Source organism: Salmo trutta, chromosome 4 (assembly GCF_901001165.1).
Source record: "Salmo trutta chromosome 4, fSalTru1.1, whole genome shotgun sequence".
Lineage (NCBI taxonomy): Eukaryota > Metazoa > Chordata > Actinopteri > Salmoniformes > Salmonidae > Salmo > Salmo trutta.
The window spans coordinates 58,088,640-58,232,818 of NC_042960.1; the positions used below are offsets into that span (position 1 = coordinate 58,088,640).

The 144,179-nt window shown below is 42.8% G+C and overlaps 6 protein-coding genes and 1 pseudogene across 8 annotated transcripts; 2 read left to right on the top strand and 5 right to left on the bottom strand.

The window, feature by feature from the left end:
• The first annotated feature begins 3,610 nt into the window (after window positions 1-3,610).
• LOC115192704 (ferritin, middle subunit) lies at window positions 3,611-13,572 on the top strand. The gene is made up of 3 exons (XM_029751487.1): window positions 3,611-4,060; window positions 4,577-4,723; window positions 12,391-13,572. The coding sequence occupies exons 1-3, from the start codon at window positions 3,893-3,895 to the stop codon at window positions 12,691-12,693; spliced, it is 618 nt and encodes a 205-aa protein (XP_029607347.1). The 5' UTR covers window positions 3,611-3,892; the 3' UTR covers window positions 12,694-13,572.
• Window positions 13,573-14,572: 1,000 nt separating this feature from the next.
• LOC115192705 (myoblast determination protein 1 homolog 2) lies at window positions 14,573-16,900 on the top strand. Its single transcript, XM_029751488.1, has 3 exons — window positions 14,573-15,420; window positions 15,775-15,853; window positions 16,059-16,900. Exons 1-3 carry the CDS (start codon window positions 14,908-14,910, stop codon window positions 16,295-16,297), a joined length of 831 nt encoding a protein of 276 aa, XP_029607348.1. The 5' UTR covers window positions 14,573-14,907; the 3' UTR covers window positions 16,298-16,900.
• Window positions 16,901-22,682: 5,782 nt separating this feature from the next.
• On the bottom strand, window positions 22,683-34,788 carry LOC115192708 (troponin T, fast skeletal muscle isoforms). Of its 2 annotated transcripts, XM_029751492.1 has the most exons (13): window positions 34,641-34,788; window positions 32,404-32,443; window positions 32,282-32,286; window positions 31,444-31,455; window positions 28,119-28,137; window positions 27,500-27,539; window positions 25,889-26,005; window positions 25,479-25,556; window positions 25,242-25,355; window positions 24,984-25,096; window positions 24,607-24,697; window positions 24,021-24,061; window positions 22,683-23,005 (listed from the first exon to the last, which is right to left on the bottom strand). In XM_029751492.1, the coding sequence occupies exons 2-13, from the start codon at window positions 32,421-32,423 to the stop codon at window positions 22,972-22,974; spliced, it is 684 nt and encodes a 227-aa protein (XP_029607352.1). In that variant the 5' UTR covers window positions 32,424-32,443; window positions 34,641-34,788; the 3' UTR covers window positions 22,683-22,971. The 2 variants fall into 2 exon arrangements, with proteins under 2 accessions (XP_029607352.1, XP_029607353.1); XM_029751493.1 differs by lacking the exon at window positions 31,444-31,455.
• Window positions 34,789-38,161: 3,373 nt separating this feature from the next.
• LOC115192706 (non-muscle caldesmon) lies at window positions 38,162-76,547 on the bottom strand. The gene is made up of 13 exons (XM_029751489.1): window positions 76,182-76,547; window positions 66,111-66,263; window positions 54,829-55,261; window positions 54,530-54,675; window positions 54,052-54,304; window positions 52,718-52,855; window positions 50,115-50,158; window positions 48,278-48,359; window positions 46,607-46,744; window positions 45,061-45,159; window positions 44,226-44,315; window positions 43,920-44,031; window positions 38,162-38,912 (listed from the first exon to the last, which is right to left on the bottom strand). Exons 1-13 carry the CDS (start codon window positions 76,238-76,240, stop codon window positions 38,890-38,892), a joined length of 1,770 nt encoding a protein of 589 aa, XP_029607349.1. The 5' UTR covers window positions 76,241-76,547; the 3' UTR covers window positions 38,162-38,889.
• On the bottom strand, window positions 41,192-43,882 carry LOC115192707 (uncharacterized). Its single transcript, XM_029751490.1, has one exon. It carries the CDS (start codon window positions 42,166-42,168, stop codon window positions 41,338-41,340), a length of 831 nt encoding a protein of 276 aa, XP_029607350.1. The 5' UTR covers window positions 42,169-43,882; the 3' UTR covers window positions 41,192-41,337.
• A 55,653-nt stretch (window positions 76,548-132,200) lies between the features above and the next one.
• On the bottom strand, window positions 132,201-135,443 carry LOC115192709 (troponin I, fast skeletal muscle). 2 transcript variants are annotated; one of them, XM_029751494.1, is made up of 7 exons: window positions 135,306-135,443; window positions 133,996-134,028; window positions 133,826-133,862; window positions 133,499-133,624; window positions 133,187-133,276; window positions 132,627-132,800; window positions 132,201-132,482 (listed from the first exon to the last, which is right to left on the bottom strand). In XM_029751494.1, the coding sequence occupies exons 2-7, from the start codon at window positions 134,001-134,003 to the stop codon at window positions 132,399-132,401; spliced, it is 519 nt and encodes a 172-aa protein (XP_029607354.1). In that variant the 5' UTR covers window positions 134,004-134,028; window positions 135,306-135,443; the 3' UTR covers window positions 132,201-132,398. The 2 variants fall into 2 exon arrangements, with proteins under 2 accessions (XP_029607354.1, XP_029607355.1); XM_029751495.1 differs by lacking the exon at window positions 135,306-135,443 and adding an exon at window positions 135,070-135,259.
• A 343-nt stretch (window positions 135,444-135,786) lies between these two features.
• LOC115192710 (troponin I, fast skeletal muscle-like) lies at window positions 135,787-137,548 on the bottom strand (annotated as a pseudogene).
• Between the last annotated feature and the right edge of the window lie 6,631 nt (window positions 137,549-144,179).

The following is a 144,179-nucleotide window of genomic DNA, read 5'->3' on the forward strand; positions in this document are numbered from 1 at the left end:
TGGTGGTGGTGGTGTTTTTTCCTGTGTACGTGTTTTCGGTTTACCTTCTTATCCATAATAAAAAGAAGATGAGTACACATAACCCCGCTGCGTATTGGTCCACTTTCTCCGACGATGATTTCTCTATATCTTCAGACGAAGAAGAGTGTGACACCTAAGCAAGCTGGTCCTGGGGCTCTGTTCACAAATGCAAACAAGACCCCACAGAGCCCCAGGACAGCAACATAATTAGACCCAACCAAATCATGAGAAAACAAAAAGATACACTTTAATTTAACTAGGCAAGTCAGTTAAGAACAAATTCTTATTTATCAATGACGGCCTACCCCGGCGACACTGGACCAATTGTGCGCCACCCTATTGGACTCCCAATCACAGCCAGATGTAATACAGCCTGGATTCAAACCATGGACTGTAGTGACGCCTCTTGCACTGAGATGCAGTGCCTTAGACAGCTGCGCAATTATGAGCCCTAATTACTTGACACATTGAAAGAATTAACAAACAAAACAGCAAATTATAACGCTATTTGGCCCTAAACAGAGAGTACACAGTGGCAGAATACCTGACCACTGTGACTGACCCAAAATTAAGGAAAGCTTTGAGTATGTACAGCCTCAGTGAGCACAGCCTTGCTATTGAGAAAGGCCGCAGTAGGCAGACCTGCCTCTCAAGAGAAAACAGGCTATGTGCACACTGCCCACAAAATGAGGTGGAAAGTTAGCTGCACTTCCTAACCTCCTGCCAAATGTATAACAATATTAGAGACAAATATTTCAGTAAGATTACACAGAACCACAAATAATTAGAAAAGAAACCCAATTTTGATAAACTCCCATAACTATTGGGTGAAATACCAGTGTGCTATCACAGCAGCAGGATTTGTGACCTGTTGCCACAAGGGCAACCAGTGAAGAACAAACACCATTGTAAATACAACCCATATTTATGTTTATTTATTTTCCCTTTTGTACTTAAACTATTTGAACATAATCTGACATTTGACATGACTTTAATCTTTGGAACTTTTGTGGGTGTTATGTTTACTGTAAAAAATATATTGTTTATTTCACTTTTGCTTATTATCTATTTCACTTGGTTTGGCAATGTAAACATATGTTTCCCATGCTAATAAAGACCCTTAAATTGAAATTGAGAAAGGGAGAGAAGAGGGAAGGAGAGGAGAGTGAGGGGTGTTAGAGAGGAGTGGCGCGGGGCAGGGGAGGTCCAAGACAGAAAATAGTCTCTAACACCGGAAGATATGAATGCAGTCACTGACACTACTTGTGGACGAACATAAACTCAGCAAAAAAAGAAATGTCCTTTCACTGTCAACTACGTTTATTTTCAGCAAACTTAACATGTGTAAATATTTGTATGAACATAACAAGATTCAACAACTGAGACATAAACTGAACAAGTTCCACAGACATGTGACTAACAGAAATTGAATAATGTATCCCTTAACAAAGGGGGGGTCAAAATCTGGTGTGGCCACCAGCTGCATAAAGTACTGCAGTGCATCTCCTCCTCATGGACTGCACCAGATTTGCCAGTTCTTGCTGTGAGAGGTTACCCCACTCTTCCACCAAGGCACCTGCAAGTTCCCGGACATTTCTGGGGGGATCCAACAGGTCCCAGACGTGCTCAATGGGATTGAGATACGGGCTCTTCGCTGGCCATGGCAGAAAACTGACATTCCTGTCTTGCAGGAAATCATGCACAGAACGAGCAGTATGGCTGGTGGTATTGTCATGCTGGAGGGTCATGTCAGGATGAGCCTGCAGGAAGGGTACCACATGAGTGAGGAGGATGTCTTCCCTGTAACGCACAGCGTTGAGATTGCCTGCAATGAAAAGAAGCTCAGTCCGATGATGCTGTGACACACCGCCCCAGACCATGACGTACCCTCCACGCTCGTCAGTGAAGAGCACTTTTGCCAGACCTGTATGGTCCAGCAACAGTGGGTTTGTGCCCATAGGTGACATTGTTGCCAATGATGTCTGGTGAGGACCTGCCTACAAGCCCTCAGTCCAGCCTCTCTCAGCCTATTGCAGACAGTCAGCACTGATGGAAGGATTGTGCGTTCCTGGTGTAACTCGGGCAGTACCTGTCCTGCTGGTGTGATGTTCGGATGTACCGATCCTGTGCAGGTGTTGTTACATGTGGTCTGCCACTGCGAGGACGATCAGCTGTCCGTCCTGTCTCCCTGTAGCTTTGTCTTAGGCGTCTCACAGTACCGACATTGCAATTTATTGCCCTGGCCACATCTGCCTTCCTCATAACTCCTTGCAGCATGCCTAAGGCACGTTCACGCAGATGAGCTAGGACCCTGGGCATCTTTCTTTTGGTGTTTTTCAGAGTCAGTAAAGGCCTCTTTAGTGTCCTAAGTTTTCATGTGTGACCTTAATTGCCTACTGTCTGTAAGCTGTTGGTGTCTTAACGATCGTTCCACAGGTGCATGTTCATTAATTGTTTATGGGTCATTGAACAAGCATGGAAACAGTGTTTAAACCCTTTACAATGAAGATCTGTGAAGTTATTAGGATTTTTACAGATTATCTTTGAAAGACAGTGTCCTGAAAAAGGGATTTTTTTTTCTCCTGAGTTCACATGATAGCATCCTGTTTAGTATGGTGATAGAATTCCAATTTGGCCAGTGTCCAGGGGGTAGGGACCACTGAGCTATGGGGAAGTCCAATTCTGCACTGTTGGTCTAAAAGTGTTCCTGACATGTCTGGCTGATTATGGGATGCGTATGCCATTGTTCTAAAAGCCAGGAACAATACGTTGTAATGAACACGATGGGAGACAGAGAGCTGGTTTCAAGCACAGGGCACAGCAGGTGTTTATTGTAAAGGGCCACAGGAGGAGGCAGGTAGCTGGGTCCAGGGGCATGCAGAAGGTCATACACAGGGGTCCAAAAAGCCAACAGTACAGGCAGGGAAAAGGCTAGTAACGTTATCCGAGAGATCAGGTAATAAATTGATAACAGGAAATGCGATAGGCTAAAGTACAGGCAGGGAATAGACAAAAGGCGTAGTTAGTGAGGCAGGCAAAAACAATCACACAAGGGAGGTGCAAATTATGGGGAAATCCAGAGCTCCTAATCGCAGTGTGTCACAAAACAAACAATACATCACAATGATGGGGTGCAAAACCTGAACTAAATAGTGTGTGATAATGACATACAGGTGTGTGAACAGGTGATCAGAATTCAGGTGATTGGGATCTGGAGAGTAGGCTGCGTTCAGGGGATCTATGTGTTTGAGAGTTTGAACTGGAAAGTGGGCTGCGTTCAGAGGATCTACGTGTTTGAGAGTGGGAGTTGGAAGCAGACGTTACATTCAGCACTTCAAATAAAATATACAAGAACTGTGCTTATTCAAGCACATACCCCGCTTTCAAAAATAAAGTGATTCTATTCTATTTTATTTTGACTAACCGAACTTATTTTCTGACGCGCAACATCCCATCCCAGCATACTTCGCATGCATTAGCCACTGTTCATGCTCACTTTTTAATTACACAATTTTCACTAATCGTTGTTTAATTTTACTATTTGTAATTGACGTCGCGCTTCACTCTCATTTAGCGCAGTGTCGATCACACGCACCGGATGAACTTGAGAATCTGAACTGGAAACGATTTCTCCATTTCTAAATGATCCTACACTCTCGCAACCAAAGACTGCAAACAAAACTTATAGTGTATGTAGTTGTTTATATTAGGCTATTCATTTAGTATTAAAGGATAAATATTATCACAAGTTTATGGGAAGGAGATAGTGTGGTTCAATCGAGATCAGTTGTGAGCTGGCCCACTTTAGACTTCATCAGTTGTGTAATAACGGTTGTTGTTACAATCTAACCACCGTCGGGAATTTTTAAACATGGCTGAACCAAGTGTCAAGAGATTAAAGACCAACCTGCCTATCTGTAAAATTCACCGACCATTTGTCGGGAGCAGGGTGAAACAGAACCTCCCGGCGGTCGTTGAGGAGAGTTTGTGCGGAGTATCTACAATGCTTATGGAGTTTGCTTACAGACTTGATTCACTGGTAAGGGCGACCTAACCATCCAGCAATAGGCTATAAGTGCAAGTTACTTGTTTACAAAATGTTCTATGGGAAAATTGGATGTTTATAAATAAAGGCTATTTGAAATTGCATGCATTTTTTAATAAAATAATTTATGGCCTGAATCACTGGTATATTTGCCATATACCACATCTCCTCGGGCCTTATTGCTTAATTATAAACTGAGTGGTTCGAGCCCTGAATGCGTGCCTTTTTGCTTAATTTAGAGCTAATCGTGACTGTCATTCCACAACATTGCATAACTAATGTGTACAAGCAATGAATCTTACAAGTCTTCATCTTATCATTTATTTCCATTTCCATACTTAGTCATATTTGCACAGGCCTTTGATGAGTGGATGAAATGTACCAAGTAGCTTAAAGTTAGTCACAATATGAATTAAGCTGTATGCTATCCAATACAGCAATATATGTCAATAACCCACTTGTAAATGGATCATTCTCACTGGAGTTACTCTATACGATTCACTCTTCCAGGCCAAGATATTTGAGCAGGATGACATTTCCTTGACAAGAGTGGCAGCGTTCTTCCATGAACACTCTGAGCAGGAACGGGCGCAGGCTGAGGCCATGCTGGACTACCTGTCAGACAGAGGGGGACAGTACTGTAATAAAGACATACAGGTACACTGTAAGACTTTTCTGTCATTTCAACAGGAAAACACTGTAGAATGCACAGTAAAATACCTTAAATGTGTTTTACAGCATTAATGCTGTAGATTGTACTACATTATGGGTAAAATGCTGAAAAATACTGTTATTAACTGTAAGTGTAAGCCTCCTGTAAAAATTACTCTAACTTACTGTAATTCTTTACAGTAGTACCTGAACACTGCTGTAGTTGGCGGTGCCAAACTGTCTGTGGTGTGTGAGAGAGAGAGAAAGAGAGCTGTAATCTCATATTTGAAACCAACACTGTTCTCAGGGCAGGTCTGCCGGTTTTGACTGGCATAAGTTACTTTTCTTAGCAGGTTACGAGAATTAATGCAGCATGTTATGATAATTAGGTAAAGGTTAGGAAAGCTAAAATGCTAACAATGTCCTGGACGCGACTCAAACCTTTCTACAATCAGGCCTGCCCTGAGAACAGACTTGATTTCCACTAATGCGATGCTCTGCGCCAAACGGTCTGTGAGGGAAGACTCATGAGAAAATTAGCTTTCTGTTCTACTCAAGCTATTTTATTTTGTATTTTCGTGGAAAAGTCGGCTAAATATTTTTGAGCAGCTGCTACGTATGTACTAATTCCATATACAGTTGTGGCCAAAAGTTTTGAGAATGACAAATATTAATTTTCACAAAGTCTGCTGCCTCAGTTTGTATGATGGCAATTTGCATATACTCCAGAATGTTATGAAGAGTGATCAGATGAATTGGAATTAATTGCAAAGTCCCTCTTTGCAATGCAAATGAACTGAATCCCCCAAAAACATTTCCACTGCATTTCAGCCCTGCCACAAAAGGACCAGCTGACATCATGTCAGTGATTCTCTCGTTAACACAGGTGTGAGTGTGGACGAGGACAAGGCTGGAGATCACTCTGTCATGCTGACTGAGTTCGAATAACAGACTGGAAGCTTCAAAAGGAGGGTGGTGTTTGGAATCATTGTTCTTCCTCTGTCAACCATGGTTACCTGCAAGGAAACACGTGCCGTCATCATTGCTTTGCCCAAAAAGGGCTTCACAGGCAAGGATATTGCTGCCAGTATGATTGCACCTAAATCAACCATTTATCGGATCATCAAGAACTTCAAGAAGAGCGGTTCAATTGTTGTGAAGAAGGCTTCAGGGCGCCCAAGAAAGTCCGCAAGCGCCAGGGCCGCTGGCGCTCCTAAAGTTGATTCAGCTGTGGGATCGGGGCACCACCAGTACAGAGCTTGCTCAGGCGGGTGTGAGTGCATCTGCACGCACAGTGAGGCGAACACATTTGGAGGATGGCCTGGTGTCAAGAAGGGCAGCGAAGAAGCCACTTCTCTCCAGGAGAAACATCAGGGACAGACTGATATTCTGCAAAAGGTACAGGGATTGGACTGCTGCGGATTGGGGTAAAGTCATTTTCTCTGGTGAATCCCCTTTCCAATTGTTTGGTGAATCCGGAAAAAAGCTTGTCAGGAGAAGACAAGGTGAGCACTACCATCAGTCCTGTGTCATGCCAACAGTAAAGCATCCTGAGACCATTCATGTGTGGGGTTGCTTTTCAGCCAAGGGAGTGGGCTCACTCACAATTTTGCCTAAGAACACAGCCATGAATAAAGAATGGTACCAACACATCCTCTGAGAGCAACTTCTCCCAACCATTCAGGAACAGTTTGGTGATGAACAATGCCTTTTCCAGCATGATGGAGCACCTTGCCATAAGGCAAAAGTGATAACTAAGTGGCTCGGGGGAACAAAACATCAATATTTTGGGTCCATGGCCAGGAAACTCCCCAGACCTTAATCGCATTGAGAACTTGTGGTCAATCCTCAAGAGGCGGGTGGACAAACAAAAACCCACAAATTCTGACAAACTCCAAGCATTGATTATGCAAGAATGGGCTGCCATCAGTCAGGATGTGGCCCAGAAGTTAATTGACAGCATGCCAGGGCGGATTGCAGAGGTCTTGAAAAAGAAGGGTCAACACTGCAAATATTGACTCTTTGTATCAACTTCATGTAATTGTCAATAAAAGCCTTTGACACTTATTAAATGCTTGTAATTATACTTCAGTATTCCATAGTAACATCTGACAATAATATCTAAAGACACTGAAGCAGCAAACTTTGTGGAAATTAATATTTCTGTCATTCTCAAAACTTTTGGCCACGACTGTACTATATATTTCTATATACCTGAAGGTTTTCTTAACTAAGCTACTAACTATCTAGCTAACGTTAGCTTGTTTGGATTGTGTTAGCTAACAGTATAGCCAAGTTGACATGTCGGTCGGTTGCGTTGATCTTTCTTGCTGGTAAAATAATCAGTGATATTGTAGCTATAGAGCAAATCATTTTAGTATTAACAACGTGCAGAAATCCATATGTGTGTTTGTTTGGATAGGCTACTTAACCCGTGGGTGCATGACATGGTGCTAACGCTATGCTATTATTAGTGGGAAAGTGTTCATAGGCTTCACCAGGCAAAAATACAGTTCGTCTAGGGAGGGAGCGAGAGTTTAGCTATGTCGAATACACCTTTAGTTTGTCAACAGGCACGGACTGACATTTTGCCTTGGGATGTATACTTTTTGGGTGATTCTGCAGTTGGAATGAGAAGAATGGAAGCTCTCAGATGAAAGGGGAATGGTGCTTGCCTAATGTTAGCTATAGCTCAGCGATGGCGAACTCCATTGGACACCTTTCTCTAAATATCTCTGCTTAATGTTAGCTCTTTTCAGTCTCAGGGTGCATGTGATTTAGCAAAAGTGTAGTCGAATATTCCCCCTATGCTTTTGTTATCCTTATTAGTCCATTAAATTAATAAATTCAGCAACAACATGCAGACTGAAATTTTACCCTGCAGGATATTAAAGTTATCTTTTATTTTCATTTTCTTCAGATTGTGTGGTTAGCTTGCTAGCATTATTCAGGGCGATGGTAGTGTCATTTTCTGCTTGAGTTGAATTTTCCTTGTGCTTTTGCTAATCTTTCAGAAGTGATCCTTATCCAAACATTAATTAGGCAACATTAAATTAATGATATCTGAAACATCAGGCACAGACTGATATTTTATTTAGCCTTGTAGTGTATAATTATTTTGTTTAGATTGTGTGGCTGGCATGAGTTACATAGTAACGTATAGCTTGATAGCTCTTGGTGTGTGAATGGCATTTGGTGGCTGGGGGTAGTGTAATTTTCATATTGCAGGATGGCTCGTAGCTGGAAGTAGCTTTATTGGGAATGTACAGGTGTAAATCCTGTCATTTCTGTTTCCTAAATTTTAAAGCATTCGTAACGCATGCAAAAAAAAACATAGAAATGTTGTGAACTACAGTTTTGCTTGTGGGGTGCCCTTGCACCGAAGCATCACTACTTGTTACACTACCCTGACCTCATCCTGCAATTTGGGCGACTCATTCGTTTGTGGACACTGAGGTTTGAGAGAAAGCACTCCTACTTCAAGGAGTGTGCCAGAAACTTGTCTGAGAGCCACAAGTTTCTCCAATATTACTTATGCAGCGGCCAATTGTTTCCACATAGCATTAAGCATTAACATTGTTGGTGTCATGAATTAATTTGAGGAGCGATTATATAACAACACCATTCAGGGACCTGGACAGTCAAAAGGGTTCACAAAGCAAAGCATTGCAGAGGTCTAAAATTGTATACAAAGTAAAAACATACACTAAAGGCCTTGTTGTAATGGGAAAATATGATGACGGATACACATTTGGAAAGATCTCACTGATTCTGGTCACAGAATCACAGGTCCATTTAATTGTTGGGGTGTATCAGTCTGTGTCACTGGTCGACCTCAGGGTTAATTTTATACCAGATTCTCTGATTAATTACAGTTGAAGTCGGAAGTTTACATACACTTAGTTTGGAGTCATTAAAACTGGTTTTTCAACCACTCCACAAATTTCTTGTTAACAAACTATAGTTTTGGCAAGTCGGTTAGGGCATCTACTTTCTGCATGACACAAGTAATTTTTCCAACAATTGTTTACAGACAGATTATTTCACTTATAATTCACTGTATTACAATTCCAGTGGGTCAGAAGTTTACATACACTAAGTTGACAGTGCCTTTAAACAGCTTGGAAAATTCCAGAAAATGATGTTATGGCTTTAGAAGCTTCTGATAGGCTACTTGACATCATTTGAGTCAATTGGAGGTGTACCTGTGGATGTATTTCAAGGCCTACCATCAAACTCAGTGCCTCTTTGCTTGACATCATGGGAAAATCAAAAGAAATCAGCCAAGACCTCAGAAAAAATTGTAGACCTCCACAAGTCTGGTTCATCCTTGGGAGCAATTTCCAAACGCCTGAAGGTACCATGTTCATCTGTACAAACAATAGTACGCAAGTATAAACACCAAGGGACGACGTAGCCGTCATACTGCTCAGGAAGGAGACGCATTCTGTCTCCTAGAGATGAACATATTTTGGTGCGAAAAGTGCAAATCAATCCCAGAACAACAGCAAAGGACCTTGTGAAGATGCTGGAGGAAACGGGTACAAAAGTATCTATATCCACAGTAAAACGAGTCCTATATCGACATAACCTGAAAGGCTGCTCAGCAAGGAAGAAGTCACTGCTCCAAAACCGCCATAAAAAAGGCCGACTATGGTTTGCAACTGCACATGGGGACAAAGATTGTACTTTTTGTAGAAATGTCCTCTGGTCTGATGAAACAAAAATAGAACTGTTTGGCCATAATGACCATCGTTATGTTTGGAGGAAAAAGGGGGAGGCTTGCAAGCCAAAGAACACCATCCCAACCATGAAGCACGGGGGTGGCAGCATCATGTTGTGGGGGTATTTTGCTGCAGGAAGGACTGGTGCACTTCACAAAATAGTTAACATCATGAGGAAGGAAAATGATGTGGATATATTAAAGCAACATCTCAAGACATCAGTCAGGAAGTTAAAGCTTGGTCGCAAATGGGTCTTCCAAATGGACAGTGACCCCAAGCGTACTTCCAAAGTTGTGGCAAAATGGCTTAAGGACAACAAAGTCAAGGTATTGGAGTGGCCATCACAAGGCCCTGACCTCAATCCTATAGAAAATTTGTGGGCAGAACTGAAAAAGTGTGCGCAAGCAAGAAGGCCTACAAACCTGACTCAGTTACACCATGTTCAACTGTTTTCCTATTTTTTAAAAGTTTTTTTATAAAACATTTTTTTCTTACATAATCCTGTATTTTCAAGAATGACCTATTCTGATGTCTTGGTTTGTGTATGGTGAAGTACATTATTGGCCAGTATTTGTCAATGTTCTTATCACTGTATCTCTCTGTCTTTCTCTCCCCTACTATCTGGAGTTGTAATGTTGCTCTTTTCAAATGTTGTTCTTTGTGGTTAAAGTGCAAATAATGTGAAATTCATGTTTTGAATTTGAATAAATATATATATTTGTACACATTGTTTTTCTTACAATATTACATTTCAGGGAGCTGTCTTCTAAAGACAACCTGCAATGCTGCTTAGTACTGTAAAATAATTGTATATTACTGTAGGTATTTCCCTGTAAATTTACAGCATTATACTGGCACCACAGTTGCCAGTTTAATACTGTAATTTTGCTTTACAGCAGTGATGCTGTAATATAGTTTACAGTATGATTTTCCTTACTGTAAAACATATTACATCATCCCTGCTGTAAATTTACTGCATGGATGTTGTAATATGTGACATACTGTATTACAGCATCCTTGCTGTAAATTTACAGCAAGAATTCTGTAATAATTTTTACAGTAAGGAAAATGGTACTGTAAACGATGCCTGTTCTACTCATTCTAATTCTGTGTGCCCACTACCGGGGGAGAGGGGATGGGTTCCTCCTAACTTTAGGCAGTGAAGTAGGGCATGGGTCATGCATGCATGCTGTCTTCCTTCTGGCTAAATAAATTGGCACACTAGCTCGGTTTCCATTCAATTGGCCACAGATTTTCATGCGGATATTCTAAAATCTGCATAAAAACAATAAGCGCATTTTCCCACCAGATGTGAGTTTCCATCAAACTGACTTGTTGCAGATAAAAGGCTGTGCGTGATGAAGTAGTGCACATAAATTACTTATAATAAAAAACATAAGTTCGATGGTCATCTCAATTTCAACTTTACCGATGGTTTTCACAACAAACTGTTGTGATAAATAGCAAACTTGCACAATCTGGTTTTGACACATGCTGTCAAGACAAGATATCCCTCACTGATAGTGGACAGGGGGTTAGTTATATGATGAGATATGAATAAGGGAAAGATCATTTTATTTGATCATTGGCAGCCAAGCACCGGTCACCAGCATTCCACTAATAGCTTACCCTCAATATTTGGACTATTGGAAATTTGCATGATCACAGTGCATTTACCCACCATGTGAAGTTCATCATAATTTATTTAACCTCCTATAAACGTCTCATGCTTTTCCACGTTGTGGTGGTAGGCCCATATCATGTGACTCCAAGTTTACTTTATTATATCGATATTTGCGCATAAAGGCATTTCCACCGCCATTTCTTGCATAATTAATTTTACAGACACAAAAAGGTCCCACCATGTCGAACGAACAAATTGTCTGTGGACATTTATGAAATTGTACCAACATTTGCTGTTTCCATAAGCCCTGTCATGACTGTTTTTTATGCGTAAGGCAATTATTTTGCATTAAATGGTTGTGTGGAAATCTGGTTACTGTCTATGCTTGGTGCTAGGGATAAGGGGTTGTGACTGGACAGAATAGGGACGTCTGAGGCCAAGGGGGATCGGGGGTTAAACCCTAACCCTGGAGCTTTTCCTGGGGCTCAGGCCTATTGCCTGTCAGGGTGTACATTTCCCCTGAGTTCCGGAAAATTGGGGAGATTAATGTGCAGGCGGAAGGACGAGGCATTAATTGTGTTTCCAGATGTACGGGGTGGCGTTGACACTTTAGTGCCGTGTCCTCTTTCTGCCTCCTCCAGTTTTACGAGTCATGTCAAATCGATCCCAAGTGGGACCGCTAAGGGGTCCATCATCAGCAATTTGGGACACCTTGTTATCCATTGATCTGTGAGGGCAAATGATGTGTCCTGAATAAGTCTATTCATCAGTTCTGATATTATTACGATTTGTATTCAATTCTGCAACCAATTCTTCAACTTTGGTTGAAGTTTGGAAAGAAGTTGTCTGAAAGGCTTTTTGTTGTTTTCTTTATAAAACAGTTTGGATGGATTCATTTTCATAAAGATCATAGTTAAAGTAGGAGATATATATATATATATATACAAGTGTTTTCAGATTTTAAGAAACTAAAGTAGTGTAATAATGAATTAAAGTAAAAATATACAGTTATCCTTCAGTAAGGGGGACAATTAAGTGAGCTGTTCTGTTCTAACATCTACATTTTGGTTATTAGCACAAGGTTTCCCAAAGCCGGTCCTGGGGCCCCCCCTGGGTGCACGTTTTGGTTTTTGCACTAGCACTACACAGCTGATTCAAATAACCAACTCATCATCAAGCTTTAATTATTTGAATCAGCTGTGTAGTGCTATGACAAAAAACAGAATGTGCTCCCGGTGGGGCCCCAGGACCGGCTTTGGGAAACCCTGATTTAGCCCATTGTAATGGCCGTCTCTGTATGTGTGTGTGCTGTCATTCTCCCCCAGAGGCCAGGCTGTGAGGAGGTGTGTGCGGTGATCCCAGCCCTCGAGCTGATGCTGGGCCAGTGGAAGGAGGAGATGTCTGTGATGGTGGAGCTCAGCCAGCTGTCCAAGGAGCACAGCGACCCGCACTCCGCCAGCGTGGTCAAGAGCCGCTTCCTGGGGCCACTGGTGCCCCGCGTCAAACTGCTGGGAGACCTCCTGACCAACGCCCGTAGAGTGGGCTGCACCATTGACCGCTCGGGGGGCTTTGGGGAGTACCTCATCAACCAGCTGCAGGAGGAGTTGACCAACGTCTCCAGTGGATGAATCACTCACGCACTAGTGTGTTTCCATTAAAGAAGCCTACTTGGTGAGTTAGACTCACAAAACAAGCCTTTCCTGTCATGTCTGGGTTTTTTTTTTGTCTGGGCACCTATATTGTGTTATTGCTAGTCAGTAAGACCAATGTATTGTAGAAGACACTCCAAAGTCCTCTATGGAAATTATTTCTGAACTGAGCAAACAAGGGGGGGATGGCTTAGTTACAACTTGCTACATTCTTGAATGTAAACTGAACCAAGCTATAGCACTTCTTCCAAATTCCTAAGCTTGAATATCTGCCCTATTTTGTAAATGTTTGGTTCAACATATTGATGGGGATGTTGCGTTATGTTACAGAGGGTGGAAGGTCTTGAATCCAGTATTTTAAGTTCTAGAGACTACCAAAAATGAAGAATACATGTATTATGTACTTGATCTGGGCTTTTAAAAGGGCACAGCCTCAGTGTATCATGTATGTATTCCATAAGCAAAGTTGAGCCTTGATGTCTTAAAGGCACTGTTGGATGAATTGAGAGGTACCAATGCGACAATCAAAGTTGAAGGCAAGCACTTCAAATACTGTAATATCTGGTATTTTTTTCTGGATGACACCTGCATTGACAATCCTCACAATATACTATGTTAAGTGGCTTATAATGTGAAGTATTTCTGTATTCACTATGTTACAAAGAGATCATTGATTCGTTAGAAATTCTGGGTTGGTGATTAAGGGATATTGTTTGGGAATGGTCTCATCCATACACTTTGTGTCCACAAAACGTTGCTTTTAAATATACTGTTGAAATATTCACTATCCCTCTTCATCACATACAGTACAATGTTACAACAATGTCTTCCTTTTGAAATAAAGTTTTGAAAAAAAATTATAAGCTCTCTTTGTTCTATATGGCTCATATAGTGTTTAATGTAATATAAGTGTTCGTAGTGACTTCAATTTCCTGACTGTCAAAGGATTCTGGATTTTTGCAGGAGTTTTGTATGGGATGTCAACACTGGCTTAATCAACTCACTATCGCCATCTAGCGATCCTAACCCAGACCTAGATATTGTGTGTATGTACTGATATGTACTGTCGGCTTTGTGTGACGTTTTAAATGTATGTATTTCACTCCTTCACTGATCATGTTATGTCCTATGTATTATGTCATGTTTTATGTGGAACCCAGGAAGAGTAGATGAGGCTTTTGCAGATGCTAATGGAGATCCTAATAAATACCAATACATTGAGGTTTTCAAGTAGCAGGCTTATCGTGGCCTATTATTCTCCAGTAGGCCTGTCTATAAAAATTTTAAAAAACCTTCAGATCATAACAGAAGTTACAGCCATGAGACCATTTCGTATTTAGAAAAGTATATTTTATTTAAAACAAACAGGTCTGTCTGATTAATTATAAAGCAGCCTGCACATTGGATAATGAATATATTCGAGGGCTATAAATTATAATAACACTGTGTGCGAGACGACAATTAGTGATATCATTAGGCCAACTTCCATCTTCGAAACAAATTGTATAGGGACACTAGATAAACTTGTGAATAACATAATTAAAGATTAAGACAGGTTATGGGCTATATGACTTTAAAAGAGAGTTCGAGACGTATTATTCCTTGGAATACAGTCATACTGATATTTTAAGAAGCTCTAATATTAATGAACAAGGAATTACAATCAATTCACTTTCATAAATGTAATTTACAGATTCAATTTTAATATGTTGGTGCATAGCTGTATTATTATTATACTTTGATGTAGTCCTATTACTAGAATATTATGCTGTTACTGAAGTTCCTTCTGGAAAAATAAAGTAATCCTATTCCATGTAATTATAGAGACAGTTACGAGAAATTGTACACTAAGTAGCATGAAGTTGTAAACCCCTCCCTGCGCGACCATTGGCCAATCCAGGGAGCTGTCAGGAATGCAGAGCACGCCCCTAACTCTCACACCAGGGATAAAAGCTTGTTTGAGCCACAGCATCAGCAACAGGTACCCAAGGGGTGCACTAGGATACAGGTTTGGAAAGACAACCAAATTCCTACACTAAAAACTAATACTAATTGCAAGGTTTTTGGTTGCTCTAAGGATACCTTTACAGTTCAACTTTTTGCCCAAAGTTTCTGGTAACCTCTAACGTTTGTGACAAATACAGAGCCAGGATTACACTCGTTACAGGGCTGGTCTTGGAATTTGACAGTGAGATGGAGTTGTCGGATATTTCGTTCCCTGTCACCTCTGCTGATGACTTTTATGACGACCCGTGCTTCAACACCAGCGACATGCATTTCTTCGAGGACCTGGACCCCCCGTTAGTCCACGTGGGACTCCTCAAGCCAGACGACCACCATTACAACGAAGACGAACACATCAGGGCACCGAGCGGGCACCATCAAGCCGGCAGGTGCCTCCTCTGGGCATGTAAAGCTTGCAAGAGGAAAACCACAAACTCTGACCGGAGGAAGGCTGCTACCATGCGGGAGAGGAGGAGGCTGGGCAAGGTCAACGACGCCTTCGAGAACCTGAAGAGATGCACGTCGAACAACCCCAATCAGAGGCTTCCCAAGGTGGAGATCTTGAGAAATGCCATCAGCTACATTGAGTCTCTGCAATCTCTGCTCAGGGGCCAGGGCGGCGAGAACTACTACCCTGTGTTGGAACACTATAGCGGGGACTCTGACGCATCCAGTCCGCAGTCCAACTGCTCTGATGGAATGGTGAGTTGGTGCATCTTGACATCAGTGTATGGGCATGACCCCACTGGAATTCGGTCGTTTTTATTCAATTAAACCTATTTGCAAGTTTATATAAATACATTTAGTAGGCCTATTCGATTTTATTTTCTTATATTATTTTGGAACTACCAATCGGACATCACGAAATTGTGGAGAAAAAGGGGTAAATAGTACAACAACAAAAACATGTTACACACTAAGTACAAAAAGGTGGGATATAGGTATATAGTTGGAGATATTAATGTCATTCAATATCATTCCAAAAGCTGTCAAAACACACAATGTGTTATTTTATTGATCGAATTCTTAGATTGCATTTATTAATGTTTTATCCAGATGGACTATAATACCCCAACGTGCACGTCCGCAACACGAAGCAGCTATGACAGCTCTTATTTCGCCGAGACTCCAAATGGTAAGTTATTATTTTCAAGTGTTATATTATTGTGACTTGTTAGGCCTAGACCTTTATTATACGGTTTTTAAAGTACGTTTTATTCAGCAGCTCTCCTTCAGTAGCCTAATGCACAAGACCCAAGACAGACATTTTTGACACACATGTAGATACTGTTATTAGTTTATATTGTCTCTGACTGATGTTTCCTTCACCTCTGTTACAGCTGATGCCAGAAGCAACAAGAACGCAGCAGTCATCTCCAGTCTGGATTGTCTTTCCAACATCGTGGAGAGAATCTCTACAGACACGTCCGCGTCCACTGTGTTATCAGGCCAGGAGGGCTCCGAGGGTAGCCCCTGCTCTCCACAAGAGGGATCTATCCTGAGCGAAACGGGGGCACCCGTGCCGTCACCGACCAACTGCCCACAGCCGTCCCATGACCCCATCTACCAAGTGCTATGAACACAGTGATAGTATGGCTACATTCATGAAAACGAATCGATTCCTGTAAATGAAGAAAACAACAAACGGACAGAGTTGCAGAATGTTGCTGTAGTAGAAGAATAGGATGGCAAAGCTGTCATTCCTTCTAATAGAAAGGTTTCAATTCCTTGAAGATCAGTAATTTGCTTCCCATTGATCACGTTTTATGAGATATCATTTACGACTTATTTATGTAGGCCTGAGTGTAATCGTATATGAAATATTTGACTACTTTCTTAGACTTTGTGTGTGTTGTCATCGTCATCTTTTGTTCTTTCCTTGCCATTTTGATTGTTTATGACAATAGAGGACCATTTTTGTATATGTGTAAATAAGAGGTGATTTGTAAAAAAAAAAAGAAAAAAAGACAAAAAGTGTTTTATGTATTTAATGTAGCCTGAGGGCTTGGTTTGTTTGTTCTGAGAAATGTTTAACTTTATATTTATACATCTTAAAATGAGTGAAAGGCTTTCGATGTTATTATAAATAAATGACTATGACTATTTATACAAAACATGTTTCATCATTTAATCTATTATTTTGCCAAGATAACTGTGAATGTGTGTCGTTAATACCTGGCATGTTTAACCTGAGGAGCATGGGTAATGAAAATATTGAAATTCAAAAACACTGTAGCATATTATACTGTATTAATTAAGCAAATTCTTTTATAATATTATGCCTATTGTAAATAGGGTAATGTTTAGTTTTGATTTAAATCAATCAATGGACTAGAGTTGATAGTTTAATGTTCACATACATTTAATAACAAAATTAAACGTAACACAGGACACAATAGCATATTATCGGATGTAAATGATTGTGATTATTACTCCATGTCATAGGCCTATCACACCGAACGTCTCAAAGCATGAACTATGATGAGAAGGTTATAGGCTATGGCCTATATTAAATACATCTTATTGTATGCCTAACTGATGGGTTTGATACGGCCACAAATTACCCACAAACAAGACAGAAACTGTTGCCATAAAAATTTTAATACAAAACCTATTTTGTTTAGCCGTAGCACACCATTTTAAATGATCACGAAGGTTTCCTCTTTTTCAATTCACACAAATAAATTGACAGTATATGCCTAGTCTACAATGTTTTTCTCTCCATTCTATTATGGCATTTACATAGGTCTATCTGTATTCGTGAAATAATTTCCAAAAGAAAATGTTACTCATATGTGAAATATGCACGGAAGGAGTAAAAGTTATTTAAAATAGATTTAAAATAAACAAAGAATAATATTTTAGGCCTATAAACCTTTCTTATTTTTGATGCTATACTTAAAAAAACGATTTTAACATATGCATGTTACTCCGTGTCTGACTGACATTTAGCAGGCTAGATGTACAAAGCATTGCTATTTATCATTTCAATCAGTTAAAATGTAGCCTATTCAATAAAACCGTTTGGCTATCTATGGTCAAATGCAAAAACAACATTAGGTCCGATTTGACCTATAGCAATGGTCTATATTTTAAACATTATTAAAAAAAAGTACTATGAGCTGTGTTAACATTATTGTTTTTGCCTTTATTTCTTGTCTTGTTCAAAAGTGAATGACAGCAAAAAAAATCTTGAACTGAGAAGTGAGCAAAGTGAGTCGCTGGCCGCTATGGGTCTAACATTTGAGCAGAGACAGCAGTAGCGTCATCACGAGTTCAGATTGTGTACTGCAGTTCAAAAGACCGGAGCAATAATTAAACTAGGCCAATAAGGCTACAGCAAAGATTAGGGCTGTTACAACATTTTCCATGTAGACAGTCTCTACTCGGCGGAAATATAGGCCTATAGTACGGTCGCTTATTTAACAATGGACCTATAGGCAACTTACTATGGCGGGTTTGCTGCAAAATCTCATGGTTTTGTGCTCTTTTGAGAGATGAACACCGGCTGTAATCTCGTCACAAAAATAGTTGCGAATGGGCAAAACTGTCTGGGCTGTATGTGCCGTGCGCCGTCGATTTGCTGTTGTATGCAGGGGAACCACTTTGGTTTTAGAAGTGGGGGGTCCCCCCATTTATTGGGCATCTAAAGCTAATTTTCTGCATTTTTACACAATCCGATATGCTGTCTTAATTTAGAACAAAAAATATGCAAAAATGCCTACAGTCATCAAGCTAAGTATGAAATCATTATTAAATATGTTTAACTGATTAAGACTGAATTAGATCAAAGGAAATTAAATAAAAAATATTCTGTTGCACCTTTAACCAATAGCCTAACAAATAAACAACTCTTGATAAAATACAAAGACTTCTGATTGTCTTTATTAAGACATCCTCTATATCCAGGCCGAGCCGCCAGCATGCCCGACCCCCAACAGTCTAGTCAATAACTCAACTCTCTGCCCACACAATTTCCGTCCCAGTTCCCAACTTAAATATACATTAAAACTGCAAATCACAGCAAATCCTCCATATAATTAATTATAATTAATAGGCCTAATAGTACTGTAGAGCTCTTTTTAGTTGCACACAATTTAGCTGGGTCGCCCCATCCTGTCCTTAGGAGTCCACCACCCTGCAGCACCCCAACCCAACACACCACACTCAGCTATAGGATCTTAGTGAAACATTCATTATTGGTTTCGGGTGTTAGGCCAAGGCCAGAGTGACAACCCACAGGACAGCATACCCCAAGGCCAGGACTCAGCAGCTAGGGATTGCCTAAATAGGTACGTTGGCTTGCGAAAGTATTCACCCCCTTGGCATTTTTCCTCTTTTGTTGCCTTACAACCTGGAATTAAAATATATTTTTTGGGGGAGGGTTGTATCATTTGATTTACACAACATGCCTACCCCTTTGAAGATGCATTTTTTTTATTGTGAAACAAACAAGAAATAAGATTTAAAAAAAACTGAAAACTTGAGCGTGCATAACTATTCACACCCCCCCAAAGTCAATACTTCATAGAGCCACCTTTTACAGCAATTACAGCTGCAAGTCTCTTTGGGTATGTTTCTATAAGCTTGGCACATCCAGCCACTGAGATTTTTGCTCGTTCTTCAAGGCAAAACTGCTCCAGCTCCTTCAAGTTGGATGGGTTCCGCTGGTGTACAGCAATCTTTAAGTCATACCACAAATTCTCAATTGGATTGAGACCTGGGCTTTGACTAGGCCATTCCAAGACACATAAACGTTTCCTCTTAAACCACTCGAGTGTTGCTTTAGCAATATGCTTAGGGTCATTGTCCTGCTGGAAGTGAACCTCTGTCCCAGTCTCAAATCTCTTGAAGACTGAAACAGGTTTCCCTGCTTATTGTTTTCTCTAAGCAATGGCTTTTTTTCGGGCCAAACTTCCATAAAGCCCAGCTCTGTGGAGTGTACGGCTTAAAGTTGTCCTATGCACAGATACTCCAATCTCCGCTGTGGAGCTTTGCAGCTCCTTCAGGGTTATCTTTGGTCTCTTTGTTGCCTCTCTGATTAATGCCCTCCTTGCCTGGTCTGTGAGATTTGGTGGGGGGCCCCCTCTTGGCATGTTTGTTGTGGTGCCATATTCTTTCCATTTTTTTATAATGGATTTAATGGTGCTCCGTGGGATGTTCAAAGTTTTGAATATTCTTTCATAACCCAAACCTGGTCTGTACTTCTCCACAACTTTGTCCCTGACCTGTTTGGAGAGCTCCTTGGTCTTCATGGTGCCACTTGCTTGGTGGTGCCCCTTGCTTAGTGATGTTGCAGACTCTGGAGCCTTTCAGAACAGGTACATATATACTGAGATCATGTGACAGATCATGTGACACTTAGATTGCACACAGGTGGACTTTATTTACCTAATTATGTGACTTCTGACGGTAATTGGTTGCACCAGATTTTATTCAGTGGCTTCCTAGCAAAGGGGGTGAATACATATGCACGCACCACTTTTCCGTGTTGATTTTTTAGAATGTTTTGAAACAAGTTATTTTTTTAATTTCACTTCACCAATTTGGACTATTTTGTGTATGTCCATTACATGAAATCCAAATAAAAATCATTTTTAATTACAGGTTGTAATGCAACAAAATAGGAAAAATGCCAATGGGGGTGAATACTTTTGCAAGGCACTGTATCTCCTCTGACGTGGGCATGCTTTCAATACAAACTCCTTTAGTTGTACTGCATTCCATGTAAGGCATCCAGATCTTATGAAAGTTTCCCAGTATACCTTTAATCTGGTAATAAATCAAATCTAGTGATACATAACTTCACATAGTGGGAGGGTAACCAACCTTCCAATTAATGCCAATGCATTTCTTAGCCACTATAAATGCTTGGTTGCACAGTTTCTTTAGATAGCAGTCTCCAGTATCAACAATTCCAAGCAAACAAAAACAGGGAGAAGGGAGAACCTTTAGACATGCTGAGATAAAAGTACATACTCTTTGCTAGAATTCAACAAGCCTTCACAAGACCATAACATATGCAAATATGTCCCCTTTTGTGTTTTACAACTCCAGCAGAGGAATGACATTTCTGAGTGCATGTATTTCAGTGTCACTATGTTCTATGGATGGCCTTAAACTGCAGTAATTTATGTCTGAGAAGATATGAACATGACTGGGCATTCAAACATATCTGTATCCATTCATCATCATCAATAGCTTCTACCAGATCTTTCTCACATTTTTGTTTTACATGTTTTGTGTCATTGGGAAAAGCCTCTATCATCCCTTGGATTATCTATACTGTGCTAATGAAGACACACAAAAAGGAGAGCAATGTACAATACAGCGAATTTAGCAAACAAGGCATTTGTGGTAAGTGCATTGGGGCTGCCATATTTATGCACCTCTGCTATTGAAATGCGAATATTGAAAATGATTCATTAAAATTGTTGAAACGGTCATCAGAAATGTAAAATAAAATAGTAAATGGTCAACAGAAAATGGCAAATGGTTAACAGAAAATGAACACTAGGCAAAGTTACTCATGGGCAATTCCACGGTAACAAAATGATGCTGACACTCAGATTTTTCATTTTAAGTTAAACTTACAAAAACATATTTACTTGAAGAACAGTACAGATACAAAGTTTGGTAACAGTGTGACGGCACAAACACCACAGACCATCATTCTGTTACCAAACTTTATTTCTACTCTGTTCTTCAAGTAAATCTGTTTTTGTACAATTTTAATTTCTTTATGGTTTGTAAAAAATTAAAAATGTCTCAAAATCATTCTGCTACCTTGTAATTGCCCTCATTACATGTGCATGGTCACAGAACCACTTCTTCCTGGTTAGTTGTTCGCATGATGAGTAACCTTGCCTCATACCTGAAAAGTTGCAATGGCTATAGGCTTTTAGCGGACTAACCTGCTCTTCTGATGTGCAGAACACCCTTATTCTAACCCTACCAGTCATATTTGTGCCATGGCTCAGATGGGTCTCTGTGAGGAGAAGGTCAAAGAATGGTGAATTGTAACTGAGGTGATTCAGTTACCACACATGCATGATGAGTAGACCTAACCTTGCCTGAGACCTGAAGAGTTGCATTGGCTCCCCGAGGCTTCAGCATAGCAGGTCTATGCTTTTCTGGTGCCCAGGAGACCTGGGTTGGTTCGCACCCTGTGTGTTGGTTTCACTAGTCTAAAATCAATGCAAAGAGAGCCGACATGACTAGGATGTACTACTACATGGCTAGGATGTACTACTACATGGCTAGGATGTACTACTACATGGCTAGGATGTACTACTACATGGCTAGGATGTACTACTACATGAGGGTGCGGAGTTGCGCTCCTGCTTCACACCTTCAAGAAGCAATTTGCATACAATTAAAACGAAAATTGAAAAGCGAAAATGCTCAATTAGGTAGTTGGGAAATTAAAACAGACACTTGAAATTCCACTCTGCACATTGCATTTACGATTCTTTGTTTACCATTTGGCTTTTTCTGTTTACCATTTACCATTTTTATTTAGAATTTATTTTTACAATTTCCAACCATTTTCTATTTTCATTTAAACTTTTCAATGTAACTGTGGCCTATTTAATGCGCACTGATACTATAATAAAAATGCATTTAACATTTTCACATTCCTATTTAGGGCATTGCTTTTTCAAACTGGCACTCTCCACCCTCCATAGTTACATACCAGAACATTGTTTGCTACTTTCAATCTAGGTTACAATCTAATTCAATCTAATTGTGATGTCAATTCAAATGTTTGCATTTTCCCTCAGAATGGAGGGATGGGATATTGAAGAAACCTTCATTATAATGCAATATTTCTTCTAACATAGGGCTAACACTTTCCACAAGTTAATCTAGGTCTACTCTTACAAACACAACAATATTCTGCCTTTAATTAGAGTGGAAATATTTTTTAATATGAACAAATTACTTTAAAGTTACACGGCAAAAAATATTGTTTTTTTATTGAGGGTTTGGTTAATAACACATCTACAGACAAAGTTGAAGAGTCACACTTTATTTACAAAAATACTGAGAACCAAACAGTCCAGGGCGAGAAAGCAAGAGGGATGGTACCTTCAACAGCAGCTAATGGCTACGTGCTGTAGACTGAGGCACGTCTTGTAAAACTTAGTTGCCTGAGCAATGACTTTAGCATAAGTGTGTGTTGTTGCTGCATTAGGCCTGTGTCCGGTAGTACGGTGGCAGTCTGGGCTCCAAGCAGCAGAACGGGACCGTTTACTTTCTGCGGACGGTTTTACCCTTCTTAGAGCTGTAATACATCAGAAAGAAAGAGAAACAGTGTAAGACATCCAATGAAGAGACTATCGATGCCCATTTTTATCTACAAATAAAGACTTATGTTGACTTTAGTTTACTAAATTCACTTGAATCTAAATGACTTTACATAAAAGTGGAAACAAATGTACAAGTTATGCTGTTCCATTGTTAATATGACATTGGTCTAACTGACACTCATCAACCAGATCACATACAATTCCATCAGACCACTCAAAACAAATCATGGACTTTTCATGCTTGTCCTTTATGGCACACCATGCAGCTGCTGTGTGAGAACATTGATCTTTTGTGTAGGGTTTCTTATCTACATGTTTTATTCTTTTTCTAGTATTATTTTTTTTACCAAAGAGGGGGAAAATATTTTGTATTAATAAAAGAGGACTATGAGAGATTGGGAATAGTTCGACTAACTGTCTGTGAGCTGTGTATGTGTCAGTATTGACTCCCCAACTGCCAAGGATAGGGAGTTTAGGAGACGAAGACATGTTGGAGACAATTGGCTATAGTTAGCGAGTTTCTGTCACTTCTTTCAGTGAGAATGAACTCTAGACAGAATAACTTACCTGTGGAAACCCAACATTTCTAAAGACTTGATTAGTGAACTGGCTTTTAGGACATACGTTTTCTGTAACTCAATGACTGAGCGTCAGTCGGGTGTCCTATTCTATAGACAGCACCTTTATATCGCTCTGCAACTCTTTTAAAAATGACATGTTGGTGTCAGTATACCAGGTGTATTATCTTGTCTATAGCAGAGAATGTTCTCTTCAACCTGAATGAGTGAGATACAATCAATACTCAATAAGATTTCATTTTGTGTCTTCCATGGTGTGTTTTGTCGTCTCCTCGATCCATCATTGAACCTTTTGCTCTGTTTCCATCACCTCCTGTGTGAATGTGCAACTTTCTCACAAAAGTTTCAGACCATGCACCACAGCGGGCCAGGAGAGCCCCCTGAGCTGTGACAACTGTCCAGCTCTACTTACAATTTACTCAGCTCTTCCACTCTCTTACGCAGGGTTGTGACCTGGAGGAGATATCAAAGCAGAGCTGTGTTCATATCTGAGAGGCCGTGACTGAGGCCACCAGGCGGATGGACAGACTCAGAGGACCAATGTCATCCCTGATTTTATTCAGGTAAGACTTGGAATTTTCCAGAGTATCTTACAATTATAATATATAACAGGGTGTCTTACATTAGCAATGTCTGTAAAAACCTACACTCTTAGAAAAAAGGCTTGCAATGGAGATAGCCAAATAATGTTTTTAGGTTCTACATAGCATATTTGTTTCTAAGAGTGTAAGGAAAAACTGGTCATATTTTGACTGAGCTAGACCTTTTATGAGGTCATGGCTGATACCAGTACCACCCATAGTGCCACAGTGTAATGTGTCATGTCCAGACGTATCTGCTCTAAGAACAGAGCCCGTCATATTACCAACTCAGCTCTTGAGTAGACTTAACATAAACAGCCCATAATTCTTTCAGATGTGCATTGTCCTGTATGTGGTATCACTGGGATAATGTACAGTATATTTCTATTTTCTTTAACCAGGACATCGGATACATACCTCATACTTCTGCCTCTTCAGCCTCTCCATGTTATCAAACTTCTCAGACTCCAGCGTCTTCATCCATTCGTGCAGCTCCTTTGCCTTCTCCCTAGAGCAGAGCAAGCAGGATGACTTGGTGAGTTAATGTACAAATTCTCTGAGGAGAGTCCATATTCATACCTGTGGTTGAATACTTAATTCTGATTGGCTGAAGGGTGTTCCTAGAGTGTGCATTCATTTCAGATAACGGGACAGTTGCAAAAGTTTTGTACAGCTTGGCTATACCCACTGTAGGCCCATTTCGCCTCGCCAAAACAACACACTAAACACAAGGTATTGTACATAAAGTAAAGCCCAAATCTGTTACTTGTACTGGGAATTTCCCAGTCTCTTACTTCAGTTTTTCTTCATTCAGATGGTCGATGTTCAGGACCTTGCGTCTGCCTGCCAGGATCTTCTTCTTCTTCTCTCTCTCAGTTTCCTTCTTCCCACCTCTCTTTGAGTCAGCCTGTTACAAATGAATGGCAGCGGTTACAAGATCGATCCGACATGTACACAAATTATTTTTGTGAATTATATGTTATATACTAGTAAATTATCTTTTATAAATTCATCATGTATGGTCCTGTGAAGACCGGTTGGTCACTGGTCACCTTCTGCAGATGGCTGCTGTAGTTGGAGCCCATGCTGGACAGGGCAGACTTCTTCTTCGCATCCTCATCAGCCTTCTTCTTGGCATCTGCCTCCTCCCTCTTCAGCCTCTCCTCCTGTTTTAGAGATTACAGCACAACGTCAGTATGTGTGTTGTAAGGATGTCCCATATTGACAGAACGCTGATAGTTGAGGACAACCCAGAGGGGTAAGTAGTGGTACTGGTGGAGGACACAAACCTCACGTCTCGCCGCGCGCTCCTTCTCCTTCTCGCTACGGATCCTGTTCTGCTCGGCCCTCTCAGCCCTACGCTTCTCCTGCAGACACACACACACACACACACACACGCACACACGCACACACGCACACACACACACACACACACACACACACACACACACACACACACACACACACACACACACACACACACACGGTTGGTTGTTATACCTTTGGCCACCAGTGGGCACTGCAACATCTTATCGTTTTGTCATGGTTGTATTGACTAGGAACTAAATGTAAAGAAACAGGGTCGGACTACCGGAACTTGTCCAAAAAGAAAACCTTGTTATAATTTACGACCTTGTTTATATTTTCAAATACGTCCTATGTGTATGCAGAGTGATGTAATTTACTAATTCTCACTCACAATTCTTTCTTTGAGGGCGATGAGCTCCTCCTCCTCCTTCTTTCTATGCTCAAAGTGCGCATCGATCAGGCCCTGCAGCTCAACAAGATCCTTGTTCTGACGTTTCTTCTGAATGTCCTGTAAGGTTGGAAAATAGATCCACTTGTTAAGTACATGAAGAGTTCAAAGCTGCAATATGTAACTTTTTTGGGCGACCTGACCAAATTCACATAGGAATATGTGTTTTAGATCTGTCATTCTCATTGAAAGCAAGTCTAAGAAGCGATGGATCTGTTCTGTGTGTGCTATTTCTATGCTTCCCGATGTTAAGTTTCGTTTTTTACTTTCGGTTTTATACACCAGCTTCAAACAGCTGAAAATACAATGTTTTTGATTTGGAAAATATATTGCACAGCAGTTTAGATGGTACAATGATTCTCTACACTATACTTGCTTGTTTTGTCACATACACTGAAATTGGGTGAACTATTAGAATTTTAGCAACAAGGAAATGGCGGAGCGATTTCTGCATAGTGCATCTTTAATTCCAAAACGCTATATATCCATTTTCAGAAATGTTGATAAATCAGCTTTTATTGTTTAAAGAAATTATGAAAGAGATTGGTGTGTTTTTTCACTGTCTAATCATGGCATGTTCCCGCTCAGCCCAGTCCAAACTGTTCGCTGCTCTGGCACCCCAATGGTGGAACAAGCTCCCTCACGACGCCAGGACAGCGGAGTCAATCACCACCTTCCGGAGACACCTGAAACCCCACCTCTTTAAGGAATACCTGGGATAGGATAAAGTAATCCTTCTAACCCCCCCCCCCCCCCCCCTAAAAGATTTAGATGCACTATTGTAAAGTGGTTGTTCCACTGGATATCATAAGGTGAATGCACCAATTTGTAAGTCGCTCTGGATAAGAGCATCAGCTAAATGACTTAAATGTAAATGTAAATGTAATGACTTAAATGCATAGGGTTGTTCAATGACAGATATGTATTTGTTTAAAATCTATCACTTGATGGATTCATTTCAGAGACAAATAATCATGTTTTTTTGTCAAATGCTATATATGCGCCTCAATGTCAGAGAAATAAGTAGTACTGCTAGGTTTTACTCAGTCAAATGTAACAAATAACTACATTTTGTATGAAATTTACAAATTATACTATTGTCACATCAATATTACATTTTCTTTTAAAGATAATAATTCAATACAGAACTGTATGTAAAACATTTTCATTTGACATTTTAGTCATTTAGCAGATGCTCTTATCCAGAGTGACTTACAGTAAGTGCGTTCATCTAAAGATAGCAATGTGAGACAACCACATATTACAGTTAAATATATAGGATACCAACATTCCATTCCAGCTAAACAATGGATATATAGCGATTTGCATAAAAACACATTTTCATCCACATCTAAATCTAAGAACAGTAATAGTTTACATACACATGAAGGTATCCATAAGGAAACATTTTTATGAGAAAAAACCCCACAAATGTGAAAAATTGGTGGATATAGCGTTTTGTAAATAAAATGTCATCCTCTCTGACATTAGCCCTGGTATTTATCCAGCTAGTCTCCAGATGGTCATGATGTATGAAGGACTATAGCTACTTACATCAAAGTCAACTTTCTCGCCATCAGGAATCTTTGGTGCCCTGAGAAGTGTCAATATAAAAATACAGTGAATCTATGGAAAATTTAAAGCATAAAAATAAATAAAGTTTATTTTTACGCATGTAATAAAAGTGTAATAATGTGATTTATTAAAAATGTTATATAATGTAATAATGTTAGGGGTAATGCAACATTGTAAGAGAGCAGAGAACTGAAAGGGAATTTCTAAATATATATATATACATATTTGTTTTTGTTTACTTCCACTAGTTTGTTTTCTGTTGCTTATGTTAGGTTTTATGTAATGTTGTTTCTTGTTTGTATTCAAATATATGCACATATTTATAATTTGATATGATGTTGACCTAAAACAAGGACAATTAAATAATAATAATAATAAGAAGAAGATATATCTCAATAAATACATTTCTGGTGTGCTAGGCCTATGTAAAATAAGACAGCTGAATGTTTTGACTATCACAGTTAAGAATATAGTATTTTTCAACGAGAGATTGAAATGGAATTGGGAATAGGAATGCAGTCTTTCTATGCAGTAATCATATATTTCTAGATATAAATGTGTACAATGAAATGAGGGGTTACATGAAAAGATGACTTACTTGAACTGTGGCCTGTGGGCTGTGTATTAAGAAATGAAGAGGAGGACAAGTACATGTTATTGGGTTAGAAATGCACACAGCAGCATATAAAGCAGATGAGTAATTCTCAGGCAAAAAAGATTCAGGCATTACTTGGATGTTTTTACATGAAATGGAAAATAATGGGTCTGCAGGTAGATATTCCTAATGGTAGCCTGGCTTTTAATTTGAGGTAGTCAATGTTTGTTAGTGATTTGAAAATCAAAAGAAAAATAACCACAAACTGACAGAAATCTAAATCTCATGTATATACTTAACATAAAACACTTTGCACACACAGTTAGAGAATGTAAACTTGTTTTATATGTGCAGGATTTAATTCTAAAGTGTGGTCTTGTTTTAGAATAAGGAAAGTCCACTTGTATATTTAATGACAATATTAAACTGAAAATATTACTCGTTAAAGACAGGCAAAGTGTTTTACTTTAAAAGAGAAATGGTTTAACTGTGTGATGTTGATGGCTTGACCCCCACACAATTTCCACAAGCAAGACAACACATATGTCATTGTTAGAAGATGGACTTTGAAGTTATCGACTTGTTATTTCTCTTGTTATGTGTTTGGTACATACCATGCTAATATCGAGTGATTATAGCAAGGAGGGTTGAACAGTGGGGTCACTGCAGGGTTAAGCAAATGTTAGCATTTCATATTCTTTCATCCTTTTTCTTAATCCCTCCCCCCCAAACTATACCATTTATAATGGATTTTTTTTATCCTATCAGTTGTTAATTTAAATTTTGTTTAGAGTCGGCCAATTTCGCAGTGCTCCTTGATCTGACAGACAGGCATGAGATAACAGACATTCCCCCAATACAGCGAGACCTCAGACCTGGGACATGGACAATATAAAGGCAGTCCTGTATACTGACCAGAGTGACACAGATAAGTCATCTTTAATCAACGGACCTTCCTCTTCAATGACCTTTGCATGCAGCAAGCAATGAAAATAGAAGCTAACTAAACGGCAGTAACGGCTGACTAATGAGACTAGAGGCTGCGTACTGTAATATAGTCTGCCTAAGCTCAAGCATTTATGTCGTCTCTTTCATATTTGAAATATAAATTATACTTTGTCGGGCTAAGCGCTATGAATTACTTTAGCTTAACACTTCAACAGTTTGTGGAACAACAGTTATGGATTTGTAAATGTATCTCACACAATAGCACCTCAAAGTATCATTCAGTTAACAAGTAACTGTCACAACAAACACATGTGCATATATAATAGAGATGATGCCTTTTCAGGGTCATAATAGAAGCACAGGGGTAAGTTTTCTCATCTTAGAGAAATGGGCATAAATACTGATAATGACTTACATCAGGTATCAAAAGTTTCAAAAGTTAGCCCAAGTGATATTTTTCACATCCAACCAATTGCCATATATTTAATTAATCAGCAATGGTGTGACTGCCTCTTTGAATGTATAACATGTATTATTACTATTTTTAAATATTTGTAACATTAAGGATCATATTATATGGTTAGAAGTCTAAAGCATCTATTTATAAAAATAAAAAAACATTATTGCTATAGCCATGAGGAAGCAGTTTGCACTAGAAACACAGCCCTGTCTGTCTGTCTGTCTGTCTGTCTGTCTGTCTGTCTGTCTGTCTGTCTGTCTGTCTGTCTGTCTGTCTGTCTGTCTGTAACAGGTGGAGCGCACTGCTGCATCTAAAAGGATGATAGAATAACCCATGCCAATATACCTTCCTCTGGCTTTGGCTCTGAGGCTTCCTCTGCCTCTGGCTCTGAGGCTTCCTCTGGCTCTGGCGCCACTTCTACCTCTTCCTCTATCTGGCGCCACTTCTACCTCTTCCTCTTCAACTACCTCTTCAACTACCTCTTCAACTACATCTTCAACTACCTCTTCAACTACATCTTCAACTACCTTTTCAACAACCTCTTCAACTACGTCCTCTGCTACGGCTACACAACATGCCTTGAGTAACCAGGGAGAGGAAGGGGGGTGGATAGGTTAATAAATGGAAGCATGAGAAAGAGGGTGTGTTCTTTAGAGAAAGAGGAAAGTAGTTCATGGTCGTGACCACCAGGTGGCGCTGCATGAGGCAGAGACAAAAGCAAGCAGGAGAAAGAGTTAAGTTGTCAATGACTAGATCTGCAGAGGCAATACTAGACATATCATAGCCTCGTATCCCTCTTCTTAGGGTGGCAGGTAGCATAGCATTGGGCCAGTAACCGAAAGGTCACTGGTTCGAATACCCGCTCCGACAAGGTGAAAAATCTCCCGATGTGCCCTTGAGCAAGGCACTTAACACTAATTTGCTCCAGTGGCGCCGCACTACTATGGCTGACCCTGTAAAACAACACATTTCACTGCACCCATCTGGTGTATGTGACAATAAAAACATAATCTTATGAACAGGGACCTGATGAGGTGAGGCGTTTGAATGAGGTAACATTAGTCTGAGCAAGTGAGGTAGCATTAGTCTGATGAAGTGAGGCGTTTGAATGAGGAGGTAGCATTATTCTGATGAAGTGAGGTAGCATTAGTCTGATGAAGTGAGACGTTTGAATGAGGAGGTAGCATTATTCTGATGATTTGAGGTAGCATTAGTCTGATGAAGTGAGACGTTTGAATGAGGAGGTAGCATTATTCTGATGATTTGAGGTAGCATTAGTCTGATGAAGTGAGATGCATGAATGAGGAGGTAGCATTATTCTGATGAAGTGAGACGTTTGAATGAGGAGGTAGCATTATTCTGATGAAGTGAGGCGTTTGAATGAGGAGGTAGCATTATCCTGATGAAGTGAGGTAGCATTAGTCTGATGAAGTGAGATGCATGAATGAGGAGGTAGCATTAGTCTGATGAAGTGAGACGTTTGAATGAGGAGGTTGCATTATTCTGATGAAGTGAGGTAGCATTAGTCTGATGAAGTGAGACGTTTGAATGAGGAGGTAGCATTAGTCTGATTAAGTGAGGCGTTTGAATGAGGAGGTAGCATTAGTCTGATTAAGTGAGGCGTTTGAATGAGGAGGTAGCATTATTCTGATGACGTGAGGTAGCATTAGTCTGATGAAGTGAGACGTTTGAATGAGGAGGTAGCATTAGTCTGATTAAGTGAGGCGTTTGAATGAGGAGGTAGCATTATTCTGATGAAGTGAGGTAGCATTAGCGTTATCCAACATGCTACGAGCTACATGAAGATCCAATGAGTTGAACGCACATTCTCAAACACACTGAAGATCAAGAGCGAAACAATGACAAATTAGTATAGATGACATGACCGTCTTCGTAGTCTGAGCATCATTGTTTTTTTACCTTCTCCCTCGCCTCCATGGAGAGTTTTGGTTTTTTCGGAGAAAGAAAGCAGTAAAACAATAGTGTTACCAAAAGAACCCGGCTGTACCCAATATATCAGTTAATAATATTTAGTATATATAATATACTGTAAATATGGGTACAGTAGGGATCCGTTGTATGCGTACACAATACTGTCCTCCATAGCTAATCAAATGGTACCAAGTTCACAGACTTTTGAGCAGACAAAACATTTCATGGCCTGGTAGTATAATAGGCTTGATTCATCCACCTCCATAATGAGGAGACACATTATGTATTTGTATTCAGGCAGAATTTGGACAGACTAGGAGGACAGTATTACTGGGAAAGGTCTACAGAGTTGCAGGGACCCGTTGCTAACAGACTAATAGATGTATGTGGTCTGACATTTCGAAAATAATTTAAAGGTATGCTTTAATTCATTCTAATTTTTGATGTATAGGATTAATTTACCGCATGGCCTGTTATCAACACTGGCTTCTGAAACCATCCTGAAACTGGAAGTTCAGCTTTACAGATTGAAAAGATCCCTAAGTCATGGCTTTCTCCACATTCACAGTATCATAAACAAAGCCAATATATGCTGTTGTGCTGTAGGGGGCAGTATTGGACACAACTTGAACTCCAAGGAGGGAAGCCAAGTTTGTCCATTGCGTTGAACTATTCTGCATAGAGGACTGAAATCAGTAAGGCATTGTTTCAAAAACATACAGAATGATTCAGCATACGGTTGAACAATTACTGATTTAAAATGACTATGATAATGACAAGAGACAATAATGATACCTAGCAATAATAAAGTAATAATGTTACTTACCTTCGCTGTGAAAGGATAGAAAAAGATATTGCACTTTTATTCAGGCAGTCAAAACAACATGATGCATGGGAAATCTGGATGAGGTAATCGTGAGGATGAAAACAAATGTTACCAATACTTACACTTCCTCTGTGTCAGACATGTTGACAGTGGACTTTGCACCTGAGGTACAAGGGAAGAAAGAGAGACACTTTCACTAAGACGCCAAGAAGGCCACTCTCAAGTCACTAGCAGTATTTACAGCATGGGGTTATGGTCCCAGGCTCTAAAATGTATTCTCCCCTTACCAGAACCCAACCCTGATGGAATAACATTTCACCAACATTTAAAAAAAAATTGTGTTACAGGAAAAATGTGCAGGATTTATAAAGGGAATGCTTTTGAATCACAACCTTTTTATAACTGTTTTATAATTAGTGTTAGGAAATGGGAAAAGACTGAAATTCAACACACACAATTCTGCTTCTCAGAATGGGACCCCCATACACATATTTATGCCTCCTTCCTCCCCTCCCTCTCCCCTGGCCCTCAAGTTAACTTAATCTCTTGGTCAAATTCCATGCCTCAACATAGGTGCTAGGAAACGCCTATCTTTAGAAACATGATGCCCTAGCTCTTTATCAACATTTTAAAGGCATGCTGTCACTTCTAGGCCAATTTTAGTAGGCCATTGGCTACTACTGGGCACACAATTTCAATTCAATTACGTTGAACCAATGTGGAATCGACGTTGAATTGACGTCTGTATACAGTGGCCTTTTGCTTCTGATTTAGTTTTTGTTTTGCAACTTATTGTTATCTTGTCAGACAATGTATCATAATCTGATGAAAAATCCCCAAAGTATGCATTTTGAATTGATTAGCATACATTACCAGGATGTTTACATTGCATTAGCCTTTGCATTTGTAAACCATCCTCCTATAACTGTTAAGGCCACCCTGGAGGCCTCCTTGCACATCATGGCTATTCCCAAACAGACAGCTGCAAATGTCTCTGAGAAACATGTCCAGGATCCGATTTCCAAAGCACAGATCAGGTTCTTTCTCTTGGAATAGTATCAGTAATTCTAATTAAATTTCCTTATGCGGGCTCCTCCCTCACATAGGCATTTCAGCCACTTTTCTCAGATTCCATGGTGACATATTAACTTGTTATAGATGAAAAACAAAAATGGGGTAAAGTGGAATAATGAAAGTACATCAAACTGTTTGATAATGTAAAAGATGGAAAGTCAAAGGTTGTTTCTTGAAATCCCAATCCTATTCTAATACCTATACATTTCTGGTTTGATTTCACAAATCAGGCTATAGTTTAATGGGCACTGTAATGGTAGTAGTGTCTATGTGTTTATCCTAAGTATGGAAGGCTTAATGTACCACCATGTTATCCTAGTTCACGGAGATCCTGGATAACATAAACTATCAAATGTCACACCTTTCTCTCTATGAGACTGTCTCCAACTTTGCTGCGACATACACTCAAGCAAACACATCTATTCACCAGATATCTGTCCAGCTATCTGTTTACCATCTCACAAAAGACAAGTATAGTGCTAGCAATTCTGTTCCCAACCCTAACATTGAGGTAGCTTTGAGCATATCTTTAGATTCCCTCATCTTAGCCTTACCTGTACTGAAACCGTTGGATCAGCTCCACAACATAGCTACAAGTCTTAGAGGGCCATTTGTAAATCCCAGGCTTATGATAGCCAGTTAGAGCCAGGCCTCACCCCAGGGACTTTGTAGCACCCAAGATCCTTTCACCGCTTAAGTCACTTTTACCGCTTAATTCATCAACAGCTACCAGCACATAGCAGATACTACAACCAGAACAACAACAACATACTTTCACACCTACACTAGCATTTCATCACACAAAACATTGACACTTGTCTCAAGTCATTCGACATGTCCAGTGGCTTTCAAGAATGATGTTCTAAGAAAATCCCACCTATTCAATGTAGTCAACCGTAACTCCAAATGTCAAAGCAAAAGAGACACCCATCCTCTACTGATCAAGTCAAGATAGAAGCTTTTATAGAAACCTGTATGTTCCCTTCACCTGTCCCTATCCCCCTGAGTGGGTCCTTCTCACCCTTGACCTTAACAACACGGAGCAGCCGACTGTTTTAAAGCCTGAGTGTTTTAACACAGTGGCAGTGGTTTTGCACGTGTCAATTTAGCTGTTCTTGAAAGGAGACAGCTAGGGGGGCCCTGAGCTCTTAACATTGCACTTGATCTTAATCTTTCTATCTCTCTCTCACTCTCTCCTTCTCTTGTTCTATTCACTCACTCACTCACTCTCTCTCTCTCTTCCTTCCAACCCCTCTCACTCTCACTCTCTCTCTCTCTCTCTTACCTCAGAAAAGCGTAAAGAAGAAATGAGCTCCCTGGTGGCCGAGACTGGCTGTAAGGTTCTGCAGAATTACCACCCTGATTATGTCCTTCTGTTATAGTGACACTTGATCCACGGGGGGTCCCTATTGGCCAAGGAGCCGTAAGAGGCGAGGCCGTGGGGGGATGTCTCGACGTCTTAGACCCGGCACTCAATAAGGAGTTGGATGGATTGTGGGGTAGGGAGGGAGGCCTTAAGTTGGGAGAGGGACAGCTAAGATACCCCTGTTGCTATATTTGCCGTCATGTTAGGCAAGCAAAAATAACTTAAAAGTTAAACAAGACAGGAACGTCAGTGAGGCAGTCAGATGGTGGACTTGTTCCTTTTCCATGGGACAGGGAGCTTAGATAGATGCATAAACATAATGTATGTCAATGGCCCGATCAAAGGAGGACAGGATCTGTTGACAGTCTGTGTAACTGTTACTGTACTCAACCCTTGACATTATTTGCTGAATCAACAATCAAGGTCTTCAGCAGTTTTAAAATAGTCTTTTGACTGACCTGTCGGTCAATTAGATTCACACCAGGGCAAGAACTACCTGTCATGCTGAGAATGTTTCTAATTTTCTAGCTTCACCAGCACCTTACAGAATTGCAGAAATATGAATTTTCCTCATCTCCTGTGTAATGGGTGCTTGATTGAACTGGTTTAGTACTTGCCTAGTTAAATAAAGGTTAAATAAAATAAAAAAGTAGGTGGACCTTTTTTTTATACCCAGCAGCTTAAATTGGCAAACAATTTGATCAGAATTGGTAGAGCTAAACTTCCTATACTTGTTGAGATGGCTCGGGCTCTCCCGCAGGGGGCGCCATTCTGAAATAGTATTTTTCAGAGAGAAGCATCTGGTCGCGGTAGCGAGGGGTGGCGATATCTAAAGTGCTGTGGCCACCCCCTGCCTGGCTGACGGTCGCAGCTAGCGCACTGTCACGACGGAGCACATTCTGAGCAAAAGGCTCAGGTTATATTTTTGGACTGCCATGGAGACTGGCCCTTCCATATGTAGGAAGGGAGTATAGTTGTGCTCAACATGAGCCTCCCGCTCTGACAATTTGGGCCGGGACAAGCAGGCAGCTGCCGGCCGACCCCCAAGTAGCAGTCACACAGGTAAACATACTGCAATTACGATTGTATTTTTTTCGAGACAGCTCGTAGTAACGTGTTTATGCTATTGACAAGGGGGGGGGGGGGGGGGGGGGGGGGGGGGGGTCTTGAGACGTGTGTTAGAGCTTTTACAGCCAGCCCCCAGAAGGTTGTACTCTATACTGTAGCCATTGTGGCTAAAGCTATCTGACCAAAGGGATTTTCAATGTAATGTCAAAGCGTCACCAAATTGGGAAGTGGGGTTTAGAGACAGCATGCACACTGTTGCATGTGTTTTTAATATATTTAGGGTGTTGCGTTCCAGGTATCAAAACTGGATCGAGATATCATAATGCTTAAAACAATAATGGTTTATGTTCTGATACTCCTGCAAGTATATGTTAACCTATGAACTAATGAAAACACAGTGTGTTAGCATGTTAACTGTTGAAATACAAGCTTGTACAAAGTGTTTTAAGTTTAATGTTTTTTGTTTTTCTCATTGTAAGGGGACTCCCCTGTCGGGAGTGCGTTGGTCAACGGTAAGAAGCATAACCTGGTAAGCTCAATTATGTAATAGTTTTAGATTTTTACTGATTATGTGATTAACTCATATGTGCATGTTTTTTAGGGGTTGGGAGATGGTGGACACCAAGAAGCCATTGTGTGATGCATGGTTTTATTGCTAGGCTATTATTACCCTTTCCTCTTTTGAACTTGCATCTTGGAGGTGCTCCAAATGCCTAACCTACAAGAGCCTTAAAAGGATGACCTCCTCTCATGTTGCAGGTCCAGTCTGTCTTACTGTTGCAGTGGGCCCTTTAAAACATGATCAGTGGTGGACTGCATTTGAGTTTGACTAGTAGAGGCCAAAAACATACAAACCTACATGGAAAAACCATTTAAGTGGAAAGGGATTAAGTGAAAAACCATTTAAGTGAAAGACGGAATGCTGTGAGAGAACTATAATATCCTGATTTGTAGGCCTATCACATTGCATTAAAATCTAAATACAACTATCAAGGTTTAAACTTTTAAAGGTTTACAGCCATCAAGGTTTAAATAGATATGAGTCAAAATCTTCCAATTATAGAATGTGTTTACTGTGCATAAAAAAACCTCACATCACAATGACCACTAGTGACATCACTGGGGTCAAATGCTCAATGTTCACTTTCACTCTTAGTTAATGCTTGAACCTATAGGTTGCAGGCCAAGTGTGTCTGCCAGTCAGACCTCACAGTGTCAAAGCAAAAGTATCTAACTGCACTGTAGTTTAAAAGTTTGAAAAGGTGGATTTGTATAGGTCACTTAATTCCTGCTCATGTTCAGTATACCCACAGGCACACGTGTCAGATTGTTATGTGCAGTACAGTGATTGGACCCATATATGCTCTCAGATTCTAGATGATATGCATATGCTGCACCTTAGGTACCTTCTCATCAGTGATTTACTGTCACCGTGATGCACCCTGCCTGTACAGGACAGAACCAAGCCTTATAGAAGGGAGCAGGTGATTGGCTGCCCCCTCTCTGCTCTCAGCCTAAAATTAGGCCAAGGAACCTTCCAGTATCAGCTGGGAGGCCTTAATTGCAGGGAGTGTTAAATTTGACTGCCCTCCTTCGCTTTCCACTTCACTTCGTCTCCAAGTTTTCTCCTTTGTCCACTGCAGATAGCGTTTGTCGGGCTGCTTAAAATTGACAGATAAAAACGCTAATAAAAAACAAACGTCATTGTATACAATACTTTATTTAATGTAAGAGAAAAAAATGAAGGTTTAATAACAAGGAAAGCAGAAATGACAATGATGGGTCTTTTAAGAATAAAATGTTACATTGGTAACATAAATAGGGTGGTGGAAAACTCCAGTGTGCAGAACTGAAAACAGAATCATGGTTAGATAGCAGGATGAAATGTTACTATGTGTGAGATAAAGTGTTATTAATACAACAGACACAATCAATGTTCTGTAACCAGGTGATTCAGTTACCGCAAAATCCTTTGGCATTTCAATGCAGTATTTTATGAATGCACAAAAAAAGAGATGACTCGCTTAAAAGCTTAGAGAATATGCAGCACCCAGTGCAGCCTAGCGTTTAAAGACATTTTACATTTTCCTGTGTATTATACTGTATATATTTCCACACTATGAGGTTTGAGTAATACTGTGAAAATTATGATAATGCCCTTTTAGTGTAAGAGCGGTTTGAAAAGGCAGTCTGAAATTTCAGCCTGTTTTGGTGGGATGGAGTTTTGGTCTGTCTAGGTGGTAAATGAGTTAATATACCAATAAGAAAGAGTTCCAAACCTCTCTGAAATTAACAGCTCATTTTCAGTTTTCCCCTCCCACTCAGTCCCCTCCCAGACAGTCCTAGCTAAATTCTTGCTTGAGACATTGCTCTTTGCTAAGAAGCTATTTATTTATTTTGACCATTTTAATTGACAACAATCACAGTAAGGTACTTAATTGTTACCCAGAAATGATTTTATATTGATAGAAAAATAGCCACATTGTGCCTTTAACACCATATTCAGAAGATGTTTGGATAATCTCTGGGCTCAAACAACAGCCTGAAGAAAAATAAAATATAAACATGATATTACAATTAACGGGCTCAGTGATCAAACTTCCCAAACCAGAACATTTTACAAGAGTTACCATTTCAAATTCAAAGCTTAGGTTTTGGTTTTATGTCACTTTCTGCATAATTTCCAACATACATGTGCGGTATAGGTAAATGCAATCACCTAATGTTTGTCAATGGCATAAAATGAAGGAAAAAATATAAAGTAAAAGTGAGTAAAAAAACATATTCATATATACATAAACATATGTGAAAGATACTTTTGACAAGTAAGCCAATACAAGTCTGAAGATTAAATTGAACTGGCGAGTTCTCATTGCTTTGTTCAAAGTGAGTACACAGAACAAAGCAACAACTAACCATTTAAGAAGTTCTCAAAAGTTACCTACTGAATGCGGAAGGAAAGGTATAAACTGTGAATTATATTGTTTTCATAACAAGTGCTACTGCAGGATATCCTCACAGGGTTTGCTGACAAGGTGGCTGGAGTTGTTGAAGTCCATACCATCTTGAATAGAAAGTCTTTGCCACCAACATTTGTATTTCAATATTCACCATGGTATAGGTCTGAAAAAGAAAGAAAAAAGTAGTCAGATGTGTTTGTTTACCAATTATGTGTTGATGATCTTCTTGATGGTCAATGAATAGTTCAGCCACTGATCTATACCATGGGCCGAGGTGGGGGTGGAGAGCAGCTGTAAGGAGAAGTTGAATTGATTGAACACTGCCCCTCTTCCTTTAAAACAATAGGCTACTGTATCATTGATAACCAAATAAATATGCCTCACTCTGTCCTGTATTTTTTTCAGGGGGTTAAACTGCTCATGGCTGCCAGTTATAGCAATGTCAATGAACCAGGCCTGCTTTTCCAGCAGTACCCTCCAGCTCTACTGCCCAAGCCTGGCAAGGAAAATGCTAGACTCCAGAAACTACTCAAGAAAACAGAGAAAAAAATAAAGAAAAAAGCCACCCCTGAGACCGCAAAAACACCTGTCCCTTTCCGCTCAAGCCTCTCTCCTGTGAATGAAGCAAGCCCTGACTTGGAGCACAGTGACCACTCAACCCCTCCCAAAACTCCAGAGGCATCCTTCTACACACAGCACCCCAGATTCGCTGTCAGGCCAGTCTATCGGCATGTGGCATCCCCTTACCCGCAGCAACGAGGAGCCACTTTAGGTGGAACAGCAAGGTTCGCCCCACAGCTGTATGCTGCTCCAGCCCCCACCTTCCCCCAGTATGTGGCCCCACTCTACACATTTACTCCAACACCCCCGTCAGCCGTTCCAGGGCCAGCCTTGCATGCATTGGCACCCAAAACGCCTGTGCAAACGTCCTCTGTGCCTGACGTGACAACGACAGCTGCTGCTCAAATTGCTCCTCCAGTCACTGCTTCAGTACCTCATCCACTCAGTGCTCCAGTTGCTCCTGTCACAGTCACTCCTGCTGCCACACAACCTACTCTGCGAATAGCCCCAGTAGTAATACACCGCAAAAGTCCAAGCCCACGTTTTAAAGCTACCGAAGCTACACTAAAAGCACCCAAACCGATGTTTGATGTCCGTCAAATTAGGGTCTATACTGCATCTATGTCCCCCCTCCATGATTATACTGGATCAAAGACATCTACTGCAGACGCATTATCTCGGAGTATAACACCCACATCAGAAATCAGAAGAGCTACAACACCAACAGCTGAAATCAAAAGAAGTGCAACACCTACATCCGGGGTAAAAAGAGGTTTAACACCGTCACCTGGACTCCAAAGGAGTGCAACGCCTACATCTGAAGTGAAAAGAGCTAAAACACCAACTCATGATTTTTTAACACCAAGAACTCCTTTAGGTCGCCCTAAGACACCCTCATTTCATGTGTCCCGTGCCAAAACACCTGTTTTTGAAATATCAAGAACCAACCCACTTTTATTCGCTGTCTCACCCATTACTACAGAGGCACAGATATCTGACACATCAACACCTGGTACTAATGCTGCCAGTCAGTTTTTGTCTGACCCTTCAAAATCACCTTCAACTATTCAAGGTGCAAGAACTCTGAATGGGGAAGTGACGTCGAAAGAGACTCCCACAGCTAAATCACCTCCTCAGAACACTTCAAAACCAGAGGCTCCTCGACATGAAAATCCTGTAGTTGAGTCTGCCAGACCAAAGACCCCTACAGATCTATTAGGCAATCAAAGACCCAAGACTCCAACAAGTGTTGCACCCACATTTGGGTACCAAATGCCTAAGACTCCAACAGATGTCACACTGAAATCTGCTGCACCCTCATATGGGTACCAAAGACCCAAGACGCCAACAAAAGAAACATCAAAACCTACAGCACCCTCAGATGGGTATCCAAGGCCCAAGACTCCCACAAATGAAGGGCATAAACCTATGACTCCAACAATTGAGTATCAAAGACCACAACCACCAGCAGGGTATCAAAGACCAAAGACTCCCACAGCTGGGGTATCATCTATAGGATTTCAAAGGCCCAAGACACCAACATATGTGGATCCTAAACCAACCCATACATATTATGGGTTGACTCCTGCTGCATATGTTGCCCATGGTGGAATCCAAAGTTTTTCACCTTTATTTGGAATATCCAGGTCTAAGACTCCGACTCAAGAGGAATCTAATACCCCAACACAAGAGCTAGAAGCATCTATAACACCTACCCAAGAGTTACTTGTAAAATCACATCTTTTGCCCGAGGTGTCAAACCAGGAAGCATCCTCCAAAGAACTGGAAAAAACTATTTCAAGTGAGGCCATAGTATCCACAACAGTAGTTAAGCTTACGCTTCCAACCATTGTTGTTACACAAGCTGAAGAGGTCTCAGAAACAAGAGTATCCACAGCTGTGACCAGCAAAATATCAACTCCTGTTGCTGAAATGCCAAAGGTTAAAACTGTGGCAAACACAAGACCATGGGCTAAATCTCCAACACCAGAGGTTAAAACACAAGTGAAGACACCAACTTATGGAGTTTACCCAAAACCCAAGACACCCACCCCAGAAACCCAACGCAAGACAATACCTCCTTTCTCAAAAACAGAATCTCCTGTGGCTAAAGCCAGTGTGGTGCAACAGAAAGAGTTGAAGGAATCAACAGAGCCTAAAACGCCAACCAAAGCAACCTCTGAGGCTAAACCAGTAGGGACAAAGCCGACCAATTCTTCTCCACTTGCAAAGACTGCATCTCCTGAGAAGCTTTTGTTGCCGGCTAAACCAAAGAATAACCAGGAAGCCAAACCTGAAAAGGCGGTATCAGCTCCAACCACACCATTGACAGAGAAGAAGGAAGAGAGTAAAGACTCTTTCCCAGCAGCTGAACCTCTTCTTAAAGTGATCCAAAAGCCAAAGGGCATGATGAAGTCTAAACTCAGTGGTTGGTCACGGCTCAAGAAGCATATGGTAGTGGAAGAAGAACCACCTATATTCGCAGAATCAGATCCTAAGAAAGAAACCACCAAGGTGACTGAGCAGGAAGGAGGTGAAGCGAAAAAGGATGAAAAGGTGTCATTTAAAGACATGGTGGCAGCCGTAACGGCTGACGATCCACCCAAGGCAGCAAAGAAGTGGGATTCTCTTCTCTTTGATATGTTCTCCACTAAAGAGAAGATTATGCAGGTGATTGAAGCCAGCAAAAGTGAGGAGGAGAGAAAAGAGCAGCCAAAGGATGCAGGGAAAGAAATCCCATCCTTCGCCCATCGTCTGCCTGTTCTCCTTTTCAGCCCAAAGTTTGATGCCAAAAGGCTAAGAGAGGCTGCGTCAAGGCCACTAACGAAAATTTCGACAGTGTTTGAGATGGGTCTCATAGGGCGTAAAAATAAAGACGAGGAACCAAAAGACTTTAACAGAACAGCTAGAGGGTTCACTTGTCCTTAAACCATGTCTCTTTGGACTGGTAAAGATGAAACTGAGAAGAACGTTTTGAAAAATGTTATTGTTAAATGTTTTATGTGCACTGGTGTAGAAATGGTAGTCATAATGTACAGGTCCCATGTAATAGTCTCTCGGCTTAACACAGGATACTATATTTAAGACAGTCTCATAGAGAATGTGGTCTTAACTTTATACATGCACTATGTTGCATTTTGAGCACTGATTGTTTTGTCGTCTGACTACGTTACGCATTTGTCTGAATGTCTCTTTCTCTGATAATATGAAAATATTACCTTGACAATCAGAGGATAAGGGAAAATGTATTGTTGTTTTAAAAGAATTTGGACATCTCGTGAGATTAAAATGTACAAAGATTAAGTAAATCTCTGAGTTAATTTTTTTGTCCACTGTTGAACCCTGATAGGATAATGAGTTTCTTTTTCAGAAGGGTTCCTGAGACTGTAGTGTAATGTACTTACTTAGGTACACCACTTACTAAAAACGATAAACTCTCAGTTATAGTACATGTGTCTTGAAATCGCAGATGCGTGTAGAGCCTATAGACTGTACTGATGCAGGTTTTGGGTATCTGAAGAAACTTGACTCCAGGGCATTTAGAGAAATGTTTCCAAAGACGGATGAAAAAAAGAGGAGAGGATGAAAGTAGTAGTGAAGTAGGAGTGTATATTTCCCAAAATGGTGCTATTTACATAAGTCTTTCAAATAGACTTTAGATATTCAGGTGATACTTTTTCTTAGAATGTTTGAGTAGCCTGCAGATGCTTATACCAGCTTTGTCTCCTTCCCTTTTTTGGACTACAGGTCAGTGAGAGTGTTATTTGAGAAATAGGGTTGCTAACTCCTGTGGGGGACAAGTCAGCTCTATGAAGGATGTGTTTGACTGTTGGTGTGGGTGGATAAGAGGTCAGGGGAAGGGGTTGTGGGATGTGGAAGGCAGTGACGACAGACGCTAAGACAAATGTATACAGGAAGTCCCTAAGGCCGACTCCTAACTGGAGATCCACGAATCTCCCATCGACATCAATGCAGGATTAACGTGAAAGTAAAATAGACTGAAATATCATGTTTCACACACACAGTTTTCAAATACACAGCTTTCAAATGAGGGCCCTGGAAGGGTCAAGAGCTGAGAGTGACATTTGACCTTGAGTTTCTGTAGGTTCCTCAGCTTGTTGTTGGTGCTTTACGTTTTTCTTTCATGCATGTCTATATTAAAAAGATGAAGAACATTGTCTGTTATTGACAGAGTGATGTTCAACTGCTTTGGAATCTGAGATTTTGCTGCATAAGTTTACAGTAAATGTTCTTTTCTATATATTTTTGATAAAACAGAAAATAAAAAGTTTGAATAGAACATTTTTTATGTTGGTTAATGTTTGACATAGAAAGTTCATCTTGAGCTACAGAATTAAATAGAGAATTCATTCTGTAGTGAAGATAATGGGCAGATCAAGGGCTATTGCCCTTTGGTGTTTGATACAAGTCATGCTATTTAATTGTAGCTGGTATTTTGTAGATTTAAATGTTTTATTTTTATCCGCAGGACTAGCAGAATAAAAAGGTGTTTTTTTGCCTAAGAAAATACGAGTTATTATTGGACTATTATGGTATTTACACTAATGTTTTAAAATGTATAATTGTTGTCTAAACCCAGTCATCTCACCTGCTTTTCCATTGGTGTATTCATCCATATTTTCATCATCATCAAACGGAATCTTCTCATATTTGCCATGAGCAGTCATCACAAATTTGTACTTTTTTCCAGATGCATTGCCCTGAAAAGCATAGACTGATTAAGAACAGTGAGAATTTGCCACGGTATATTATACACAAAGTTTGAAACAGAATATTCAAATACTGTACGTTTGTAATGATGTGTGCGTGTGTGTGTTTGCATGCATGTGTGTGTGTGTGTGAGCATGTGTGTGTGTGTGAGCGTGTGTGTGTGTGTGTGTGTCAGCACGCTCACCTTTGCCACTGCTCCTGAAATCCCAGGGGATGTTTCTCCAATGATCTCCCACATGTTCTTTTTCTGCATCACGTCACCAGCTTTTACATCCTGGGGAATGAACAGCACCAAACAGCAACTATTCCAATGCTTTCTGGAGTTTTATATAAAATGCTTTTTGGAGCCATGCAAGATAAGCAACCTTCGTGGCTTTGGTTCTGAACCACAGGAGGTTGGTGGTTCCTTAATTGGGGAGAACTGGCTCATGGTAATGGCTGGAGCATACGTCAAACACATGGTTAATTGCCACTCCATTCGCTCCGTTCCAGCCATTGTTATGAGCCGTCAGCAGCCTCCACTGTTCTGAACCTCCACAATAGAACTCTACGTCCCACTAGATGGCAGCCTTGGATAAGGCTGACTGCACGCACACATCACTGAGTCTCTGCATGCCTGGTGCACAGCTGTACTACAAACACTTACATGTAGAACAGTTCAGAAGGAAAATGGGAGGAAAGGGAAAGAGCGAAAAGAGCAGTTACTTTGAGAAGGGAAGACGTGAAGACAGTTGAAATAACACGAATGAGGAATGAAAGTAAAGGAAGTAGATACACAGATGCTGTATGTTGATGAAGATGGTTCAGTCTCTCTAAAGGGGATGAGACACCCCGTGTGACTTCTTACTACATTGTTGAACCAGAAGCTACTTCTGTGAAGGCGATGCCAGTGCTAGAGAATAGTGACGGAGAAGAGGTTGGCGGTAATGTATGAAACTGGTGAAATGCAGAGCCACATACAGTAAATGTATACCCATATACACTATATACTGTACACGACTGTTCTGAGCGAGACTTACAGCTGGTCTTGAGGGGGAGCTCCTGCTGGTGCCATCTGGGTTCCCCTTCACCCACTGGGTGATCATGTCCGCCACGCCCACCTTCAGACTCTCAGCATCCTGCTGGCAAACACACGCACACATATTTCCACTCAGGCGCTCAACAAGACCGTTCCATTCCTTAGGCATTCCTTATTTTCTTGTGGCAGACTGTTACAGATAAATGTAGCTGTCCAGCACACACACACAAGATTCTGTACAGAGATCAGGCAGCTCTATTTTCATCCATAAGCGTGACTCCAGGTTATACACCATTAGGCTACAGATGTAGGATCTTAATTTGTTTAACTTGCAGTGTATTTGAGGTTTAAAAAGGCCTTTGAAGTTTGTAATTTCGAAAAACGAATCAGCCCCTACAATAATGCCCATTAATTATAATCCACATAATATTTCACATTTCCTGTCGCTGCAGGATTATTTTCCTGCTGTAGCAAACTGGCTTAAATTAAGATCCTACATCTGTAGTTCAAGACTGCTACTCTGTTGCTGCATCCTCCAGACTGCCATGAAACTTCTCCCCTGTAATTTACTCTCCATTGTCCTCTCACTCAACTTCTTTCAAACTAACTTCTGTCCATCGGCCTTTAGGTTTGTTTTCTTTAGGGCTACTCCTGCGGTGAAAGCCGTTAGCATGGTGCTAGAAAGGGGAAGACATACTGTATCTCTGGGGGCAGGTTAGCAGCTACTGCTACAGATGTCGGATCTTAATTTGATCGCCCTGTTGCAGGATAACTTTCCAGCAATGCAGGAAATGTAAAACTTGTAGTATATTTGAGGTTTAAAAAGGCTTCTGAAGTCTGTATTTTCTACTTTGAAATTTCAGACTTGATTTTCCCTTATGAAAAAATGTATAAGCCCCTACAATAATGTACATTAGTTTTAATCCACATAATAATTCACATTTTCTGTTGCTGCAATTTTTTTTCCTGCTGTAGCAACCTGGCTCAAATTAGGATCCTACATCTGTACATGCTATGGAATACCCGGGATGGGGGGAAACCACACATTTGTGGTAGAGAGTTAAAATAAACAACAGCCTAAGGGTCTCAGATCTATACCGCCGTGGCTTGCATGCTGTTTGTTATTCCTCTCGCCCCGGGGTCAAGCTGCCATGCCTTTCTGGTTATTTCAAAGAACCCTGGCCTGCACACGATGAATGGGATACAGTAATTAAAAACATAGAGGAGAGAGGGGGCTGTGACAAAGGTGTGAGATCATGGAAAGAAGCATGGAGAGCATAGAGAGTAGCATTGGGACAGGTATAATTAGACATCTGCATAATGTGTAAATGTCTTTTGAAAGAGCGCTAGGTAGATTTCTGTGTCTCTAGTCTACAGTATAACTCCAGGCAGCTACTGAATGTAAAGAGCATTCACGTTTTGTATCCATAAGGTTCTATTTATGTTGTTGGGTGTAATGTTCAGTCGTTGGCGATGGTGCGAAATGACTTAGACTTCTTTGACTTTTTCATTCATGTGTATGTAACGTTATGGGGGTGTTTCCTTGCCTTGGGTGGTGTGCCTTTGGCCGGGCTCTGGTTCCAGGCCTCTCCAGCCTCAAACAAGTTCTTCTTGGAGGACACTGGCTCAGGCGACATGGGGATGTCCGTCAGGCCCTGTTTGGTTGCCTTGACCTCCTGGGAGTACTACACAGCAGAACGATACAATATACTTTATTGTCCATTTGCATGGAATTTGCATATAACAGAATTCCAGATCAAAAAGCATATTTATTAAGCTTGCTCACTTAAAAAGTCTAAAAGAAATGTGAGATAATGTCTAGATGCTTTTTATAGTGGAGATCAAGTTTATAAATGGCTTGGCTGGGCTGATGAGACAGTGGATTGCACAGTCAGATGAAACAGAGTAAATAGGCATTTTAACATCATGGAGTTAGCCGGTGGTAACTTGTGGAATAGACACCGGCTGGAACGCGGTTTTAACCAATCAGTATTCAGGATTAGACCCAGCCTATTGCATAAAGAACAGCATAACATAGTTATACACAATGAGTAACAAAGTCTAGAAACAAAGTAAACATGGCATGCTAGTGATCTGATGATGCAATAGGGACTTCATGGGAGAGCAGTAGGAGGGCCTCACACACACAACTACTCCCATGTACTTATAGTATGACTCAGGCACCACTCAGGAGATGAGAAAGCAAGCTCAGCCTAGCCTCAAGTGCCCATCAATCCTCTCCCAAATTATAGAGTAGACAGATGGTTTGACGGACTGGGCCTGACTAAGGCCATGTGACTGACTTTGATGTGTGAACACTGACACTGACAGGTTTCCATACAGTTGTTGACCAATTTTCACGCAAATATTCTAAAATCCCACCAGAGGGGTGTATCTATCAAACTGACGTTGCAGATAAAAGGCTGAGCGTGATGACATAGTGCACATACAAATATTTTTTGCAGTTTAATTCCCGTGTACCGAATAAAACATACAAGTTAAATGGGTTTCCATCGCATGTTCAACTCTACTAATTGTTTTGTCGGTAGAAAATATTGAATTATGTAGCAAATGTGCCTGCTCTGGTCTACAGTGTCAATCATTGATCATCATGTCCCCAGAATAAGACCCTCGATATTTATTGGAAAGGAGCATCAAGCTCATCAATGTGCACTTTCATGACTCTGTGAAGTTCATCTGACTCTACAGCAGCCCCAAAAAACTGCATGCTTTCCCAACGAATCAGAGTGGGACAACCACAAAACATATCATCGCGTGACTCCAAGTTTACTTTGATATGATGGTTATTATATCAATATTTGCGCATAAAGGCGTTTCCACTGCCATTTCTCATATAATTAATTTTACAGACACAAAAAGATCCCACCTTATCTAGTGTATTTTGTTTGGTTGACATTTGGAAAGTTTGCAGACAAATTTGCTGTGTCCGTCAGGCCTGTCATGATATGTTTTATCCGACATGTACTTTACTCGCATAAAAAGGTTGGATGGAAACATGGTTACTAAGGTTGATATGAGTCTGAGGCTGAGGTATAATATAACTGTGTATGTGTGAGACTGACACAGTGTGTCACCTATGGAGAGGCAGAGAAGTCTGGCTGAATAGTCACCATATGAAATCCTTTATCACAGCCCCCACCAATGGGGCCTCTGTCTGTCGGGACGGAGGGAGGGGCAGAAACAAGGTGGGAGCTAACCTCAATGGCGGTGGTGTATTGCTCCAGCCTGTCATCGATCTTGGCGAGGAGAACAGGGGGCTGTGTCTTCTTGAAGCTGTTGCTGTATCCAAAATAAAGACACTCAGTCAGAGGAGAGTGAAATACAACACAGGAGGACAAATGGTTGGGGGAAGAAAAACAATAACATTTTACTATCTCATCTGACTGGCAACAGGCCTGCAAGTGAGCACGGATCATCCTTTCGCTCCCCTATTGAAATACCCTACTGGGGACAGACGTCAGTTCAATGTCTAGTTTTGATTTACATTTGTTTAAGTTGTCAACTTCTGTGAATTCAATGTGAAATCAACAAAACATTTCACCATGTTTTTACATTTAGGTTAAAAGTTGGGTGAAAAACAGACAAAATTCTCTTACGTCGATGACTTTTTTCAAATTGTCAGTTTTCAACGTTGATTCAACGTCATCCCATATAATCTTTGGGCTGAAATGATGTGGAAACAAAGTTGATTCAAGTAGTTTTTGCCCTGTGTGGGGATACACCCCCTTGGTAAAATGAGCCATTTGAATCTGCACTGCAATTAGACAGGGGATGGGATTGCATGGCCTCTTGCAGGGACTTCTGTCAACACAGTCTATCAGGCCCAATATGAGGCTTGTTCGCTGACCACAGTGGGACCCTGTGTGAAGGACCCCTACACACACACACACACACACACACACACACACACACACACACACACACACACACACACACACACACACACACCACCAGCTTCCTAAAACCCACTACACAAAGCTAAAGTCAGACATATACGATAATAACAAAAACAAACCAGGTGGGTACATCTGAAAATGATGAGCTTATTCCCTGCATTTCAAAATGGACCCCAAAGCTACTTATATGAGTAAGAGAACTCCCATGAAAGGCATGAGCCATTAGCCTGATAGGGCTGGCTAGTTTGAAAATAGCTTCTTTAGGCATGGCAGGATTGTTTTAACATGATAAACGGCCCACAAATCTTTATTTGGAGGGTCTTTCGCTCTGCAAAGACGTTCAAATTGGCTTGGCTAAATGATGTCATGCTTTCTAACTGCATGAGAGAAGGATGTTATAAGTAAAGGGGCGAAGGAAGCGTCTGTCTGTCACCCATAACTTCTTCTCCAGAATGCTTTGATTTGGTCTAATAGTGTTTTTACACACATCAACACGGGTGCGTAACACCCACATCAAAGGACTGTCGCTAGTGATGTCACTAAACTCTTCCCCGTCCTAGATTAAAACATGATGTCACACTCAATTCTTCAGATCTCAAACCTGCACCTGGATGATAAAGTCGTTATTACGCCCTGTTTTCATTCACACTCTCCATATTCATTTAACCCGGACCTGGCCTCTACTACTCCAACTGTTCAGAGCTTTTTACCACTGATAACTGACTACTGTGGTCAGACTGCATGGAGCCACACCGCAGTCCCACAGTCCAGAGCTATAGCTCACCAGCCACCAGAGAGAACCCAGCCAGCCCAGGCACCAGCCCCCACATCTGGTCAGAGTTAACCAAGCCATAAATCACCCAGGTTGACAAAGGTGATGCACTGAGAGAGGTTTAGAGGTCACCACTGGCCCTCTTTTTCTATGTTTACTTTTACACACCAGCCATTTAGCCGGCATAACTGCTGTTCTGCCATAGATAGCACCTCTCCATCCAGGCTTCCTCAGGGGGGCCCAGTGGGACTTTGGTCAACTTCAAGTTGCAACCAAGATTTAGAAAGAAACTGTGAGAGTACAATTTAAACAACTTAGGGTGTGGAATTTGTTTGTTTGCTTTGTGTCATTGTGAAAATGCCTCACCTTTTCTTTAGGGATCGGTTCAAGGATTCCGTTCTCTCTGTGATCTGAAAAAGATGAGGAGGATGTTGAACGGGATTGTTTTGGAATTAGAATAGAACAGTGAAGTGTTCCATGACTTCTAGAATTGTCAGACTGGATTCTCATGATCAATGTGATGCTAATCACAGCCCTGGATTTAGCCTGACGCAGTAGAGATCTCTTCCAAGTCAAACAGAGCAATGTTCTACTGGTCTTTATCAACCGTCTCCATCTGCCTGTATCTGTCCGTTTATATTACCAGAGAGAGATTCAAGCTAACTCTGCCTTAATCCAAGGTTTACTGCAGGCATAGTTATAATGAAATCAGGGTGTGGAAAGGCTTCCAAAACCCATTCCTTACATTGAATCTGTGTATTTACTGCATTACAGACTGAATCATAGTAAAGAAAATGTGTTTGGGATTACAAGTCTTAGGTTAATCATTAATCAAAACACTAATATTTGTATGAGAGGGGTTCTAGTTTGAGGCAGGGTCATAATGTCCTGTCCTTTACCCTTACTTGCCAAAGAGGTCATAGTTCAAAGGATCCAGCACCAAGCTCTGGTTCCTCCCACACAGAAGGATCCCTTATGTTACTGTTCACTGTTCAGCCCTGAACCTGAATCAAATAGCACAGCATGTTGACCCCAACTCACAGAGCATGTATTTTCTCCTGTCAAAATCTATTCATTCTCTCTCTAAAATTACACACATAATCAGAGGAATCTCATGACAGCACTAATTACGAAGGCCCAAGGACACCACCACAGCAACCCCATCACCACATAGCCCTGTACAGTCGGGTTAGAAAGTGAAAATAAGAGATAGTGGATGGAAACGTAATATTAAAGAGATAGTGGATGGTAACGTAATATTAAAGAGATAGTGGATGGAAACGTAATATTAAAGAGATAGTGGATGGAAACGTAATATTAAAGAGATAGTGGATGGAAACTTAATATTAAAGAGATTGTGGATGGAAATGTAATATTAAAGAGATAGTGGATGGAAACGTAATATTAAAGAGATAGTGGATGGAAACGTAATATTAAAGAGATAGTGGATGGAAACGTAATATTAAAGAGATAGTGGATGGAAATGTAATATTAAAGAGATAGTGGATGGAAACGTAATATTAAAGAGATAGTGCATGGAAACATAATATTATTAGTAGCTGAACTTGTTGTCTGTCAAGGAGACGAAAAGGCGACTGAATGCTTCATGCAGCGAGTGCATTTATGACAGATGAGAGCTACATGATATATGCATCTGGTTGTAAAAATGTAATTAGCCATCTCAATGATCTGACTGATATATTAAAGTCAGAGTTGAGCCAGGCTCATAAAGCAAGCTCATAGGGTTGGGGTGTTAGAAATGACATCCAGCTCTAAAAGGTTATCTAGGGTCCTTACTGGAGTCTCCTGGCAGAACACAAAGCCAGTAACTGTGATTAGGCTACATATCCTAATGGGATCTGAGTGGATTATAAATCCTGTTGAATGTATCTGACAGGCAACAAGTCTAATGAAATGATACAAGAAGCAGGAGTACAGTACACTACTCAACCCTTCACAACATACCATGCAGTGTAAATGCTAAAATCCAAACAAATGAACCCATGGAAACACATTTTGAATTATTATAATTTTTTAAAATTGAGCTTTTATTTAACTAGGCAAGTCAGTTAAGAACAAATTCTTATTTACAATGACAGACTACCGGGGAACAGTGGGTTAACTGCCTTGTTCAGGGGCAGAACAACAGATTTTTACCATGTCAGCTCAGGGATTCAATCTAACCACTAGGCTACCTGCCGCCAGTATCTCTGTATCTGTATACAGAATATCTGTATATTAAGTGAATGACTTGCTACCCTACTTTTTACAGAGCGAGGTGGAAGGAGTTAAGGACAGTAACACAGAACAGTGTAAACACAGGCTGTCAGAGTGACCGTTTGGCCATGGTCTGAAAAACTATGACATATTATGGTCTCTGCCTTTTTCATTCACTGGAATGGAGGTACAGTATGTATGTAGAGACATGCTGTCAGAGCAAATTAACATCACACAGACATAGACCTGGTGGTAATTGACACAAAACAGTGAATACTGATCGACTTCAAAGCTGCACATGTCTCACAAACACACACACACACACACACACACACACACACACACACACACACACACACACACACACACACACACACACACACACACACACACACACACACACACACACACACACACACACACACACACACACACAAACGCCAACACAGATCGCAAACCCATTTGTAAATGTGTGTGACCTGATCACACTACAAGCATTGTGGTGGAGACTGTGGCAAATTCTGACATTTAAAACACACACATGCAACTTACAGGCTTAAAACTGAACACAATGGCTGTAAAGATGGTATAAAATCACATTTTAGTCTTTCTGAGCAATTTATTTTTGGGGAAAAATACTGAAAACAAAGGTATCATTATCATATCATAAGAACAGTACTTGTCGTATATGACCATGGTCAATGACGACAAACCGTGGCTACATAGACAGAGGAAACAGACAAGTTAGCTACCTTGTAGATGGAGCCTTTGGGACTGAGCGGGCTAAACATCTCCTCTCCGTCCACGCTGGAGGTACTGAGGCTCTTCATCCGCTCTGCTGCCTCCATCCTCCTCCTCTCTATGTCCTCCTTCATCCTCCTCTTCTCCTCCTGTACATGAAGACACAATGGTTCAGTATTGCCCAAGATGAGAAGACAATTGTCTGCACTTAGTTAAAAGGGTCCCAAAAGGGTTTCTTTGGCTGTCCACATAGGAGAAGATATTTGGTTCCAGGTAGAACCCTTTATGGTTTCAGGTACCCCTTTTGTGTTCAGTGTAGAACCTTCTGTGGAAAGGTTTCCCAATAGAACCTGAAAGGATTTTACCTGGAACTAAAAGGGTTCTACAAGGAACCAATCAGGGTTATTCAAAGGGTTCTCCTACGGTAACAGCCTGAAAACCCTTTTAGGTTCTAGATAGCACATTTATTTTCTAAGAGTGTACCACATGTGATAATAGCTACATTATAATGTATAATAGGCTCTCCTGTTGGAGAGCTTATAAGGCAAAGGGGTGGCTCATTTAGTGAGTGCTACATTCAGCTGCTGTATATCTTATGGCCTTAGTCTTTACAATTTATTTTAATTTTAAATCCCAGCCCCCATCCCCGCAGGAGGCCTTTTGCCTTTTGGTAGGCCACTGTAAATAAGAATTTGTTCTTAACTGACTTGCCTAGTTAAATAAAGGTTCAATAAAAAATAACACATAAGATAATAATAGCTGCTTAGCTGATTTAAAGCTCCTTTTGCATGTGTGATGTATGTGTTTAACATAGTGATGGGTCATTTGTGAATGAACAACTCTTTTTAAACAGATCTTTTTGGTGGAAATGAAATCGGTGAAAGAGCGAGACAACGATTATCTGCAGATAACTAGTAAAAAAGATTCCCTGAAAGACATTCTCACTACAGGAACAATAGATAGTGGGAGAGCACCTGATTCAGGACCATGTACAATTTTTCCAATGCTTTAAAAAATGATTGTCATTTTATTGGCAGGCGATCTAATAATTTGGTCAGGTAAAAATGTATTTGAACTCACATTTCACGATCGGACATAATGGAAGGCAGATTTTACGGTTTACATTCACAATTTCCTACTTTTTCATGCTTCTAAGTACATTTTTAAGCACTACTGAACAAAGAGCCATTTGGGAGCTAAATGAAGGGCTCTTTTAGGTGAACTGAGCCAAATGATCCGGCTCAATGTAAAGACTCGGAATGCCCATCACCATTTAATCTATTTCTGTGTGTGTATCTTAAGGTCGTGGGCATCATAATATGTCTACAAAGTATTTGACCATCACCTCCTCCTTGGCTAGACGCTGTTGCTCCTCCTCTCTGCTCCTGCGCTCCTCCTCCTTCCTGACCTGGCGTCTCTCCTCCCTCCTCCTCTTCAGCTCCTCTAGCTCCTGCTCGGCCTCAGCCTGCTTGTGTTTGAGCTGCTCAAGCTCCTGGTTTTCCTTCTCCGCATGGCTCCGTCGGATCTTCTCCAGCTTGGCCTCTGTCTCCAAGATGGCCTCCTCCTCAACCTCTGCCGCTGCCATTTGTACCACAGCCCTGGGAGAGATGGAGGGAGAGATGGAGGATGACTGCATGGAGGAACAAAGGTGGATATATAGAGGAGGAGGATGTGAAGAGAGTTTTCACCATCCTGATGGTTTAGAATGTGAAACATCTAGGGAGTTACAATGTGAATTGCGATGTGATTTGCTTGCCATGTAACTGAATTTGGAAGCAGGTCTGGTGAGACATATCCATATACCATAATACGCCATTATTTACCTGGGAGCCCTTAATTTGGTTTTGACCATGTATGATGTCACTTTCTCCCCAGCTGTGTCTCCGTTGATGTTGCCATGCTTTGCCTCTGTATGCAGGATGACTTTGGATGTGTACGAGACCTTCACCTCTTTGCTCTTCTCTTTCACCTGGAGTTGCAAAGAACATTTAACATCTCCAAAGTTGACTACTTCAACGACATACATTTTTGAATAATCATATTCATAATTTACATTTTCTTACTTAAACACATATTTGCCTATAATATATATATTTTTTAAATCAGTAATGCTAAAGAGTACCTTCTCCCCAGCATCAAGTCTTTGGTCCTCCTCTCTCTTCTTCAGCACTCTCATCTGCTCCTGCCTCTGTTTCTCTGCCTCCTCTTCTCTCTCCCTCTCTTCTCTAACCACCTCCTCCTCTCGCTCCCTCCCTTTCCTCTCCCTTTCCTTTCTTCCCCACTTCTTCTCCTCTTCATCCTCCACTTCTGCCTTGTGACTCTGCTGGCGAGAGGTGGATGTGGTGGGGGTGGCTGAGCCAGAGAGGGTATGTGGTGTGGAGGGCTTTGCGGCACCGTTCAGGGGCCTCTGGTCCTGCTCCTCTGTGGCCTGACTGAGCTCCTCCATGCGCTGGGCCTGCTGCCTGCGTCTCTCCAGCCGCTGGGTCCAGTCACTGAAGCCCTCATCCTCCTCCATAGAGGGAGAGCTGCTGCTGGGCTTCAAATCCCTATCATACCTGGGACACAAAGAGGAGCATGGAGAGATAGAACAGGTTAGGTCACCATTCAGATGAGCATCATGAGCTAATCTTGGTTGAGTTTCCAAAACCTTTGTAGCACTAAGACCGTCTTAAGTCCATTGTTTGGCAATGGACGAAATGGGATCTTAGTACTACCAATGTTTTGGAAACTCACCGCTAGTCTGAGAGGGAAGTAGACTTTGCTAGCTTCAGTTTATAACATGAAAGAACTATAGGGGTATGTGAATGCAAGGATTGCTTAACCAAGGGGTTCCCAAACTTTTTCACTCGGGGACCCTCTTCCAGCATTGGGAAACATCCCGCGCCACCCCTCTGCGTGTGCACGCGCCACGTCTATTTCTATGGGCGCAAGCACTGTTAATGAAACAAACTTTTCACACCCCTCTTGTTGGTGGAGAGAATATGTTGCAGGTTTAAAGTTTATTTTCTGCAATTCTATACATTTTGTCATGGGGTGCAAAGAACATTTTGCCATTTTAAGCAAATTTTCTTGCAATTCTATCCATTTTGCCATGTCTAATGTGTATTCATGTGATATTTAAGTGACAAAAAAATTACGACAATATGGGCTAAAAACCTTAATAAAAAACGTTAGCTGACATAAGCTAGTAGATCTGGACATTTCTGACAAGTTATAAATAGCTCTCTAATATGCAGTTGAAGTCGGAAGTTTACATACACCTTAGCCAAATACATTTAAAGTCAGTTTTTCACAATTCCTGACATTTAATCCTACTAAAAAGTCCCTGTCTTAGGTCAGATAGGATCACCACTTTATTTTAAGAATGTGAAATGTCAGAATAATAGCAGAGAGAATGATTTATTTCAGCTTTTATTTCTTTCATCACATTCCCAGTGGGTCAGAAGTTTACATACACTCAATTAGTATTTGGTAGCATTGCCTTGAAATTGTTTAACTTGGGTCAAACGTTTCGGGTAGCCTTCCACAAGCTTCCCACAATAAGTTGGGTGAATTTTGGCCCATTCCTACTGACAGAGCTGGTGTAACTGAATCAGGTTTGTAGCCCTCCTTGCTCGCACATGCTTTTTCAGTTCTGCCCACAAATGTTCTATGGGATTGAGGTCAGGGCTTTGTGATGGCCACTCCAATACCTTGACCTTTCCTGCCTCATGATGCCATCAATTTTTTGAAGTGCACCAGTCCCTCCTGCAGCAAAGCACCCCCACAACATGATGCTGCCACCCCCGTGCTTCACAGTTGGGAGGGTGTTCTTTAGCTTGCAAGCATCCCCCTTTTTCCTCCAAACACAACGATGGTCATTATGGCCAAACAGTTACATTTTTGTTTCATCAGACCAGAGGACATTTCTACAAAAAGTACGATCTTTGTCCCCATGTGCAGTTGCAAACAGTAGTCTGGCTTTTTTATGGCGGTTTTGGAGCAGTGGCTTCTTCCTTGCTGAGTGGCCTTTCAGGTTATGTCGATGTAGGACTTGTTTTGCTGTGGATATGGATACCTTTCTACCTGTTTCCTCCAGCATCTTCACAAGGTCCTTTGATGTTGTTCTGGGAATGATTTTCGCACCAAAGTACGTTCATCTCTAGGAGACAGAACGCATCTCCTTCCTGAGCGGTATGACGGCTGCCTGGTCCCATGGTGTTTATACTTGCGCACTATTGTTTGTACAGATGAATGTGGTACCTTCAGGCATTTGGAAATTGCTCCCCAGGATGAACCAGACTTGTGGAGGTCTACAATCTTTTAAAGCTAAACTGAGTCAGATGGTAGAGAGAGGACTACAGTTTCCTAATATGACCACCAAAGAGGTGTTTTGGTTGGTGTGAAACATCCCAAAGTGCCAAACAATGGTTCTACAGCATGGGTCAACATGGGTTCTATAGTATGGGTCATTATGGGTTCTATAGTATGGGTCAACATGGGTTCTATAGTATGGGTCAACATGGGTTCTATAGTATGGGTCAATGTTGGTTCTATAGTATTGGTCAATGTTGGTTCTATAGTATGGGTCAACATGGGTTCTATAGTACAGGTCAACATGGGTTCCATAGTATGGCTCAACATGGGTTCTATGGTATGGGTCAATGTTGGTTCTATAGTATGGGTCAACATGGGCTCCATAGTATGGGTCAACATGGGTTCCATAGTATGGGTCAACATGGGTTCTATGGTATGGGTCAATGTTGGTTCTATAGTATGGGTCAACATGGGCTCTATAGTATGGGTCAACATGGTTTCTTTAGTATGGATCAACATGGGTTCTATAGTATGGGTCAATGTTGGTTCTACAGTATGGGTCAATGTTGGTTCTATAGTAGGGGTCAACATGGGTTCTATAATATGGGTCATTATGGGTTCTATAGTATGGGTCAACATGGGTTCTATAGTATGGGTCAATGTTGGTTCTATAGTATGGGTCAATGTTGGTTCTATAGTATGGGTCAACATGGGGTCTATAGTACAGGTCAACATGGGCTCCATAGTATGGGTCAACATGGGTTCTATGGTATGGGTCAATGTTGGTTCTATAGTATGGGTCAACATGGTTTCTTTAGTATGGGTCAACATGGGTTCTATAGTATGGGTCAATGTTGGTTCTACAGTATGGGTCAATGTTGGTTCTATAGTATGGGTCATTATGGGTTCTATAGTATGGGTCAATGTTGGTTCTATAGTATGTGTCAAACATTAGTTTTATTAGTTGTATTATTATGTACAGGATACACATGGTATATGTAACAGTGTAGGTTCCGTCCCTCTCTTCGCCCCAACCTGGGCTCGAACCAGGGACCCTTGCACACATCAACAACTGACACCCACGAAGCATCGTTACCCATCGCACCACAAAAGGCGCGGCCCTTGCAACGCAAGGGGAAACCCTACTTCAAGTCTCAGAGCGAGTGACGTCACTGATTGAAACGCTATTAGAGCGCACCACCGCTAACTAACTAGCCATTTCACATCGGTTACACTCACCCCCCTTTTGACCTCCTCCTTTTCCGCAGCAACCAATGATCCGGGTCACGGCACCAATGTAACAGTGTAGGTTCCGTCCCTCTCTTCGCCCCAACCTGGGCTCGAACCAGGGACCCTTGCACACATCAACAACTGACACCCCACGAAGCATCGTTACCCATCGCGCCACAAAAGGCGCGGCCCTTGCAACGCAAGGGGAAACCCTACTTCAAGTCTCAGAGCAAGTGACGTCACTGATTGAAACGCTATTAGCGCGCACCACCGCTAACTAACTAGCCATTTCACATCGGTTACATTTACACTGTCCAACTAAATGCTAACATGGGTTTTATAACATGTGTAAAACATGGGTTCTATAGTAAAGGCTACAGTATATGTCAACTACAGTGTCGGTGAGAACGGACGTGGCCCACACACAGCTAACAAAGCCCTCTCCCAGCAGCCCAGCAAGTGGAGGGGAGGTGGGTAACAGAAGGAGAGGTGTAGATGAGGACAGGAGCTGCTGCTGAGGCTGTCTATGAACATCATCAGGCACAGATCGAAGCACACAACACAAGGAAACAGCTGGAACAGCTTGTAGACTGGCTCTGGTGTTGTTGTTTCTCCTCTACAGCCACTGCTGCAAGCTAACGTGTGTGTGTGTGTGTGTGTGTGTGTGTGTGTGTGTGTGTGTGTGTGTGTGTGTGTGTGTGTGTGTGTGTGTGTGTGTGTGTGTGTGTGTGTGTGTGGTGAGATGGTAGGCGGTTGACACCTGATTTCAACAAATAAACACTTGGGTTGGGAGAGGAGTGGTGAGGAACTGTGGGCTGAAGTAAGAACAACATTAACTGAGATTAGAGCTGGCAGGAACACAGAATCAGCCCTGGGTTCTTTTAGCATAAAAGATACACGGTGATACCAGGGGAGAGAGAGACAGACAGACAGGGGGCTTACGAGGACAACAGGGCTTACAGAGACCCAGATAACCAGAGACAACACAGACAAATTAACTGGCACCTGGGAGTCGAGAGCAGCTAGCTTCCGTCAACCGGCATTAAGTGATTTCTGTAACGAATGCTTAAGAGCCGGTGACTAACTGCAGGGAAGGAGGTGGAGCCTAATGTGGGGACCATGATAGACAGTATTGTGAGGAACATGGTAGACAGTAATGTGGGGACCATGGTAGAAAGTAATCTGGGGACCATGGTAGAAAGTAATCTAGGGACCATGGTAGACAGTATTGTGAGGAACATGGTAGACAGTAATGTGGGGACCATGGTAGACAGTAATGTGGGGACCATGGTAGACAGTATTGTGGGGACCATGGTAGACAGTATTGTGAGGAACATGGTAGACAGTAATGTGGGGACCATGGTAGACAGTAATGTGGGGACCATGGTAGACAGTAATGTGGGGACCATGGTAGACAGTATTGTGAGGAACATGGTAGACAGTAATGTGGGGACCATGGTAGACAGTAATGTGGGGACCATGGTAGACAGTAATGTGGGGACCATGGTAGACAGTAATGTGGGGACCATGGTAGACAGTAATGTGAGGAACATGTTACACAGTAATGTGGGGACCATGGTAGACAGTATTGTGGGGACCATGGTAGAAAGTAATCTGGGGACCATGGTAGAAAGTAATCTAGGGACCATGGTAGACAGTATTGTGAGGAACATGGTAGACAGTAATCTGGGGACCATGGTAGACAGTAATGTAAGGACCATTGTAGGAATCCTATTTGGTTAAAATAAGTGGATAACTGTGAGTTTTACAGTCATCTCCTCTCCCCTATTCTATAACTCAACATCTGAGGCATGTAGAGAAACGCTGTGAGACCAAGGCTGCGTCTGAAATTGAACCTTTTCCCTACAATGTGCACTCGTAGCGCTGTGGTCAAACTAGTACACTTTATAGGGGATTGGGTGCCATTTTTGGACAGTGCACCAAAGTCAAATCAAATCAAATGTTATTGTGAAGGTAAAGATCTTACTGTGAAATGTTTACTGACAAGCCCTTAACCAACAATGCAGTTTTTTTGTAAGTAAGAAAATATATACAAAACAAATGTAAATAAAACAAATACAATATAATATATAAAATACAAAGTACCACAATAAAATAACAATAACGAGGCAATATACAGGGGGTACCGGTACCGAGTCAACGTGTGGGGGTACAGGTTAATCGAGGTAATTGAGGTAATATGTATGTAACCCTCTCACCAGGCTCGAATTTGACTCTCACGATATTAACTTACGTAGAGTATCTCAACAGCATGGGATGTTAGGTGAGAAGGACATCTCCAATAAGAATCCCTATTGTAAACTATGTAAGGTGATGACAAATAGGGTGTTAACTTCAGATGGAATTATTATAGATTTTTGTTATTGTATAAGGATATGCTTTCCCATGCATTAAATTAAATTGAAACAGTAAATCACTCCACCAAGGCAACATGCATAAGGTTCAAGATGTGTATTATTACATTTTCAAAGCACCACATCAAAATAAATAAAAATAATAAACCCCAATGAGTCGTGCACAACCCATGTCCAAATTATTTCAAGCTTGCTTAATCTTACGCATTGGAGCGCAAAACAAACAAACACACATATAGTCCAGAAGCACCCCACCGTTGTGGTTACTCACTACTCGTGGATATTCCCTCAGTGAAGCATAGCAGTTCTCTGCAGGTTTCCTCACAAGATCCACAGCAAGCACAGCTATCAATGCAGACAGTACTCTTTAGCAGTAACCGATATCCCATGGGAACATGAACTCGTTAATCTTCCCCAAGCAATTCTCTCGGTTTCACACGATGCTAGGCTACCCTCAAGGCTGTCCAATACCTCCACGACGAGACGGTAGCTTCAGTCTTTGCTAAGTCATTCTTAACAAAATTATAACAACTCTCTTATAAAATACAATCTGTATTTCCCTTCAAAACTCGGTAGGTATGAGTTTTGTTCTATTTTTATCATCTTCTTTTATAATTCTTCTTCACCAACGGTCATAATGTAATATCCATCCTTTTCTCAACGTCTCTCTCCCTCTCTTTTTTTCCCAGGCCTCCAGTTAACCAGGTCAACTCTCCAATTGGCCACAGCTTTACAAGCGACCTTATTGGTCAAAACTTAAACTTAAAAGTAAACCAACCTATTCACTTATACATTAAATAAATATTTCTTCAGAAGAAATGCATTAACAACATTACAGTACGGTAGCAATTCAATCACCTTTTAAATCTAATACCAATTAATTATAACAAATAAACTCAATACTTGGTTCTAACAAGGGTATTACATATACATGTAGGTAAGTGTAAAGTGACTATGCAAGGAGATCAATGCAAATAGTCCAGGTAGCCATTTGATAAACTGTTCAGCAGTCTTATGGCTTGGAGGTAGAACCTGTTAAGGAGCCTTTTAGTCCCAGATTTGGTACTCCAGTACTGCTTGCCGTGCAGTAGCAAAGGGAACAGTCTATGACTTAGATGGAGTCTTTTTAGGGCCTTCCTCTGACACCGCCTGGTATAGAGGTCCTGGATGGCAGGAAGCTTGGCGCCAGTGATGTACTGGGCTGTACGCATTACCCTCTGTAGCGCGTTGTGGTCGGATGCCGAGCAGTTGCCATACAAAGCAGTGATGCAACAGGTTAGGATGCTCTTGATGGTGCAGCTATTGATCAGTTGGAAGATTTGAGGACCCATGCCAGATGTTTTCAGTCTCCTGAGGGGGAATAGGTGTTGTCATGCCCTTTTCACAACTTTCTTGGGGTGTTTGGACCATCACAGTTTGTTTGGCGATATGGACACAAAGGAACTTGAAGCTCTCGACCCGCTCCACTACAGCCCCCCCTCACATTGAGGTAGAGGTTGTTGTCCTGGCACCACACTGCCAGGTCTCTGACCTCCTTCCTGTAGGCTGTCTCATCATTGTCAGTGATCAGGCCTACCACCATTGTGTCGTCAGGAAACTTAATGATGGTGTTGGAGTCATGTGTAGCCACGCAGTCATGGGTGAAAAGGGAGTACAGGAGAGGGTTAAGCAGGCTCCCCTGAGGGGCCCCATGTTGAGGATCAGCGTGGCAGATCTGGTGTTGCCTACCCTTACCACCTGGGGGCAGCCCGTCAGGAAGTCCAGGATCCATTTGCAGAGGGAGGTGTATAGTCCTTTGCTTAGTGATGAGCTTTGAGGGCACTATGGTGTTGAATGCTGAGCTGTAGTCAACTAACAGCATTCTCACGTAGGTGTTCCTTTTGGGAAAGGGCAGTGTGGAGTGCAATAGAGATTGCGTCATCTGTTGATGCGGTATGCAAAGTCTAGTGGGTCTAGGGTTTCTGGGATGATGGTGTTGATGTGAGCCATGACCAGCCTTTCAAAGCACTTCATGGCTACAGATGTGAGTGCTACGGGGCGGTAGTCATTTAGGCAGGTTACTTTGGCGTTCTTGGGCACAGGGATTATGGCGGTCTGCTTGAAACATGTAGGTACTGTATTACAGACTCAGTCACATTACTGAGTGGTAAAGCCCTATGCTGAGTAAACAATGTGTCCACTAACAGCTCTCCTCTCCTGTGTTTATATTTTCTAGTTGGAATGTTTTTAGCGGACAAGTTGACAAAAGGGTGACATATATTTTTTCTTTATTTATTTATTTATTTCACCTTTATTTAACCAGGTAGGCAAGTTGAGAACAAGTTCTCATTTACAATTGCGACCTGGCCAAGATAAAGCAAAGCAGTTCGACAACATATAACAACACAGAGTTACACATGGAGTAAACAACATACAGTCAATAATACAGTGGAAAAAAATAAGACTATGTACAATGTGAGATACAATGTAAGTATACAGTATGTATGTGACAAGTAACAATGCAAACATTCCCTCCAAATCTACGTCTACTCCACTGGGAAAACAAGCCATTTCAAACAACCTAATTCTGGGATTGTGTTCAGTACTTACTGTCTTCATTTTTTCATTTTTTTGAGATTTGTTGGCCATTTCAAACCAGTCTAGTTTATGTGTGCAGTGAGTAACACACATTTTATCACCTGGCATCAAGTCAACATTCACAGAAATTATTTTCTTACCCTACCATAGGACACTTTGGTTTTCTACCCTTACAGGGCAAGGATTACTATGCCATTACCACGTTTTGAAGTCATTTGCTAGTGGAAATAGCTGAAAAAGTCTCTTGTTCTACCTACATTTTGATGACCACATTATTGAAAGTGCAGCAGCGACCACTGTCCTCCCGTTCCCTCAAATTGGTCAATATTGACATGGCTGTGGTCTATACAGAACAGAAGACATGTCGAGTGCCCATTCATCACCACACAGCCTTTCTGTCCTCACCACAACACCTGCCTCTAGACTAACACAGTGTTGTGCTTTCAAACACATGACCGTAGTCATTGCACAACACCTGCCTCTAGACTAACACAGTGTCGTGCTTTCATACAACATAACCGTAGTCACCGCACAACACCTGCCTCTAGACTTACACAGTGTTGCATACAACACCGCATAAAACATGCTTTCATACAACACGATCACAGGACATTTACTTGCTTACCACAGAGTATTTCACTGTTTAAACTTCACAGGTTAGTCCGAACATCTGCACCTGGCTGAACAAATCCATGAACCTTCTATCAATTACCAGGTAGAGTAAAGAATTCTATCTTTAACGATGAACAGATTAGCAGCGCACCTCTCTCTCTCTCTCTCCCTTTCTCTCTCTTTCTCTCTCTCTCTCCCTTTCTCTCTCTCTCTTTCTCTCTCTCTCCCTTTATCTCTCTTTCTCTCTCTCTCTCTCCCTTTCTCTCTCTCTCTTTCTCTCTCTCTCTCTCTCCCTTTCTCTCTCTCTCTCTCCCTTTCTGTCTCTCCCTTTCTCTCTCTCTCTCCCTTTCTCTCTCTCCCTTTCTCTCTCTCTTTCTCTCTCTCTCTCTCTCTCCCTTTCTCTCTCCCTTTCTCTCTCTCCCTTTCTCTCTCTCTCGCTCTCTCTCTCTCTCTACACCTCTATTTTCTCTACCCCCCCATTCATTAAAACAGTCCTGAAATGAAAGTCTGTTTCATCTTCGCAGGAGCTGGCTGAACGGAATGCTCCCTCCAGACATTCCGATTCTGATTAAGTAGGTTAGCTACTAAAGTCAATTGGTGTTTCCAGATGGTAGTTTATATATATACTTCATAACAACCACCACAATTACTGCTCATTATTCCTAATTGTCCAATAAATATATATATATATATATATATATATATATATATATATATATATATATATATATATATATATATATATATATATATATTGGACAATTAGGAATACTGAGCAGTAATTGTGGTGGTTGGATTCTTCAGGTGTTTAGTCATACAGATGTTGTTATGAAGTGGTTAGTTCTGACACCAAAAGCGCTCTGGTAACAAACCACAGGCACCTGTTGGAAAGGAATATTTGTGTAATGGCTCTGATATGTCATGTTACTGTAATGACTTTGAAAACGAAGAGGAAGGAACCTGGTCTGAATCTCGGCTGGCAATTACATTGTTGAGAGAGCAGTACGCAGTCAACGACACAGAGATCTAATAACAGCAAACCCCAAACCAGTGTTCACAGTTGTTTTGACGTTTGGTCTTCTGAACTATTATTCGACTGTATCATCTATAATTTATCCCCCTTAGGGATAAAGAGGAAACAGTGAGTCCTTGAAACAGTTTGGAAATGTTACTATGCCTGTTTTATGATCAATCCAAAATGACAGACTACACTGAGTGTTGTGACTATATCTCATGTCAAGGCACTCATTACGGTTCAAAAACGTGGAGGCATTGTCATGATCTAGGGCTGTTTTTGTTCTTTCTGCTCCCCCTTGGAGAAAGTGTGGCAGTTATGCTAAGGGCCATGATAGTAGTAGTTTCCCAAGATGCTCTGTTGTAAACATTCTTCTGAGGTGCTGTAATGAGAAATGCAGCTGTGTGTTCTTCTTCGCATGGAGAGAGTGAATCAACCAGTAAGGTAGAGAGAGAGAAAACAGAGTGAGAGAATGAACGTGTGAGGGAGAGAAAGAGAGAGAAAGGGAGGCATGTGGAGATTAGTGGCTTTTCCTTAAGGAAATATTTAGTTTTTGTAACCACACATCCTCAGGATAGTGGAGCCAACCCATAAACAACTGAATGTATAGCAAACAAGGGGAAGCAACTATCCCAGTAGAACACCCATGGTATTATTGCATTTTAGTAATTTAGCAGATACTCCTATCCAGAGCAACTTACATAAGCATTTAGGGTTAAGAGCCTTGCTCAAGGGGAACATTGACAGATTCTTCACCTAGTCAGCTCAGGATTTGAACCACTGACCTTTCAATTACTGGCCCAACACTCTTAACCACTACGCTACCTGGCTCCACAGCCAGGAAATCTGACAAACAGCCCTTCATATAAATCATTATATCAGCTGCTTCAGCGCAAGACAAAACATAATAGAGAAACTGTAGTTTGGATGTGGGAGATGTGACCTGAATGAGTGGGTCACAAGGTTGGGCTCCATTCAAATTGAAGGCAGTCAATTTAGGAAGTGATTTGAATTTAAGATTCAGAAATGTAAATACTTTTGAAATAAATAGTTTCTACTTTTCAGTTTATTGAGAAGACATTGAAATTGAATGCCATTTTTTTGATAATTGAATTGTAATTTTAGTTTGTTTCCTGAATTGACTGTCTTCAATTCGAATTGAGCCCAACCCTGGTGGCTCAGTGAGTAATGTTTGGTTGTGGGACAGGGATGATAGGAAATGAGTCATGCCTGATCTACAAGGTTGAATAACCCCATTATCATGCTTGATGAGTCATAGTATAGTACTTGGGTACTTACAGGCCGTCCTCCACCAAGGCCCCATTGTCCAGTGAGGGGCCTCCAGGGCCCAAGGTACTGCTGCTGCCCATACTGCGGAAGGACTCCCGGGCCCTCCGCCGACGCTCTCGCTCCACCTCCTCTGCATCCTCCACGCTCCTCTGGGCGGTTATTCTGTGGGGAGAGAGACGGAGTGAAGATATATTGTTTAAAGCTACAGTCTGATTTGTAAAATAACAAAATGGGTCGCCTCCACTTGAGAGATGAGGCTAAGGAATAAATATACTAAGAATTGTAATGACCATTGAACAGCTTTCAAAATCCCAGGCGATAGCTTTAGAACCTTAATGAGAAATGGTTTTCACCCCCATGTGTCTTTGACTTTTTTGTGCCCGACATGGTTGGATCCCATGAGTCATCGTCCTGGGCTCTCCCAAGAAGATGTTTCAAAAACAATGGCCTGTTAATTCCTGGAGAAGGGAGAGTTCTGGGAGAGAATGCCAGGAGAACATCTGCCTCAGACCTCCTAACATTCAGCTCGTCACGGATGAGCGATGACATCCCAACAGAACATCGGAAAGTCTACGGCATCCCCCTGTGTTTATCTCACTAGTAAACATACACACGCATGTGGTTCTACTCATGTTTGCATTTTACTGCAACAACACATTTATCACAACAGTGTAAACCACTTCCTCCGCGGCAGACCAAACCAAACTCCCCTTGGGATTCAAAAAGGGTTCAAAGTGCATCCTCACTAATATAGACATTTAAATGTTTCCTGGAAGTGCATGACATCTATTTTTCTGTATTTATGAAGAGCAGATTCCCCAGCACTTATGGCCTTGTCAGCTGTACTGTTTCTCTGTTTTGTAGAGAAGGGGCCATGGTACTAGCCTCAGAGTAAATGTAGGAAGTTCAAGACATCTATTTTTCAATGTAATGAGCAGATAGTTTACAGCACTTACTGACTTGTCTGCTGTACGTCTCTGCTGTGTAGCTAGCGAGGGCCATGGTATGAGCCTATAAGGGTGAATGCAGGAGAACTGCCTGGTCAATAGGTTCCATCTGTGTGTCAGGGTGTCAAATGACAACACTCACATCCATTTGGCTTCTGGGTCAATTAAGGCAGTCTCAGGTCACTAATTAGGGCTAATGTGTCCCAGGCCCCGGGGCGTGTGTGTTACCACCATCTGAGGCCATCTGCTTCAGTGACTCTCCCTTTCACAACACCCCATATAAAGGTCCATGTAGGTGGGATGGTCTGTAAAATCACCCCCCACACCCCCACCGCTAATCACAGGGTTTTACAGACCATCCCACTTACATGGACCTTTATATGGGGTGGTGTGAAAGGGAGGGGGGGGGGGTGAAAGGGTCAGAGCACAGCTGGATCTAGGTTACCCAGATATGTTCCACTATTTTCAATGTTGGTTTCCTTCACAATCAGAACTGGTGGCCAGGGGAAAATGAGCTGATAACCAAGTGCCCAACACCACTGAGTGATGGATGAACCAGGAAGTATTGTCATGGTTTCACAAAGGCGACTTCACGGACGGGTTGAAAAACTGATGTATAACACATTTGATATGTCAATTGTGACACAAAGGACAATTTTTGACTTTGTCTCCTCAGAAATGTTGACACAACACAACCATTGTGGAGACAAAAACGCAGGCACACCATCCCAGTTGGTGTGGTATTAGAGGACGTGGCAGTTGGACTTAATATCTTCTTACCCTATCATTCTTTTTCCTTTAATTTGCATTATGGGATTATCTCATTCTTGGCACCAGTCAAACGTCTGACTCAGATGATGTCATTAATTTGTTGGTGACTGGATTATAGATGGCCTTTCTTTCTTTGTCATCCTCTTTCACTCACTGTCTAAATCTGTCCTTGTTTAAACCTAATCTAAGAGACCCATTTTCTCACCCCGTTTATCTTCTGGATCTGCAACCGTGGGAGGTGGGGGGGGGGGGGGGAGGTGGGGGGGGGGGGAGGTGGGGGGGGGGAATAGCAGTGAGGAAAGACACGCCAAAGAATCTGGTTTACATTGGGGCTTATGTTGCCTTTCCTGACAATTGTAACGACATCTAACCTCAACTTCCTCTAAATAATGTTCAAAAGCCGCAGGGCCAAAGAGCCAGATTCCGACAGTTAGACTGTTAAGGGGATTTATTTGGGGCTGTTTTGCCCCTTTGTAAATTCACACTAGAGCAAGCCTGAGCATGCCACTGTTGTCTCCACACAAAACTGAAAACAAACAGACAACTGCCTCTCCAGACCAGATGGTTCGGTGTTGTGTGTCACAGGGGAGTGTGATTAGCAGAGTTCTTGGAGTGGGAACTGCCAGAGGCTTCACCTTTCTGACCGACTTATTTACTTATCAAATCACATTTTATATATCACATGCACCGAATACAGTGAAACGTTTACTTACAAGCTCTTTCCCAATAATGCAGAGTTAAATAAGAAAATGAAAAACACATGAGGAAATATACCACACAAGAATGAAGCTATATACAAGGAGTACCAATACCATATTAATGTGCAGGGGTATGAGGTATTTGAGGTAGACATGTACAGTGCCTTCAAGAAGTATTCATACCCCCCAAATCCCCCCAAATTGTTTTAACAAAGTGGGATTAAAATTGATTGCAATTTTTTGTCAACGATCTACACAAAATACTATGTAATGTCAAAGTGGAAGAAAAATTCTAACATTTGTGTAAAATTCATGAAAAATAAACATTAATATTTATTCATTAGATAAGTAAGCAATAGATTACAGTCACATTTGGCAGTGATTACAGCTGTGAGTTTTTCTGGGAAAGTTTCTGAGAGCTTTGCACACCTGAATTGTACAATATTTGCAAAAATTCTTGAAGCTCTGTCAAATTGGTTGTTGATCATTGCTAGACAGCCATTTTCAAGTCTTGCCATAGATTTTCAAGCTGATTTAAGTCAAAACTGTAACTAGGTCAGCCAGGAACATTCAGGTCATCTTGGTAAGCAACTCCACTCCAGTGTAGATTTGGCCTTGTGTTTTAGGTTATTGTCCTGCTGAAAGATTCATTTGTCTCCCGGTGTCTGGTGGAAAGCAGACTGAACCAGAATTTCCTCTAGGATTTTACCTGTGCTTTATTTTTATCTGCCTAAATAAACTTATGACAAGCTTAACCACAGCATGATGCAGCCACCACCATGCTTGAAAATATGAAGAGGAGTACTCAGTTGTGTGTTGTTTTGGATTTGCCATAAACATAATGCTTTGTATCAGGACATAAAGTTAATTTCTTTGCCACATTTTTGGCAGTTTTACTTTAGGGCTTTATTATTTTGGAATATATATACTGTACAAGCTTCCTTCTTTTCAATTAGGTTAGTATTGTGGAGTAACTACAATATTGTTGATCCATCTTCAATTTTCTCCTATCACAGCCATTAAACTCTTTAAGTGTTTTAAAGTCACCATGATGAAATCCTTGAGTTCCTTCGTCTCCGGCAACTGAGTTAGGTAGGGCGCCTGTATCTTTGTAGTGACTTGGTGTATTGATACACCATCCAAAGTGTAATTAATCACTTTGCCATGCTCAAAGGGATATTCAATATCTGTTTATTTTTCACTTTTACCCATCTACCAATAGGTGCCCTTCTTTGCGAGGCATTGGAAAACCTCCCTGGTCTTTGTGATTGAATCTGAGTTTGAAATGCACTGCTCGACTGAGGGACCTTACAGATAATTGTATTCATTTATTTAGGCTTGCCATTACAAAAGGGTTGTATACTTATTGACTCAAGACATTTCAGCTTTTCATTCATTTTCATTCTTTTTAAAATTAATTTGTAAACATTTCTAAAAACATAATTCCACTTTGACATTATGGAGGTATTGTGTGTAGGCCAGTGACACAAAATCTCAATTGAATCCATTTGAAATTCAGGCTGTAACACAAGAAAACGTGGAAAAAGTCAAAGGGTGTGAATACTTTCTGAAGGCTCTGTACTGGGCCATCCCCACCACCCTCTGTAGTCAAAGGCGGTGCAGTTGCCATACCAGGCAGTGATGCAGCCAGTCAAGATGCTCTCGATGGTGCAGCTGTAGAACCTCTTGAGGATATGAGGGACCATAACAAATCTTACTTACTTAGGGATTGTATTCCTCCTAGAGCATAGGCCATCAACAAACTTCCCAGAAAAAGGACACTCCTGGGTTTCAGACTGGAGGTTCAGATATTTGGAGAAGTTTGACGGTCTAAACAGCAGTCAGGGGATCACAAGCAATAACCATGTTTCATGATAATGTACTGTATTTGGTTAGCATAGTGCGGGTTGCAGGCAGCCTGAGTGAATTTTGCTCTGGAAGTTAATGACATGAGCTACCCCAGAAATAAAGCCTTCAAGTGCACTGAGGGTTGGAATGATTATGGAACAAAATTTGAACCCCTCTGGTAGTTCATTCCCCATCTCTGGCTCCCGTGTTAGGTTTGACACCTGGCTGTTAAAGATGATTGACAGGCCACGCGGAGATCACAAAGATCAATGGAGTACAGGACCTCTAACATCTCACTGTGACACAGCAGGTTTCCTGCCACACTGTGAAAATCTGAGCCAAAATGATGACCGAGCCATATATTCCTTCTGTTGTGCAGCACTTACATGTACACACACACACACACACACACACACACACACACACACACACACACACACACACACACACACACACACACACACACACACACACCCTTTGCTTGACCGTTGTACATAATACTTGACTAGAGATGCATTAGGTAAGAAAGTAATTATTTCACAGGAAACCACAGTCATTATTATCTTAAAGTTAAAAAGGTTCAGAACACTTGTTTAGCTCTTCGCTACTCGCTGAATGATTATATAATAACATGGTTTCCTTCCTCTATTAAAAGCCAAACAGACAGACACTGAAGAGAGGGTGCTGTGAAAAATGTCCAGGATGATGTCATGGTTGTCATGAAACAAGTTTGAACAGTTGCTATGTGGACGCCATTACATCAGCCAGACGCAATACTATGTTGTTGACGATACTGAGGAGATTACTTTTCCAAGAATCGGGTGAACAAGTCACTAACTGAGAGGAGCTTTTGCCAATTCACACTGCCATGACCTAACTTGAACTACAGATTAAAACCAAGTCGGGTGAACAAGTCACTAACTGAGAGGAGCTTTTGCCAATTCACACTGCCATGACCTAACTTGAACTACAGATTAAAACCAAGTCAGCTGTAGCCTTATGTGTCTCTACTCAAACGAATGAAAGTCTACTATGAATGCACATCATCCAAAATGGCTGGTCATTTTCAATGAAATGCAACATGTTTATGGTAGACGTTTACACACCTGGGGAGGATGAACTATGACCATGGAGGTGACTGCCAGGCAATCTGACTGCATTGCCATCAGAGGAGGCTGGTGAGGGGAGATATAGGAGGACGGGCTCATTGTATTGGCTGGAATGGAATAAATGGAACGGTATCAAACACATCAAACAGGGAAACCACATGTTTGACTGTTCCATCTATTCCATTCCAACCATTACAATGAGCCTGTCCTCCTATCGCTCATCCCACTAGCCTCCTCTAGTTGTCATGGACACAGGCCTGCCTGGGCTCCTCCTGTAAGCCAGTAGAGTAGACAGTAATCACTAATCGCCATGTTATGGCTCTCGACTGCCCCCCGTGCAGAGCCCAAATGGAGCACAGCTCATTTACTACAGTCTGGGAACCCCAGGGCCCTTTTGGTTTGTTTACCTACGGGCTTTAGTCAAAGCTCATTACACACAGGTAACTGGAAATAATGAAGCAAACACCAACATAAAGCGTGTTAATGCGGCGTTGGTCTCAGCTGCATGGAATACCCTGATAAAGCTGTTCAATGAGCAGGTCTGGTGAATCCATTTGCACTTCATCTTATCTCACTGTGTGGGATTTGATGGTTTTAAGTCCATGGTGAGACCGATAGAGATAAAATCCATCCACCACTAAGTCTATCTTATCCTATAGGATCTTAACTGACCCAGGCAGGAGAGATAACTGTCAGAAAGCCAGTCTGTCGATCACCTCTTTCCCTTCCTGCTCTAAAGAGAGTGATCTCTGGAGAGGGAAACACCTGGGTGTTTGCTTTCCCCTGCTGCCCTCCAAAAGCCGACAACCTTTGATAAGGCACACCAGGGAAAGGGCAACGGAGAACCCTGGTCAAACATAGTTCACTATATAGGGAACAAGGTGCCATTTGGGACATAGTCAGAGTTCATTGCCCCTTCAGTCAACTGTCAAAGCCCACCACATTCCTCTGTTTCTTATCTCTCCCCCCTATTGTAAACAGAGAGAACACCTAGTCCACCGAGGTCACAGGCTGAGTTGGGTGGGCCTGTAGTATTAATGTGCCTGTATTGATCAGAATCAGAATTGCCTTTATTCGTCAAGGACATTTTAATATACCCAGAATTTATTTATCTTTGCGAAATGGTGCTGCCTGCAATAGACAAAATATACATTTACACATAGTCTACATATAGACAATATAGACGCAGGCTAGCATAGGGGTGAACAGGCCAAGGTGGGGTGAGTCTGTAGTATGAGTGTGTGTGCATTAATGCAGGCTAGCAGAAGGGTGAACAGGCCAAGGTGGGGTGGGTCTGTAGTATGAGTGTGTGTGCATTAATGCAGGCTAGCAGAATGGTGCACAAAACAGACAGGCTTGCTCTGCTTGACGCTTCCCAGGATGCCTTGTGAATGACATCATCACAAACCTCTGCGTGATGGAGGATCAGAGATGAAGAAGACAGAAAAGAGAAAAGCTCTCTCTCTTTCTCTTTCTCTCTCTCACTCTCTCGCCCTCTCTTTCTCTCTCCATCATTCTCTCACTCTCTTTCTCTCTCCATGTTTCTCTCTGTCTCTCTCTGTCTCTATATATGTCTCTCTCTGACTTCATTCAAAACAGATCCACCTCACATTCTTTCCTTGACCCATTCAAATGAATGGCACAACATCAGATAAAACATGTTTAGAGGCCCCGGATTTTTCTGAGATTGTTTCCATTTTTGTTCTGTTTGTTTTTATTGGTATCGACACAGCGCTCTTGGAGGTTTTAATGTGGTTTTACTGTAAATACCTCCTCTTGGTAGAAGCTGAAGTTTGGGACAGTTTCACTGTTTAGTGTAAGGGTGCTTTTCACCAATAATAAGACTAAAATGTGAGTTTGTCTGGCTTCTAGCATCAGTATTTCTGACTCACTTAATAGTAAATCTGAGGCAAGATAACATTTAATCAAGAGGATGAAGGATCATGAACAAACTGTAAACCATATTTTTGTTACAGTAAACAAATAATAAACACTTCCAAGGGTTTGGCATTGTCATATACTTTCTAATGATGGGATGGGACTCACTTGATAAGAACTCTTAGGCAACAGAACATGTAGACAAGCGTGTGAGAGGTTTGGCATTATCAGACACTAAGGTTGGGATGGAGGAGTGTCTGTCTGAAGCTGATGTCATCTATCTCTCTCCACTTTCCCAGTGGGACCATCTGCACTGAGGATTTGCCCAAGTGTCTCGTGGGCACACAGTTCCTGGCTGTATAGTATTTATGACTGTTCCCTAAAACATTGGATAAAGGGCCTTCTACCCACCTCCTAACTTTCCACACCCTCTGAGCAGCCTAAGTGCCTAAGCCTCAACTCTCAGCTGTTTCATAAACCACACCTGCTCTGCTCCACCAGAAATCCTCAAGCCTGTCTTTCTTCTCCCATTGACAAAACTGGAACACTTTGAATACACAATCAAAACAAAAGTTTGAATTCTCAGTGAAGACTGAATGCTGCATTCATTTAGTCTCTTTCACTTATTATTTTGTTAATCATGACAGTTGAGGTGTCTTAAGGTCCCTTTCCCAAACAGTGTTCTGTGTTTGATCAATCAGGGAAGGCTCTGAATCGACTGATCAGCTGTTTGGAAATTAGTCTGAAATGGGTCTCGATAGATGTTGACTCTATGTTATTTCATGTCTCTCGTATTTTAATTGTGTAATTGCCCCCCCCATTCATGTTATAGTGATATTTGTATTTATATTGTTTTATTACCATTTTCATTATTTTATTTCACTAGTCCTGCGAGTTGAAGCTGGAAGCCTAAGATTTTCACTGTGCCCTGCAATCACACCTGCAACCCTGAACATGTGACTATTAAACACTCTGAATCTGAATGTTGAGTGATTCCTGGACCTGCACTAAATGGAGGCTATCGGTTTACAGACCACCTACACTTTACTTTCACTACTGGCTCTCTCCCTCAGAGCAACACTGGGGGAAAGGAAATGTAAAATAAAGGGAAATACCTAACATGTCGCCACCCGTAAGTGGCCCCTTTCCACAAGGGAGTGGCCCATGTCACCCCTGTCACCTTTGACACAGTTCACAGCCCCAATTTGCCTCAGTTTCTGTCAGAAGCGAAAGCCTGGGGCACCAATCTCATAATCCCGCTATTTCTTTCTCTCTCTCTCTCTGTCTTTCTCTCTCCTTCTCTCTCTCTCTCTCTTTCTTTCTCTCTCTCTCTTATTCCCTATCTCTGTCCCTCTCTCTCTCTCTCTCTCTCTCTCTCTCTCTCTCTCTCTCTCTCTCTCTCTCTCTCTCACTCTCTCTCTCTCACTCTCTCTCCTTCTCCCTCTCCCGAGAGTCTTCGAGAGGAAAAACAAACAACCAAGGAGATCTGATGTAAAGGTCTGTCTGTGGTGACAGAGGCACCGCTTCAGTCCTAGCTGACTAAACTCCACTCCATGGTGAAGGAAGTTTCTGATGAACTTCACCAACGGTGTGGAGATGAGACTAGGCTTTGTGAAATCTAGCTCTGACTACATCGATTCGCCCAAGGTCAATACTTCAAAAATGTTTTATTAGGAAAAGCCCGCCTTGTACCTATGTTTGTCCTCTGAAGTTGCTTGACTTTCTTTGTTTGCTGATATCCATACTTTTTCTATAAACGTTAATCAAATACAACCACAAACTGCCCATGTGGCCATTGAATCTCAACAAGGAAACAGTCAGTAGTGGTATTTGATTAACTTCAGTCCCAGTCCCTGTCCAAGTTGTGTTGTCAACAGTGATAAGACCCAGGGCAGTGGACATTGAATTACCCCTCCTGTAATCATAGCAACAGGAGAAAGCCCAGGGTCTGTATACATGAAGCGTCTCAAGAGTAGGAGTGCTGATTTAGGATCAGGTCCCCCCTCTTAGTCATTAAGATTTAGAAGGCAAAACTGTGCTGATCCTAGATCAGCACTCCTACTCTGAGAAGATTTGTGGAAGCTACTGTGGGATCTACCTCTGACCGACATCTACAGTACACTGATCCATCTCTCTGGTGCTCGATCTGACAAACATGTTCACTAAAGAGAGGCTGGCTAGCCAGAACTGGAGATATATGGATACATGGTTTAGCATGGTTTAACATACAGTGGTTCCTCAATTAAAAGTTGCGTCATACCACGGTATAGTGTACGGTATGCCGTGCTATGGTACGGCACTATACCGCAATGGACCTCAATGGGCCACGGCATAACTTAATAACGTTCAGTTGAGGAACCACTGTAGGGATAATATTATGCATTAGATATAACAGATCAGTGCAAAACATACTCTGAGCGGTTGTATTTCTTGATGAAACATGGGTTTTAGAAAAATTGAAGCAGCAGATTTCCTGAGCCAAGAAAGGTTGTTCTGACAGGCTCTGACTCACGTCCACACGTGAACCACCAACTGAGCTGTGATTGATGACCATTCATAGACTAGATACAGTATTTTGGGCCAAATTGCCCCCTTTTTCATGTGTGTTGTGTTGTCACAGTACTTGTGTCTCACAGTCACAATAAACATTAACTTGAGTGCTGCCTTGTGCATTGTACTCTAGCAGGCTACCAACATAGTGCTGTGACTTAATTTACTAGAGTTGAGCACCTTTTTTTCTCGAGCATACCTGAAAAACAGCATACTTAACTATCTTTCTCTATTCAAACTAGATGTACTCCTTAAAACTGTTTTCATGTTTTTACTCACTTCAAGAGGTTCTGCAAACCTTGCTTGCTGGAGTTTCTTCTCAGGATAGCATGTGACATGTCTCCTTTCTCCTCTTCTGACCCTCTTTATCAGAATCAAAATATCACAAGTGTAGCTCCTCTTCCTCCAACAGAATGACAGAACCTCTCTGTCTCTTCCAGTCCTGAGCCCAACGGCCAGTGATGAGGTTTCTATAGGACAGATCTCTGATCCTCTTTTGTCCCTCAGACGAGAAGGCACAAACACTCTCTGACCTAGCCACACAGACACACACTTCCAGGGCTCCCTCGTTTCTTAGATGCTGGCCCCCACGTAGCCTGTTGAAAATGTGAGGAAAGCTCAGAGCAGCACTCTCTTTCCTCTCACAGAGACAGACTTTAGTCACTGCCCCCCTCACCCTCCTCCTCTCTCCCTCTCTCCTCCTCCTCTTCCTCTCTGCTACATGTGGTTCTTATTGAGTGCTCAGACCGTAGCCCAATATCTTTTTTCCTCCCTTTCCCGTTCTGCAGGGTCATGTGGCTTTCCCTGGGGGAGATGTAAGATGATACCCCCACCCAACGTCCTCCAATCCAGACCCCTAATACCCCGCTGTCCCTCTGTCTGTCCCCCGGGCCCATCCACTCCCTACATCTCAATCTTCACTCAGATTAGAAAAGATGAAGAAATCAATTGAGATATTTGTGTTTGGGAACAAACAACACTTAATGGTCCTATACATATATTGAATGCTTGTCCTGTTCACACTACCTCAAATTACTAATAATCAGTAAAAAAAAATATTTAGTAGGTTCAGTTTTATTTACCAATCATAAAGTAGTAAAAACATTTTGATTGAACACATTTTGTTTATCAAATATGATTTATTTAGAGGCATGTGGCATTTGGAGAAGTACTGTGTGTCACTTTGGTGGTCCTACTGTTTATGTCCCTTTCCTATGGGTCTGCTGTCTGGAAAGTAACACTCTCAGTGGGACTTGGTGTCAGTAAGGCCAGGTAGAAGATACATGACAAAGTTCAGTTTTCATGGAAAACTATCAGGGAATATTCTGAACATGCAACAACAGGTCATTGGGGAGTCTCCTGTGTATTCAGTGTGTGTGACAAATGACAAGCATAGCGTCAGCAGACAAGTGGTAGCATAGCGTCAGTCATACACTATTCAAACTTTATGACATGATTTATAGTTCCTATATGGACTTTCCGTTTTATGAGAACATGCACTTTTTTCAGGCCCCAAAGGAAGAACCATCACAACCCACTCAACACACACAGACAAACACACTTTCCTTTTCTGTTCAGCCTCTCATGTATTCCCCCTTACCACCCCCCGCCCCCCGCCAAAGTACACTGTCACCAGGGCGACGACATAGTTCCTGCCGTTACCATGGCGAAGCTGCCCACCACTCACGCCTCCTGTGCTGCTGAGACTCTCTCTGTGACACGTCGGACAAAGGGAGTACTCAGCCTGTCAGAGCCTGATGTAGATCGGCCCTCCCACCGTCCCACCCCCCTCATCAGGAGAAGCTGCTCACAGCATCAGGGGAACAGCGGTGGACATGTAGAACAACCCAAACCAAATAAAATACTTTATGGCACCCTCACTGACCTGAACACTGGTTGTATCTAAACCTGGGTTTAAATACTATTTGAAATAATAATAATTTTAAGTACTTTATCTTTTCCTGATTAAGTTTCCCCGGCTTAATCAACCAATAGAATAGTCCCAAAATGTGAAACACAGCCCATCTGGCATTGTGGGCACGCTATAGCAAACGTTCAAAGTATTTGAAAGATTTCTGATAATGTTTGAACACAGCTCTGGGCGTATCCCACTGGTCTTATCCCACTGGTCTTATCCTGCTTGTCTTATCCCGCTGGTCTTATCCCACTGGTCGTATCCCACTGGTCGTATCCCACTGGCCGTATCCCACTGGTCTTATCAAGCTGGTCTTATCCCACTGGCCGCATCCCACTGGTCTTATCCCGCTGGTCGTATCCCACTGGCCGCATCCCACTGGTCTTATCAAGCTGGTCGTATCCCACTGGTCTTATCCCACTGGTCTTATCCCACTGGTCTTATCCCGCTGGTCGTATCCCACTGGCCGCATCCCACTGGTCTTATCAAGCTGGTCGTATCCCACTGGTCTTATCCCGCTGGTCGTATCCCACTGGCCGCATCCCACTGGTCTTATCCCGCTGGTCGTATCCCACTGGTCTTATCCCGCTTGTCTTATCCCGCTGGTCTTATCCCGCTGGTCGTATCCCGCTGGTCGTATCCCAATGGTCGTATCCCACTGGTCATATCCCACTGGTCATATCCCACTGGTCTTATCCCGCTGGTCATATCCCACTGGTCGCATCCCACTGGTCGTATCCCACTGGTCGTATACTACTGGTCTTATCCCGCTGGTCATATCCCACTGGTCGCATCCCACTGGTCGTATCCCACTGGTCGTATCTCACTGGTCGTTTCCCACTGGTCGTTTTCCACTGTTCGTTTCCCACTGGTCGTTTTCCACTGGTCGTTTCCCACTGGTCGTTTCCCACTGGTCGTTTCCCACTGGTCTATCCCACTGGTCATATCCCACTGGTCATTTCCCACTGGTCATATCCCACTGGTCATATTCCACTGGTCTATCCCGCTGGTCGTATCCCACTGGTCTTATCCCGCTGGTCGTATACTACTGGTCTTTTTCCACTGGTCTTATCCCACTGGTTGTAGCCCACTGGTCATATCCCAGACACACAGAATAAACAGTCCCATAAGTGTAAGGCACTACCTGGCCATGACACTGGGACATCTAGATCTGCTAGTCTGACCAGCTTTTCCCCCTCATATTTAAAAAGGCTTTTGTGTTATTAGATTCCGTTACTACACCATAATTGTTGAATAATTATACAGTAGTGTAACTAAGTCACTACTCCGTCTCTAATCTTAACTTTCTACACGGTCAAGTACTGGCGCCCGAAGTGAGTAGTGACCGAGAAAAGATTACATGACATTCTACTGTAGCTTTCCTTTATAATGGATAATATTATCCATTATTCTTTTCAAAAGGTTATATTTAACACATTCTCAAGTCTCAGCAAGTTGTGTACCGTATTTGACCCACAGTACAGTGGATCATTTATCAGAGAGAAGGCCAAATGCCAGCCAACTCTACAGTATGATACCACCGGTGTGGTTGATCTACAGCTGCAGGGCCAGGGATTGACACACACACACACACACACACACACACACACACACACACACACACACACACACACACACACACACACACACACACACACACACACACACACACACACACACACAGGATCTGATCCACACACAGAACAGAACCCTGTCATTGTGCATTCCTCCCCTGACATTTAATCCAGGCCATGGCAGCCATCCCATCTGAGGCCATTATGAAGACACGAAGGAGGAGGTGGATCATCATCAGACACTGCTTTGTGCCTGTGTGTCTATGTGTCTGCATGTCTATGTGTCTTCCTGTCTACGTGTCTACGTGTCTTCCTGTCTACGTGTTTACACGTCTACGTGTCTGCGTGTCTTCCTGTCTACGTGTCTACGTGTCTTTGTTTCTACGTGTCTTTGTGTCTGCGTGTCGACGTGTCTGCGTGTCGACGTGTCTGCGTGTCGACGTGTCTACGTGTCTTTGTGTCTGCGTGTCTACATGTCTTTGTGTCCACGTGTCTACGTGTCTTTGTTTCTACGTGTCTTTGTGTCTACATGTCTACGTGTCTACGTGTCTACGCGTCTACGTGTCTACGTGTCTACGTGTCTACATGTCTACATGTCTACGTGTCAACGTGTCTACGTGTCTGCGTGTCTACGTGTCTGCGTGTCCACGTGTCTACGTGTCTACGTGTCTTTGTTTCTATGTGTCAACGTGTCTTTGTGTGTATGTGTCTGCATGTCCACATATCTTTGTGTCTATATGTCTACGTGTCTATGTGTCTGCGTGTCTATGTGTCTGCGTGTCTACGTGTCTGCGTGTCTTTGTGTTTGCGTGTCTACGTGTCTTTGTGTCTATGTGTCTGCGTGTCTATGTGTCTGCGTGTCTATGTGTCTGCGTGTCAATGTGTCTGCGTGTCTATGTGTCTACGTGTCTTTGTGTCTACGTGTCTTTGTGTCTACGTGTCTGCTTGTCTATGTGTCTACGTGTCTGCTTGTCTACGTGTCTACGTGTCTACGTGTCTACGTGTCTTTGTGTCTACGTGTCTACGTGTCTACGTGTCTTTGTGTCTACGTGTCTACGTGTCTTTGTGTCTACGTGTCTACGTGTCTGCTTGTCTACGTGTCTACGTGTCTACGTGTCTACGTGTCTTTGTGTCTAAGTGTCTACGTGTCTACGTGTCTTTGTGTCTACGTGTCTGCTTGTCTATGTGTCTACGTGTCTGCTTGTCTTTGTGTCTACTTGTCTGCGTGTCTACGTGTCTTTATGTCTACGTGTCTACGTGTCTTCGTGTCTGCGTGTCTGCGTGTCTTTGTGTCTTCGTGTCTACGTGTCTTTGTGTCTACGTGTTTTTGTGTCTTCGTGTCTACTTGTCTGCGTGTCTGCATGTCTACGTGTCTTTGTGTCTACGTGTCTACGTGTCTACTTGTCTACGTGTCAACGTGTCTACTTGTCTGCGTGTCTGCGTGTCTTCGTGTCTTCGTGTCTACGTGTCTTTGTGTCTTCGTGTCTGCGTGTCTTTGTGTCTACGTGTCTTTGTGTCTTCGTGTCTACGTGTCTACGTGTCTACGTGTCTGCGTGTCTACGTGTCTTCGTGTTTGCGTGTCTATGTGTCTACGTGTCTACGTGTCTGCGTGTCTATGTGTCTGCGTGTCTATGTGTCTGCGTGTCTATGTGTCTGCGTGTCTATGTGTCTGCGTGTCTTTGTGTCTACGTGTCTTTGTGTCTACGTGTCTGCTTGTCTATGTGTCTGCGTGTCTTTGTGTCTGCGTGTCTTTGTGTCTACGTGTCTGCTTGTCTACGTGTCTACGTGTCTTCGTGTCTGCGTGTCTAAGTGTCTTTGTGTCTACGTGTCTACGTGTCTATGTGACTTTGTGTCTACGTGTCTGCGTGTCCACGTGACTTTGTGTCTACGTGTCTGCGCGTCCACGTGTCTTTGTGTCTACGTGTCTACGTGTCTACGTGTCTGCGTGTCTACGTGTCTATGTGTCTACGTGTCTACGTGTCTGCTTGTCTGCGTGTCTTTGTGTCTACGTGTCAACGTGTCTTTGTGTCAACGTGTCTTTGTGTCTACGTGTCTGCTTGTCTTTGTGTCTAGGTGTCTGCTTGTCTGCGTGTCTGCTTGTCTGCTTGTCTGCGTGTCTTCGTGTCTGCGTGTCTACGTGTCTGCGTGTCTGCGTGTCTGCGTGTCTGCGTGTCTTCGTGTCTGCTTGTCTGCGTGTCTGCTTGTCTGCGTGTCTGCTTGTCTGCGTGTCTACGTGTCTACGTGTCTGCGTGTTTCTGTGTCCTCGTGTCTACGTGTCTACGTGTCTTTGTGTCTACGTGTCTTTGTTTCTACGTGTCTGCTTGTCTACGTGTCTTTGTGTCTACGTGTCTGCGTGTCTGCTTGTCTACGTGTCTGCGTGTCTACGTGTCTACGTGTCTACGTGTCTACGTGTCTGCGTGTCTTCGTGTCTACATGTCTGCTTGTCTACGTGTCTTCGTGTCTAATTGTCTACGTGTCTACGTGTCTTCGTGTCTACGTGTCTACGTGTCTACGTGTCTGCGTGTCTGCGTGTCTTCGTGTCTACATGTCTGCTTGTCTACGTGTCTACGTGTCTACGTGTCAACGTGTCTGCTTGTCTACGTGTCAACGTGTCTACGTGTCTTCGTGTCTAATTGTCTACGTGTCTACGTGTCTACGTGTCTACGTGTCTACGTGTCTGCTTGTCTACGTGTCTACGTGTCTACGTGTCTACGTGTCTGCTTGTCTACCTGTCTTCGTGTCTAATTGTCTACGTGTCTAATTGTCTACTTGTCTGCGTGTCTACGTGTCTACGTGTCTTCTTGTCTACGTGTCTACGTGTCTACGTGTCTTCTTGTCTACGTGTCTACGTGTCTGCTTGTCTACGTGTCTAATTGTCTACTTGTCTGCGTGTCTACGTGTCTACGTGTCTACGTGTCTACATGTCAGCGTGTCTGCGTGTCTACGTGTCTTCGTGTCTATGTGTCTACGTGTCTACGTGTCTACGTGTCTTTCTGTCTATGTGTCTTTGTGTCTACGTGACTTTGTGTCTACGTGTCTTTGTGTCTACGTGTCTACATGTCTACGTGTCTTTCTGTCTATGTGTCTTTGTGTCTACGTGTCTTTGTGTCTACGTGACTTTGTGTCTACGTGTCTTTGTGTCTACGTGTCTTTGTGTCTACGTGTCTACGTGTCTACGTGTCTACGTGTCTATGTGTCTACGTGTCTACGTGTCTACGTGTCTTTGTGTCTACGTGTCTACGTGTCTTTCTGTCTACGTGTCTATCTGTATATGTGTCTTTGTGTCTACGTGTCTGCGTGTCCACGTGTCTTTGTGTCTACGTGCTACGTGTCTTTGTGTCTACGTGTCTACATGTCTACGTGTCTACATGTCTACGTGTCTACGTGTCTTTCTGTCTACGTGTCTACGTGTCTTTCTGTCTACGTGTCTTTCTGTCTATGTGTCTTTGTGTCTACGTGTCTGCGTGTCCACGTGTCTTTGTGTCTACGTGTCTACGTGTCTTTGTGTCTAAGTGTCTAAGTGTCTACGTGTCTACGTGTCTATGTGTCTGCGTCTTTGTGTCCACGTGTCTGCTTGTCTATGTGTCCACGTGTCTGCTTGTCTTTGTGTCCACGTGTCTATGTGTCTTTGTGTTTGCGTGTCTACGTGTCTTTGTGTCTATGTGTCTGCGTGTCTATGTGTCTGCGTGTCTATGTGTCTGCGTGTCTATGTGTCTACGTGTCTTTGTGTCTATGCGTATTTGTGTCTACGTGTCTTTGTGTCTACGTGTCTTTGTGTCTACGTGTCTGCTTGTCTATGTGTCTACGTGTCTGCTTGTCTATGTGTCTACGTGTCTACGTGTCTACGTGTCCACGTGTCTACGTGTCTTTGTGTCTACGTGTCTACGTGTCCACGTGTCTTTGTGTCTACGTGTCTGCTTGTCTACGTGTCTACGTGTCTACGTGTCTACGTGTCTACGTGTCTTTGTGTCTAAGTGTCTACGTGTCTACGTGTCTTTGTGTCTACGTGTCTGCTTGTCTGCGTGTCTACGTGTCTGCTTGTCTATGTGTCTACGTGTCTGCTTGTCTATGTGTCTACGTGTCTACGTGTCTACGTGTCCACGTGTCTACGTGTCTTTGTGTCTACGTGTCTACGTGTCCACGTGTCCTTGTGTCTACGTGTCTGCTTGTCTACGTGTCTACGTGTCTATGTGTCTACGTGTCTACGTGTCTTTGTGTCTAAGTGTCTACGTGTCCACGTGTCTTTGTGTCTACGTGTCTGCTTGTCTGCGTGTCTGCGTGTCTGCGTGTCTTCGTGTCTACGTGTCTTTGTGTCTACGTGTCTTTGTGTCTACGTGTCTACGTGTCTACGTGTCTGCGTGTCTTCGTGTCTACGTGTCTACCTGTCTACGTGTCTACGTGTCTGCGTGTCTGCGTGTCTTTGTGTCTACGTGTCTACGTGTCTGCGTGTCTACGTGTCTTTGTGTCTACGTGTCTTTGTGTCCACGTGTCTTCGTGTCTACGTGTCTACCTGTCTACGTGTCTACGTGTCTGCGTGTCTGCGTGTCTTTGTGTCTACGTGTCTACGTGTCTGCGTGTCTACGTGTCTTTGTGTCTACGTGTCTTTGTGTCCACGTGTCTTTGTGTCTACGTGTCTTTGTGTCTACGTGTCTTTGTGTCTACGTGTCTACGTGTCTGCGTGTCTACGTGTCTACGTGTCTACGTGTCTGCTTGTCAACGTGTCTACGTGTCTTTGTGTCTATGTGTCTGCGTCTTTGTGTCCACGTGTCTGCTTGTCTATGTGTCCACGTGTCTGCTTGTCTTTGTGTCCACGTGTCTATGTGTCTTTGTGTTTGCGTGTCTACGTGTCTTTGTGTCTATGTGTCTGCATGTCTATGTGTCTGCGTGTCTATGTGTCTGCGTGTCTATGTGTCTGCGTGTCTATGTGTCTACGTGTCTTTGTGTCTATGCGTATTTGTGTCTACGTGTCTTTGTGTCTACGTGTCTGCTTGTCTATGTGTCTACGTGTCTGCTTGTCTATGTGTCTACGTGTCTACGTGTCTACGTGTCCACGTGTCTACGTGTCTTTGTGTCTACGTGTCTACGTGTCCACGTGTCTTTGTGTCTACGTGTCTGCTTGTCTACGTGTCTACGTGTCTTTGTGTCTAAGTGTCTACGTGTCTACGTGTCTTTGTGTCTACGTGTCTGCTTGTCTGCGTGTCTACGTCTCTGCTTGTCTATGTGTCTACGTGTCTGCTTGTCTATGTGTCTACGTGTCTACGTGTCTTTGTGTCTACGTGTCTACGTGTCCACGTGTCTACGAGTCTGCGTGTCTACGTGTCTACGTGTCTGCTTGTCTTCGTGTCTGCGTGTCTGTGTCTACGAGTCTGCGTGTCTGCATGTCTATGTGTCTACGAGTCTGCGTGTCTACGTGTCTACGTGTCTACGTGTCTACGTGTCTACGTGTCTTCGTGTCTGCGTGTCTACGTGTCTACGTGTCTACGTGTCTGCGTGTCTATGTGTCTGCGTGTCTATGTGTCTGCGTGTCTATGTGTCTGCTTGTCTATGTGTCTGCTTGTCTATGTGTCTACGTGTCTACGTGTCTGCTTGTCTACGTGTCTACGTGTCTACGTGTCTACGTGTCTTTGTGTCTACGTGTCTACGTGTCTACGTGTCTTTGTGTCTACGTGTCTTTGTGTCTACGTGACTTTGTGTCTACGTGTCTGCGTGTCCAGGTGTCTTTGTGTCTACGTGTCTGCGTGTCTACGTGTCTACGTGTCTACGTGTCTACGTGTCTTTCTGTCTATGTGACTTTGTGTCTACGTGTCTGCGTGTCCACGTGTCTTTGTGTCTACGTGTCTGCGTGTCTACGTGTCTACGTGTCTACGTGTCTGCGTGTCTGCGTGTCTGCGTGTCTGCGTGTCTACGTGTCTACGTGTCTGCTTGTCTGCGTGTCTACGTGTCTACGTGTCTACGTGTCTACGTGTCTACGTGTCTTTGTGTCTACGTGTCTTTGTGTCTACGTGACTTTGTGTCTACGTGTCTGCGTGTCCAGGTGTCTTTGTGTCTACGTGTCTGCGTGTCCAGGTGTCTTTGTGTCTACGTGTCTGTGTGTCTGCGTGTCTACGTGTCTACGTGTCTACGTGTCTACGTGTCTTTCTGTCTATGTGACTTTGTGTCTACGTGTCTGCGTGTCCACGTGTCTTTGTGTCTACGTGTCTACGTGTCTGCGTGTCTACGTGTCTGCGTGTCTGCGTGTCTGCGTGTCTGCGTGTCTTCGTGTCTGCTTGTCTGCGTGTCTGCGTGTCTACGTGTCTACGTGTCTGCTTGTCTACGTGTCTACGTGTCTGCGTGTCTGCGTGTCTGCGTGTCTACGTGTCTACGTGTCTACGTGTCTTCGTGTCTACGTGTCTTCGTGTCTACGTGTCTACGTGTCTACGTGTCTTCGTGTCTACGTGTCTACGTGTCTACGTGTCTACGTGTCTTCGTGTCTACGTGTCTACGTGTCTTCGTGTCTGCGTGTCTGCGTGTCTGCGTGTCTGCGTGTCTGCGTGTCTGCGTGTCTACGTGTCCAAGTGTCCTTGTGTCTATATGTCTTTGTGTCTGCGTGTCTGCGTGTCTGCGTGTCTGCGTGTCTGCGTGTCTGCGTGTCTACGTGTGTTCGTGTCTACGTGTCTACGTGTCTACCTGTCTTCGTGTCTACGTGTCTACGTGTCTACGTGTTTACGTGTTTTCGTGTCTACGTGTCTGCTTGTCTACGTGTCTACGTGTTTTCGTGTCTACGTGTTTTCGTGTCTACGTGTCTTCGTGTCTACGTGTCTGCTTGTCTACGTGTCTACGTGTCTACGTGTCTACGTGTCTACGTGTCTTCGTGTCTACGTGTCTACGTGTCTACGTGTCTACGTGTTTTCGTGTCTACGTGTCTACGTGTCTACGTGTCTTCGTGTCTGCGTGTCTGCGTGTCTGCGTGTCTTCGTGTCTACGTGTCTACGTGTCTTCGTGTCTAATTGTCTACGTGTCTACGTGTCTACGTGTCTACGTGTCTGCTTGTCTACGTGTCAACGTGTCTACGTGTCTACGTGTCTAATTGTCTACGTGTCTACGTGTCTACGTGTCTACGTGTCTACGTGTCTGCTTGTCTACGTGTCTTCGTGTCTAATTGTCTACGTGTCTACTGTTACGTTCCCCAGTTTCTGTGTTGTAGTTTGTGTTTCAGGTAATGGCTTCCTGAAGTTCTCTAAGCAGCTGATTGGTCGGCCCCATTGCTGATTCGAGAGCTGACCCCGCCCCCTCGTCAGGACGCAACTGTCTCCAATTAACAACCCCACCTAAAGCTATATAAGCCAGTGTTCTGTTGAGACACAGAGATGATTGCAGAGAGATATTTGCTGAGAGAGGAGGTTGATGGCAGAGGGTGATATATGTTGGTTGTTTCTCAGAAAGAGAATTTGGTATGTACTTACTTAGTTGTTGCTGAGAAACCTTATTATGTTCTGTTTTAGTTTGTTGCTCAGAGAGAGAGCTTCTTTAATGTCCTGAATTTTTCTCAGTTTAGTTGTGAAATTGTTGGTTATTCTGTTTCCTTTGCTCCCAGGGGGGAAGGGGAAGGCACCTAGGGAGTGCTTAGGCAAGAGGCCCGCGGGCATACATATACCCGTAGTAATTTACTGTCTATGCCCACTAGGAAAGACCTGGGCGGACCATCCCCTGTATTTTGGTTAGTGCACCAGGTGGTGCTAGTTAGGTAAGTAGTGGGTAGGCAGGTAAGGTAGGAGAGGGGGCTTTTATATTTACTTTCTTTGCTTTGGTTCCGTCCAGCCCCTTTTCCCCAAACTTACCGTGTGAAGGAATAAATTCCCAGTAAACGGTATTCTCTGCCTTTTTGTCATCCTTGCTCACACCTACACTTCCATACCTTTTTCACACCACGGAGAGTTAAGTTGTAGCAGGGTGTTGCGTTCCCTCTTTCTAGAGGCGTGCGTAACATAATGGGGGCTCATCCGGGATTCCATTAAACCCACCTGACCCTGCTGCACTGAGCTCTCTGTGATTTGTGATTGAGGTGTGATGGTAGGTTGTGAGTTTGGGTGACTAGTTTAGTTTGTGTGTTCAGTGGACTTCTCTGTACAAGATGGCTGCCTCAGCCATCTCCAAGTTTTTTGAAGCGCCCTCTATTGATTCTTTGGTGAGGTTTCGGAAAGCAGACCTTTTAGCTGTAGCTGACCATTATGGATTTGTTATCCCTGAGAAAGCCCTAAAGGCTGAGCTTTTGGTGCTAGTCAGGGAGGGTTTAGTGAGAGAACACATTCTCTCGTTGAAAGATGATGAGAGGGAGGCTTCAGGAGAGGAGACGAGTAGACCTTCCGTTGCCAAGTCGGAAGACAGGGCGGAGGAAGGGGTTGCTCGTACCCCCTTTACATTGCCCCGATTCTATCCTTTATCTTCTGCTTCAGGTCGATCAGGCGGGACCGCTAGGCTGAAGGTGAGGGCTGGCCCAGTTAGAAATGGAGCAAAAAGATAAAGAGAGACAGATGAATTTTGATCTTGAAATTAGGAGACTGGAAATTGACAAGGAGGTGAGGATCCGACAACTGGAGCTAGACGCTGGCTCCAGTGCGACTCCAAAAGCTGCTTATCATCAAGCCCACTTTGATGTAAGTAAAAATATAGCTTTAGTCCCTCCATTCCGAGAGTCGGAAGTTGATTCCTATTTCTCTGCTTTTGAGCGTGTGGCCGCTGCGCTACATTGGCCACCCGAGGTTTGGCCGCTCCTGTTACAATGTAAATTGTCTGGGAAAGCCCAGGAAGTAGTAGCTGCTCTCTCCCTGGAAGACAGTTTACAGTATGATATAGTTAAAACTACCGTGTTGCGGGCTTATGAGTTAGTGCCTGAAGCTTATAGACAGCGCTTCAGGAACCACAAAAAAACATCTCAACGTACTTTTGTTGAGTTTGCTAGGGACAAAGAGTCTCTGTTTAATCGCTGGTGTTCAGCCAGCAAAGCTAACACCTTTGCTGATATTCGGGAGTTGATGCTGTTGGAGGATTTTAAAAGCAACCTCCCTGATAGAATTGTAGTTCATTTAAATGAACAGAAAGTGGTGACATTGGCCCAGGCAGCAGTGTTGGCAGATGAATACGCTTTGACACACAAGACTGTCTTTGGTGCATCTCGTTTTGAAGGCCGAACGATTATGTCATCAGTGCCTCGTTCAGGTCGCTTTTCCTCTGATAACCCTAAGCCTTTTCATGAGATCCGTGAATGTTTTTACTGTCACCAAAAGGGTCATGTGATTGCGGACTGCCCGGTTTTGAAAAATAAACCGAAAAAGTCCCTGTCACCGTCCCCAAAAATGAAAAGTGTGGGTTTAGTCAAGTCTATGGCTCGTCCGTTGGACCGAGATATTGATTCAGCATTTGAGAAACCAGATCCTGTCTATGCTCCGTTTATATCTGCCGGTTGTGTTTCCTTAACTGGAGAACAAGCTGATGGAAAGCCTATACGAATCTTACGAGACACCGGGGCGGCGCAGTCAGTAATCGTTACTGATGCTTTACCCTGGTCCTCTGAAACGTATTGTGGCTCTCATGTCATATTACAGGGGATCGAGACAAAAACAGTACCTGTACCATTACACTGGGTCGACTTAGTGTCAGACTTGGTATCAGGACGTTTCCGTGTTGGTGTAGTGTCTACACTGCCAGTAAAAGGAGTCACATTGTTACTAGTATTCCTTTTGAAATGCCAACATTTTTACCCCCTTAAAAACTAAGGCAGGGGAAAGCGAAATCGCGCCCCAATTACATGACATTCTTTTGTCTGTCACCCCCGAGAAGGTGATTGAATGTCAAAAGGGAGACATCAGTCTTCGCAAGTGTTTTGCTTTGGTAATTTCCATTGAGGAAGCTAAAACTAAGGAGACTGCCTACTTTATGGAAGAAGGAGTTTTGATGCGTAAATGGGCAGCTCATGACACCGTTAGTGACTGGAGTGAAGTGTGTCAAGTGGTTGTTCCTACACCGTTCCGACAGCAGGTGTTGTCACTCGCCCATGACCAGGCGTGGTCCGGACACTTAGGGATCACGAAGACTTATAACCGAGTCCTTCGACATTTCTTTTGGCCAGGTTTGAAGTCTGACGTTGTCCAATTTTGTAAAACATGCCACGTATGTCAACTCACTGGGAAAGCGAATCAAACAGTTCCTCGTGCGCCGCTCTGCCCGATTCCTGTGGTGGGGGAACCGTTTGAAAAAGTGCTAATTGATTGTGTAGGTCCATTGCCGAAAACCAGGTTAGGTAACCAGTTCTTACTAACAATAACGTGCAGTGCTACTCGATACCCAGAGGCTATTCCTCTACGTACAATAACGGCTAAGACTGTGGTGAAGGCACTAGTGAAGTTCTTCTCTATGTTTGGACTCCCTAAAGTAATCCAAACTGATCAGGGATCCAACTTTATGTCAAAGCTGTTCTCTAATGTGTTAAAGACGCTGTGTATTTCCCATCAGGTCTCCAGTTCGTATCATCCGGAGAGTCAAGGGGCTCTCGAACGCTGGCATCAGACGCTGAAGGCAATGCTACGCAAGTATTGCATGGATACCAGTACCGATTGGGATGAGGGGGTGCTCTTTGTCCTATTTGCTATTAGGGAAACCATACAAGAGTCCTTAGGGTTCAGCCCTGCTGACCTTGTTTGGACACACCCCAAGGGGTCCGCTGAAAGTTTTGAAGGAGCATATCTTATCTTCTACACCCAGTAGCGCCCCTAAAAATGTGTTGGATTATGTCAGTAAAATGCGGGAGAGACTGCACGCCGCATGTGCGTTAGCCCAAAACTCTCTCTCCTCTACTCAAAAACGCATGAAGTTGCATTATGACAAAAAGGCTGTTGGCCGTTCTTTTGCACCAGGGGATCAAGTTTTAGTTTTGTTGCCAATCCCTGGCTCATCTCTGTCAGCACGTTTTTCTGGACCATATCTTGTGGAAAAGAAACTCAGTGACACCAATTATGTGATAAAGACCCCAGATCGGAGGCGTTCTTCCCGAATATGTCATGTTAACATGCTGAAAGCATATTATGTGCGTGATTCTCCCAACAGCTCCTCAAGTAAGCCGGTCCAGCCCGCCATTTCCAGTGTGGCTGCGGTGGTGCTGAAGCCTGGCTGGGATCTAGAGGAGGATAAGGAGGATGGGTTGGAGTTACGCCATACGCTACAGCAGTGTGAACGCTTATGTAATTCAGAGATGCTGAAAGTTACCCTCTCAAATGGAACATTTGGATAAAGATCAAACTAAGGATCTTATCTTATTGATATACAGTTTTCTCACTGTGTTTCAGGATGTTCCAAGTCGCACGTCCATCTTGGAACATGACGTGGATGTGGGGAACGCTGTTCCTATAAGTCAGCATTCGTACCGGGTTAATGCAAAAAAAAGGGAGGTAATGAAAAGTGAGGTAGCTTATTTATTATAGAATGACATGGCAAAACCCAGTAACAGCTCCTGGAGTTCCCCATGTATTCTTGTTCCTAAGCCTGACGGTACGTCTCGCTTATGTACGGACTATCGTCGAGTAGATGCCGTTACAAAGTCTGATTCTTTTCCTCTACCTCGCTTAGACGACTGCATTGATAGAATTGGCTCTGCTGCTTACGTTAGTAAATTAGATTTGTTAAAAGTTTATTGGCAGGCGCCTCTGACCTCTCGAGCTTCTGACATCTCGGCTTTCGTTACGCCAGATAACTTCGTACAATATACTGTGATGCCCTTTGGAATGTGTAATGCACCTACTACTTTTCAGCGGCTAGTTAACATTGTGTTCGCGGATGTGCCGAATTGTACTGCTTATCTTGACGATGTGGTGATTCATTCGTCTACTTGGACTGATCATCTCGCCACCTTGAAAAGTGTTTCAGTGGTTGGCGAATGCTTCTTTAACCCTCAATTTGGCCAAGTGTGAGTTTGGGAAGGCTACAGTGACTTACTTAGGGAAACAAGTGGGACGAGGTCAAGTGCGCCCAGTAACTGGCAAAGTGGCAGCAATTGTTGCTTTTCCTGCTCCCAAGACTCGCTGCCAGTTGCGCCGATTCCTGGGGATGGTAGGGTACTATCGTACTTTCTGTAAGAATTTCTCGACGGTAGTAGCTCCCCTTTCATCTCTGCTTAGTCCGACGGTACCATTTAAGTGGTCCCAGGACTGAAACTATGCTTTTGAGTCCGCTAAAGCGCTACTTTGTAGTGCCCCAGTGCTTGCAGCCCCCAACTTTGACAAACCTTTTAAGTCGGAGGTAGACGCTAGTATAGTGGGGGTGGGTGCGGTTCTCTTGCAGGAAGATGAAGATGGAGTGGATCGACCCGTCAGTTTCTTCTCCCGTAAGTTCAACTCATGTCAGTCAAGGTACTCCACAATTGAACAGGAAACGCTGGCTTTATTGCTAGCATTACAGTTCTTTGAGGTATATGTGGGTTCCAGTGCCTTGCCTGTAATGGTCTTCATGGACCATAATCCTTTGGTGTTCTTGAAACAAATGTACAATCAGAACTGCCGCCTTATGCGGTGGGCTCTGATTGTACAAGGATATAATGTACAGATAGCCTATGTGAAGGACTCGGCAAATGTGGTTGCCGACGCTCTATCACGGGTTTAGTAACTGGGGATGCGTTGATTTTTGTTATTGCAAACTGTAAGTTTGCATATTTTGTGGTGGGCGTGTTACGTTCCCCAGTTTCTGTGTTGTAGTTTGTGTTTCAGGTAATGGCTTCCTGAAGTTCTCCAAGCAGCTGATTGGTCTGCCCCATTGCTGATTGGAGAGCTGACCCCGCCCCCTCGTCAGGACGCAACTGTCTCCAATTAACAACCCCACCTAAAGCTATATAAGCCAGTGTTCTGTTGAGACACAGAGATGATTGCAGAGAGATATTTGCTGAGAGAGGAGGTTGATGGCAGAGGGTGATATATGTTGGTTGTTTCTCAGAAAGAGAATTTGGTATGTACTTACTTAGTTGTTGCTGAGAAACCTTATTATGTTCTGTTTTAGTTTGTTGCTCAGAGAGAGAGCTTCTTTAATGTCCTGAGTTTTTCTCAGTTTTGTTGTGAAATTGTTTGTTATTCTGTTTCCTTTGTTCCCAGGGGGGAAGGGGAAGGCACCTAGGGAGTGCTTAGGCAAGAGGCCCGCGGGCATACATATACCCGTAGTAATTTACTGTCTATGCCCACTAGGAAAGACCTGTGCGGACCATCCCCTGTATTTTGGTTAGTGCACCAGGTGGTGCTAGTTAGGTAAGTAGTGGGTAGGCAGGTAAGGTAGGAGAGGGGGCTTTGATATTTACTTTCTTTGCTTTGGTTCCGTCCAGCCCCTTTTCCCCAAACTTACCGTGTGAAGGAATAAATTCCCAGTAAACGGTATTCTCTGCCTTTTTGTCATTCTTGCTCACACCTACACTTCCATACCTTTTTCACACCTCGGAGAATTAAGTTGTAGCAGGGTGTTGCGTTCCCTCTTTCTAGAGGTGTGCGTAACATCTACGTCTCTACTTGTCTACGTGTCTGCTTGTCTTTATGTCTACTTGTCTGCTTGTCTTTATGTCTACGTGACTACGTGACTACGTGACTTCGTGTCTACGTGACTTCGTGTCTGCTTGTCTACGTGACTTCGTGTCTACGTGACTTCGTGTCTGCTTGTCTACGTGTCTGCTTGTCTACTTGTCTACGTCTCTACGTGTCTGCTTGTCTTTATGTCTACGTGTCTGCCTGTCTGCCTGTCTGCCTGTCTGCCTGTCTGCCTGTCTACGTGTGTGCTTGTCTACGTGTGTCTGCTTGTCTACGTGTCTGCTTGTCTGTGTCTACTTGTTTACTTGTCTACCTGTCTGTGTGTCTACGTGTCTCCACCACTGCCTGCCAGCAGCCTCAGACACACTAAAAGAGGCATGTAATTATGCTGTGGCCTAAACTGTGCTGTAACTGGGGCTGAAGGTATTCAGAGGACTTGATCAGACTTTTCATTACAGTATTGTTGTAACTGGGTAATTACTCTGAGGGGTGTGGAAACTAAGGTTGGAGTTAGGGTTAGGATTATAACTAGGGTTAGGATTGAGCCGGGGTGTGGACATGAAGCTAGGGTTGGTGTTAGGGTTAGGATTATAACTAGGGTTAGGGTTGAGCCGGGGTGTGGACATGAAGCTAGGGTTGGTGTTAGGGTTAGGATTATAACTAGGGTTAGGGTTGAGCCGGGGTGTGGACATGAAGCTAGGGTTGGTGTTAGGGTTAGGATTATAACTAGGGTTAGGGTTGAACCGGGGTGTGGACATGAAGCTAGAGTTGGTGTTAGGGTTAGGATTATAACTAGGGTTAGGGTTGAGCCGGGGTGTGGACATGAAGCTAGAGTTGGTGTTAGGGTTAGGATTATAACTAGGGTTAGGGTTGAGCCGGGGTGTGGACATGAAGCTAGAGTTGGTGTTAGGGTTAGGATTATGGCTAGGATTAGCGTTAAGCCGGGTTGTGGACATGAAGCTAGAGTTGGTGTTAGGGCTAGCTTTGAGCCGGGGTGGGACGTGAAGTTAGAGCTAGGGAAGAATATCTGTCTACATATCTTTCTCACAATAGCAATGTATTACAGGTACAGTACTGTATATACAGTACAGGTGTGCTCTCTTAATTGAATCACTCTGATGTTGCAGATCCTTTTCCTGCACATGCAAATTTCCTGCAAAATGCAAATTGTAGTATATTCTAGATTTAAAAAGGCTTATCAATTATGTAATTTCCACTTTAAAATGTCAAACTTAATTTATCCTAACGAAAAATGTATCAACCTCTACAAAAATGTCCATTAATTATAATCCATATAATGATTCACATTTCCTGTTGCTGCAGGATTATTTTCCTGCTGTGAGAAACTGGACAAATTAAGATGGCACATCTATATGGTGAGGAGTGTTTAAACTGGGGTAAAGCTTATGATTCAACCTTCTCCCCTTATAATACCAAGGAGTGGTTGTGCTGATAAGTGACCAGGAGAACTAAATCCTCTCATCTCCAGGAGATGAGTGCTGACCTGTGACCTGGAATGTGTGTCCTCTCCTCCTTCTGATACCCAGGCTCTACTCCCTCCCTCCAGCTATGAGCTATTTTGATGCAGTTTTGATACAAAACTATAAAAGTTATAGTATTCCACATTCAGATGCGTTTCCTCGCTTGAAGTTGCAGACTTTTTACCTGAGGTAGATGGTGAACACTTCAGGACAGGTTTAGAGAGATAAATGCATGGTGTGTCATTTCTTGTTCAAATAACCAAAAGAAGATAAATAAGGTCAATTGAGGTTAAAAAAGAGGTAAGATGAAACTTGAAGATTACAAAAGGAATGAACATGTGCTTGTTGGTTAGGCTCAGAGCACCTCTGTGTATTCTAAACACCTCGTGTGAAGTTACTGGACTGCATAGATTTGGTTACAATGGATTGTACTGTATTCTTGATACCATCCCTGGGGGTGATTATGTATGATACCTGCCTCAATTGTTCTGGTGAACAATGACACACTGCCATGGCAGCTAGGATCAAATATGTGACAAACTTGCCTCACACAGCAACATTTATTCACACAAAGATACATGTATCCTAGGTAACGGGGGCACTTATGCCGGGATTTAATCTGACCTCGCCTGTCTACAATGCAACATTTAAAGGTAATTTCCTGCAGATGTTTACCTTGAATGCAATCTCCGCCTTTAAAAGCCACATTGTCGACAACCCAGGATCAGACTGAAGCCCGGTCTAAATCACTCTCTCTACTCTAGTAGGGCTCAGACCGTGATTTATCACAGGTCTGTCATACTGAAAACAGTGCCTTCAGAAAATATTTACAGCCATTAACTTTTTCCATATTTTGTTGTGTTGCAGCCTGAACTTCATATGGATTAATTTTTTAATTGTCACTGGCCATCACACAGTACTTGTCAAGACTCCCGCCGAAGTCGGCTCCTCTCCTTGTTCGGGCGGCGCTCGGGCGGTCGACGTCACCGGTCTTCTAGCCATTGCCGCTCCACCTTTCATTTTCCATTTGTTTTGTCTTGTTTTTCCGCACACCTGTTTTACATCCCCTCATCACTTTACGTGTATATTATCCTCTGTTCCCCCCATGTCTGTGTGTGTGTAATTGTTTGTTATGTGTCATGTGTGACGCTTCATGCTGTTTTTTCGCCGGGGCTTGTTTGGAACCCATTACGCAGTTGCGTCTGACTGTTTTCCTTCTGCCAAATAAAGTGTGCCTGTTCACTCATCTCTGCTCTCCTGCACCTGACTTCAGTTAACCAGTTGCGCACACTCCTGACAGTACCCCATAATGTCAATGTGGAATACTGTTTTTAGACATTGTTACAATTTAATTCAAAGGAAAAGCTGAAATGTCTTGAGTCAACCCTTTTTTATGGCAAGCCTACATAAGTTCAGGAGCAAAAATTCACTCTGTGTGCAATAATAGCATTTCAAATGATTTTTGAATGACCTCTTCTCTGTACTCCACACATACAATTATCTGCAAGGTCCCTCAGTCGAGCAGGGAATTTTAAACACAGATTCAACCACAAAGACCAGGGAGATTTTCCTATGCCTCGCAAAGAAGGGCACCTAGTGCTAAATGGGTAAAAAAATATACAATAAACAGACATTGAATATCCCTTTGAGCATGGCGAAGTTATTAATTACACTTTGGATGGTGTATCAATACACCCAGTCACTACAAAGTTACAGGTGTCGTTCCTAACTTAGTTGCTGGAGAGGAAGGAAACCGCTCAGGGATTGCGTGAAAAGAAAGAGTGAAAAGAAAGCCTGTACAGAATAAAAATATTCCAAAACATACGTTCTCTTTGCAACAAGGCACTGAAGTGATACTGCAAAAAATGTAGCAAAGCAATTCACTTTTTGTCCTGAATACGAAGTGCAATGTTTGGGGAAAATCCTATACAACACATTACTGAGTACCACTCTCCATGTTTTCAAGCATAGTGGTGGCTGCATAATGTTATGGGTATGTTTGTAATCGTTAAGGACTGTTGAGTGTTTCAGGATAAAAAAAATAAATGGAAGCACAGGCAAAATCCTAGGGGAAATCTGGTTCAGTCTGCTTTCCACCAGACACTGGGAGATGAATTCACCTTTCAGCAGGACAATAACCTAAAACACAAGGCCAAATCTACACTGGAGTTGCTTACCAAGAAGCCAGTGAATGTTCCTGTCAAGTCCTGAAAATAGTCGATCAACAACCAATTTGACAGAGCTTGACGAGTTTTGAAAAGAATGATGGGCCAGTGAATGTTGCACCATCCAGGTGAGGAAAGCTCTGAGAGACTTACCCAGAAAGTAATCACTGCCAAAGGTGGTTCTACAATTTCAGGGGTGTGAATACGTATGTCAATTAGATATTTCTGTATTTTGTTTTCAATAAATCTGCAAAAATGTCTAAAAACATGTTTTCACTTTGTTGTTATGGGGTATTGTGCATAGATGGGTGAGATAAAACATCTATGTAATCCATTTTGAATTTAGGTTGTAACAGAACAAATTGTGGGACAAGTCAAGGGGTATGAATACTTTCTGAAGTCACTGTAGGTGAGAAAGCTCCAATAGTTCAAACGCCTCCCAATCATGCTTACGTGAGATTGTATCTCAAAGATAGTTTCTTCAGTTCTCAGACGGTTATCACTGTGAGGTGTAACACAGTTGTGGAGATATAGTACTGCCTGCAATTGGCTAGTTCTGCTTTCAACTGTTTGTTGATTTGAGGAAGGGTTTTGAGATTACAATTTTAATAACAACTCAATAGCCTCTAAAGTGATTTTGAAAAGCCTATTTTCTTCAAGAAGAGAAATCAGTGTGGGTCTAAAATCAGCGTTATAATCAGTATGGTGGCAACATGAAACATGAATGAATGGGCAGAATTGGAGTGAATTTAAGAGTTGGGCTTAAAACCCCCAGAAATTAGTATATGAGGTAATAGAAAGGGTGCTATGAATCGTTGGGACGTCCATAGCCTAAACCCTAACCCTAACCCCTTAACCATAACCCTTACCTAACCCTTACCTTAACCCTTTTAATTATCAACTTCAAGGGGGTTACATCAGAGTTAGAGGTCCCAAGGATGCTGGATTCCAAGGACCTAATAGAAACTCAGGCTGTGCACATGTCATGAAGGGGTTTAACTTTTCCATATCAATCATGAAATATTTTTCTGTAGTGGGTTTTGTCAGTGAAAGATCCATGAAAGAAAATTATAACCCTGTGTGTGTGCTCGGGATAAGGTCTATATACACACACACACACACACACACACACACACACACACACACACACACACACACACACACACACACACACACACACACACACACACACACAGCCCTTGGTTACAAGCCTCAGTCTGACTCTGATGCGAAGGCGCCAGAACCGGCTCGTACCCCAGTACGCACTGGAAGGGGGAGAGGTTAGTGGAGGAGTGGTGAAGCGAGTTCTGAGCCATCTCGGCCCAGGGCACGAACGCCGCCCACTACCCCGGCCGGTCCTGGCAATAAGACCGCAGAAACCTACCCACATCCTGGTTCACTCTCTCCACCTGCCCATTACTCTAGGGGTGAAAACCCGAGGTAAGGCTGATCGAGACCCCCAGACGTTTCATGAACGCCCTCCAGACCCTCGAAGTGAACTGGGAACCCCGATCAGACACTATATCCTCAGGCACCCCGTAGTGCCGGAAGACGTAGGTAAACAAGGCCTCCGCAGTCTGTAGGGCTGTAGGGAGACCAGGCAGAGGGAGGAGATGGCAGGACTTAGAGAACCGATCCACAACAACCAGGATTGTGGTGTTACCCTGTGATGGGGGAGATCAGTAAGGAAATTGATCGACAGGTGTGACCTAGGAGCCTAGGAGCCTTACACTGGGTGCACACCGAGCAGGAGGAAACATAAACCCTCACGTCCTTGGCCAAGGTGGGCCACCAGTACTTCCCACTCAGACAGCGCACCGTCCGACCGATTCCGGGATGACCAGAGGAGGGTGACGTGTGGACCCAATAGATCAACCGGTCACGGACAGCAGACGGAACGTACAGACGCCCAGCGGGACACTGGAGGGGAGCGGGCTCTGCACATAACGTCCGCTCAATGTCCGCGTCCAGCTCCCACACTACCGGCGCCACCAGGCAGGAGGCTGGGAGTATACGGGTGGGATCCATGGGCCGCTCTTCTGTGTCATACAGCCGGGACAGTGTGTCTGCCTTCACATTCTGGGAACCTGGTCTGTAAGAAAGGGTGAAAACAAAACAGGTAAAAAACATGGCCCACCTTGCCTGCTGAGGATTCAGTCTCCTCGCTGCCCGGATGTACTCCAGGTTGCGGTGGTCAGTCCAGATGAGAAAAGGATGTTTAGTCCCCTCCATGCCTTCAACGCTTTGACGACAGCCAACAGCTCCCGGTCCCCCACATTATAGTTTCGCTCCGCCGGGCTGAGCTTCTTCGAGAAGAAGGCACAGGGGGGAGCTTCAGTGGCGTGCCTGAGCCCTTAGAGAGCACTGCTCCTATCCCAGCTTCAGACGCGTCCACCTCCACCGTGAACGCCAAAGAGGGATCCGGATGTGCCAGCATGGGAGCCGAGGTAAACAGAGCCCTTAGGTGACCAAAAGCCCTGTCGGCCAATTACGCACGGCTGAAATGCGGTCACTCTCCATCTCCACCCCTGAGGTGGAAATGCGGTATCCTAGGAAGGTGACGGACTGCTGAAAGAACAGGCATTTCTCAGCCTTGACGTACAGGTCATGCTCCAACAATCAACCAAGCACCCTGCTCACCAAGGACACATGCTCAGAGCGTGCAGCGGAGTATATCAGAATGTCATCAATATACACCACTACACCCTGCCAGTGCAGGTCCCTGAAAATCTCATCCACAAAGGCTTGGAAGACAGATGGGACATTCATCAACCCGTACGGCATGACGAGGTACTCATAATGCCCTGAGGTAGTACTGAACGCCGTATTCCCCTCGTCTCCCTGCTAGATACGCACCAGGTTGTAAGCACTCCTGAGATCTAGTTTAGTGAAGAAGCGCGCCCCGTGCATTGACTCGACCGCTGTGGCTATGAGAGGTAGCGGGTAGCTGTACTTCACAGTGATCTGGTTTAGGGCTCGATAGTCAATACACGGGTGCAGACCTCCCTCCTTCTTCTTCACAAAAAATAAACTTGAGGAGGCGGGTGAAGTGGAGGACCGAATGTACCCCGGACGCAGGGATTCGGAGACATATGTCTCCATAGCCGCCGTCTCCACCTGTGACAGGGGATACACGTGACTCCTGGGAAGTGCGGCGTCTACCTGGAGGTTTATTGCACAATCCCCCCGTCGATGGGGTGGTAATTGAGTCGCCTTCTTTTTGGAGAAGGCGAGAGCCAAATCGGCATATTTAGGGGGGATGCGCATGGTGGAGACCTGGTCTGGACTTTCCACCATAGTGGCACCAACGGAAACCTAAACACCTCCCCGAGCACTCCCGCAACCACCCCGTGAGAGCTCTCTGTTGCCATGAAATGGTGGGGTCATGACGAGCTAACCAGGGAAGGCCTAGCACCACGGGAAACGCAGGAGAGTCAATAAGGAAGAGACTGATTCTCTCCTTGTGACCCCCCTGCGTCACCATGCCCAGGGGAGCGGTGGCCTCCCTAATCAACCCGGACCCTAAGGGTCGGCTATCTAGAGCGTGAACTGGGAAGGGCACAGCCACTGGAACAACTGGGATCCCAAAACTATGAGTGAATGCTCTGTCAATAAAATTCCCAGCCGCGCCTGAATCGACGAGCGCCTTATGCTTGGAATGTGGGGAAAACTCACATGGAAAAATGACATGCAAAAACAGGTGTGCAACAGAGGCCTCTGGGTCAGAATGGTGCTGGCTCACTATGCCGGCTCACAGTGACGCTACAGTGCCCTGCCTTCTGCCTCGACCCACAGAGGAAACAACTCGACACCAGCCGGCAGTGTGACCTCTGCGGCCACAGATGGTGCACGCGAAGGCCCCTCCTCTGGCCTCCCTAAGTGCAGCACCTGCCAGCTCCATAAATATCGGAGCGTTGGTGCTGGAGGATGGAACCAACAGAGCCCGATCTGGATGTCCACGGGTGGCCAGCAGGTTATCCAGCTGGATAGACAGGTCCACCAGCTGGTCAAATGTGAGGGTGGTGTCCCTGCAGGCCAACTCCCGACGGACATCCTGGCGCAAGCTGCAGCAATAGTGGTCGATCAGGGCCCTGTCGTTCCATCCCGCTCCGGCGGCCAGGGTTCGAAAGTCCATAGCGAAATCCTGGGCGCTCCTCATCCCCTGCCACAGGTGGAAGAGATGTTCACCGGCCGCTCTACCCTCGGGCGGGTGGTCAAACACTGCCCGGAAGCGACAGATGAACTCCTCGAAGTGGTCCAGCACCGCATCTCCTTCCACCCACACGGCGTTGGCCCACTGCAGGGCTATCCCCGAGAGGCACGAGACGAGGGCGGTCACACTCTCACGGCCCGACGGAGCCGGGTGGACGGTCGCAACTGCAACAGGAAACCCTGGCAGCGGGCAGCCGTTCCATCGTACTCCCTGGGGGAGGGCAAGATGAATCCCACTGGAACCGGGTGCAGGGGGAGCGAGTAGTGGAGGCCCCTGTTGTGCTGGTGGGGGTGCTGGAGGGACTCCCTGTCTCTCCCAGCGGTCCATTGTTTGGATGACGCGGTCCATGGCGGCGCCGAGATGGAGGAGCATCGCTGCGTGCTCCTGGACGCGCTTCTCTACCCCTATAACCGGGGCACCTGCTCCAGCTGACTCCATATTAGACAAAACAAATGGAAAATGAAAGGTGGAGCGACGATGGCTAGAAGACCGGCGACGTCGACCGGCGAACGCTGCCCGAACAAGGAGAGGGACTGACTTCGGCGGAAGTGGTGACAATTAGTAAAAACAATGTTACGAACAATTAAATTACATTTCATGCAGACATGAACGTAGTCATGTTGAATGGACTCAAAGGAGGCAAGTTTGGTCAAAACAACAAGCATCTGACATATTTTGCCTTGAATAATGTGAGTAAAGTGGCTAAACAGTAACACCAAAACAAGATCGCATACGACTCCAGGATGTATTCATGCAAGTTCCCTGACATTTCTGGGGGGAATGGCCCTAGCCCTCACCCTCCGATCCAACAGGTCCCAGATGTGCTCAATGGAATTGAGATCCGGGCTCTTCGCTGGCCATGGCAGAACACTGACATTCCTGTCTTGCAGGAAATCACGCACAGAACGAGCAGTATGGCTGGTGGCATTGTCATGCTGGAGGATCATGTCAGGATGAGCCTGCAGGAAGGGTATCACATTAGTGAGGAGGATGTCTTCCCTGTAACGCACAGTGTTGAGATTGCCTGCAATGACAACAAGCTCAGTCCGATGATGCTGTGACACACCACCCCAGACCATGACGGACCTTCCACCTCCAAATCGATCCCGCTCCAGAGTACAGGCATCGGTGTAACTCTCATTCCTTTGATGGTAAACGCAAATCCAACCATCACCCCTGGTGAGACAAAACCACGACTCGTCAGTGAAGAGCACTTTTCGCCCATAGGCGACGTTGTTGCCGGTGATGTCTGGTGAGGACCTGCCTTACAACAGGCCTACAAGCCCTAATTCCATCCTCTCTCGGCCTACTGCGGACAGTCTGAGCACTGATGGAGGGATTGTGCATTCCTGGTGTAACTCGGGCAGTTGGTGTTGCCATCCTGTACCTGTCCCGCAGGTGTGATGTTCAGATGTACCGATCCTGTGCAGGTGTTGTTACACGTGGTCTGCCACTGCGAGGACGATCAGCTGTCCGTCCTGTCTCCCTGTAGCGCTGTCTTAGGCGTCTCACAGTACGGACATTGTGTCACGGTTGTCGTAGTGTAGATATGACCAAGGCACAGCGGGTCGCGTGCTCAACATCATATTTATTTAAATAATGAGAACACGGAAAAACAAGAAAACAACGAAGGACAAACCGACAGTTTTACAGGCTATATCACAGCAGTGCAAAATCAACTACCCACAAAACCCCAGGTGAAAACAAGCTCCTTATATATAACTCTCAATCAGGAACAACGAAGTACAGCTGTTCCTGATCGAGAGCCACACAGACAACAAAGAAATACACAAACCAGAAAACCCTAGAAAACCAAAAACCAGAACATACACCCAAACCCCAGAACACCCCTCTACACTACACATAACCCCCGGACCACATAAAACAAATACCCTCTGCCACGTCCTGACCAAACTACAATTACAAATAATCCCTAATACTGGTCAGGACGTGACACATTGCAATTTATTGCCCTGGCCACATCTGCAGTCCTCATGCCTCCTTGCAGCATGACTAAGGCACGTTCACGCAGATGAGCAGGGACCCTGGGCATCTTTCTTTTGGTGTTTTTCAGAGTCAGTAGAAAGGCCTCTTTAGTGTCCTAGGTTTTCATAACTGTGTCCTTAATTGCCTACTGTCTGTAAGCTGTTAGTGTCTTAACGACCATTCCACAGGTGCATGTTCATTATTTGTTTATGGTTCATTGAACAAGCATGGGAAACAGTGTTTAAACCCTTTACAATGAAGATCTGTGAAGTTAGTTGGAATTTTATGAATTATTTTTGAAAGACATGGTCCTGAAAAAGGGTTGTTTATTTTTTTGCTGAGTTTATCTGTACTGTCCACAGCCACATAAAGCTAAATAACAATATAGAATGTAAAATGACCAACGTATGCCCCCCTTGGCATATGTATGATGAATTGCATTACCTGTGTTTTGAATATTCTCTTCATCAGCATATTGGAGTACAAAACAACATACTAACCTCACATTCTTTATTGAGCTGTTCTGCACTTTGCAGACTTTCTAAGAGGGATTGTTGTTCTTATTTGGAACTTTGAAGGGCTTCCTGATGTTGCTCTGTCAATGGAAATAAAATGTTTATATGTTTCGTAAATCATGTTATTATACAGGAATAAAGCAGTTAGGATGCAGCTACCATGCTTAAAGTTTCACTTTCAGAATAATGCATGAAACGGATGTAAAAGTTTACTAAGGCCTATCCGGACGGGATTAGATTTACCGGGAGATGTCGGGTAATGTAATTATGTGCACATCCATAATTCTAGTCCCGTGGGAATCTACCATGGCAGAAAATTTTCACATGGCAAGAGTATCAATTGCAGCCAGAATAACCTACTGTTTTTTGGCAAACTCCAAGGTCCTTTTATAATACTAATCCTGTGCGTATTGACATCCCTGTGTTTTCCCTGACATTACAGAGTTTGACAGTATTGCTCACAGTTTGTTGCTCACAATTTGTAAGTCGCTCTGGATAAGAGCGTCTGCTAAATGACTTAAATGTAAATGTAAATGTAGTTTAAATAAGAAAACATAGAACTGGTTTGATCAATTGATGCTTAAAACAAAGTGCTGCCCATACTGTATATTTGACATGAAAGACCGTCATACATTTTTACAGATGCACCATTGAGAGCATCCTGTCGGGCTGTATCACAACCTGGTACGGCAACAGCACCATCTGCAACCACAGAGCTCTCCAGAGGGTGTTGCGGTCTGCACAACGCATCACCGGGGGCAAACTGCCTGCCCTCCAGGACATCTACAGAACCCGAAGTTACAGGAAGGCCAAAAAAAACATCATTAAGGACCTCAACCGCCCGAGCCATGGCCTGTTCACCATGCTACCATCCAGAAGGCGAGGTCAGTACAGATGCATCAAAGCTGGGACCGAGAGACTGAAAAACAGCTTCTATCTCAAGGCCATCAGACTGTTAGAAAGTCCCCACTAGCTGACCTCTTCCCAGTACCCTGCCCTGAACTTTAGTCACTGTCACTAGCCGGCTACCAACCGTTAGACATGGAACACTGATCACTTAATAATGTAACACTGGTCACTTTAATAATGTTTACATACTGTTCTACCCATTTCAGATGTATATACTGTATTCTAGTTAAGGCTCTTCGGGATCAGTGTCCCTTCCACGGGGCGGTTGAGCTAACATAGGCTAATGCGATTAGCATTAGGTTGTAAGTAACACGAACATTTCCCAGGACATAGACATATCTGATAAGGCAGAAAGCTTAAATTCTTGTTAATATAACTGCATTGTCCTATTTACAGTAGCTATTACAGTGAAATAATACCATGCTATTGTTTGAGGAGAGTGCACAATTTGAAACAGAAATGCAATGGTTCATTGGACCAGTCTAAAACTTTGCACATACATTACTGACATTCTGCTCTGAACGCACTAGACAACCTGTTCTTACAGCCTTTAGCCGTACCCTTACCCTACTCCTCCTCTGTTCCTCTGGTCATGTAGAGGTTAACCCAGGTCCTGTAGCCCACAGCACCACTCTCATTCCCTAGGTGCTCTCGTTTGCTGACTTCTGTAACCGTAAAAGCCTTGGTTTCATGCATGTTAACATTAGAAGCCTCCTCCCTAAGTTTGTTTTATTCACTGCTTTAGCACACTCTGCCAACCCTGATGTCTTAGCCGTGTCTGAATCATTGCTAAGGAAGGCCACCAAAAATCCAGAAATTTCCATCCCTAACTATAACATCTTACAACAAGATAGAACTGCCAAAGGGGGCTGAGTTGCAATCTACTGCAGAGATAGCCTGCAGAGTTCTGTCATACAATCCAGGTCTGTGCCCAAACAATTCAAGCTTCTATTTAAAAAAATCCACCTTTCCAGAAACAAGTCTCTCACTGTTGCTGCTTGTTATAGACCCCCTTCAGCACCAGCCGTGCCGGAGGGGACACCATATGTGAATTGATTGACCCCCATCTATCTTCAGAGTTCGTGCTGTTAGGTGACCTAAATTGGGATATGCCAACTTGCCCTCTTAATACACCTCTGCTGTCTTCAACCAAGATCTCAGCGATCACTGCCTCATTGCCTGCATGCGTGATGGGTCCGCGGTCAAACGACCACCCCTCATCACTGTCAAACGCTCTCTAAGACACTTCAGCGAGCAGGCCTTTCTAATTGACCTGGCCCGGGTATCCTGAAAGGATAATGACCTCATCCCTGTCAGTAGAAGATGACTGGTTGCTCTTTAAAAGGGCTTTCCTTGCCATCGTAAATAAGCATGCCCCATTCAAAAAATGCAGAACTAAGAACAGATATAGACCTTGGTTCTCCCCAGACTTGACTGCCCTTGACTAGCACAAAAACACCCTGTGGCGTTCTGCATTAGCATCGAATAGCCCCCGCGATATCCAACTTTTCAGGGAAGTCAGGAACCAATATACTCAGTCAGTTAGGAAAACTAACGCTAGCTTTTTCAAACAGAATTTTGCATCCTGTAGCACTAACTCCAAAAAGTTTTGGGACACTGTAAAATCCACGGAGAATAAGAGCACTCCCAGCTGCCCACTGCACTGAGGCTAGGAAACACTGTCACCACCGATAAATCTACAATAATTGATCATTTCAATAAGCATTTTTCTACGGCTGGCTATGCTTTCCACCTGGCTACCCCTACCCCGGCCAACAGCTCAGCACCCCCTGCAGCAACTTGCCCAAGCCCCCCCCCGCTTCTCCTTCACCAAATCCAGACAGCTGATATTCTGAAAGAGCTGCAAAATCTGGATCCCTACAAATCAGCTGGGATAGACAATCTGGACCCTCTCTTTCTAAATTATCTGCCGAAATTGTTGCAACCCCTGTTACTAGCCTGTTCAACCTCTCTTTTGTATCGTCTTAGATCCCAAAAGTTTGGAAAGCTGCCGCAGTCATCCCCCACTTCAAAGGGGTAGACACTCTTGACCCAAACTGTTATAGACCTATATCCATCCTGCCCTGCCTTTCTAAAACCTTCGAAAGCGAAGTTAACAAACAGATCACCGACCATTTTGAATCCCACCGTACCTTCTCCACTATCTGATTCCCGAGCTGGTCATGGGCGCACCTCAGCCACGCTCAAGGTCCTAAATTATATCATAACCGCCATCGTTAAAAGATAGTACTGTGCAGCCATCTTCATCGACCTGGCCAAGGCTTTCGACTCTGTCAGTCACTGCATTCTTATTGGAAGACTCAATAGCCTTGGTTTCTCAAATGATTGCCTCGCCTGGTTCACCAACTACTTCTCAGATAAAGTTCAGTGTGTCAAATCGGAGGACCTGTTGGCCTGACCTCTGGCAGTCTCTATGGGGGTGCCACAGGGTTAAATTCTCGGGCCGACTCTTTTCTCTATATATATCAATGATGTCCCTCTTGCTGCTGGTGATTCTCTGATCCAAATCTACGCAGACGACACCATTCTTCATACATCTGGCCCTTCTTTGGAGACCGTGTTAACAAACCTCCAAACGAGCTTCAATGCCATACAACACTCCTTCCGTGGCCTCCAACTGCTTTTAAATGCTAGTAAAACTAAATGCATGCTCCTCAACCGATTGTTGCCCGCACCTGCCCGCCCGACTAGCATCACTACACTGGACGGTTCTGACTTAGAATATGTGGACAACTACAAATATCTAGGTGTCTGGTTAGACTGTAAACTCTCCTTCCAGACTCACATTAAGCATTTCCAATTGAAAATTAAGTCTAGAATCGGCTTCCTATTTCGCAACAAAGCATCCTTCACTCATGCTGCCAAACATACCCTCATAATACGGACTATCCTACCGCCGATCCTTGACTTCGGCGATGTCATTTACAAAATAGCCTCCAACACTCTAATCAGCAAATTGGATTCAGTCTATCACAGTGCCATCTGTTTTGTCACCAAAGCCCCATATTCTACCCACCACTGCGACCTGTATGCTCTCGTTGGCTGGCCCTCACTACATATTCGTCGCAAAACCCAGTGGCTCCAGGTCATTTATAAGTCTTTGCTAGTGTAACGGCCATCGTTCAAATGAGACCAAGGTGCAGCGGAGGATGTGTTCATCATGAAAGGATTTAATGATCGAATGGACACTATACAAAAGAAACCAAAAAAACGACTAGCAACATTTCTGTCAGGAACACACTAAACAGAAAACAATCACCCACAAACCCCAAAGGAAAAACAGGCTGCCTATGTATGACTCCCAATCAGCAACAACAAACTACAGCTGTTCCTGATTGGGAGGCACATATGGCCAACCAAAGAAACAAACCAACATAGAAAAATAAACGCCCACCCATGTAACACCCTAACCTAACCAGAATAGAGAACAAAAACCCCTCTCTATGGCCAGGGCGTTACAGCTAGGTAAAGACCCGCCTTATCTCAGCTCACTGGTCACCATTGCAACACCCACCCGTAGCATGCGCTCCAGAAGGTATATTTCACTGGTCATCCCCAAAGCCAACACTTCCTTTGGACGCCTTCCTTCCAGTTCTCTGCTGCCAATGACTGGAACAAATTGCAAACATCTCTGAAGCTGGAGTCTTACAGTATCTCCCTTTCTAACTTCAAGCATCAGCTGTCAGAGCAGCGTACCAATCACTGTACCTGTACACAGCCAATCTGTAAATAGCACAGCCTCATCCCCATATTGTTATTTATCCTCTTGCTCTTTTGCACCCCAGTATCTCTACTTGCACATCTGTCACTGCAGTGTTACTGCTAAATTGTAATTTTTCGCCTCTACGGCCAATTTATTGCCTTACCTCCCTACTCTTCTACATTTGCACATACTGTACACAGATTTTTCTATTCTGTTATTGACTGTACGTTTGTTTATGTGTAACTCTGTGTTGTTGTTTTTGTCGCACTGCTTTGCTTTATCTTGGCCAGGTCACAGATGTAAATGAGAACTTGTTCTCAACTGGCCTACCTGGTTAAATAAAGGTGAAATAAATAAATAAATAAAAAATAATGTCCATACATCCCATCATATATATAAATATATATATATATATATATGTATATATATATATACAGTTGAAGATGGAGGTTTACATACATCTCAGCCAAATACATTTAAACTCAGTTTTTCACAATTCCTGACATTTAATCCTAGTAAAAAATCCCTGTCTTAGGTCAGTTAGGATCCCCACTTGATTTTAAGAATGTGAAATGTCAGAATAATAGTAGAGAGAATTATTTATTTCAGCTTTTATTTCTTTCATCACATTCCCAGTAGGTCAAAAGTTTAGATACACTCAATTAGTATTTGGTAGCATTGCCTTAAAATTGTTTAACTTGGGTCAAATGTTTCAGGTAGCCTTCCACAAGCTTCCCACAATAAGTTGGGTGAATTTTGGCCCATTCCTCCTGACAGAGCGGGTGTAACTGAGTCAAGTTTGTAGGCCTCCTTGCTCGCACATGCTTTTTCAGTTCTGCCCACAAATTTTCTATAGGATGGAGGTCAGGGCTTTGTGATGGCCACTCCAATACCTTGACTTTGATGTCCTTGAGCCATTTTGCCACAACTTTGGAAGTATGCTTGGGGTCATTGTCCATTTGGAAGACCCATTTGCAACCAAGCTTTAACTTCCTGACTGATGTCTTGAGATGTTGCTTCAATATATGCACATAATTTTCCTCCCTCATGATGCCATCTATTTTGTGAAGAGCACCAGTCCCTCCTGCAGCAAAGCACCCCCACAACATGATGCTGCCACACCCGTGCTTCACGGTTGGGATGGTGTTCTTCAGCTTGCAAGCATCCCAATTTTTCCTCCCTACATAACGATGGTCATTATGGCCAAACAGTTCTATTTTTGTTTCATCAGACCAGAGGACATTTCTCCAAAAAGTACGATCTTTGTCCCCATGTGCAGTTGTAAACAGTAGTCTGGCTTTTTTATGGCGGTTTTGGAGCAGTGGTTTCTTCCTTGCTGAGCGGCCTTTCAGGTTATGTCGATATAGGACTCGTTTTACACTCGTTTTACTGTGGATATAGATACCTTTCTACCTGTTTCCTCCAGCATTTTCACAAGGTCCTTTGTTGTTGTTCTGGGATTGATTTGCACTTTTCGCACCAAAGTACGTTCATCTCTACAAACTAGATGTCCTAACCGACTAGCCAAAACTATAGTTTGTTAACAAGACATTTGTGGAGTGGTTGAAATATGAGTTTTAATGACTCCAACCTAAGTGTATGTAAGCTTCCAACTTCAACTTTATATATATTTATTCAGAAAGTACTTAGACCTCTTGTCACGTCCTGACCATAGTAAGTTGTTATTTTCTGTGGTGGAGTAGGTCAGGGCGTGACAGGGAGGTTTTCTAGTTTAGTTTTTCTATGTTGGGTTGTTCTGGTTTTGTATTTCTATGTTGGGCTGTGATTGGGATGATCTCCAATTGGAGGCAGCTGGTCATCATTGTCTCTAATTGGAGGTCATATTTAAGTTAGTGTTTGTCCCACCTGGGTTTGTGGGAGATTAATTTTGAGTAGTGTATGTTCACCTCTGCGTCACGGTTTGTTGTTTTTTGTCATTCAGTTTATTTATGTATTGCATAGTTTCACAGTATAAATAAAATGTGGAACGACACACACGCTGCACTTTGGTCCGCTCATGCCTACGACAACTGTGACACCTCTTGACTTTTTCCACATTTTGTTACGTTACAGCCTTATTCTAAAATGGATTGAATTGTTTTTTTAACCATCATAAATCTACACATAATACCCAATAATGACAAAGAAAAAAAAGGTTTTTAGATTTTCCCAAAGCCAAGTTTCATAGCGAAGGGTCTGAATACTTACGTAAATAAGGTATTTTTTATATATTTATTTATAAATATGCTAAAATTTCGGAAAACGTTACAGCCTTATTCTAAAATGGATCAAAATAAAACAGCTTTCGCTTTGTCATTATGGGGTATTGTGTGTAGATTTATTAGATATTTTTTTTTAATCCATTTTAGAATAAGTCTCTAACGTAACAGAATGTGGAAAAAGTCAAGGCATCTGAATACTTTGCTCGTCCTAATATTTCTTAATTCCATTCTTTTACTTTTTTAGATTTGTGTGTATTTTGTATTGTTAAATATTACTGCACCATTGACGCCAGTAACATAAGCATTTTGCTACACCCGCAATAACATCTGCTAAATATGTGTATTCGACCAATAACATTTTATTTGATTTCTAGACATGATGTTAAAATATCTTCACGCCTAGAAAACCTCCAGGCTTCCATCATAAGAGTCAATTGAATGAAAAAGAAAAATTATAGGGGGCAGTTTGGAAAAACTAATCCTGTGTGAAAAGTTCTCTGGATTAATGCACAAACTGGGATTCTAATGACATAACCAAAATCTCTAGTAATACCAGTCCTGTCCGAATAGGGCTTAGCACCTAGGCCTAGTCGATGAACAAATAGTTTATCTACACTGAACTAAAATATAAATTCAACATGCAACAATTTAAAAGATTTTATTGAGTTACAGTTTATATAAGGAAATCTGTTCATCGAAACAAATTAATTAGGCCCAAGTCTATGGATTTCACATGACTGGGAATACAGATATGCATCTGTTGGTCACAGATACCTTTAAATGAAAGGTAGCGGCGTAGATACAAAATAAATAAAACATATTTATTATTTTTAATACATTTCTATACATTTATAAAAACCTGTTTTCGCTTTGTCATTATGGGGTATTGTGTGTAGATTGCTGAAGATTTTTTTTCCATCCATTTTAGATTAAGGCTGTAACGTAACAAAATATGGAAAAAGTTAAGGGGCCTGAATACTTTCCAAAGGCACTGTATACTAATCAATGTAATCATTGTAATCTAGGTTTGCCAATTCATTCAAACAGTCCAACGCTGTGTGTGGGGATATTTTTATTTTATACTTAAGTAAATAGCTACAGACCTGATCAAAAAAGACTGCTTATATTCAGTTGTTTTATTTATTTCCTCTTGAATATGTCTTTGTAATGAACACGAGGGAGACAGTGAGCTGGTTTCAAGCGCAGAGCGCAGCAGGTGTTTAATGAAAGGGACCATAGGAGGAGGCAGGTAGCTGGGTCCAGGGGCAGGCATAAGGTCATACACGGTAGGTCCTTAAATGGCAACAGTACAGGCAGGGAATAGGCAAAAGGTGTCGTGAGTGAGGCAGGCAAAACTATCATACACGGGAGGAGAGAAGGACGGGAAAAACCAGAGCTCCGAAAAGTGTCTCAAAACAAACAATACCTCACAGTGATGGGGTGCAAGGAACTGAACTAAATATTGTGGCATGATGACATGCAGGTGTGTGAACAGGTGATTAGAATTCCGGTGATTGGGATCTGGAGAGTGAGCTGGAAAGTGGGCTGCGTTCCAGGGATCTAAGTGTTTGGGAGTGTGAGTTGGACTCAGACGTTAGGGTCTTTAATTACATCATAATATCTCTCCTTGCTATATGAACACAATATCTCATACCTGTTTTCTTTTTTGTGGGAAGAATAAAATATATTCATAAAAGTGTTACCCATAATAATAGTGCTATAACAGTAAGTAACTCCAACCATCCGCTCTGTAATTAATGGCCTCCAGTAGACCCATAGAGATACATCACATTACTATTTCATTATGTGGATCAAACATGTGTGATGGCACATCTGGAAGTTGGAGCCTTCAAGACTCCTTCATCGGGGTCTGGGCCCAGAGACAAATCAAACCAACAGTATCACATGATCTGTAAGCTCATGTCCCCACTGATTTATTCAATACAATGATCTGTGATCAAAATGTCTCTCTCCAGTGAAAAGCAAGCTTGTCTTACAGCACTTTTCTTCTTCCTAAGGACCGCATATAGGCAGTTAGAGAATCAGCTAGAGAATGAAGGTACATAAACAGTGTAGAGACCTGAGGGTACTGTACTAATACTGCCCACATGGTCCTAAGCCCACTCATGTTTTATGAGGTGCTGGGGGAGTAGTTTTTACAGCAGTGTAGGGTTTTATTACCCCCTCCTAGAGGTTTACAACATTGTAGGCAATGTGCGTACCGACAGAGTAATGCCTCACTAATTCCACCTCAGCTGCAAGAATGCACATTCTACAGAGGAGGGTCATTAACCTCACCTTAGTCAAATATTTGTATAACTAAGATAGACCATAGCCTGTCATTTCCAATGGGAACAAATGAGTCATAGTGGGCAGAATAAGCAAGGAGGTGGGTAGAGCCAAACTCGAGCTTGCAAGATCCTATTGGCGCGTTCTAGCATGAATTTGCATATTTCCGTTAGGGAACGCCTACTCTGTGAAGTGTGCGTGTGCAATAACTCAATATTATGAAACTTTGGAAAAGGGTAAAGTCTACAAAACTTTGTCTACTCTGTTCATAAAATATTCTAGTTTTGGGAACAGAAAACTGTATTGAGATCAAATGTTTCATTGTGTTTCAGAGGAACAGGAAGAGAGTGTTCCTGGGTGCATTCCGATTGGGTTGGATAACAGGAGAAGAGGTGACACTGATTGCTGATAGGATAATCACCTGTCATGTGACCTGACCTCCCACCTCCACATTGGTGGGATATGAAGTAATGATTTGCTATGTCACAGTAGGTTTAGATTAAGCTTCTGTTTCTTAATGTGTTACGTCATGCTTGAGAAACTGTAGGAAAGGGAGAGAGGCTACATCGCAGAGTATCAATGAGGCCTGATTGAGACATCCACGGGGGTTATGAGATTAAACTCTTGCTCAATGATATAAGTACTAAATCCTCAATTCAGCTAAAAACATTGACATCCACAGAAGATCAGACATGAAAATAGGAAGAAAATGTATAGTAAGTGGAGCCTGAGTAAAAATGAACTTCCAGAATACGAGTGTGTATCAAATCACACGTGCCGAATACAACAGTGAAACCTTAACCAACAACGCAGTTTTAAGAAAAATAAGAGCTAAGGATAATATTTACTAAATAAACTAAAGTAAAAAATAAAAGAGCAACAATAAAATAACAATAATGAGGCTATATACAGGGGGTACCGGTACCGAGTCAATGTGCAGGGGTACAGGTTAGTCGAGGTAATTGAGGTAATATGTACATGTACAGTAGGTAGGGGTAAAGTGACTATGCATAGACAGACAGTGTGACTCAACGTGTAGACAGACAGTGTGACTCAGATCATGATTACAGGGTCTGTAGTAGAGTTGAATAATAGGGTGTACCTATATATCCCAGCACTTTTACCCAATAGGAAGGCTCTATTATTCAACTCAACTCTACTACTACAGACTGTAACCCTGGAAGGTGCGTCAAGCAGATGAAAATACTCCATCTAAAATAGATGATGAAAAACAAAACAGAGGCCCGAAAGTCACAAGAGAGATATGTCATGCCTAGGAACTAGCCCCATTTGTATTTATTTGTATTTGTATTTATTATGGATCCCCATATGGATCTTCCTGGGGTCCAGCAAAATTAAGGCAGTTCATAGAATTTTAAAAACATTACAATACATTCACAGATTTCACAACACACGGTGTGCCCTCAGGCCCCTACTCCACCACTACCACATATCTACAGTACAATATCCATGTGTACGTGTGTGCGTATTTTATCATATGTGTGTATGCATATGTCTATGCCTATGTTTGTGTTGCTTCACAGTCCCTGCTCTTCTGTAAGTTGTATTTCTATCTGTTTTTTAAATCTAATTTTACTGCGAGCATCAGTTACTTGATGTGGAACAGAGTTCCATGTAGTACTGTGCGCCTCCCACGGTCTGTTCTGGACTTGGGGATTGTGAAGAGACCTCTTGTGGCATGTCTTGTGGGGTATGCATGGGTGTCCGAGCTGTGCGCCAGTAGTTCAAACAGACAGCTCGGTGCATTCAACATGTCAATACCTCTCATAAATACAAGTAGTGATGAAGTCAATCTCTCCTCCACTTTGAGCCAGGAGAGCTTGACATGCATATTATTAATATTAGCTCTCTGTGTACATCCAAGGGCCAGCCGAGCTGCCCTGTTCTGAGCCAATTGCAATTTTCCTAAGTCCCTGTTTGTGGCTTTACTCAAAGCCAGTGGCATGTCATTAGTAAAGATTGAAAAAAGTAAGGGGCCTAGACAGCTGCCCTGGGGAATTCCTGATTCTACCTGGATTATGTTGGAGAGGCTTCCATTAAAGAACACCCTCTGTTTTCTATTAGACAGGTAACTATGTATCCACAATATAGCAGGGGGTCTAAAGCCATAACACACAAGTTTAACCAGCAGCAGACTATGATCGATAATGTTAAAAGCCGCACTGAAGTCTAACAAAGCAGCCCCTTTCAATCTTTTTATCATTAATTTCTCTCAGCCAATCATCAGTCATTTATGTAAGTGCTGTGCTTGGTGAATGTCCTTCCCTATAAGCATGTTGAAAGTTTGTTGTCAATTTGTTTACTGTAAAATAGCATTGAATCTGGTAAAATACTATATTTTCCAAACATTTATTAAGGGTTGGTAACAGGCTGATTGGTCAGTTATTTGAGCTAAGAAAGGGAGTTTTACTACTCTTAAGTAGAGGAATGATTTTTGCTTCGCTCCAAGTCCGGGGGCACACACTTTCTAGTAGGCTTAAATTGAAAATATGGCAAATAGGAGTGGCAATATCGTCTGCTATTATTCTCAGTAATTTTTCATTCAAGTGGCTTGTCATTCAAGTGGCTTGTCATTGTTGATAGACAACAAAAAAAAAATATATAATTTGTTCAGATATACTTGGATGTGCAGTGTCAGCATTTGTTGCTGGCATGTCATGCCTAAGTTTGCTAATCTTGCCAATGAAAAAATAATTGAAGTAGTTGGCAATATCAGTTGGTTTTGATTCAATGAATGATGGAGCTGAGTTTGCCTTTTTCCAAAGCTTTTTACTATCATTCTCTATGTCATTTATCTATGTTTCATATTGTAGTTTCTTCTTCTTTTTATTTAGTTTTGTCACATAAGTTCTCAATTTGCAATACTTTGCCAATCAGTTGTGCAGCCAGAATTATTTGCCATTCCTTTTGCTCATCCCTCTCAACCATACCATTTTTCAATTCCTCATCAATCCACAGGGATTTAACTGTTTTTACAGTCATTTTCTTAATGGGTGCATGCTTATTAGTAACTGGAATAAGCAATTTCAAGTGCAGTATCTGTTTTTTCCTCATTACACACCATGGACCAAGAAATATTATTTATATCTACAACATAGGTGTCACAGTTGACTTGGACTGGTGTAGAGGCGGAATCAGATGCAGGAGACAGGTGCTGGAGGTGAGTGTCTTTTAATAAATTGACACACACAAAAAGCCGCGAGGCACAGGGCGCTACATACAGTCTGCCTGGGAAAAACATATTCCCATAAACACTAAAAAAATATATTCACACGGCACAAAAGCAAGGGGCGCAGCCCGGTAAATCTTCTGACGAAAACTGTCAGTAAAAATTTATAAATCACGGCCCACCGTCCTGAGTGGACAATAAACAATCCCGCACAAACCCCAACTGAAAACACACACTAAATAAGGCCCCACTAATGACAGACACAAAACAGGTGCGGAACAGACAGACAAAACCAAAAGACACAGACACAACGATCGGTGGCAGCTAATAGGCCTGCGACGACGACCGCCGAGCGCCGCCCGACCGAGGAGGGGCGCCACTTTCGTTGGATCCTGTGACAGTACCCCTCCCCTGACGCGCGCCGACGCCGGCCTCGGGGACGGCCCGGAGGGCAAGGCGCCGGCCGATCTGGTCGGCGACGGTGGAAATACAGCAGCATAGGGGGGTCCAGAACGTCCGCCGCCGGAACCCAGCACCTCTCCTACGGGCCGTACCCCTCCCAGTCCACGAGGTACTGCAGGCCCCCTACCCGACGTCGGGAGTCCAGGATGGCTCGGACTGTGTACGCCGGGACCCCCCCGATGTCCAGGGGGGGCGGGGGGACCTCCAGCACCTCATTGTCCTGCAGCGGACCAGCTACCACCGGCCTGAGGAGAGACACATGAAACGAGGGTTTAATGCGGTAATACAAAGGGAGTTGTAACCTGTAACACACCTCGTTTATCCTCCTCAGGACTTTGAACGGCCCCACAAACCGCGGACCCAGCTTCCGGCAGGGCAGGCGGAGAGGCAGGTTCCGGGTCGAGAGCCAGACTCTATCCCCCGGGTTAAACACGGGGGCGTCACTGCGGTGGCGGTCAGCGCTCTCCTTGTGACGCTCGCTAGCCCTCCTTAAGCATTCCTGAACCGCGTTCCAGGTCTCCTTAGAGCGCATGACCCATGCCTCCACCACAGGAGCCTCTGTCTGGCTCTGTTGCCATGGCACCAGGACCGGCTGATACCCCAGCACCACCTGGAAGGGTGACAGGTTAGTGGAGGAGTGGCGCTGAGAGTTCTGGGCCATCTCGGCCCATAGCACGAACTGCGCCCACTCCCCTGGCCGGTCCCGGCAATACGACCGCAGGAACCTGCCCACATCCTGGTTAATGCGCTCTACCTGCCCATTAGTCTCGGGGTGGAACCCCGAGGTCAGGCTGACCGAGACCCCAGCCTCTCCATAAACGATTTCAACACCCTGGACGTAAACTGGGGACCCCGATCAGATACGATGTCCTCGGGCACCCCATAGTGCCGGAAGACGTGGGTGAACAGGGCCTCCGCGATCTGCAGGGCCGTAGGAAGACCAGGCAAAGGGAGCAGACGGCAGGACTTAGAGAACCTGTCCACAACGACCAGGATCGCCGTGTTCCCCTGAGACGGCGGGAGATCCGTAAGGAAATCCACCAAGAGGTGAGTCCAGGGCCGTTGTGGAACGGGGAGGGGCTGTAATTTCCCTCGAGGTAGGTGCCTAGGAGCCTTACACTGAGCGCACACCGAACAGGAAGAGACATAACGCCGAACATCCTCAGCCAAGGTGGGCCACCAGTACCTTCCCTTCAGGCCCCGCACTGTCCGTTCCACCCCAGGATGACCCGAGGAGGGTAGAGTATGGGACCATCGGATCAGGCGATCGCGAACACCAAGCGGAACGTATTTCAGACCCACGGGACACTGCGGTGGAGTGGGTTCTGACCGACCCGCCCGCTCGATGTCCGCATCCACCTCCCATACCACCGGTGCCACCAGACAGGAGGCGGGAAGTATGGGAGTAGGATCGATGGTCCGCTCCTCGGTGTCGTAGATACGCGACAGTGCGTCAGCCTTCCGGTTCTGGGAACCTGGAATGTACGAGAGGGTAAAGTTAAACATCGTAAAAAACATGGCCCACCTTGCCTGACGGGGATTAAGTCTCCTCGCTGCCCGAATATACTCCAGGTTACGGTGGTCGGTCCAGATGAGAAAAGGGTGACGTGCCCCCTCAAGCCAATGTCTCCACACTGTCAAAGCCCTGACCACGGCTAACAGCTCCCGGTCCCGCACATCATAGTTGCGCTCCGCCGGGCTCAGCTTCTTAGAAAAGAACGCACATGGGCGGAGCTTCGGAGGAACGCCCGAGCGCTGCGATAGCACAGCTCCTACCCCAGCCTCGGACGCGTCCACCCCCACTATGAATGGCAAAGAGGGGTCCGGATGCGCCAGGACAGGTGCATTGGTAAACAGAACCTTCAGACGATGGAAGGCTCTGTCCGCCTCTGCTGACCATCGTAGCCGCACTGGCCCCCCCTTCATCAGTGAGGTAATGGGAGCTGCCACCTGGCCAAAACCCCGGATAAACCTCTGATAATAATTAGCGAACCCCAAGAACCGCTGCACCTCCTTCACAGTGGCTGGGGTTGGCCAATTACGCACAGCCGTCACGCGGTCACACTCCACCTCCACCCCCGAGGTGGAAATGCAATATCCTAGAAATGAGACGGCTCGTTTGAAGAACTCACATTTCTCAGCCTTGACGTATAGGTTATGCTCCAGCAGCCGCCCAAGCACTTTACGCACCAGGGACACATGCTCGGCGCGTGTGGCGGAGCAGATCAGGATGTCATCGATGTACACCACCACACCCTGCCCGAGCATGTCCCTAAGGACCTCGTCCACAAAGGATTGGAAGACAGCGGGAGCGTTCTTTAACCCATACGGCATGACGAGGTACTCATAATGGCCCGATGTGGTACTAAATGCGGTTTTCCACTCGTCTCCATCTCGGATACGCAGCAGATTATACGCACTCCTGAGATCCAATTTCGTGAAGAAGCGCGCCCCGTGAAATGACTCCACTGCCGTAGCAATGAGAGGTAGTGGGTAACTGAAACCCACTGTGATAGCATTTAGACCTCTATAGTCAATGCACGGGCGCAGACCTCCCTCCTTCTTCTTCACAAAAAAGAAGCTCGAGGAGACGGGGGACTTAGAGGGCCGAATGTATCCCTGTCTCAAGGACTCAGTGACGTATGTATCCATAGCCACTGTCTCCTCCTGAGACAGAGGATACACGTGACTCCTAGGAAGAACCGCGTCGGCCTGGAGGTTTATCGCACAATCCCCTCGTCGATGGGGGTGTAATAGAGTCGCCTTCGTCTTACTGAAAGCAATAGCCAAATCGGCATACTCTGAGGGAATGTGCACGGTGGAGACTTGGTCTGGACTCTCCACCGTAGTCGCACCAATGGAAACTCCTATGCACCTACCTGAGCACTCCCTCGACCCCCCCGTCAGAGCCCTCTGCCCCCACGAAATCTGGGGGTTGTGTGTGGCTAGCCAGGGGATTCCCAGTACCACCGGAAACGCTGGGGAGTCAATGAGGAACAGGCTGATACGCTCCTCATGACCCCCCCACGTCTGCATCAGCAGTGGCACGGTGACCTTCCCTACTTGGCCTGACCCTAGTGGTCGACTATCTAGGGCGTGCACGGGGAAGGGGTGGTCCAGCTGAACCAGGGGAATCCCTAACCTCTTAGCTAACCCACGGTCCATAAAACTCCCAGCTGCACCTGAATCGACTAGCGCCTTATACTGGAAGTGAGGGGAAAAATTAGGAAAACAAACGGAGGTGTACAAGTGGTCGACAGGGGCTCTGGGTGTGGCTGGTGCGGACTCACCTGGGGGGTCGAAGTAGTGCTCTGCCTGCCCTCCGAACTCCCGGAGGGACCTCTCCAGCCCCGGTCCACAGTGTGTCCTCTGCGCCCACATCGGGTGCAGGAGAGACCCCCCCCTCCGGTCCTCCTCGATGCAGCCCCCCCTATCTCCATGGGCTATGGAGCGGGAGGACTGGGAGGCGGAACGAACAGGCCCCGACTGGAACGTCCCTGGGCAGCCAGCAGGTTGTCCAATCTAATGGACAAATCCACCAGTTGGTCCAGAGTGGAGGTGTTGTCCCTACAAGCCAGCTCCCGGCGGACGTCCTCGCGAAGGCTGAACCTATAATGGTCTATCAGGGCCCGCTCGTTCCAGCGGCGAGCGGCCCGCCCGATCCAGCGGCGAGAGTCCGGAATTCCAATGCGAAATCCTGAGCGCTCCTCGTCTCCTGTCTCAAATGGAATAGTCGCTCACCCGCCACCCTGCCCTCCGGGGGGATGATCGAAAACCGGGTGAACCGGGTGAACTCAGGGTAGTCACCCCGGGCCGAGTCTGGACCATCCCAGACCGCATTGGCCCATTCCAGAGCTCGACCCGTGAGACACGAGACGAGGACGCTCACCCTCTCTTCGTCGGATGGAGGGGGGCGGACGGTCGCCAGGTACAGTTCTAGTTGGAGGAGGAACCCCTTGCACCCAGCGGCCGTCCCATCGAACTCCCTGGGCGGTGAAATCCGGATCCCGCCGGCACCCGCTTCAGTGGGTGTGGGTAGGGGCGCAGGGTGAGGGACCGGAGCTGGTCTGGCTGGGGAGGCACCTCTCTCCCAGCTCTCCAACCGGGCCAACACCTGATCCATGGCCGAGCCTAGGCGGTGGAGGAGGCCGGCATGTTGGGAGACCTGCTCGGCCATGGATGGCGCTTCTGCTCCTGCTGACTCCATAGATGAGTGTGCGGGATTCTGTCACAGTTGACTTGGACTGGTGTAGAGGCGGAATCAGATGCAGGAGACAGGTGCTGAAGGTGAGTGTCTTTTAATAAATTGACACACACAAAAAGCGGCGAGGCACAGGGCGCTACATACAGTCTGCCTGGGAAAAACACATTCCCATAAACACTAAAAATATATATTCACACTGCACAAAAGCAAGGGGCGCAGCCCGGTAAATCTTCTGACGAAAACTGTCAGTAAAAATGTATAAATCACGGCCCACCGTCCTGAGTGGACAATAAACAATCCCGCACAAACCCCAACTGAAAACACACACTAATTAAGGCCCCACTAATGACAGACACAAAACAGGTGCGGAACAGACAGACAAAACCAAAAGACACAGACACAACGATCAGTGGCAGCTAATAGGCCTGCGACGACGACCGCCGAGCGCCGCCCGACCGAGGAGGGGCGCCACTTTCGTTGGATCCTGTGACAATAGGAATCATTACAAAACGTATTGTATGACCTCTTATACGGTATATTAGGCCCAGCCATTGGAACATTGGTTTTCCTTGATATGGCTACTAGATTGTAATCAGTACATCTGAAGGATCTGGATACTGCTTTCAAGGAAATTTCTGCAGCATTAGTAAAGATGTGATCAATACATGTTGATGATTTCATTCCTGTACTGTTTGTAACTATCCTGGTAGGTTGACTGATAACCTGAACCAGGTTGCAGGGACTGGTTACAGTTTTTTCTTAAGTGGGGAGCTTGACGAAAGCCAGTCAATATTTAAATCACCCAGAAAAGATACCTTTCTGTTGATATCACATACCTTACATACAGTTACCATTGTGACTGAGAGGCAAAGAATGAATAAATGTGTGGTGTTCAAAAGAGATCTTGCAAAAGTGAGATGAGAGTACTGTACTGTACAATATGGCACAGGCAGATAAATGACAGTTTTCCTTTCTCATGTATGGACTGTGTGTCCACGTAGCAGTGGCAGCAGTCCACTGCACATACAGTACCAGTCAAAAGTTTGGACACACCTACTCATTCAAGGGTTTTTCTTTACTTTTACTATTTTCTATATTGTAGAATAATTGTGAAGTCATCAAAACTATGAAATAACACATATGGAATCATATACTGTAGTAACCAAAAAAAGTGTTAAACAAATCTAAATCTTTTTTATATTTGATATTCTCAAAGTAGCCAACCTTTGCCTTGATGACAGCTTTGCACACTCTTGGCATTCTCTCAACCAGCTTCATGAGTTAGTCACCTGGAATGCATTTCAATTAACAGGTGGGCCTTGTTAAAAGTTAATTTGTGGAATTTCTTTCCTTCTTAATGCGTTGGAGCCAATCAGTTGTGTTGTGACAAGGAAGGGGTGGTATACAGAAGATTGCCCTATTTGGTAACAAGCCAAGTCCATATTATTGCAAGAACAGCGCAAATAAGCAAAGAGAAACAATAGTCCATCATTACTTTAGGACATGAAGGTCAGCCAATAAGGAACATTTACAGAACATTGAAAGTTTCTTCAAGTGCAGTTGCAAAAACCATCAAGCACTATGATGAAACTGGCTCTCATGAGGACCGCCACAGGAAAGAAAGACCCAAAGTTACCTCTGCTGCAGAGGATAAGATCATTAGAGTTACCAGCCTCAGAAATAGTCAATTAACTGCACCTCAGATTGCACCTTGCAGAGTTCAAGTAACAGACACATCTCAACATCAACTGTTCAGAGGAGACTGCGTTCATGGTCAATTTGCTGCAAATAAACTACTACTAAAGGACACCAATAAGAAGAAGAGACTTGCTTGGGCCAAGAAACACAAGCAATGGACATTAGACTGGTGGAAATCTGTCCTTTGGTCTGATGAGTCCAAATTTGCGATTTTTGTCTCAAACCGCTGTGTCTTTGTGAGACGCAGAGTAGGTGAATGGATTAATTCTGCATGTGAGGTTCTCACCGTGAAGCATGGAGGAGGAGGTGTGATGGTATTGGAATTTAAATGTACTTTCTGAATGGAATTGACCCCAACACCACAGCACCCCCCCCCCCCCAGACCAATGTCACTGTCATAATCTACCACCAGGTGGCACTCTTGCAAAAAACAAAACAAACAAAAAATGTGCGTTGTAGTTTCGCCTTCTTTATCACAGATATGTCCTCTAAGTCCATGAATTTAGACAAGTTATTGCAAGGGTATATTTTGTGCAAGATTTTAAACTGAAATGACTTTACTTTATTTGATATACAAAATTTGTGAGGGAGCAACCAAGCTTTCTTCCATTCAATTTCAGTAATATATGCATTCCAGAAGAATTTCCCTCTAGGAGAGATCTTGTTCTTGGAGTTAAAAAGATATCTTAAGGGGCCTCCCGAGTGGCGCAGGGGTCAGCATAATAAAAGAATACAATAATCACTTCATTTTACTTTATTTGATATACAAAATTTGTGAGGGAGCAGTTCTTGAGGGAGCAGTTCTTGAAATGTTCCTTATTGGCTGACCTTCATGTCCTAAAGTAATAATGGACTATTGTTTCTCTTTGCTTATTTGCGCTGTTCTTGCCATAATATGGACTTGGCTTGTTACCAAATAGGGCTATCTTCTGTATAGCACCCCTCCACTCACTTTTTTCCAGAATAGATTTACTGTCCTTCCCCCTTCTTATTTGTGAACAAACTGGGGGAAAAAAGTGTGTGGAAGGGACAGTATAGACAAGAAAATGTCTCATTATTCCATTATCAGGTATCCTCATCTCTCCATTGCAGCAGTGGCCTGGCTAACGGAGACCTGCTTATTGGTTCTTTGAGTTCCCACAACTCTATTATTGACCCCTGGAGATGATGATGAATGCATTCCTCTCCAAACCTCCAATGCCTCGGCCTCCTGCAATCCACTCAAACATTTATTTGCCTTTTGTGGCCCCCTCAACATATTTATAGACTTGAATATTTGTTTTGTGGCGCCAGATGTTTCTTTTCTTTTTTAATCTCCATTTATTGAACATTTTTGTTTGAGACATTTGACATCCAGATACCTGACTGTACTTACTCAAACAGGGGTAGAGTAGAGGGCCAGGGGACAGGACCGTTTTAAATCTGTTTTAAATCTCTCCCCTACTGAATGACAAAAAAAACACTAAGTAACATTTTAGCGGACACTCTTATCCAGAGCAATTAGGATTAAGTGTCTTGTTCAAGGACACATCGACAAATGTTTTACCTAGTCAGGTCAGAGATTTAAACCAGCAACCTTTCAGTTACTTGCCTAACACACTTAACCACTAAACTACCAGATGTGTTGTTAACTTTAGAAGTGACACAATTAACTCTCTGGCCATGGAAGCACAGATTACAGTATATCAGATGCAGGATGGAATTGAGTGAGAAATAAATCTTCATCAATCCAGGTCTGACGTGTGTCTGTGCGTGCGTACATACAGAGTTACACTGATATTCAAGCAGCTATTATCCTGCCAAGTCAAGGGAAGCAGAAGCTATACCTTGCATGTACAGTAGGTTACAATCTGCACAAAATGAAAACATATGGGGACTTGGACGCAACACAAATAGAGAAAAAACGTTAATGAGATTTTGAGCAGGCATTAAATCTAACAGCACACTGAACTTTTACGATGACCTGAGTGGGGTGGACACATAATGACCTTAAATTACTTTACAACCTGGGTCACTTATGCGGCTCAGCTTGTGTTACATTTATGAGACTAATGGGGAGCAATATTTAATGACATTGTGACATTAATGTAAAAAAGGTTGGCTGGTATGCCCTCACCTGTCTGAGTGGTCGGCTGTGAATGCCCTCACCTGTCTGAGCGGTCGGCTGTGAATGCCCTCACTTGTCTGAGCGGTCGGCTGTGAATGCCCTCACCTGTCTGAGTGGTCGGCTGTGAATGCCCTCACCCGTCTGAGCGGTCGGCTGTGAATGCCCTCACCTGTCTGAGCGGTCGGCTGTGAATGCCCTCACCCGTCTGAGCGGTCGGCTGTGAATGCCCTCACCCGCTAGTAACTTATACTGATTCAGTAAGATCAATTCAGTGTTTTCCTGTCAGAACTTAATGTTGAGGTCCATTACTAGACAATTGTCTGTCACCACTATACACGCGGACACAGCTGCTTCTATTAGAAAGTGATTTTTGTGTGATACATAGGAATGGACTTATTCCTAGTAAACGCACAATCTTCCTAGTAAACACAATGACAACTTGATCGGCAGCTGAATTTGCGTCTTCATCTGCCGACTACGATAGCCAGTCTCTGACCTGGAGTAGTAGGGGTCTAAATGTGCATTCGGACACTCGGATTGATGGAAACCAGGAGGATGTGATAGACAGTTGAGAAGAGGTAAAATCTTTTGTTTATTTTAATGTAAAAATGTTGAAGTGATTATTGTATTATTTTATTATGCTGACCGCTGCGCCACTCGGGAGGCCCCTTAAGATAACTTTTTAACTCCAAGAACAATATCTCTCCTAGAGGGAAATTCTTCTGGAATGCATATATTACTGAAATTGAATGGAAGAAAGCTTGGTTGCTCCCTCACAAATTTTGTATATCAAATAAAGTAAAATAAATTCAGTTTAAAATCTTGCATAAAATATACCCTTGCAATAAATTCATGGACTTAGAGGACATATCTGTGATAAAGAAGGCCAAACTATAATGCACATTTTTTAGGAGTTATTTTGGAGCAAGTTAAGTATTTACATGTTTTATTTCATAAATATGACCCATGTACTTTCAATTAAATATGTAATATGTTATTATTCAAATGAAAACAAAACTGCTGAATTTGTCTTTCATTTCTTAATTCTCTCTGGTAAATGTATATACACAAAAACAAATATTTGAAATCTGTCCCCAAATGCAATATATTTTTACTTGAAATCCAATATTTTATAAAATCTCTGGCACTAGTTAACAACAAAAAACACCGTATTCTTATAACCCTATCATAGGTTTGTACAATTGTAACCCCTGACCTTATTTTATTTATTGTATTTTAGGTACTTTTGAAACTCAATTCACGTGTATTGATTTTTTTATTTTTTTATTTAAATGTTATTTTATGTTTCTTCAGAGAAAATATACATGTAGTGATGTCCTATGTTTTTTTTTGTTATTGTATTGTAATGTGAAATGTAATAATAAAAAAGAAAAAAAGAACGGAACTGTGGGGAAAGTCACGTGCACAGGCATGGCCTTTTTTACAATGAGACTAACCGGGGAGGGTAAGGATGGTATGGATGATTATTCTACCGACCATTACGACCATAGGGAAAGACAAAGAAAATACCAGAAAACACCAGCAGTTAATCCAAAGCAAAATGTATTTCTTCACTATTGTCTGAATACTTTTGATTAACCTCTTTCAAAAGGTGGATTGCTCTTTGATCCGTGAGATATTTTGTGCCTTGTTTATTTATATAAGTTATTTGGGTAAATGTACCTCAGAATTAAAGCCTATGGTCAAAAGGCTATGTTTTGCATGATCAGCTGTTTAATAACAGCACAGCTTCAGTCAATAGTACTAGCGAACATAGCAGCCAGATACCCAAACAAGTTGAAGTTAAACAGAGCAAACATGCCCTCTACTGACCATTCCTGGGACTGGTTAAGTGAGGTAAATTACTGTATTAAAACTATAGGCAAAACTCGGAACTATAGAGTGATTGGGGAAAATGTACCACAGCAAACCAAATGACTGTAAATCACACATCTCTTGTTTTTAACTTCATGTTATTAATGAGTGTCTGAAGGCCTGTATTTGGGGCGTACAAGTACATATTCCTTATCGTATCCAGTTGTGCTGTTACATGTGTGGTCATTCGTCATCAGGGGAAAAAACTGTGATCAACCAGATATTCACAAAGTGCATGGGGCTTTGAGACTACATTCCCGTTCTAATTCCTAATGCCACCAGGGTCAGTATGTCTCACATTCCATCCTCCATGGGGCGCACATTCTTCTTAGTCTGCGGCAGACAGAGGCCCTGGCTTTTCTATGGGAACAGAGGCTTCTATAACCCTAGAGACCTGGGCTATGTCCGAAATGGCTCCTTATTCCCTATATAGTGCACTACTTTTGACAGGATGCCATTTATGATAGCCATAGCCCGATTTTCTCAGGACCTGGACCATTCCACAGGCCGAAGCGAAAGGCTCAACATCCAAACAGTCCCAACAGGAAGAGTCTTGACTGGGTTACTATGGGTCATTAGAGCAGGCTGGCAGCAGTATGACCTCATATCCCTGCTATGAGCCGCCTGCGTCCTGGGGGCATTTGGCACCGGTCCGTGGCAGCAAGGCAATCCATTCTGACCAGCTTCGTTCGCTTTAGTTTCCGCACATCCAGAAAATGCCTCAATTGCTGATACAGTCGTAGTTAACATGCATCATTGGTGGCTCTGGTAAGGGTTAACCTGTTATGGTTAACCTGGATTTGGGGTACAGTATAACCCTTCCTATTCTGTCATTGTACTGTGAGCTTGGTACAGCAGTAAAGGCGATAAAACAGTGACTGAATGTCAGAGGGTATCATTGGATGATCACAAATAGGAGGACAGGCCCTGTTGGCTCTGTCAACTGTTGGTATTATAAAGACATTTCAGTTCTTTTTGGATAAAGAGACAGGAAACGGACACAAGGTCAACTCAAATGTCTGCCAACTATACTGTGCAAGCGTGGTGTCTGTTTTTTGGTCTTTGCTTCAGTCAGAAGCAGGTTCAGGTCAGTGAAATAATGACCATGATGATCATGAGGAAAACAGAAGGGGACTTAGCTGAAGTAGATTGTTTCCATATGTTGACTTGATTCCGTATCTCTAGCCAACTGATAAATGCTACCTTGTGAATGCTGGCTCTGTTTCTAGGGCTGACTGTCCACCAGCAGTGTGTTCTCTCACATGCTCATGGGTTTGAAATAAGCCAGAACCCACCGCAAGTCATGATATTACTGACAGAATATCAACACATGCTTGGCTGCAGACTGGGTATGCCAGTATAGGCGATATGACTACCAAATTTGAGCATTTTTCATCGATCAATGTCATGTCTTATTTCCGCACAGCATCTGTCCTACAACCAAGGCGTAACATTGAAAGGGTCCTAACTTTCTGAATAACAACCAGGCCGTAACACTGAAAAGGTCCTAACTATCTGAATAACAACCAGGCCGTAACACTGAAAAGGTCCTAACTATCTGAATAACAACCAGGCCGTAACACTGAAAAGGTCCTGACTATCTGAATAACAACCAGGCCGTAACACTGAAAAGGTCCTAACTATCTGAATAACAACCAAGTCGTAACACTGAAAAGGTCCTACTATCTGAATAACAACCAGGCCGTAACACTGAAAAGGTCCTAACTATCTGAATAACAACCAAGTCGTAACACTGAAAAGGTCCTAACTATCTGAATAACAACCAAGTCGTAACACTGAAAAGGTCCTGACTATCTGAATAACAACCAGGCCGTAACACTGAAAAGGTCCTAACTATCTGAATAACAACCAGGCCGTAACACTGAAAAGGTCCTGACTATCTGAATAACAACCAGGCCATCATTGTAAATGAGAATTTGTTCTTAACTGACTCGCCTGGTTAAATACAAGTTAAAAAAACTGTTCTTCACTACATTTCTCATTTTGCCCCTTAAGTAATAAGAAGAACGTCCTCCATTTGGAAGTGGAGACAGAGGATCAGCAGCCAAATGATGATCAATGCATCCCAGCTAGAGTTGAACCAAGGCCATATTAAACTAGGTCCAGCAGACTGCATCTCTTCCCCAGGAAACCACTTACAGTGAATCTCCTCCAAGGAGTCTCCTGAACAGTGGTGGAAAAAGTACCCGACCTATCATAATTGAGTAAAAGTCGAAAAGTATTTGATTTTAAACATACTTAATTATCAAAAGTTAATATAATTGCTAAAATATATTTAAGTATCAAAAATAAAAGAAGGATAAATAATTCCAAATTCCTTATATTAAGCAAACCAGACAGCACCATTTTCATTTTTTTTTTTAAATTTACAGATAGCCAGGGGCACGTTCCAACACTGTCATTTACAAACAAAACATGTGTTTAGTGAGTCGTCAGATCAGAGGCAGTAGGGATGACCAGGGATGTTCTCTTGATAAGTGTGTGAATTGTACCATTTTCCTGTCCTGCTAAGCATTCAAAATGTAACAAGTAGTTTTGGGTGTCGGGGAAAATGTATGGAGTGAAAGGTACATAATTTTCTTTAGGAATGTAGTGAAGTAAAAGTAAAAGTTGTCAAAAATATAAATAGTCAAGAAAAGTACAGATACCCAAAACATTTACTTAAGTAATAATTTCAAGTATTTTTACTTACTTACTTTACACCCCTGCTCATGAATATCGTGTCTGATATTAAGATTCTAACAACGACAGTGTGTTATATAGACTTATTTAAGAAAAGTCACTTTTTAAAAAATGGCAGAGTATTTAAAAAAGTACATTTGTTTTGACTCATTATGAAGCTGTTGGCTCTCCTAATATTAAAGTTGGTGAAGTCAGATGATCCAAATATAGCACTGTGGCATCTCCTTGCATTCGGAAGCAGGGTCAGGGATATACTTAGCCAGTCCTCCAGTCTCAGCCTTGCATTTGAGCTCCTTGGAGGTAACCTAAGATGTGCAGCCCAGGTCTTACTGCTGGAGGGCCATTAAATACAGGCAGGCCTTCATGACCATAGACGGAATGCTATGGTATCACTATGCCAGTGGGAGGAGCTGGCTGCCTGGAGGTTTGATATCAACACTCTGAACAGTCTAAGGCTAAGCATTTAACATACCTCCACAGTTTTGATATTGAGCGTGAATGGTTGGTTTGGTTCTAGGATGGGCACATCTGAGTAAATCTGTGTTTTTTAACTGATAATGTTCGTAGGTAAACAGCTTACTGCATATGCTTATCCACTAATGTCTTCTTAATACATATACAGTGAGGGAAAAAAGTATTTGATCCCCTGCTGATTTTGTATGTTTGCCCACTGACAAAGAAATGAGCAGTCTATAATTTTAATGGTAGGTTTATTTGAACAGTGAGAGACAGAATAACAACAACAAAAATCCAGAAAAACGCATGTCAAAAATGTTAGAAATTGATTTGCATTTTAATGAGGGAAATAAGTATTTGACCCCCTCTCAATCAGAAAGATTTCTGGGTCCCAGGTGTCTTTTATACAGGTAACGAGTTGAGATTAGGAGCACACTCTTAAAGGGAGTGCTCCTAATCTCAGCTTGTTACCTGTATAAAAGACACCTGTCCACAGAAGCAATCAATCAATCAGATTCCAAACTCTCCACCATGGCCAAGACCAAAGAGCTCTCCAAGGATGTCAGGGACAAGATTGTAGACCTACACATGGCTGGAATGGGCTACAAGACCATCGCCAAGCAGCTTGGTGAGAAGGTGACAACAGTTGGTGCGATTATTCGCAAATGGAAGAAACACAAAAGAACTGTCCATCTCCCTCGGCCTGGGGCTCCATGCAAGATCTCACCTCGTGGAGATGCAATGATCATGAGAACGGTGAGGAATCATCCCAGAACTACACGGGAGGATCTTGTCAATGACCTCAAGGCAGCTGGGACCATAGTCACCAAGAAAACAATTGGTAAAACACTACGCCGTGAAGGACTGAAATCCTGCAGCGCCCGCAAGGTCCCCCTGCTCAAGAAAGTACATATACATGCCTGTCTGAAGTTTGCCAATGAACATCTGAATGATTTAGAGGACAACTGGGTGAAAGTGTTGTGGTCAGATGAGACCAAAATAGAGCTCTTTGGCATCAACTCAACTCGCCGTGTTTGGAAGAGGAGGAATGCTGCCTATGACCTCAAGAACACAATCCCCACCATCAAACATGGAGGTGGAAACATTATGCTTTGGGGGTGTTTTTCTGCTAAGGGGACAGGAGAACTTCACGGCATCAAAGGGACGATGGACGGGGCCATGTACCGTCAAATCTTGGGTGAGAACCTCCTTCCCTCAGCCAGGGCATTGAAAATGGGTCGTGGATGGGTATTCCAGCATGACAATGACCCAAAACACACGGCCAAGGCAACAAAGGAGTGTCTCAAGAAGAAGCACATTAAGGTCCTGGAGTGGCCTAGCCAGTCTCCAGACCTTAATCCCATAGAAAATCTGTGGAGGGAGCTGAAGGTTCGAGTTGCCAAACATCAGCCTCGAAACCTTAATGACTTGGAGAAGATCTGCAAAGAGGAGTGGGACCAAATCCCTCCTGAGATGTGTGCAAACCTGGTGGCCAACTACAAGAAACGTCTGACCTCTGTGATTGCCAACAAGGGTTTTGCCACCAAGTACTAAGTCATGTTTTGCAGAGGGGTCAAATACTTATTTCCCTCATTAAAATGCAAATCAATTTCTAATCAATTTCTAAATCCAGAAAAACATGCGTTTTTCTGGATTTTTTTGTTGTTATTCTGTCTCTCACTGTTCAAATAAACCTACCATTAAAATTATAGACTGATAATTTCTTTGTCAGTGGGCAAACATACAAAATCAGCAGGGGATCAAATACTTTTTTCCCTCACTGTATCTATCTATTTTGACGTACTCTGGTCATATTTACGAGAAACCATACTTGGATACCTAACTCTTGAAATCCTTCCGTCAATACAGATTTAGTTAAAGCATCTTTTAGTTTTAATCGTACCTCACTTATGGAACAATCTTCAGAATACCCCTCAATCCTTAATACCCCTCAATACCCCTCAAGCCTTTCGGAAGTTCAGATTCTTGGTATAGGACCTCTTCACAGAGGATTGTTTTTCTATAATTGTATTTTTGTATTTTTTTGCATCTCTAAATTTGAATGTGGAGTTGCCGCTGGTCTTGTCAAAATAAACCTCGGTCTCAATAAGACTCCCTGCTAAAATAAAGGTTAAAAAAATGGCAGCCCAAACTTCCTAATATTTCAACATATGGAGGCTTCCTCTGGTGGAGCATCTGGAAAATTACTATATATATGAAATCAGTTATTTTCATTATCATCATCATTATTAATATTATTATTAATATTATTATTATTAAAGAGCATTCATGTGTTAACAAATATGGTACACTAATATCACATGACCATTTCCCAATGCCTTTCCATTAGCTAAAACAGATGATAAGAAACAAACTACGGTATACATCTGATAACAATTTGTTAATCTGGATTAAATAGGAGGTTGGTTACTTAGCAAAGCATAATTGGTTGTTCAATCCAGGGTTGTGTGTTTGTTGTTGTGTTTCAATTTTAAATTCTAAATGTCAATAACAAAAATAGATATATTAAGTATTTAATAATTTTCCCCTGATCTAGATCCATGGAATCCTGTAAATGTTAGTTATATTTATTGGGTTGGATTTATTCATTGCACAGGTCCAATTTCCAGATCTAAATGCAAGCTTTGCATAACACAAATAACATCCTACAGCAGGGCTGCTGGATCACTTACAGAACCTTACAGACTCAAAGATATTGTGATCTAAGGGCTCATCTGGGTAAATATGCACACACTCTTTAAGTGTAATGTTTTCGCTGGCAGAAGCACGCCCAGTGACAATTTGGGCCTAACTGGCAATGATCTTGTAGGAAAACACTACAAAAACATTCACAAGCTTTTTTAATTGTTTTTATTTTGTATTTATTGTTAGTGAATATATTCCTTTTAGTGAATGTTACAGATGCAGATGGAAAGCTGCATTTGTGAAGCTACAATATTGACCCTTTCCACCTCACTATACAATAGCCAAAAACATTTGCAAATTACACTGAAAAGTTAAAGAAAAGAGAAAGAAAGAGAGACAGCGAGAGAGAAATTGAGAGAGAGTGGGGGAGAGGGGGAGAGGGGGAGAGAGAGAGATATCCAAAACCATAGTGTCTAATACATATTTGAACCTACAGTATCAAAAAATAACAGCATTTTAAAATCAAAGATCCTCTTCCTGCAGGGATGCCTAACAACAAGGTCATAGAAATCCGTCTCTGTAGCACAATATGACAAAAAACAAAAGTCGGCTATGGCTGAAAAATGAATGTGTTTAACCCTGAAACTTCTTCTTCCTGCCGTCCATGCCAGCCTGTTCATCAACGTTCTTGCGCCAGTCACCAACTGCATCCACTCCCTGCATTACAGAAAGTTTGATGTGATAAATAAAGGATAAAATATGAAATAACTGATCCTTTCCCCCAAAGCTCAGAACACATTTGGGACACAATACTCGGGTACTGTGATTCTCTGCTTTGTAGGTTTCCACACAAATACCCACCTCCTCTTTGACTTCCTTCTTCACTTCTTTCAAGTTGGCTCTGAAATCCATGGAAGCCTTGTGCTTGGTGCCCAGCAGAGCCTGGAGCATAGCATCAGCAGACATACGCACTTTTCTCAGAGCTGGCTTCTTCATACCCTGGATCTCAACCACTTTCATTCTCAAGTCCTCAATCTGTGACGTGAGCAAGTCAGGAGGAAGATAAGATTTGGTCAAAAATCACATTTTATTTGTGACATGCACCAAATACAATAGGTGTAGACCTTAAAGTGAATGCTTACTTACAAGCCCTTAACCAACAATGCAGTTTTAAGAAACAAAAAGTGTTAAGAAAGTATTTAGTAAAATAAACTGAAGTAAAAAATTTTTTTTATAATAATAATAATAATAATAATAGTAATTAAAGAGTAACAATAAAATAACAGTAGCGAGGCTATATACAGGGGGTACCGGTACAGAGTCAGTGTGCGGGGGCACCGGTTAGTCGAGGAAATGTAGGTAACATGTACATGTAGGTATATGTTTGTTTCATGATGAGGACAAGATGGAATAGAATCTACCTCCTTGTCTGCCTTCGTCACCTTGGACTCTGCGTCATATCTGTCCTCATCAACCTTGTCGATGGTATGGGCTAACTTTTTGAGCAATTCCTGTTGGTACACAAACACATCAAATCAGTCAGGTAATTTGTACGAGAAACTCTTCTCTCCTGAAGGAATCAGTCTCTTCAGGCAACAGTTATTTAGAGTCTGTGTACTTTGTAGGCAAATCCACGTTGCTTATTACAAGAACCACCAATGTGAGGTCTAAATACGTTGGAGTAGATGTGTGAAGCTTGTGTAAATGAATTAATGATTAGCATCGTATCGTACCACCAGCGCCGCTTGATCTCCAGACAAATCCAGGGCGGGGAGCTCAGCCATGAAATTGGCTTTCTCCTGCGCAGCCTCCTTTTTCTCCACTTCAATAAGCTCAAACGCAATCTGGAGCACCAAGCTCTGTAGGACAAAGAAACATAGGAAAGACAAACCCAGTCTACTATGTAGTATTGGTGCACAAAAGATTACCTAAAGGATTAAAGAGGTTGAAAAGGTATAAAACCAGTGTAACTTATGCCCAAACTAATTCAGTCAAGTACTGGACATTGGTGTGTAATACTTGTTTCATCCAATGGACCACAATTCATTGTGTTGGTTCACCTTCAGATGATGCCTGCGGCTCGATGTCATCTTTTTACTGTGAAAAAACATGGATTTAACATGTATGTGCATTACTGAGAGAACATAAGGGTGGATTGGACATGTTTTGTGTCAGGCTGAAAGTCTGGAATTACACTTTTAGTGAATGTTGCACAAATTTCAAGACTTACTCTGACATCTTGGCTGTTGTTGTGTTTCACACCCTGAATAGAAGGCACAACAGAGAAAACTTGCTTTGATACTTATGATTAAAAAATAAACATTTATAAGATCAGTAGTGTGCAATAGGTGCAAAAGCGAGAGACATGTCTGGTCTAAAGATCATACTGTGATATTGAGCTGAAGATTGGGGAACACTTGGTCAGACTAGGTTCTTAGGGGAAAGATGATCCATTTTCAGAGCTAGAGTCTGAAGCAAGTCCGAGAAAGCTATATCTGGACTGCTAGAGTCAGTTGTCTGAGTTGTTTTATGGTTGTTAGAATGTGAAACCCTACTAAACTTTAACTGCTGCTGCCTTCAGAGACGCAAGTCTCGATATCTTAACCTGCTGCGGTGCTGTATATCAGAAAATCGTTCCTAATTACATAAATCAACAGCATCTTCTTCATTCTGTAGACAGATATGATGGTGTTGAATCAAGGTACTCACTCTCATCAACGGATATAATGCTTTGCTATTTTTCTTCTCCAACATTTACTGTAAGTCTCAGTTAAATGTTATTGATAATTGAAAACATCAGAACATTTTTACTTTCCCATTAATTCATAATCAAATCAAACGAATTATTTAATTTCAAATCATCAAATCAACTACACAATTTAGCAAGCTAAGATCTATCGCAAAACTCCACTTTTTATTTTTGTTGACCTATACATGACAATTAACATGGCATTTAGCATGCTGTCTATTACACAGTATTACAAAGCTGTCACTCCATCCACCACCTCAAATAAACATGCACCACATTTCTTGAATGGAAAACGAAAAACTTTCCCAGCTATCATATTCTCCATCACAATGTATAACACTATGAACTTACCATTTTGTATTGAATTAACAATAATCTAAATATAATCACTGAATCTCACACAGAGCATTCTGTGCCTGAGATCTATATCTGAAACTCAATTACTCAGAAGTCTGTATTTATGTTAAGTGTCTTTACCAGCTTTGACTGCTAGAGTATAGCCCCTAACCAGAACCCTAGTCAAAGTTTTACAAAAAGAAAGTCTGACTTATTTACCTCAATGTCTTCACCTGTTTTGCCAGGTGAATATATCTGTTCCATATGTTCCATTTGGTAATGATCCATAAAGTGGTGAACCGAAATACACCCATGTGCAGTGAGTGTGTTGGATTGTTCAGATTGCCATTGGTTGGGAGGCCCTTTAGTCTATTTCTATTCCTTGTGCTTTTAATCCCAGTGATGCAACACAATCAGAGAGTTTGATAGAGAGACAGGAAAAGAGAGATTCTCACCTATGAGAGGAAGAGGAGGAGGAGGAGGGCAGAACACACCAGGAGGAAGAATGGAAGACTAGCACACTGGCAAGCAGCATGCGGTGAAACATGAAAACGGTATATATGGTGTCATGTGATGCATCAGCAGAAACACTGGGCCCTCTTTATGGAAGTAGTTTCCATGTCAGACCAATGGAACATCGAGCTCCTGAAATACACTATGCCCAGCCCTGTTCACTTCATAAATGTTCTTTCCTTCAAGATGTCTTTCAAGACATATGTTGCTCTGAGTAGTGAGTATAGAATTACAGTTCAGTATGGGAGGGATAGGGAAAGTATTTATAGATAAGAGTGAATATAAAAAATATGATACTGTATTTCTAAAATCTAAATTAATTGAAGTGGGAGTCTACTTCAACAAGTGAATCATAGTAATATAATTCAACAAGTGAATCATATTATCAATTCTAGAAAAACAAGTACTTGAAAATCTTAATACAGTTTTAAAAGTGGTTATTTTATCGAATCAGTAAAGTACTCAGAAATTTCAATTGTATTGAAATCAGAAATTGATTTATTGTCTTAAAGACAAAACACAATAAACCTCAATTCCATCATGTTTCCTTCAAACCTAAAAGCACAGCAACTGTGAATTATATGTTAGGCCATACAGTTAGCCTATATATTTGGAAAATAATTTACAATAAAATTACAGTTTACAGTTAGTATAAGGGCTTATCATATGCTGTAAGATGCATGAAAACATGTCTTTGCCTCAAATCTCAACCTTAGGTCTTCCACATCCAACTCTGTAACAGTACAACACAATAACAAAAAAGATAGATCAATCACTCTGTATCCTCCGTAGTTTTGAACACCAAAACTAATTTGGTAATTTATGCAGACTGAAACTTCTTCATCCTGCCACCCATGCCAGACTGTTCATCAACGTTCTTACGCCAGTCACCGACTTCCTCCTGCATGACATAACGTTTATGATATGACATTCTCAGCGTTTGAGGATGTAATATGAAATAAATGTAATTGATCCTTTCATCAAAGCCCTGAATACATGTGGGAAAAATGTTGCCAACTCCTAAGGTACTGTGATTCTCTGCTTCGTAATTTCCCCACAAATACCCACCTCCTCCTTGACCTCCTTCTTCACTTCTTTCAAGTTGGCTCTGAAATCCATGGAAGCCTTGTGCTTGGTGCCCAGCAGAGCTGCAAGCATAGCATCAGCAGACATACGCACTTTCTTCAGAGCTGGCTTCTTTATGCCCTGGATCTCAACCACTTTCATCTTCAGGTCCTCGATCTGTGAAGAGGGTGAATCAACACATAGTCAAGACCAGTGCTATATGTTTCCAGGATGAGGACAATATGGAATGCAACGTACTGTACCTCTTTGTCTGTCTTCTTCACTTTTGCCTCGGCATCATATCTATCCTCATCAACCTTGTCAATGGTCTGGGCCAACTTTTTAATCATTTCCTGTTGACACACCAACACATCACAGATCATTTGTATGAGAGGTATCAGTATGGCACCAGTATCTACAGGGGGTGGAATTAATCACTTTCTACAGGCAACAGCTATCTAGAGAGAGAGAGAGAGGTGGTAACCTTTCATTCGACATACTGATGAAGGCTTTGCCAAGACGTCTGTGTGAAATTATATCCCCTGCTGTGGAATTAAAATAAGACATCAGCAACCACAAAAGGAAGATAATGGAGTGTGTATACTTCATGTACAAATCCCACCTCCTCATTACGACAAACTCAAATCAATAAACAGTATGGACCACCAGCGCCGCTTGATTTCCAGAAATCCAGGACGGGGATCTGAGCCATGAAATTGTCTTTCTCTTGCACGGACTCCTTTTTCTCTGCTGCCAGAAAGGTAGCCGCAATCGAGAGACACAAGCTCTGGAGGAAAAGGAAACATAGTGAGGCCAAACCTAGTCCAGTACCTAGCTTGATGTACAATCAGGACACCCTGGCGTGCTTAGCGCAGGTCAAAAAGATAGAAATGCACATTGTCATACACAGAATCATATACTGCTCATATAGGAAACCCATTGACAAAATGCAGTTTGCACCTAACTTGCCAAGCAGACCATAAGAATACATAGAAAGTTGTCACAGTGAAATGTGTTGATTTACCTTCAGATGATGCTTGCGGCTCGAGGTCATCCTTTTCCTGTGAAGAAAGGTGAGTTTGACATACAGGATGGTTTTATACATGACTGGTCAATATGTTGAAGAGACATGACTGGTCAATATGCTGAAGAGACATGACTGGTCAATATGCTGAAGAGACATGACTGGTCAATATGCTGAAGAGACATGACTGGTCAATATGCTGAAGAGACATGACTGGTCAATATGCTGAAGAGACATGACTGGTCAATATGTTGAAGAGACATGACTGGTCAATATGCTGAAGAGACATGACTGGTCAATATGCTGAAGAGACATGACTGGTCAATATGTTAAAGGTACATGACTGGTCAATATGTTAAAGGTACATGACTGGTCAATATGTTAAAGGTACATGACTGGTCAACATGATGAAGGTACATGACTGGTCAACATGATGAAGGTACATGACTGGTCAATATGCTGAAGGTACATGACTGGTCAATATGTTAAAGGTACATGACTGGTCAATATGTTAAAGGTACATGACTGGTCAACATGATGAAGGTACATGACTGGTCAACATGATGAAGGTACATGACTGGTTAATATGTTGACCAAGGGTTGTATCAGTGATATTCTATAGCATACTGAATAGAATGGGAAGGTCAAAAAATATCTAATTTATTTTCTCACATTGTTGTTGTGAAAGACTCAAACCCAATAGTTTTTATGATGGCCATGAGTAATGTGGTATCATTGCAAAATGTATACTGAATATAAATATAAATGCAACATGCAACAATTTCAAAGATTTTACAGTTAAAGTTCATATAAATTCATTAGGCCTAATCTATGAATTTCACATGACTAGGAATACAGAAATGTGTGCACAATATTTGAGAGAAATAAAGTTTTTGAGTGTGTCTTCAAAGGGGGGGACACTCTTGACCCAAACTGCTACAGACCTATATCTATCCTACCCTGCCTTTCTAAAGTCTTCGAAAGCCAAGTCAACAAACAGATTACCGACCATTTCGAATCCCACCGCACCTTCTCCGCTATGTAATCTGGTTTCAGAGCTGGTCATGGGTGCACCTCAGCCACGCTCAAGGTCCTAAACGATATCTTAACTGCCATCGATAAGAAACAATACTGTGCAGCCGTTTTCATTGATCTGGCCAAGGCTTTTGACTCTGTCAATCACCACATCCTCATCGGCAGACTCAACAGCCTTGGTTTCTCAAATGATTGCCTCGCCTGGTTCACCAACTACTTCTCTGATAGAGTTCAGTGTGTCAAATCGGAGGGCCTGTTGTCCGGGCCTTCAATTCTCGGGCCGACTCTCTTCTCTGTATACATCAATGATGTCGCTCTTGCTGCTGGTGAGTCCCTGATCTACCTCTACGCAGACGACACCATTCTGTATACTTCTGGCCCTTCTTTGGACACTGTGTTAACTACCCTCCAGACAAGCTTCAAGGCCATACAACTCTCCTTCCGTGGCCTCCAACTGCTCTTAAATACAAGTAAAACTAAATGCATGCTCTTCAACCGATCGCTGCCTGCACCTTCCCGCCCGTCCAGCATCACTACTCTGGACGGTTCTGACTTAGAATATGTGGACAACTACAAATACCTAGGTGTCTGGTTAGACTGTAAACTCTCCTTCCAGACTCAAATCAAACATCTCCAATCCAAAGTTAAATCTAAAATTGGCTTCCTATTTCGCAACAAAGAATCTTTCACTCATGCTGCCAAACATACCCTCGTAAAACTGACCACTCTACCGATCCTCGACTTCGGCAATGTCATTTACAAAATAGCCTCCAATACCCTACTTAATAAATTGGATGCAGTCTATCACAGTGCCATCCGTTTTGTCACCAAAGCCCCATATGCTACCCACCACTGCGACCTGTACGCTCTCGTTGGCTGGCCCTCGCTTCATACTCGTCGCCAAACCCACTGGCTCCAGTTCATCTTCAAGACCCTGCTAGGTAAAGTTCCCCCTTATCTCAGCTCGCTGGTCACCATAGCAGCACCCACCTGTAGCATGCGCTCCAGCAGGTATATTTCACTGGTCACCCCCAAAGCCAATTCCTCCTTTGGCCGCCTCTCCTTCCAGTTCTCTGCTGCCAATGACTGGAACGAACTACAAAAATCTCTAAAACTGGAAACACTTATCTCCCTCACTAGCTTTAAGCACCAGCTGTCAGAGCAGCTCACAGATTACTGCACCTGTACATAGCCCATCTATAATTTAGCCCAAACAACTACCTTTTCCCCTACTGTAATTATTTATTTATTTATTTTGCTCCTTTGCGCACCCCATTATTTCTATTTCTACTTTGCACTTTCTTCCACTGCAAATCTACTATTCCAGTGTTTTACTTGCTATATTGCATTTACTTCGCCACCATGGCCTTTTTTGCCTTTACCTCCCTTATCTCACCTCTTTTGCTCACTTTGTATATAGACTTAATTTTCTACTATATTATTGACTGTATGTTTATTTTACTCCATGTGTAACTCTGTGTTGTTGTATGTATTAAACTGCTTTGCTTTATCTTGGCCAGGTCGCAATTGTAAATGAGAACTTGTTCTCAACTTGCCTACCTGGTTAAATAAAGCTGAATTTTTTTTTTATATGTATATATATATATAAATTAAATATATATATATAACAAAAAAAATATTAACAAAAAAAATACATTGAAAAAAAATAAAATGGAACATTTCGGGGATCATTTCAGCTCATGAATGATGGGACCAACACTTTAAATGTTGCATTTATATTTGTGCTCAGTGTAAGCATCCTACTCAATTTCTATGTAATTTATTTCATAAATTTATTACAAATAAAAAAATGGAAATATAACATTTACATAAGTTTTCAGACCCTTTACTCAGTACTTTGTTGAAACACCTTTGGCAGCAATTACAGCATCGAATCTTCTTGGGTATGACGCTACAAGCTTGGCAGACTTGTATTTAGGGAGTTTCTGCCAGGTTTCCTCCAGACGTGGCGCTTGGCATTCAGGCCAAAGCGTGCAGAGAGTCTTGTTTCTCATGGTCTGAGAGTCTTTAGGTGCCTTTTGGCAAATCAAAGCGGGCGGTCATGTGCCTTTTACTGAGGAGTGGCTTCCGTCTTGGCACTCTACCATAAAGGCCTGATTGGTAGAGAGCTGCAGAGACAGTTGTCCTTCTGGAAGGTTCTCCCATCGCCACAGAGGAATTCTAGAGCTCTGTCAGAGTGACCATCAGGTTCTAGGTCCCCTCCCTGACCAAGGCCCTTCTCCACCGATTGCTCAGTTTGGCCGGGCAGCGAGCTCAACGAAGAGTTTTGGTGGATCCAAACTTCTTCCATTTCAGAATGATGGAGGCCACTGTGTTCTTGGGGACTTTCAATGCTGCAGAATTGTTTTGGTAACCTTCTCCAGGTCTATGCCTCAACACAATCCTGTCTTGGAGCTCTATGGACAATTCCTTCGACCTCATGGCTTGGTTTTTGCTCTGACATGCACTGTCAACTGTGGGACCTTATATAGACAGGTGTGTGCCTACAATCAAGTTGTAGCAACATCTCAAGGATGATCAATGGAAACAGGATGCACCTGAGCATAGCGAAGGGTCTGAATACTTATGTAAATCAGTTATTTATATATATATATATATATTTTGTAATACATTTGCAAAGATTTCTAAAAACCTGTTTTCGCTTTGTCATTATGTGGTATTGTGTGTAGATTGCTGAGGATTTTTTTATTTTAAATCCATTTTAGAATAAGGCTCTAATGTAACAAAATGTGGAAAAAGTCAAGGGGTTTGAATACTTTCTGAAGGTACTGTATGTGTGTATATTTGCCCATGTTAGAGTACGGTTTAGGCATACTAGCAATTGTTCAATGTTAGGGTTAGGGTTTGCTGTTTGTTTTTCTTTGTATGTTTCTTTGTCTATTTGTTTATTTATTCTGATTTGGTATTAAAAAAAATCCCTACTTTCTAACACTATGCTTGTCTAAGACTAGGGATGCAAAAATCTGTAACTTTCCGAAGATTCCCAGGTTTATCAGAAATTTTGGTTGGAGGATTCCAGATTGCTGCTTATTCTCTCCTGATTACGGGAGTCTTCCAACCAGGATTTCTGGAAAACTGGAGAATTTTGGGAAAGCTACCGCATTTTTGCAACCCTATCTAAAATCCTGTGAAAAGACGAAAATGTGGCAAACAACAAGGTGATGGATACTTACTCAAACATGATGGAGGAATGTGTGCTTCAGACCCTGTAACAAAAAGACAATGAGGAAGATAAATGTTTTTAGCATTAGCGTGCATCGCGGGGTGCTATTTGCCTCATAAGCCTAAAATTAGAACAGGCTTGTGTATCCAGCTCAAGATTGATTAATGAACACTGGCTGCTAATGGAGCAATTTGGACACTTTAAGGAAGGGAGGGGAAATCTGATCCATTTGACTGTTAAAACGTGTTGGAACAATTTTGATCAGGCTAAATTTGGACAGCTGGAGACAAGAGTCACCCCTGACATTCATGGGCTGTTACTTTATTGATGTCATTAGCACACAAAACCGTCCTGCTCCACCCTGAGAACATCTTGTATCACTCAAATCACTACAACCTTTACAACCATTACATCTCTTTCACTTTTCCTACTGCATTTTGGGGAGCATACTTTCTGTCATGAAAAGCCCCTCAATCAAATCTTTGATTATTATTTTAAGCAGTACAGTATGGCTCAAATGTTGTAAGACACTGTTGTTAAACCACACTGCATCAATGAATAGCAATGTTAAGAAAAGGAATTATGTTTTTAAGAACTTCTCTGTTTTCTCTAGTTTAAAGTCAATGACACATTCAATTCAAATACGTTCATATTCATTCATATTCAAATTATCAAATAAATGCTACTATTTTAAGTATACTTCAGCAAACAGAGAAATTGACAATAAAAACTCTTGCAAACACATCCTTTTCCAATCTGTTCAACTAGGAACATACATGATAATCAAAATATGTATTGAGCTGTTACTTTCAAATACCTGATAGACATAACAGTTAAGCGTTGCAAGCACCATTCTCTATCAAGCGACCAGTGGATCTGAAACTGTTCTGTAGGTTACCAAATGTTTCACATGTGTGGCACACCCAGTTCTTAACTGTAGCCCAGGAGGACCGGACCACGAACCAAGGGCCTAGAAGCCCCATTCAGGTAACACTGTCTGCAGTAACCTAGTTATCACATTCGAGTTACAGTATAATCAAAATCTAGATCTCTATCACAAATCCCATATCGCTATCCATGACAGTTATTCACATTGAATATTTGAGCAACATACATAACAAAAAAATATAAAAGCCTTAAATACCACAAAAACAACTTGGTTTTGGTATGGGTATATCTAAGTTAATGTCTTCAACCACCTTTCCTGCTAGAGTATAGCCCTTGAGCAGGAGTCCACCCCCGCCCTCCACACAGGGTCACACTGTCTAACACAGAGGCCCGTCGGCCACATCATTCTGTCTAGACAGGCTCAATAGTCTTTCATAGTATCCACCCTGACATATTTACCTCAATGTATTCACCTGTATTCAAATGTAGTGAACTTGTGACAGTTGTCACTTAGTGCAATCATTTCCAGGTGCTACCTGTTAGTGGATATCTGTGTAAATGTAGCCATGAAATCACCTTATCATCAACGTCTATAAATGTGCACTGTGTAAGACTTAATTAACAGGTAAAACTACCCCCCACCGTGAGACTGTATTCCTTTATTTATCAATAAGTCACATCCAACCTTATTTATCAGTAAGACAGATCCTGTGTGATAGAAAGATCAGAGAGGAGGAAAAGAGAGGTTCTCACCTATGAGATGAGGAGGACAGGACACACTTGGTGAAGAAGGGGAGAAACTGGTAAGTCACAGGCAAAGAACAAATCAAACAGGGTATATATATGTAGACTAGTGATGAATCAGCAGAAAGCCAGTGACCTCCTTGTGGTGGTGGAGACTCGTTAGGCCAACGGAACTGTGGGCTCCTGAAATACCAGCAACGCTTTCCTCCAACTCACATCATAAATTTCCCTTTCTGCAAGGTGTCTCCCAAAACCTGAGCTGCCACTTGGCTTCCATCCCAACCATGTTGGAAAGGTTTGACAAAGCCATCCCAGTTAAGCACGGACGACATGGATAGATAAACCCGGTTAAGCAAGGGGCAACGTTGATATATTCTTGAACCACTTTTGGGTGATTGATGATAATTCCATTTTCAATAATTAGAAGGCAATTGTTAAAGGGTCAGTCTGCAGTTCAAACAGTAAAAAAGCCACTTCCCTGCCACTGTTTTGACAAGAAGTGGAGGGATGAGGCTGGAGAAATGTAAACACGCTCAAATTCATAAACAGAGCTATTGATGCAAGGACTGACCATCCATGTAATCAAAATCATAGTTTTAACCATGTTTTGAGACTATAAAGTTATTGTTTACACTGTTTACAAACATTGGAGTAAAATACAGTTGAACTAAGCTCATGAGGCATTTTTAAGTTATGTTCTTCAATAATCAATGTGTATATAGCAATAATTTAAAAGTAATAAATGGAAGTACCAAATGCAGATTGCACCTTTAAAATAAAAAAGGGAAAAAGGGATCGTCAAGTTTAGCAAGGGAACCATGCTATCAATTGCATTAAAGTGAAACTGTTGAACCATTTCTGTATTTGTCATTATTG

Coding starts and splice junctions, on each gene's coding strand:
- LOC115192705 (XM_029751488.1), top strand. CDS start 14,908: ATGGAGTTGTCGGATATTTCGTTCCCTGTCACCTCTGCTGATGACTTT. Junction 15,421..15,774: donor CCAACTGCTCTGATGGAATG/GTGAGTTGGTGC, acceptor TGTTTTATCCAG/ATGGACTATAATACCCCAAC. Junction 15,854..16,058: donor TTTCGCCGAGACTCCAAATG/GTAAGTTATTAT, acceptor CCTCTGTTACAG/CTGATGCCAGAAGCAACAAG.
- LOC115192704 (XM_029751487.1), top strand. CDS start 3,893: ATGGCTGAACCAAGTGTCAAGAGATTAAAGACCAACCTGCCTATCTGT. Junction 4,061..4,576: donor CTTACAGACTTGATTCACTG/GTAAGGGCGACC, acceptor TCACTCTTCCAG/GCCAAGATATTTGAGCAGGA. Junction 4,724..12,390: donor ACTGTAATAAAGACATACAG/GTACACTGTAAG, acceptor ATTCTCCCCCAG/AGGCCAGGCTGTGAGGAGGT.
- LOC115192709 (XM_029751494.1), bottom strand. Junction 133,625..133,825: donor GCCGCAGGCATCATCTGAAG/GTGAACCAACAC, acceptor TTTGTCCTACAG/AGCTTGGTGCTCCAGATTGC. Junction 132,483..132,626: donor AGAAGGAAGTCAAAGAGGAG/GTGGGTATTTGT, acceptor TCTGTAATGCAG/GGAGTGGATGCAGTTGGTGA.
- LOC115192706 (XM_029751489.1), bottom strand. CDS start 76,240: ATGTCACATGCTATCCTGAGAAGAAACTCCAGCAAGCAAGGTTTGCAG. Junction 46,745..48,277: donor AATACACCACCGCCATTGAG/GTTAGCTCCCAC, acceptor TCTGCTGTGTAG/TACTCCCAGGAGGTCAAGGC. Junction 38,913..43,919: donor ATACACCAATGGAAAAGCAG/GTGAGATGACTG, acceptor TTTCTTTTTCAG/ACCTATACCATGGTGAATAT.
- LOC115192708 (XM_029751492.1), bottom strand. CDS start 32,423: ATGTCTGACACAGAGGAAGT. Junction 25,097..25,241: donor ACAGCAGCCATCTGCAGAAG/GTGACCAGTGAC, acceptor CATTTGTAACAG/GCTGACTCAAAGAGAGGTGG. Junction 23,006..24,020: donor GTGGAAGAGCTGAGTAAATT/GTAAGTAGAGCT, acceptor GATGTATTACAG/CTCTAAGAAGGGTAAAACCG.
- LOC115192707 (XM_029751490.1), bottom strand. CDS start 42,168: ATGAGACCCATCTCAAACACTGTCGAAATTTTCGTTAGTGGCCTTGAC.